Source organism: Cornus florida, unplaced genomic scaffold, assembly GCF_030987335.1.
Source record: "Cornus florida cultivar Cherokee Brave unplaced genomic scaffold, ASM3098733v1 CherokeeBrave_3.0.0_Hap2_Chr06, whole genome shotgun sequence".
NCBI lineage: Eukaryota > Viridiplantae > Streptophyta > Magnoliopsida > Cornales > Cornaceae > Cornus > Cornus florida.
Genome location: NW_026775576.1, coordinates 49,771,924 through 49,916,102, shown reverse-complemented (window position 1 = coordinate 49,916,102; position 144,179 = coordinate 49,771,924). Strand labels below are relative to the sequence as shown.

Sequence of the window (144,179 nt, the reverse complement as noted above, 5' to 3'; positions counted from 1 at the left end):
AATCAATCTAAAACGGTAAAGTAAAATAGATAAAGGTACTAGAATGCCTAAGCTTAAGGGGTTTAAATACGCACTTTTCAGCGTTCATCACACCCCCAAACTTAAATATTGCTAGTCCCTTGCAATGAACTAGAAAGTAAAGGAATAAAATAAACAACTATACAAGTTTGAATCTAGAAAATAATAAATGGATAACGCCACTTTCGTAGGGAACACGATTGCACTTAGCATATGCAACAAGCCTTTTAAACCCCTAGGTTACCCCTAGTGGACGAGTGAAGTCTCGTGAGGGTTTCCAGAAATGGTACCCACAAACATTAAGCTCATTCTTTCAAAAAAAGGCACCAATATTGTAAACAAGCATTGGGAGAAAACTACCTCAAGTATGCAATTTTTCAACCCTTTCCAAGCAATCTTCTAAAATTTCAACATCGAGCGAGCAAGTATGGTCCTCCACACATTAAGAAAATGATCATGCAAATCAAAACAACTCTAGAATCCTTTTTGAGTGGACCGGTATCAAATGTGTTGCTATCTTAGCCAACTAAAGAATTAATCACATCCTTACCCTCAAACTAGCACACAAATCTAGTACCGATCATCAAGACAAAAAGTGAACCTTTTATTAAAGCTTATTGTTCTAGGTGCGCTTATTCTTTTCACTCGATTTTTTTTTTTTTTTTTTTTTTTATAAGATCAAAGATGGAAGTATGGTGCAATGTGTTGATCTATTAAGCTTTCTAGCGATTCATGAGGTCGAGCGTTAGGTCAATGACTCCCAAACCAGACGGCTTTAGGGCATGAGGCATTCAAATACCCCTACGAACTTACAAGCTCAAATCAACTAGGTCACAAATCAAGACAACAACCATCTAATCATTTCCTACTTCTTACCTTTTGGAAGAAGTCCTCACTTTTATTGCTTTTGCTTCTTCTTTTTTTCTTCTTTTTTTTTTTTTTTTTTTTTAAAGCAAGTTCAATTATCAACTTAGAGTTTGGGCCCTCCACCTTTCGGCGCGAGAACTTCAGTGCTTGATGAGGCTAGAATCCCGGCTACTTAGTGAAAAGGGGTTGTTATCCACCTTTATCAAGAATGAAAGGTTTCAATGCACTACTAGCCCAATTGGGATATAACCAATTCAATAATCAACAAAGCATATACCCCACAAATGAATCCTAGTGTGCGCTTGTGTTAGTGTAGAATTCTAGAATGAATCTCAAAACAATTACAAAATCAGGATGATGTGGACCACAAGTGCAAGCAAGAATATCAATCTTTCAAAAAATTTACTCATAAATGGCATCCATAAGGCATACAAGGAGTATTAGACTATCAAGTCAAGCAATTTTTAAATTTTAAGCAATATAGTCCTCAAAAGATCAAAATCATAGCTAGATATGGACCAATCATAGAAATATCCCTCAAATACACAAGTCATGCTCAAATTTTGAATTTAAAACTAACACTGTAAAACACCAGTCCCCCCAAACTTAAATTGCACAATGTCCTCAATGTGCAAAGAGAACAAAAGAAAGAGTATACCAGTGCAACTAAGTAAGAATGATCGGGACTGAAGTATCCGAAATGAGTGGCATAGCCCCCCAAACTTGGGATGAACTGTGGTCCTGAAAATTGGCACTTGGATAAACTTATCAGATAACAAAATGGGATAATCAGTGCACAATGGACATGCAAATGTAAATAGGATAGACTGATAAAGAAATCATAGAGGTATAAGGGTGGTTCTGAAAATTAGGTAGCACTCTCTCACTGAAGTCACTGTGATGCACCTGGTGGAGTCAAACATACAGATATGAGAATATAATATATGACATCCATAGCAAAAACAGATATATATATATATATATATATATATATATATATATATATATATAACAGATAAAGTACAGGTACAACGAAAATATCAAAGCCGACAGACCGGCTGTAAAAATAATAATGTACAGTGATAATATTAAAGTGTCAAAAGGAGAGAGGGATCATGAGATAGAAAGGACTGGGAGCTCAGGAGGATGAGGTAGGACGGGCAGGTCGGGCTCCGCGGATGTCTCTGGATAGATCTCTAAACATGGTCGCGACATCTATGCGGAAGGTAGCAAAATCAGATTTGTGGGCTGTGAGATCAGCTCAGATGGCAACAATAGCATCCTCAAGCATCTACAGATGTACTCCAAAGCCGGGGGTCATATCTGGAGTCTCAGGCATAGATGAATCAGAAGAAAGCTCCTGAGTCAGCTCCTGCTCATGAATAGGCGACCTGGCTGGAAAGTCATGCTCTGCGTCGTCTGCTGGGCAATCTAAGTCTATGTCTAAATGCTCAGTAGCTGGATCGACTGGTGCGTCGTCCGCTGCGGGATGTGTTGTTGCTGCCTCTACTGGTGTCGGTGCCTCTGCCTGGGCCTATACCTGTGCCTTAACTCTAATTACACTGCAGTCAGTACCGCGTGGTCCTTGATAAGCGCCGAATACTGTATGTTCAAGCGCCCTAAATTACATTAACAAAATCCATTAATTGATTATTTTATGTAGATTATCTCCATTTGCATGTTTTTGTATATTTTCAGGTTAAATTGCAAAAAGGAAGCAAAAATGATGCCTTGTGGAATTTTGAACAAAAAGGGTGCCAATTCTGAAATTCTGGCAGCAGTAGAACCTGACTTTTGTCGCCATTTTCGACCTAGCAAACTCAAGAACTGGACTTCCATCATAACATAAAAGATTTAGAGCTCTGAATCAGCTTTCCAAATCTTCAAGCGGTTCATCATTCGGAGTTTGGAGCAGAGAGTTATGATCTTCTTAACAGAGGTGCATAGAACTGCCTGGCAGCACTGAAGTACTGCCTTTCTCCCCATTTTCGACCAACCAGACTTGAGAATTGGGTCTTCATCAAAACATGAAGTTTTTAAAGCTCTGAATCAGCTCTCCAAATCTTCAAACAGATCATCATTCGAAGTTTGGAGCACAAAGTTATGGTTATTCTTCCACAGTGGGTCAGAGATGGGCAAGAATTGCATGTTGCTCATTACACTAATTTAGAGTGCTCGAGACCACCCTTCGAGTGCTCGAAATTCTGGCAGATTGCATTTGGAAATGGCTAAATTTCAGCCACTTGCACATTGGTTTCCTCAATGCCATCGTCCTTCTTTATGAAGTGGTTGGAGGTGTTCCTTGGAGGAGAGAAAGCCTTGACTTGAGCTTGATAAGAGAGAGGGAGGACCACACAAAAATTATCCTATATTCTAGCAAGATAGAGGAGAGAGAAGAGGGAAAAGAGGGGAGTTCTTCAAGCAAAGGAAGGAGCACGAAAATGGAGTCTTGGATGGAGCTTCTTCCTTCTTCTAGCTTAGCAATGGGTAACTAACTCTTTCTCTAGGGAGGTGATGAAGTCCCTCCCTTGTAAGCATGTCCTAGGATAGTCTATTTTGGGGATTTGACATGTATATTTTATGGTCTTTTCATAACCAAGAGCACCTCATTTGTTGTAATGAATGTTGATATATGTATGGATGATTTCTTTAAGTTGATTATCTTGTTTTAGATAATGTCTTAGAGTAATCATATTGCTTGAGTTTTCATGGTGAGAGTGGAAGCAAGGTTATGAAATGGTTTCATGGCATGTTGATAGGTGACTTTGATAGACCATTGCTTAGGAAATCCTTTGATGGTGTATGCTTAATCTCTAACTCCATATGCTTTATCATTTTGTCAAGAACTTGATAGTCTCTCATTTAAGTAAATGTGTATAAGCTACACCTTAGTTAGGTAGTCTAAGCATGTTTATCTTTTGATGGATTATACTTGTTTGAGACCTAATGTACCTCTTGATTACTTACATGGCAACCATGTGTTGCTATGTAAGTCTTGACCATCATATGTTGTTTTTCCCCCAATTTAGGTCTAATCTAGCATATGTATAGGGATGGAGGCGGATTCACTTCCCTAGTCTCCTCTTCTTAATCTTTTCATCCTAAATTCCTTGCAAATTAGTGTTTTATGCACTTTGAATTCCTAATTTAAGTAACAACAAATAAAACCTCTATGAACACCCCTTCATCATCCTAAGAATGACTCTAGACACTTAGATTGCCTTAGACTAGCGCAGTCCCAGTGGTTCGACTTACCCGACCAATAGCCCTATTTTATAATGATTCGTGCTATTACGAAGGTTGATGTTAATTGACCAACCGATCAATTTTTGGCGCCGTTGCCGGGGATTTGCATACGGTTTAGCAACCAAAGTTTAGGGTTAAATTTAGTTTGATTGTGCATATTGTGTTTTGTGCATATTTTTCGTGTGGTTTAACCATTTTCGTGTTGTAAGATTCTAGGGACCCGAATCTCGCCGTGGGAAGGCTAGCAAAGCGTAAGTCTAGAGGACCCCAGGTAAGTTTCTTGACCTTTTAGTTTTGCATTGTTATATATTGTGCATGTGTTAAGCTTAGAAGTAGTTAATTTATTTGCAAGCCCTTGTTGAGGCTATATTATTGTTTTAATTTCGTGTTCAAGCATCGGTCCTTGTCGTGGCCATTTACTTTCTATCTTGATAATTGAGGAGAACGGGAACATCGTATGTGGAGTTGTGGATAATGAATTGCTTTGTTGATTATATGCTGTGCTGTTGATGTTCGGTCGTAGGTCACTCTCTCTACCCACACTTGACTCGCCTATTGATATAAATTCACTTGAAAGAACTCTTAGACGGAACCTTAGGGAACCCACTCTTACAAGGGATCTTGAAACTGAATTTAATACAATGGGAGATAATATAGGAAATCCGGGGAATGAAAGGGCTGAAATTCCTAATATCGAGCCAATGACTCTTAGAGATCATTGCATCCCTACCATCTATGCTTCTCCTTCTTGCATAGTAATGCCAAACGTCGATGCAGCTTAATATGAGATCAAATCGAGCACCATCCAAATGCTTCCATCATTTCATGGCTTTGATAATGAAGATCCATATAAGCATCTTGATGAGTTCCTTGAAATCTATTCGACCATCCGGTTGAGAGGTTTTCCGAACAATGCACTCCATCTCCATCTTTTCCCATTCTCCCTAAAGGATAGGGCAAAATATTGGTTGAACTCCCTCGCTCCCAATTCCATTACTTCTTGGGCTCAATTGCAACAAGAATTCCTTAAGAAGTATTATCCGGTGAGTAAAACCAACCAAATGAGGCGTTCCATTCTAAGCTTTTCTCAAATTGATGGAGAACAACTCCACGAGACTTGGGAAAGGTTGTAAGATCTTCTTCGGAAGTGTCCTCATCATTTGATCCCAAAATGGCAATTAGTGCAAGCTTTCTATGCTGGCTTGACCGAACCCCATAGATTCATGGTTGACTCTTCTTGTGGTGGGATGTTCATGTCCAAGAATGCGGATGAGGCTTGGACCCTACTTGAGAATTTAAGCAAAAATTCACTTCAACATAATTCTCGTAGGGCTCCGGCCTCAACCAATGCAAAGAACACCAACCTTTCTCAACCAAATTCAATAAGGGAGGAATCATCTCAAGTGGATGCCATAGCTCATAAATTCTACCAATTAATGGCACCACATCTCTCTCCTTCATTGTCTCAAAACTCGACAAGTTCAGTATGTGCCTCATGTAATAGTCCATTTCATCTCTCGGAAGATTGCCCCACACTGGAGCAATTTCCCAATCCCAACCAAGAGCAAGCTAATGCCATGTTCTCACGGCCCGGGAACAATCCATATTCCAACATCTACAATCCGGGTTGGCGAGATCATCCGAATTTCTCGTGGCGGCAACAAGCCCCACAAAATTCCCAATTCCAAAACCAAGGGCATCAAAATCAGCCCTCTTCTCAATATCAAGGTAGGCCTTTCTAAGCCTCTTCAAGCTACCGTCCTCCTTACAATCCACATGTTTCCAATCAACCTCCTGTGTGTCCAACTGACGAGATAGTAGCTGCAAACAAGCAAATGATGGAATCATTGAACAAGCAAATCATGGATTCCAACAAGCAACTCTTGACATCCTTGCAGCCTACTCTCCAAATGGTTCACTCTCATACTCAATCCATAGCTAAGCTCGAAAATCAAGTGGGCCAAATAGCTAACTCGATGAATCAATTGCTTCAAAAGGACAAGGGCAAGCTTCCCTCTCAACCTTTTGAAAATCCTAGAGGAATGCATGTGATTGATGAAACCCCTCCTCCGAGTGGGCCGACTTATGAACAAGTTCAAGCTATCACCACCCTTCGGAGTGGTAGAGTGGTTGACAACAAGGTTGATGGAGACACAAGTGAGAAAAACCCTCCTTTGAAAAATCCAAATTCAAGCTCTTCTAATCCAAATCCAAGCTCTTCTAATCCAAATCCAAGCTCTTCTAATCCGAATTTTTATTCAAATACCATTCACGAAAATCCCACACATGTCACCCCAAATGTGGAAACTACTTATGAGCCAAAAGCTCTGTTTCCTCAACGTCTTCAAGAGTCGACACATTTTGGGAACAAGAATTGTAAAATTCAAGACATGTAGGAAGTTTTCAAGCAAGTGAAGATTAACTTGCCCCTCTTGGATGCTATCAAGCAAATCCCTCCCTATGCAAAATTTCTCAAAGATTTGTGCACTCAAAAGCGCACTTCTAAAAATCATTTGCCAAAAAAGGTGAGGTTGACTGAAAATGTTAGTGCTATCATTCAGTACAGCACTCCTCTGAAGTATAAGGATCCGGGTGCCCCCACAATCTCTTGCGTCATTGGTGACAGGAAAATCGAGAGGGCTCTCCTTGACTTAGGAGCTAGTGTGAATTTAATTCCATATTCAGTCAACCTACAACTTGGTTTGGGAGATCTTAAGCCGACTTCCGTGGTTTTGCAACTTGCCGATAGATCGGTCAAGCATCCACGAGGTATTCTCGAGGACGTTATCATCAAAGTGGACAAATTCTACTTCCCGGTAGATTTTGTGGTTCTTGATACGGAACCGGTCTATGACCCAAAAAAACACATTCCCGTGATCCTTGGTAGGCCATTTTTAGCCACGGCTAATGCATCAATTAATTGCCGAACCGGGGTGATGGATATTGCTTTTGGAAACATGCAAGTCAAACTCCACATCTTTCATGCAACTCAACATCCCTCCAATGAGGATGATTGTTTTCTTGTGGATGTCATTGATGAAGTGGTCGAAGAATCTCTCCCCTTCATTCTAAGCAAAGATCCTCTTGAAACTTGCATGTCCCATTTTGACTTCTCAAACTTTGATGTTGATCAAGCCATTCAAGAAGTCAATTCCTTGCTTGATATTAATGCTATCATGGATGTACCTCCTTGGAAAATTCCAAAATAACCACTTCCCCAACTTTCCACTACTCCTCTGGTCCCATCATTGCTATCTCTGCCACAACTTGAGCTTAAGCCGCTTCCGGCCCATCTCAAGTATGTGTTCCTTGGTCCAAAGCAAACCCTTCCGGTCATCATTGCCTCGGACTTTCAAAAAGACCAAAAGACCAACCTTTTAGCGGTGCTCCAAGAGCATAAAGAAGCTATTGGTTGGACAGTGGTAGATTTGAAAGGAATTGACCCCTCCATTTGTATGCACCGCATTCATATAGAGGATGACGCAAAGCCTACTAGAGAGGTCCAGCGCCGATTAAATCCAAATATGAAGGAAGTGGTCATGAAAGAGGTGATCAAATTGCTAGATACGGGAATCAACTACCCTATCTCTGATAGCAAGTGGGTGAGCCCCACACAAGTTGTCCCCAAGAAATCCGGTCTCACCGTTGTCGAAAATTCAGCGGGTGAGCTCGTACCACAACGAACCACTACTGGGTGGCGTGTGTGCATTGACTACCGGAAACTCAATGCATCAACTAGGAAGGATCATTTCCCACTCCCATTTATTGATCAAATCCTAGAAAGGTTAGTCGGCCAAAGCTTCTATTATTTTCTTGATGGTTATTCCGGCTATAACCAAGTGGCAATCGCCCCCCAAGATCAAGAGAAAACAGCATTCACATGTCCCTTTGGTACTTTTGCCTATCGACGCATGCCTTTTGGTCTATGCAATGCGCCAGCAACGTTCCAAAGGTGTATGATGTCTATATTCTCAGATATGGTTGAAAAGTTCTTGGAAGTTTTCATGGACGATTTTTCCGTATTTGGCTCCTCCTTTGACTCGTGTTTTAAAAATTTATCTTTGGTGCTCCAAAGATGCAAAGAGACGAATCTCATTCTAAGTTGGGAGAAAAGCCACTTCATGGTCCAAGAAGGCATTGTTTTAGGACATGTCATTTCTAAACGGGGAATCGAGGTAGACAAGGCAAAAGTTGAGTTGATCTCTAATCTTCCTCCTCCGAATTCCGTCCGTCAAATCCGTTCTTTTCTTGGCCATGCCGGATTCTATCGTCGCTTCATCAAAGATTTTAGCAAAATCTCACGGCCCTTGTGTAATCTCTTAGCTAAGGATGTTCCGTTCAATTTTGATGATGCTTGCATGGAAGCTTTCATCAAACTTCGCACTCTCCTCTCATCCGCCCCAATCATGAAACCCCCTAATTGGTCTCTTCCCTTTGAGATCATGTGTGCTGCATCCGACTATGCATTAGGGGCGGTTTTGGGCCAACGTGTGGATAAACTTCCGCATGTCATTTATTATGCTAGCAAAACTCTCTACGATGCCTAATTGAACTACACCACCACTGAAAAAGAATTGCTAGCTGTGGTGTACGCCTTGGATAAATTTCGCTCTTATCTTCTTGGCTCCAAGGTCATCGTCCTTTCAGATCATGCCGCTCTTAGGCATTTGTTAGCAAAAAAAGAGACAAAACCCCGTTTAATTCGATGGATCCTCTTACTTCAAGAGTTTGACATTGAAATCCGGGACAAAAAAGGGACCGACAATGTTGTCGCCGATCATCTCTCTCGCTTACTTATTGAGAAATCTTCAGAATTCGCTACCATCCGTGATTCCTTTCCGGATGAGCAACTTCTTCAAGTTTCACATTCTACTCTTCCATGGTTTGCGGATATTGTCAATTATCTTGCGATTGGCAAAATTCCAGCTCATTGGTCCAAACAAGAGAGGGACCGGTTTTTCTCCCAAGTCAAGCATTTCTTTTGGGAAGATCCAGAACTATTCAAGTATTGCCCGGACCAAATCATCCGGCGATGCATTCCTGAAACCGAGGCCACAAGCATTCTAAATTTTTGCCATACTCTTGCTTGTGGAGGCCATTTCAGTGCCAAAAAGACCGCTAACAAAGTTCTTCAAAGCGGATTCTTTTGGCCTACCTTGTTTCGGGATGCATACAATTTTTGCAAATCGTGTGAACGATGTCAAAAACTTGGATCCATGTCCCGAAGAGATATGATGCCCCTCACCAACATTTTAATTGTTGAAATTTTTGATGTGTGGGGGATTGACTTCATGGGACCATTTCCATCTTCTTATGGCTATGAGTACATCCTTGTAGCGGTGGATTATGTGTCTAAATGGGTTGAAGCCAAGGCTACCAAAACCGATGATCATAAAGTCGTGATCCATTTCATTCAGTCTCACATCTTTAGTCGTTTTGGTACGCCCCGAGCAATTATTAGTGATGGTGGATCTCATTTCCGAAATAGTTATCTCAAATCCGTCCTTGCTAAGTATTCAGTCATTCATAAGGTTGCTACACCTTACCACCCTCAAACGAGTGGTCAAGTAGAGATTTCTAACCGGGAGATTAAGCACATTATGAGTACATCCTTGTAGCGGTGGATTATGTGTCTAAATGGGTTGAAGCTGAGGCTACCAAAACCGATGATCATAAAGTCGTGATCCATTTCATTTAGTCTCACATCTTTAGTCATTTTGGTACGCCCCGAGCAATCATTAGTGATGGTGGATCTCATTTCCGAAATCGTTATCTCAAATCCGTCCTTGCTAAGTATTCAGTCATTCATAAGGTTGCTACACCTTATCACCCTCAAACAAGTGGTCAAGTAGAGATTTATAACCGGGAGATTAAGCACATTTTGGAAAAAACGGTTAGACCGGACCGCAAAGATTGGTCATTAAGGCTAAACGATGCGCTTTGGGCTTACCGGACAGCTTATAAGACACCCATTGGCATGTCACCATATCGACTTGTCTTTGGCAAAGCATGTCATCTCCCGGTAGAATTAGAGCACCGTGCTTATTGGGCCATAAAAAGGTTCAATTTTGATCTCAAACAAGTCGGCTCTAATCGTGCGTTGCAATTAAATGAACTTGAGGAATTGCGTAATGACGCGTACGAAAGTGCAAAATTCTACAAGGCAAAGACTAAAACTTTTCATGACAAACACATCGTCAAGAAGTCTTTTGCCCCGGGACAAAAGGTTTGGCTTTTCAATTTCCGCTTGAAACTCTTTCCCGATAAACTCCGGTCAAGATGGGATGGTCCATACATTGTCACTACCGTCTTTCCTCATGGAACAATCGATCTTCATGATCCTGCAAGTGGATCACTCTTCAAGGTAAATGGCCAACGGCTTAAGCCTTGCATTGACGGCACAATCCTAACCCGAAAAGTTGAGGAAGTCCTCTTGACGGATCCAATTTATGAGGATTAGTGCCTGCTCTAGCTTTGTCTAGCTATCGACATTAAATTTAGCAACTCAAGGGAAGCAATTCTTTCAATTTCCAAGCTTCCTTCTCTTTGAAATTGCTCGTGCCTTGCAAATTTCTGGGAAACGGTTTAGAAAAGCCAAAAATTTGATTTTTCTTAGACCTTCTCAACTCTAATTTTCATTCCCGGAAGTCTCCATCGCTTTCTAGCAATTTCATTAGATTTTTCAAATGCGACTCATGTGCATATTTTCTCATTTTTAATGAAAAGTTTGAAAATTTTCTCAAAATTCTTCATGCATTTGAGATGATTAAAAAGTTGAAAAATTGCAAGGTTTCAAAACAAAACTTTCAAAATTTCCATGCATTGGAATAGAATGAATTTGCAAAGTTAAAAAAAAAAAAATTCTCCAGAAATTTCATTTATCCATGCATTGTGTGAGGTTGCAAAAGTTGGGAACTCTTCTTGAAATCATCCATGCACTCATTGAAAAAAAAAATTTTGCACAGTTTGAAAAATTTTCTAATTTTTCCATGCATTGCAATGAGGTATAAAGTTGAATTTTTCATCCTTGCATTCGAATGACATGATGTTGCCAAGTTTAAATTTTGTTGCAATGTTTCAAGTTAAAAATATATATATATATACAAATTTTTGCAAAATTTTCATGAACTTGAAACATTGCAAATAAAAAAAAATATATATATATATATATATATATATATATTTTTACGTTCATGTCAACTTATTATTATTATTATTGTTAATAATAATAATAATAACGCAAAATTTTTAAGGTTCCAGTTCAAAGTTTTCTTGCATGCATTACATTCATGCATCATGATACCTGCATTCAGCTCTCAGTGCATGCATTGCCTTCATGCATGCATGCAAATTCCATGTAGCAATTCTTGCATGCCTTAACACCTTGCATGCATCGGACTCAATGTTACATGGCATGCCCACTGTCGTCATTTGCTCACTGGCATGCTCACTGTCCCTCCATGGTTCAATGGTTTCAAGAACCAGCTTCATCCTCATGACCAAGCCCCGAGTGCTCAAGCTCACCCTCTGCTCTCATTTCAGTCCCAACAGCCGAGCCCACTGCCTTATTTTCGAGCACTCTCACTCCCTCTTCCAAGTGCTCGAACACCCCATACAAACCACCCGAGCCTACTGTCTCCATGTCGAGCACTCGACCTCCCCCTTGCGAGTGCTTAAAGCACCTCAACCTAACACCTCCACTTCGAAGCAAACCCACTGCCTTCAATTCGAGTGCTCGCCGGCTCATTTTGAGCACTCGAATCTGCTTCCTCACTCTTCATTCACCCATCAACCCTCTTCCTCACTCTCCTCACCCAAACTAACTCAACCCTAAACTCCCTCTCTCTCGGCAACATACACCACCACAACCCCACCACCACAAATCATCCACCCTTCCCTCTCAACCAAAACCTCAACCATCTCTCATCTCTTAACCTTCAACCACACCTCTCGGCAATATCAATGCCGACCATGCGCCCCATGCATTGCTCAACCTCCACCAAACCAACCCTCCAACCTTCTCACCATCCTAACCTCAAACAAACCAACCAACACTCCTTCACTCATCCCTTCCCACCAACCATGCCAACCATGAACAACCATGCATGCCAACTCTCGGCTTCCCTCTTCCTCTCCCTTTCACAATACACACCTCCCTCCTCTCTCTCTCCATAACATCAACCCACCAACCCAACTCATCAACCCACCTTCCTCCTTGCTCGAGCCTAACCAATATCTCACCTCACAAACCAACTTCCCTCTCCACCATGCATCCTTCTACACCCCAACACCATCCCAACTCTCCGCAACCCACTTCTCAACTCACCCATGCTTGCACCACCTCACCACCTCGCACACACAGAACCATGCAACCATTCATGCATCAACTCAAACCTCAACTCCTATCTCTCTCTTCAACCACACGACAAACCATTATGTCAACCTCCCGAGCCCTCGAACTCAACCAAACAACCTCAACTCCAACACCAAGCCACCCTGCATACCACCACTCACACCAAACCCACCCTCAACTAACATTCCCCACAACCACTCTCACTCCTCTCCAACCAAACAACCCATTCCATGCCAACCCCTCCCCTCACCTCTTTGCCACATTTTCGAGCACTCGAAGCCAAGCTTCGAGTGCTCGCAATTGCTTGAGACCTCTCACCCCTCGGCTCCCAACTCTCTGCCCATCTTTCGAGCACTCGAAGTCCAACTTCGAGTGCTCGAACCAAGCTTACCCCCTCTCTTTTAAAAACCCCGAAGCCCCACCCATCTCACAACCTTCCTTCATCTTCTTCATCCCTCCATCAACCCACTCTCAATGCAACCCATACCCTTGCAACCCATAAACCATACACCATGAATCAACCCAACCAACCCATAAACCCATAAACCCATACACATCCATGCAACCACAACCTCATGCATCTCTCACATCTTAACATCCATCCTAAACCCACCAACATCTCCACTCTCAACCAATCTCACTCAAAGCTCCCTCCCTCTCTTTCTTTTAAACTCATCAACCACCCATGCATGTCTGCATTTCCCCATTTCCCATTCTTTCCCAAGGAATGTGAGCTTCCTTTTATACTCATTTCCTTGTCTTTATTTTCATCATAAGGAGGATAGGATTGCATGTTGGCAATTTTGTTGATGCTTGTGTTGCTTGTTGTTGATGATAGCTCTATGCTAGAGCTTGTTTTCTTGCCAAAATTTTTGGGTTCGCTCCTCCATCCCACTCACTTTCACCTTCTCCTTTTTGTGGTGCACGCCAGGTGTTCGCTGAAATTCCTCAACCAAGTCCACCTCTCTAAATGTCTCGTGCCTGTCCTTCTCGCCCTCCTAGACCCTCTGCGGGTGCCCGTGCTATCAATCGTGAGCGACCACGTGATCCTTGGGATCTCAAACAACTTAACTACGAGCTTTCTTTTCCGCTCACGGATGCCTTTGACATTCTACCCACTACTTCGTGGGCTGTAGCCGAATTGACTAACCAACGTCTGCAGCACATTTGCGCGCCCCTTGCCAGGGTTACCTACCCCCGTGTAGTGCGCCTCTTCTACCAGAATCTCCAATGCCCTGAAGAGCCACCCATTTCTCTTACTACATCCATTGATGGCACCACCTATGCTTTCACTATGACTGACATCATTCAGGTTTCTGGTTACCCCATTGAGTGCCCCGACGACATTATCAATCGTGAGAATCTCCCTTTATATGAGGAGCCGGATACATTAACTGTGGAGCAGGTTATCGCTACCATTGGCAATGTTGATGATCCTAATAGGCCCCGGTCTTTTATCCGCAAAACCAATCTTCCGGAACGCCTCTGGTTCATTGACACTGTTTTCAAGCACAATGTCTACCCTTTGGTGCATAGCACCGAGCGTAGGGGCTTCCTTTTGCAAGCCTTATATGCCATGGACCAAGGCCAATGGTTCTCCATCCCGGAGCTCATTTGGACCACATTTATGAAGTTTTGGCATGACGCTCATAATGCACGGGCTCCGCGAGTTGAAAATTGGAAATTGCCTTTGCCGTTTTTCATCACTCGGCTCCTAAAGCACAAAGGTTTCATTGTTCCTCCCCATGAACCAAAAGGTGAAAAGATTAAAATTTTTACCAAGCGCCGGTGGATCAATGTTCTTAGCCATTCTAGTACCCCTCAGCCTGCTGCCCCCCTGTTCATCCAAGCTCCACCTCCTCCTCCTTCTGAGGATGCTTCCACAGCAGCAGCCGCTGCAAGGGTAGAGCCTCCGGTCGACTCTCAGTAGGACCAGGATTTCATCCGGGCTAGCATTGCCGGTATTCATGAGCAGCTGGATCGTTTTGAGAATTCTTTGTCCGCGTACACTCGGACTATGTGTGAGACTTCTTCTCGTGTCGAAGAAGATCGTCGTCTTGCTGCTGAAGACCGCCGTGTCGCAACTGAGGAACGTCGTTTGGCTTCCGCCGAACGGCGTAAGACTCAATCTCTCCTCCATTCCATCCTCGCCCGTTTACCCTCTGGCCCGTAGCTTGTTGCGAGTGTTGGACCTTATCTTTTTGTTCATATGTAAATATTTCTCTTGTATCTTTTGTTTTACTTTTGAACTTTCAGAATTTGCTATGTATAGGTTGCTCTAGTAGGCATGATCTATGTACAGCTCTTTTGTAATCATGTAAACTTCCTTTTGAATGCAAATTCTCTCTTTTCTATTAACTTTTTGTTCATTATTTTTTTTTTTCTGTATATGTGCTTGTGCTATTAATGTCTTTTGTGGTTGTTTCTTTTTATTCTTCGTCGTACTATCCAGGTGGCGCAGTCCATTTCAAGTTTGGTGGTTTTGTTTCACCATGCCGTTTCCTCCCCCTGGGTATTTTTGTTCCTTTTTATTTTTTCTGTCATTTTTTGTCTTTAACTTCAACCCATGTCCACATTGAGGACACTGTGTAGTTTAAGTTTGGGGGTGCAATATTGCATTTTTGGCATAATTTTGGTATCACTATTTTGTAAAGCAATGATAGTATAGCTTGAAACTTGTCGGAGACAAAGCATATGTTTAATACCTTGTGTATAGAAGCAATTGAGAAATTTTTGAAAATAAAGAAATTTGAATTTGAAGTGATCCTGCGAATACAATGTAGTCTGTATAAATGCCTCAATTAGATTCTTGCTAGATTTACACTCTTATAAGCTTCACAATGCACAGATGCACATTGGAAACTCAACTGTAAGGCATGCAACTTGATTGACCTTGACCTTGGCCTAGTTAATCTGATTTGATGAACCTGATAGATGAATATCTTTGGCATGATATTTTGAGTTAAAAAAAAAAAAAAAAAAAAAAATGAAGATGAGAAAGAAAGAAAATAATGACCAGTTGAAGTTCGTAGCCTTTCCAACTCGAGCTATTAAGCCCTATGGAGTGTCTCTACAGTTAACACCCTAAAGCCGTTTGGTTTGGGAGTTGTTGGCCTAACGCTTGCTACATGGGTTGGTTAGAAAGCTTAAAGGACTTAAACATTGCACGGTCATTCAAAAAAAATGTGTGTAATAAACATGGTTTGTTGGAATTCGTAGCCTTTCCAACTTGAGCTATTAAGCCCTAAGAGTGTCTTTACACTTAGCACTCTAAAGCCGTCTGGTTTGGGAGTTGTTGGCCTAACGCTTGCTACATGGGTTGGTTAGAAAGCTTAGAGGATTTCAACACTGCACAACCATTTTATGTTTCATTTTTGAGTTATAATAAATTCTTAACAGGCAACAAAAGTTGTCTTGAAAATAAAATCATGCCTTAGAGACTTCATGTAAAGGGGAATTCATTGATTTGAAAACTTGTACCTTAGAATTGGAAAAGAAAGTAAAAGCCGCATGTTGAGAATTCAATTCACTTTCACTGGAGTTTGAGTTATTTCCATTTAAGAGATGACAATTGAATTATTTATATGGACTATGATGTTGATGCATGCATGTTGAAATGGTTTTTGCCAATTTTTGTATCAATGCTTCATATATGCAAGGTAGTCTTCCCAATGATCCCGTCTCCAGCTCTTTATCTGTTTCAAGTTGTATTTGAGCTATGTTTATGTTTATTTTTTCCATGGTGGATATTTTTGTAATAGCATTCCCATGTTTTTCATTCCATTAAGCTTTGCATTTTGGTTTTGCTAAGGGACTAGCAAAATGTAAGTTTGGGGGTGTGATAAGCGTCGAATACTGTATATTCAAGCGCCCTAAATTACATTAACAAAGTCCATTAATTGATTATTTTATGTAGATTATCTCCATTTGCATGTTTTTGTATATTTTCAGGTTAAATTGCAAAAAGGAAGCAAAAATGATGCCTTGTGGAATTTTGAACAAAAAGGGTGCCAATTCTGAAATTCTGGCAGCAGTAGAACCTGACTTTTGTCGCCATTTTAGACCTAGCAAACTCAAGAACTGGACTTCCACCATAACATGAAAGACTTAGAACTCTGAATTAGCTTTCCAAATCTTCAAGCGGTTCGTCATTCGGAGGTCGGAGCAGAGAGTTATGATTTTCTTAACAGAGGTGCGCAGAACTGCCTGGCAGCACTGAAGTACTGCCTTTCTCCCCATTTTCGACCAACCAAACTTGAGAATTGGGTCTTCATCAAAACATAAAGTTTTTAAAGCTCTGAATCAGCTCTCCAAATCTTTAAACAGATCATCATTCGGAGTTCAGAGTACAAAGTTATGGTTATTCTTCCACAGTGGGTCAGAGATGGGCAAGAATTGCATGTTGCTTATTACACTAATTTAGAGTGCTCGAGACCACCCTTCGAGTGCTCGAAATTCTGGTAGATTGCATTCGGAAATGGCTCAATTTCAGCCACTTGTACATTGGTTTCCTCAATGCCATCTTCCTTCTTTATGAAGTGGTTGGAGGTGTTCCTTGGAGGAGAGAGAGCCTTGACTTGAGCTTGATAAGAGAGAGGGAGGACCACACAAAAATTATCCTATATTCTAGCAAGATAGAGGAGAGAGAAGAGGGAAAAGAGGGGAGTTCTTCAAGCAAAGGAAGGAGCACAAAAATGGAGTCTTGGATGGAGCTTCTTCCTTCTTCTAGCTTAGCAATGGGTAACTAACTCTTTCTCTAGGGAGGTGATGAAGTCCCTCCCTTGTAAGCATGTCCTAGGATAGTCTATTTTGGGGATTTGCCATGTATATTTTATGGTCTTTTCATAACCAAGAGCACCTCATTTGTTGTAATGAATGTTGATACATGTATGGATGATTTCTTTAAGTTGATTATCTTGTTTTAGATGATGTCTTAGAGTAATCATATTGCTTGAGTTTTCATGGTGAGAGTGGAAGTAAGGTTATGAAATGGTTTCATGACATGTTGATAGGTGACTTTGATAGACCATTGCTTAGGAAATCCTTTGATGGTGTATGCTTAATCTCTAACTCCATGTGCTTTATCATTTTGTCAAGAACTCGATAGTCTCTCATTTAAGTAAATGTGTATAAGCTACACCTTAGTTAGGTAGTCTAAGCATGTTTATCTTTTGATGGATTATACTTGTTTGAGACCTAATGTACCTCTTGATTACTTACATGGCAACCATGTGTTGCGATGTAAGTCTTGACCATCATATGTTGTTTTTCCCCCAATTTAGGTCTAATCTAGCATATGTATAGGGATGGAGGAGGATTCACTTCCCTAGTCTCCTCTTCTTAATCTTTTCATCCTAAATTCCTTGTAAATTAGTGTTTTATGCACTTTGAATTCCTAATTTAAGTGACAACAAACAAAACCTCTATGAACACCCCTTCATCATCCCAAGAATGACTCTAGACACTTAGGTTGCCTTAGACTAGCGCAGTCCCAGTGGTTCAACTTACCCGACCAATAGCCCTATTTTACAATGATTCGTGCTATTGCGAAGGTTGATGTTAATTGACCAACCGATCAGTCCTACAGCCTGGTAATAATGGAGCGGTAGGTTTTGTTCCAGTCCTTCCTGAGGAAGTGGCAGGAACCTCTCTCAGGGTACTCCCGAGGATGGATGGGGTAGCGTTAATAGATGAGGATCTGGGTGATGAGGTGGCTAAAAGGAAGAGACTTAGCTCGTCCGGGCGTCTCCTTGTGATGTACTCGTCATACAGCTTCCTTATCACGCTCCAGATGAGCGCGGGAAAGGACACCCAGTGCCCGGTGTAGAAGGTGTAAAGGGCTGTCAGATAATCTCCCCTCCTCTAGATCTTGTACCCGGCCATGTATATGTTCCGATAGAGAACGAAATCAATAAACCAAAGGTCGTCTGGAAGGAATGTCCAGGTGGCGAAGGTCTCGCCACTGGCATGGTGACCTGTGAGAAAAACTGTTATTTCGGCGTATGAAGGCCTGAATAACCTCGGATATGTGTCCTGAAGCTCTAGAGGACATCTATGTGGACAGCGGCAAGAGCAAACTAAAGAGTCCACTGTGATGGTGATCGGATGGCCATCGACAGAAGTGACCATCTCGGCTGTGGTATGCGGCGATGGTCGGAGGTCCTGGTAGAACAACCGTACCAGTCGTGGGTAAACCGGCTCTGTGACGGGGGTAAGAATAGCGGCTAGGCCCCTCTAAATAATATCATGGTAGGCAGATCGGGTCAGCACCGATCTAGAGAAGAAGGCCGTGTCAAACTCTGACTCATGGTCGAGCGTCATACGCGCATATCTAGGCGTGGGCCTATCACGCCCCAGATGAGCTGGCTGAGGTGGTATAGGTGAATGCTCAGCTCTAGTCTACGGTAGAGATGGTGATGGTGTGAATGCAGGATGAGCTGCAGAGGTGGATGGTATGTGGTCATCCTCAGGCTCATGAGATGGTGACTGAGGTGGGGTAGCCTGTGCTGGCTCCCGCTGTGCATAAGAGGGCTCTGCTGGCTCCTCTGTCCGTGGCCTAATATGTCGGGTGGGCCCGTGTTGCCTGTTGGCAACAGTCTTCCTCTTAATCATGGCCTGCAAAAAGAAAAAGAAAAACTTGCAATGGGAGTTAGTGCCAAAATAAGAAATTTAAAAGCACGAAATAGAATCATGTATGTCAAATAAAATAGACAAAACAAATATGACATGAATCTATGCAAGTGGCAGGATATGAAATATGCTAAACAATGTAAGTATGAAATGCATCTAATGTGGAATATCACAGGCATTGGGCATAGATATGGTATCATGAACATAAGATATGATGAATGAAGTGTGTGTGTGAGATCTGTGAAGTTCGATCGATCATAAAAAAAAATGAGATCGATCACAAAAGTTAGATCGATCAAAAATAAGTGAGATCGATCTCACTACTTCGATCGATCGAAGACATGAGTTCGATCGATCTCTTAAGATCGATCGGAGATACTAGTTCAATTGATCGAACTGTGCGACGTTGAAAACTCAAGGGTCACAGATCTGTGACTTTGAAAGCATGGGGCCCACACGAACGTGTTCGTGGGCCGAACAACACATCAAATCAACAACTTCCCATCACTGATCGAGGCCCAAACTCCCAATATAAGATCAAAATTCGAAAATATGCAAAGTATATACACGAAGCAACACACACATATATATATGGAAATACAATGCTTTAAAGCTCAACAATGGTGGATTTGATCATCTAAGCATCCTAAATCAAATATATAGAACATGTATGCATTAAATCAAATCAAGTTTCAAAGTAGATCTCGATTCTTACCTCAATCCGAAGAAAAAATTGGAGATGAAGAGGGAGAGATGAAACCGAGATGAGAGAGAGTGATTAGGGAAGCTTGATGACACCGGAGGGCTTGCCGGAGAAGGGGAAGATGATGATGCACAGTGACGGCGACGAGAGGGTCTAGGGTTTGAGAGAGGGTGAGATCGATCTAAATGATTGATCTTGAGAACCCTCGATTCTATTTTTAAAAACATTCTCGACAGAGTTCGATCGATCGAACTCAACTATGATCGATCGAACTTTGAAGAACTCTCTTCAAAGTATTTTTTGATTTTTAAAATTTTTGAAAATTAAAAATTGGAATTAAAAATAAAATAAAATATTTTTGGTTTTTTTTTTTTTTTTTAATGAATAAAATTGAATAAACACTAATAATTAAAAATTAATAAAAATATTTTTGCATTTTTGAAAACTTTCTTTTTTAAAAAATAATAATAATAATAAAATAAAATGAAATGAAAATAAAAATAAAATAAAATAGAATGAAAATAAAATAAAAGTGAAAATATTTTTGGATTTTTGAAAATTTGAAAAGTCAAAATAAAGTCAAAATAGTGAAATGAAGAACTGAGATCGATGAAACAAGAGTTCAATCGATCAGACAAAGAGTAAAAATATGCAGGTTGATGCAGGCTCAAAATTTTTCTAAGTGTTGAGTCATGAGATCGATCGAACTTTGAAGTTGGATCGATCGAAGGTCTCTTGATCAATCTAAGAGTTGGTTCGAACGATGGGACAAAGAGGTGATTTGGATGCAGGTTTCTGCAAGTCGAAAAATTTTCTAAGTGTTGGATGTAGAGAGGAGTTCGATCGATCGAACTCAAGTTTGAGATCGATCGAACTATGCAGAATGCTCATTAATGACATGAAAGCTTATGCAATCCTCACCAAAGTTCCTTGAAATGCATATGAACCAAAAACAAGTATCTAGACTTCGTAAGAAATGAAATGAAAGATAGAAATGGGGGAGGAATAGGGTTTTGACACCCCACGAATGCTTTTGTTAGTCTTTAACGTCTCTAGCAAGACATTGGGCTCTTTTAGCCCGGATCAAAGATCAAAGAACTTATTGGATTAAGCTCAAAAGAAATATTTGGTCCCTTGTCTATGCAATTACAACCTTTGGGCTTCCATGCCCTTTCAAAGCAAGAATTTGAAGCAAGACTTTTAGAATGCAAGGTTGAAGATGATCCTTTGGAAGTTTTGGTTTTACACAAAAGCTCATTTCCTTGACATTGAAGATCATGACATTTATCTACAATATTAACCTCTCCTTCATATTTGTCAAATGAATTAGGTGTGGGATTAAAGATATTCAACTTTACCTTCATGTGGCCAAATGAGATCTTCATTATCCCCGTCCTACAATTGATGTTGGCATTAGCGGTTGCCAAGAAAGGACGGCCAAAGATAACGGGAATTTGGCTCTTAGGATTGGAAACTGGTTCCGTGTCTATGACAACGAAATCAATCAGGAAGAAAAATTTATCAATCTTTATCAAAACATTCTCAATTATACCTCTAGGCTTCTTAATGGATCGGTCGGCAAGTTGCAAAACTACTGACGTCGGTTTCAATTCACCTAGGCCTAATTTGACATAAACCGAGTATGGAAGAAGGTTAACATTTGCTCCTAAGTCAAGAAGCGCCCGATTAATGATATGATCACCAATAATGTATGATGTAGTGGGTGAACTGGGGTCCTTAAACTTTGGAAGAGTGTTATGTTGCAAAATTGAGCTTACTTGCTTGGTCAAAACCACTTTTCTTGGTGCTTGGCTCTTGTTCTTTCGCTTTTTGGTGCACAAGTCTTTCAAGAATTTGGCATAAGCCGGAATTTGCTTGATTGCATCCAATAGTGGAAGATTAACTTTCACTTGCCTAAACATTTCCATGATTTCATTGGCTTTTGCCTTTTGCTTATCTTTTGAAATGGATCCTTTTAAAGCATCCGGAAATGGAACTTTTGGTTCAAACACTTTTTCAAAATTTTCTTTTGAACTCTCTTCAACACAAGAAGTTTTTGAATCATTTTTCAACAAAACCTTTTCAACATCATTTTTCAAAATTTCTTTTTCAAACACATCTTTCAAAACTTTCTCATTTACAAGATCATGTATATGCAATGAAGGAGGAATGGGATGTGAAACGGTACGGGTGACAACTTGAGGTTGCACCGGTTCACTCTCTTCATTGGACATTCCAACTTGATTGTCCACAACCCTACCACTCCGTAAGGTAGTCACCGTATTAACATGTTCAATGGTGTGGCCTTCCGATGAGGAATGGGTTTCCACAACACATTGTTGCTTAGGTGGGGCATTTATAAGCATCTTTCCCTTTTCTCTTGCATTGAGAGTGCTTATTATTTGTCCTACTTGGGTTTCTAGCTTCGCAATAGATTGAGAGTGAGAATGAAGCAACTGAGTGTTAGCCTCTAAAGTGCCTTAAGCATTCAAAACTTTCTCTTCAAAGGCGGGACTTCTAGTATTACCCTGGGAATAAGATTGGTTAGGAAAATGAGAATTAGCAAATTGATTCCCTTATGGTTGATAAGGTCTATAACCTTGGGATCCTTGGTTTTGAAGTGGAGGTGGAATGTACTTCCCTTGAAAATTGCCTTGGGAAGGGCTTGAGCCCTCTCCTTGGTTTTTCCAAGAGAAATTCAGATGATTCCTCCAACTTGGATTATAATGAGTACCATAAGGATTGTTCCCTTGGTTCACAAAAGCCGCATTGACTTGTTCATTAGGTTCACTTTGCACTTGTCCATGAAGACAATGAGAAGTAGAATGAAGAACACTAAAACAAGTCATACATGTTTCATTTGATGCACGATGAGAATGGTTAGGGAAGGAAGATAGTTGGTTCGCCGAGTTTTGGTTAATCAAAAATTGATCAAACCTTTGAGATAAAGACTTCATTTCAGCAGCTATTTCATTTGAATGGTCAACTTGATGTAAGCCAACACTCTTCCTACCTTATGAATTTCTACCATTCTTGGATGATAGTGTTCTATGCAAAGAATTTTCACTCATGCTCTCATAGAGACGCCACACGTCATCCTCATGCCTATCAATGTATGAGCCACCCATGGAAGCATCAACCATGCCCTTATAGTTGTCCGATAAGCTCTCAAAGAAATATTGAACTAATTGCCATTTAGGCATGTAATGATGTGGACACTTCCTAAGTAATTCATTGAAGCGTTCCCATGCCTCATGAAACGTTTCTCCATCCCCATATGAAAATTCTCGAATTGAGGTTCTCATGACATTGGTCTTAGAAACCAGATAGTACTTCTTCAAGAACTCTTATTGCGTTTCTGCCCAAGAAGTGATTGAAAAAGGCCTAAGATTGTTAAACCAATACTTTGCCTTATCTTTTAAGGTGAATGGAAAAAGTTTGAGTCTTAAAACCTCTTCCGGCATGTCCGTATATTTTATGGTGGAACATACTTGTAAGATTCTTCACATGGAAGTCCATGATAGTTAGGAAGCATTTGAATGGTTTGTGGCTTAATTTCATAATGATGTGCTCTAAATGGAGGCAATTGGATGCATGTAGGTGCATTATACTCATTAGGCACATAATGGTCTCTTAGAGTAAGAGGTGGATTAGCTACTTGAGGTGCAACATGAACACCTTGGTTTTGAATTCTTTGATTGTTGATGGGAGGTTGTGAAGCATACATTGGCCTTGGCATTCCATATGGAACTTGGCCTTGTTGTTGTGGTGGTTAGTGAATGAATGGCCTAGGCATGCCTAAAGGTACTTGTATGTTCTCATTGTGCACATTGGGATGAAGGATACCTTGTTGGTCTATGTGACCAAGGTCCACAACATGATCATTATTATGGTCATCCATTGAAAGATTGGCTCTATTTGAACTTCCTCTTCCCCTAGGATTTCTAACGATAGATTCAAGATGCAAATCAAGAGGGTCAAGAGTTAGTCTCAATGAGCGACGTCCATGCATGCACAATGCAAAACTCAACAAACACAAAGAATGACAAACACTATGCCTTCACAACAATCCAATTAGACTTCTTCCACAAACACTTAATTCATACTCCCAGGCTTTAACAACAATGACGCAAGACAATTAAATATAAGCCTCCACGCGAGCCGACAATTTAACTAAGGGATTGAGTAAAGAAAGTCTCACAAAGGTCCTTTAGCACTTCAACTCCAAATTTGAAGCTTAGCTTAGCAATTTTTTAGAATTTTTAGCTTTTTACTTTCTTTGCTTGCTTGAATGCTTGATGAGTCCTTTGCTTACTTCCTCTCCAACAATGCACATAGTCAAATAAGAACAACACAATAAGTAACCAAAAAGAAAAATAAAAATAAATTAAAGACACGATCAAAAGAGTACTAATCCCAATCAATTCCACAAATCCGACATTACCTAATCTAATCAATCAATCCCCGGCAACGGCGCCAAAAACTAACGGGATTCGTCGTCATACCATCAACTTGAGAGTGTGCATTAAGGCGAGGGCCAAGAGTTTTACATTTATAGAAACCACTACTACCTTTCACTATAAATATAGCTAGGGCGAGTAGGGATCGTCCCAAAGGATTATGAGGATTGAGCAATGTTGTGGAATTGTTATTAGGGCTAATAGGTTGAGTGATCAAACAATTGGTTGGTTGGTTGATTAGAGAGCAACTAAATTAAACAAAGTGATAGCAAAAGAATGCAATTAAGAGTAAGTAAGAGAGAGAAAGATCTTGGGGTTTAGAGATCACCACCAAGCAATGCATATCTATATCATTGACAAGTGATTAATGAGGGCAAATGGTGTGTTGTAATATTGGTGTGTGTGTGTTTGGTTGATTCCACAAGCAAGGATGACTAGTTAAGCATGTATTATCTATACATCATGTGAAAGGCACAATATATCTAAACAATGAAGCATATATTGTCTAGACAATATGTGAAAGGCACAATAGATCAAAACAAGTCATTAATCCTTTCATTAAGCTCACAATCCAAATACAACACAAGGTTAGGGACATATACTATTTGCATTCAAAAGCTTGGATCATCAAATAACAAGCATAGATTGTCCTCCCATTTAATACTACACTACAACTACACTACATCTACACTACTAGCATGAAAATAAACTAGGGGAGAGGCACAATCCATCAAGAGATAAGTATGAACCATCAAGAGAATCACAAGAGCATTCATTTAAGCACTATGTTTTGACAATCTCCAAATCTATAGCATCAATACACGTAGACATGCATCAATAATATAAAATCTAGAGACAAGCACATGAACATCTATTCTAGCATACATAGGCATATGGATAGAATGAAATGATCAATTGGAAGCATTAAACTACATAAATCATTGAATAAACAAGATCTATATAAATCAAAGTGTCAAAACATTAATTACAACACTAATCCCTCAATAATACACAAGATTAAGATATAGAAAGCATGTTTGGGGCTAACTCTAGCCCCAAGAGGATGTCTAGCCACTCATGGTGATGATGCTCCAACCCTCAAGGGCTAATTCCATGGTTGAAATCTGCTCTTTGTTGATGAAGAGTCTCCAATGGTGTCTCTAGCCTCCTCCTCCTCTAAGCTTGCTCTCCAAGAGATGATATGAAAATAATGTTGGCTCCTCTTCTAAAAACCAATCCTTATCCTTATATAGGTAGGTCAAAATGACACCCAAAATGAGCTGGGATTGTGCACACAATATTCTCTAATGATTGGATAAATGATAACTTTTAATGAGATGGAATTTTAACTTTTTCGCACTGGAGGAAGTTCGATCGATCGAACCTTGGACTTGGATTGATCGAACTGGCTGAGATCTATCGAACTTAGGCTGGATTGATCCAACTGGTTAAGCTTTTTGGGAAAAGACAAATCCGAGATATTTTGAGAGATATTTTTGGGAAAAGGACAAAAGTGGTTAGTGGGTGGTACAGCTGTGGATAGGATCAATCATTTGAATAAGGACAAAAGTGTTCGATCAATCGAAGGGTGGTGTTAGATCGATCGAACTTTGGACTTTATGCTTTTGGGCTAAGGCTTAGATCTATCTTGAAGTGCTGAGATCGATCATTGTTCGATCGATCGAACCTTGAACTTGGATCGATCGAACTTTGCTGCTTCCCAACTTTGGCTTCATTTGCTTTCTTCTTTCTCCACTTTGCTCCTTTCTTTATTTAATCCCATAATTGCTTCAATTAAGCTCTTATTTGGCTGAGTTAGCTTATTTTCGGGATAAGTGCCTAAAAATGGAAATAATACGAAATCAATGTAAAACGGTAAAGTAAGATAGATAAAGGTACTAGAATGCCTAAGCTTAAGGGGTTTAAATACACACTTTTCAGCGCTCATCACCGAGGGACACCGTTCCACACAAGCTTAGTGGTGAATACGCCAAAGACTATGAATGAGCTGAATGAAAGAGCTGACGGCTTTGTGTATCTGGAAGAAGAAAAGGCAGCTAATGCAAGGAAAACATCGATTATCTCAACTGAAGAGAAATCCAAAGCTAAGATCTGGCAAAAGCAAGCTCAGCCACCACGTCAAATCTCTTGGAAGGCTGAGAAGAGGCCCAGAGAAAAAGAGTTAATTACTCCACTCAGAGTTACCCTGGCAAGCCTGTATCAGGAAAACAAAGATAAGTTTCGCCCTCCCTTACCAATCAGACAACCTCTTAAACAAAGAGATCAATGTAAACAATGTGCTTTCCATAGTGACTTTGGTCATCAAACTAACGAATACAGAAACCTGAGGAGACAAGTGAAGATGCTAATTGCAAGGGGGGAGTTTACAGGATATATTCAAGGGCCAACTCAAGAGCAGAGCCGACCGGCCGAGCAGGTCAAAAGTGCTCAGAAGCAGAATAACCATGGCACTCAGCCCATTCGGATCATAAATGCAATCCATGGCCAACCTGAGTAAACAGCAGAATCCAATGACCTGCTCAGAACACGATTACGCCAAGCACAAATGAAGAGAAGAATCGGCAGTGTGCACGCTCTGCATTAGCAGAACGCATTTGCACAGATCAAGTTTGACAAAACGGACCTGTTGCGCCTACACACCCCTCATAAAGACCCATTGGTCGTTAGTTTAACTGTGGCAGAATGCCTAGTACAAAGAATTCTGATTGATCCAGGAAGTAGTGCGAATTTCATGCCTAGAATAACATTTGACCGACTCGAAATCAAGCCGGAAAAGCTCAAACCCATAGGCAATCCGTTGTTGGGGTTCGATGGGAAATGGGTGGAGCCCTTTGGCATGGTAGATACGACTGTGCAGGCTACTAAAAGAGTTTTGACAGAAATGTTCATAGTCATTGAGATCCGTCCCTCCTACAACCTCCTGATGGGGAGAGGGTGGATCCACAGAGTCCAGGATGTTCCGTCAACTCTGCATCAAGTGATGAGGTTCTTGGGCCCAGATAGGAGTAAAGTGATTAACATTCATGGAGATCAGGTCACTGTCAAGGAATACTATTCTATAACTCTGAGGTCTGCTGGAAAAGGAAAGACACCCATCCGTTCTGCTAACCCCAGATAGTAATTATAGTGTCCTCCACCCAACAGCAGTGGAGAGGAAGAGCCTTCGGTCTTGACCGAAGAGCCTTTAATTGAAGTGCAAATTGACCATGAGAAGCCAGACCGAACCACCAAAGTGGGAACTAGACTTGCGGAAGGGGAGAAACAAGAGTTAGTTGATTTCTTATCTCAAAATATAGATGTGTTCGCATGGAGCCATTCAGACATATCAAGAAGCAGTCCTTCTATTTCTTGTCATTCTCTCAACGTAGATTCGAACATAAAACCTGTGAGGCAAAAGCAGAGAAGGTTTGCTCCAGAGCACAACCAAATCATTGCCGAAGAAGTTGATCGATTGCTTGATACAAGGTTCATTAGAGAGGTTTAGTACCCAGTTTGGCTCTCGAATGTCGTTGTGGTGCAGAAAAAGAATGGGAAATGAAGAGTGTGTATTGACTTCACCAACTTGAACAAAGCCTGCTTGAATGATAGCTTCCCGCTGCTAAAGATTGACCAGATGGTGGATGCCACTACTGGGTATGAACGGCTAACATTTCTAGATGCGTACTCAGGCTACAATCAAATCCCAATGGACCCATTGATGAAGAGAAAACTTCTTTTGTCACTGACCGAGGGACCTACTGCTATAAGGTCATGCCGTTCGGGTTGAAGAATGCTGGAGCTACTTACCAGAGGCTGATCAGTAAGATTTTTAAAGGCCAAATGGGAAAAATTGTGGAGGCATACATTGACAATATGGTGGTAAAGAGCAAGGACAAGGAAGACCACTCAAAGCACTTGCAGGACGTATTCAGCATGCTGAGAAGGTATGGAACGAAGCTTAATCCAACCAAATGTTCATTCAGCGTAAGCTCTGGCTAGTTCCTGGGGCACGTGGTTAATCAGAGAGGAATTGAAGCCAGTCCAGCCCAGGCAGAAGCTCTAATCAGCAATGCAGAACCAAAAACGATCGAAGAGGTACAAGCACTCATAGGGAGAGTAGCCGCATTGAATCGGTTCATCTCTAAATTGTCTGACCGCTGTTAGCCGTTTTTTGACATAATATGAGGCCATGGAAGGTAATCATGGGACGATGGGCAAAAGCAAGCATTGACCAACTTGAAGGAATACATACAGAACCCTCCAATCTTATCTGCTCCTGAGCAGGGTGAAAAGCTTTTTATGTACCTCGGCGTGTCCAGCATAGCTAAGAGTGCTGTTCTGATTCGCTGTAAGGAGGGAAAACAGTTCCCAGTGTTTTATGTCAGCAAAACAATGTCCGAGCCAGAAAGACGATATTCAAAAGCCAAACGGGTGATCCTAGCGTTGATAAATACAAAGAGGAAGCTCAAGCATTATTTTGAGTCCCATCCTGTAGTGGTCCTGACCACTTTTCCTATAAGGATGATCCTGCATAAACCAGATCTATCAGGCAGAATGACAAAATAGGCCATAGAGCTGAGTTCGTTTGACATAACTTATGAACCCAAAACAGCCATTAAAGGTCAAGCAGTTGCTGATTTCCTGCTGGAGTGTGATGTCGAAGACGTGGAGGAAAATTGTGAAGGCTCTTCATGGAAGCTTTATGTCGATGGCTCGTCAAATCAAATGGGGGCAGGAGTTGGAATCAAGCTCCAAACACTAGAGGGTACCACATTGAGCCAAGTAATCAGACTTGAATTCAGTGCAACAAATAATAAGGCTGAATACGAGGAATTGTTGGCTGGACTTAAGTTGGCAAAGGAATTGAAAATCAAAAATCTAGTTTCTTTCAGTGATTCGCAGCTAGTAGTCCGGCAGGTAACTGGAGAATATGAAATGAAAGATGAGACAATGGAAGCTTACCGTTCTGCTGTACTGCACAAGGAAAAAGACTTTGACCAAATCAAATTTATCCAATTACCGAGGGAGTATAATGAAGATGTCGATCAGTTGGCTTGTACTACATCTAGCTCGGGAGAAACGTTGGCTAGAGTTATTCCAGTTGATGTGTTGAGCCAGCCATCCATCTTTAATGAACCGACAAATTTAGACGCTCAGCAAGTCAATGTCATACCATACAAGCCGAGCTGGATTGATCCAATCCTGACCTTTATACGGGATAGAATGCTACCCGAACGGAAGGATAAGGCAAGGAAGATCAGGTCAAACGCTACGAAGTATGCTATCGTACACAATCAGCTGTACAGACGGTCTTTTTTGGGCCCATACTTGAAATGTGTTACCCCCACAGAAGCTGTGCAGATCTTACAAACCATTCATGAGGAAGTGTGTGGCAATCACTCAGGGGGAAGGTTTCTAGTGCATAAAAGCAATGACGCAGGGGTATTTCTGGCCAAACATGTCAAGGGACGCAGAGGAATTCTCTAAAAGATGCGATAAGTGCCAAAGATTTGGACCATTAATACACTAACCACCTGAAGAACTACACGTAATGGCTACACCATAGCCTTTCGCGTAATGAGGGATGGACATGGTTGGCCCTCTGCCGACCGCAAAGTCACAAAACAAATACGTTCTACTGGCCACAGATTATTTTACCAAGTGGGTGGAGGCAGAGCCGTATCCAAGTGTGACCCAAACTCAAGTAAGATGTTTCATCTGGGGCAATATCATTTGTCATTTTGGCATTCCAAGGTCGATTGTTATGGACAACGGGACTAATCTTGATAGCAAGCAAGTGGTGAGCTGTTAGAGGCATATGGAATCAATCAGAAGCTAGCTGCAGTTAACCATCCACGGGCAAATGGTCAAGCTGAGATTACAAACAGAACAATCTTTGCGTGCATCAAGAAAAAACTTGAAGATGAAAAAGAAAAATGGTTAGACGAGCTTCCAAACGTCTTGTGAGCTTACAGAACAACACCAAGATGACCGATCGGGGAGAGCCCATTCACTATAGTAAATGGTACCGAGGCAGTAATATCGGTCAAACACTTAATTCCGACTGTCAGAAGTTTAGCATGGAATCAAGAGCAGAATGATAGCATGTTAAGGTTTAATCTCGATCTGCTTGAGGAGAAAAGAGACGCAGTTGTAATAAGGCTCGCATCTTATCAGCAGACCCTCATGAATAGCCATAACAAAAGGGTGAACCATAGAGACTTTGCCCTTGGTGATCTAGTTTTAAAAAAGAAGGTGGGGATAGTCAAAAAGATGTTTTTACCATGGGAAGGTCCGTTCAGGGTTGCAGAAGTAATAGGAAAAGGGGCGTACGTTTTGGAGACCATGGCAGGAAGGCTGGTCAGTAAACTATAGAATGTCACGTCTTTGAAAAGGTACTACCAATAAACGTAGAATTCTATTCCAAGCAATGTTAGTTCTGATTAGCATAGGGTTTATGAGAAAGTTTACGAAATTCTTTGTGAAAAAGTTTACGAAACTCTTTATGAAAAAGTTTACGAAATTCTTTATGAAGGAAGTTTGCTTTGTTTTTTAATATATATATATATATATATATATATATATATATATAAATGCCAAGTGGCAAGTGGCAAGTGGCACTCTAGCCGAACGCCAGGCACTTAGCAAAGCAAAGTGGCAACTGGCACTACGAGCCGAACACCAAACTCTTGCACAAAAAAAAATGTGTGCCAAGTGGCAAGTGGCATTCTAGCTAAGCGTCAGGCACTTAGCAGAGCAAAGTGGCAACTGGCACTACGAGCCAAATGCTAGACTCTTGCACAAAAAAGAAATGCCAAGTGGCAAGTGGCATTCTAGCCGAGCGCCAAGCACTTAGCAGAGCGAAGTGGCAACTGGCACTGCAAGCCAAACGCCAAGCTCTTGCACAAAAAATAGAAGTCAATGAAAGTCAATCGGTGGATGGCATCAATAGCTGAATGTTAAACACTTGTATTGAGAAAGTTAGGAAGTAAAAGTCAAAATTTCAAGTTATTTGGGGTAATTAAAAGTATTGCAAAAGATACTGCAAAAAACAGGTACATCTTGTTCTTTTCATTCATCAGAAAAGCTTCTTTGAAGTACATGAGCCAACATTTTGGAAGTACATAGATTCTAAAAATATATATAAAAAAATAAAAAAAATGCCAAGTGGCATCATCAGTTGGCAGGTTCTTCTCCTAGTTCGGACTCATTTTTTCCCGCTTCATTACCCTTGGGCATGTTGTTGCCTTCCCCACTATTGGTTGCATCATCATTTCTGGGTGGAGAGTCAAGCTAGATCACTCCCTCAATCAGCATAAGCCTATCAGAAGCAACTGAAGTGGAAGGAATGATGGTTGTAATAGGAGAGACGTTTAGAGGATGGAAGGAAGGAACAATCTCTGAAGCAGCAATCTCCCTGCCTTCGATAAAAATGTGTTCAGCAGGATCACAGGGTGGATTTTCATAATTATTGGGAGGATTGATGTCCAGAGAGGTGTCCATCTCATCAGGACCAACACAGGTGCTAGATTCTCCTTTGGGAGGAGAACAGTCGATGAAGCCGTCTCTATACCCTTCGGCGTATCTAAGAGCACTCATTCTAGTGAAGCGAGCAAAGAGAGCCCTCATGTCACCCTTAACTCTGCCAATGACGTTCAGCAGAGAGGAGCGATCGTTTGTAAACTTCTCTTTTAAGTTTGCAAGAGTCAACCGTTCAGCGATAAGAGTACGCTGAAGGTCACCCTTCTCAACCTTGAGAGCATCCCTTTCGGTAAAGGCAACACTCTTCTCGATTTTCAAAACGTCAGCTTCATCCTGAAGAGTGTCCCGTTCGGCTTTCAGGGCATCTCGTTCGGCCGCAAGAGCATCCCTTTCGTCCTTCAGAGTAGTTGCCTCATTCTCAGACTCCTTCAGTTTTCCCAAGAGCTCAGCATTTTGGGCCTCAAGTAATTTCTCCGAGTCAACAGATGTCGCGAGGCCAGCAAAAAAAGACTTAAGCTTCTTGTTCAGGACTTCAGTGGATTTTTTAAGAGTAAAAATCCCGAACAAAGTCTGCATAAGGGAAAGGGCATTCTGATCAGTCCAAGTCATCAAATAATTGAAATAGAAAATAAATGTATTTCAAAGGGATGAAGGGTTACCTCAATGGCAGCTGCTGGGAACCACCGGTACATCTCACCAAAGGACGCCTTGTTCTGTATTTCAAGGTCCTTGGGAGTCCAGAAACCCTTATAAAAAGCGAACGAAGTTAAAGGGTCTCGGAATACAGAGTCCGAAGGGCCAATGATTGAGCCATCCTCGCGGCTGAGCAATGGGCACCATGGAAGAGCGGATGGCGTAGAACTAGAAGTTCTGGCAGATTCGCCTTCTGGCATAAATGGCTGAGGGGGGGAAGGGTCAGAAACCCTAAAAGTGGATACCTTTGCCCTCTGTTCTGGAAGGGCATTGCTCTGATCGTGGCCATCCTCAGGCATGGGCCTTTTGCCTAGGCTTTTCTATGATGTGCCAGCCTGGATTGGAGGGGATTCCCCATTTGCTTGAGAAGATCCCCCAGCATCCTAAATGTTATCAGAAGAAGTGTCCGTTAGGATGTTGGAGGATTCATTGACCGGGGCAGTAGGTTGATCCTTGGGGGAATGATCTGCAACGTGGCCCTCAATGGGTATGGATGAGGAGGTATCAGCAGCAAGATGAGTTGCAACTTGAGTTGTGACTGGGGTGGTTAAAACTTGCTCCAAAACTGGGGGGGTTGGAGAAGATGTTATGACAACAGGCATAGTAGAAGAGGTAAGAGCAGAACGCCTCCTCCTGCTAAAGGATGGAATTTGGATACTCTCTATTGTAGATCCTAAAAGAGAGATGTCAGAAAGGTTGTCAGGATTAAGCAGGTCAGTAGCCGAAGGGGTGTCGTTCAGTACTCTCTCCTTCAGGATGTCAAGCCTGGCCCTACAAATGCTATAACCAGTTCGTTATGAGAAATTTGAAGGCATTTACAAAGAAAAGTACAAAAATGTGGAAGGCAGTTTTCACAGTGGCAATCAGTGGGATGTTTTTTAAGTTTCTTATAACCAGAGACGGAACACTCCCCGGAAGTACTAGGGATAGGGAAGGACAGACCTAACAGGGTTCGCCAGTTCCCACTAACCCCAATTAAGTTTTGCCTCTAACCTTTTTCAGAAGAGAGCTTGTCCGTGCAAATGGACCGTTTTTTAATAGGATAGAAGTGAAAATACTTCTCACAGTGCTTAATTTTATTGATACGGTAACAAAGGAGAAGATCAATGATGTTAAGATTAAGATCCCTGTCACGGTTCAAGAGTAGAAAGACTAAAATAACCCTGAGAAAGTTAGGGTTAACCTGCAGAGGACAAAGCCCCAATTTCTTAAAGACGTAACAAAAGAATGGGTGAAGGGGGAACCTAATGAGGTATAGATGGATAGTAGAGAATAAAATCTCCCCAGGAAGAAGACGCTCACCAGAACTCTCATCCAGATTTGGGGGATAGACTTTAAGAGAAACGTCATTGGGAATGTTGTATTTAGAACGAATGGCACTCAAACTAAGGGGAGCCATGTAAAGAGATAATTTTCCTTGGATATAAAAGTTTCTCCTTCTAAAAAGAATAGTAAGAGAAGGAAACTGACCTTGGGAAATGAAGTCACAAAGTACTCTGCAACGAAACAGGAGCCAAATCACAAAGAAAAACTCATCGGAGAAACTAGGAAGCTCGACGGAAAGTGCAGGATGTAGATAGAAGCAGTCGGACAAGGCAACGGGGAAGGATAAAGATAAAAGATGTTAGAAAGAAGACAAAGATTGAGGAGTTGAGGTTTTTGAAGAGAACAAGTGAAGGCGATTCAATATCCAAAGAGTTAAGGTGAAAGTGGCGCAGCAGATCTCAAGGTATGGATCTTTGGGCTAGCCGTTCGATTCCCAATGTCATCACTCCAAGTCGTCAAATCATGATTATGTCTTTTTGATAATCTCACCCTAATTAATAAGGGAGAGATTATGGGGGCAGATGAGAGTACCGAAAATGGCCTGGACTTGATACAATCCGGCTTGTTAATGATGGGTCGGGTAAGGGCCGCTGAAACGAAGCAAGTCCTCACCAAATGGGCCTGGATCCAAATGAGCAGTAAAAAAGCCCGCATAAAAACAAAGAGAATTGGACTCGAACAAAAGGAAAGTGGATAAGTCTAGCCCACAACAAGAAAGTTAGTTAGAAAAGCTCCATAATTGGTTATTACCGTCTATATATAGACAGAAATAAGAGGGAAAAAAGGGATGGAATAATTTTTAAAGTGTACAATTTCTCTATTTAGATTTGGAGAAAATTTGATACATCTTCAGTATAGAATCGCCACCGACAAACATGCCTACATAGTTGAATGTTATCGGCTTGATACCAGTGGGATTATGTGGCACGTGAGATTTCGGCGTTCCTTTTAAGATTGGGAGATAGACAAGGTATATGTTCTTCTAGATATGTTAGTAGTTGGCAATTTGTAGATGGCTAAGGTAGTGATGATATTAGGTGAATCCCCACTTCTCATGGTCGATTTGAAGTATGATCCCTGTTCTGATGCCTCTCCAACTTTGTTGACATTAATTTTTCATGGAAGACCATATGGCGTTCTACTGCTCTACCTAGAGTGACATTCTTTGTTTGGACTGCTGTATGGGACAAGATCTTGACGATTGACAATTTGAGGAAGAGAGGCAATTGTATTGTTAATTGGTGTTGCCTGTGCAAACGAGATGGTCAGTCAGTGGATTATATGTGAGTCGTACACAGCAATATGTTTTAGAAAGTTTTGATTATTTTGAAAATAGATCTTGTGTTTTTCTAACTTTCTTTATTTTAGTAATTAAACAGTTAATCACATGCAGATAAAATAGAGCAAAGTAAAAGTTAGAGATGACATCAGGATTTTAGCGAGGAATCCCCAGTTAATAAAATACGCCAACTGTTTGCACGGAAAAATCTCGTGGACTGTGCAATCCAAAGTAAACCGATCCACTATGCTTGAAACAAAGTACACTGAACTTTGACTCTAGCTCACACCCTATCGTTCTACCAAACACCAATTACTGACAATCCTCTGCATTTGCGACGCCCCGTTCAACAGCAACTTGACCTCAGGCTTATGCTTGATCTTTGTAGAAGAGTAACAGGTAGATCAGACAACACTCCTCAAATGCTCCAACCCTTTCGATCAAAGTGTGATCGATTTTACTTTTGTTCTTCAACTTCTAAATTAGATATAAATGCAACTGTATCATCACGATCAGGATCCGAACAACACAACTCTAAAATTACTATGTGAATATGTGTGTGTTCTAGAAAGACAAAAAGAAAAATCTCTAAGATTTTCTAAAACAAAAATCTTTCTAAGCCTTTTAAGAATAATAAATTGATAATGCAAAAGCCGTGAATAAACCTATGTGTATGATAAGGTTTATATAGAGTTTAGAATGTTCTAATCCCTCTGAAAATATGAAAAATTTCGTGCGTAGGATTTGGTACAATTCTAGACCAACTAGGAAATAATTCTGAAATAGAAAACTGAAAGTTGGATTACTGTTACTGTAGTGATCCTTATTTTTCTATTTATCCATTTTTCGTGAATTTCTCGATTTTTCTGGATTTTTCTTTTTTGCACCTCGTTTTGCGGCAACACCATGGGATTGTTGGGGTATTTCCTTGAGTTCAGGACTCTTGAAAATGTAATGGTTGCCATTTCGGCATTTTTCTATTTTTCAGACCGAGAGGTCCTAGGTGGACCAGCTACCAAGGTTGTTAAACACGAGGATTGTGTTTCGAGATTATTACATTTCGTATAATATTATTTTGTGCATATTTACATGGTTAAATGTTTATTTATGTGGTTATATTTTGGTGTGTGTGTGTGTGTGTATGTGTGTGTGTGTAAATGTTAAAAGAGATTTTTTTTAAGTCAATGACCATGGGCTCATTACAGAATCACCATTTTCTCTCCTCTCAGTTCGTCATCTCTCTTCCTTAGCTTTCCACTTTTTTTTCTTTTTTACACATATAAGCCTTGATTTCTCCCATTTGCTCTTAGATTTCGACTTTGCAATAGAAGGCTAAGTTGACAAGCTCATTAAGGACTACATTTTGATCGGAGCAGATCTTGAATTGACCACCACTGGATTTTTGAATTTCTTGGGCTGAAATTGGGGCTTTTCCTTCTAATTGAGGTAGGGGTTTTTAATATACACAATCTTTGATTTTAGTGAATTAATTTCTCTAGCATGCTTAAACTGCATAAATTTCTTTTATGGTTATGAGGGTTTTTTCTATTTAGTGTGATAGTTGTATATTATGTGAAAAATTGAATTCATATACATGCCTATCTTAATTATGTGAAAGAGCATGCTAGATTTAAAGTATCAATTACTTAAAATGTTTTTGTGCTATGAATGTGGGGTTGAGTACTTGGAATTTAATGTGTAAATCTTCTTCCAAAGCATGCCTTATATGTTCAAATTGCTATAAATGATAAACCGTGGCATGTGGAATAATTGTATCAGTTACCTCAAAGCATGCAAATGTAATTGGTGTTGAAAGTATGAAAACTGTATATTGTGTTGGCATTGAAAAGGCATGAGGCATTTCATGCATGGTGTGATACCCCTCGATTCTAGAGCCATGGGTGATCAAGTTCGAGCACAGATCCGAGGGATACAAAATAATTAATATGTAATTAAACACAGAATACAAGAAAATGAATTAAAGAAATAATAAATAAAGCTGGAAGAATTCTAAATTAAAAATCCTCAAAATTATAAAATTTAAATCCAATAATCCAAAACTTCTATTAATTAAACAACTTGGGAATCCATTTAGTGGACCTCTATTAAAATCCCAAACCAAAAAGGAAATAACTTAAGCAAAATCTAAAGCTAAATATGGAAAGCAGTCCTACATAGTCAAAGGAGTGAGTGACTATATCTGCTCTGCACAATCAAGCTTTAACCCTGGAACTGACGAACACCTGAAAAATAAGAGTGGGTCAGACCCACATGTAAATTCTATCCTACTACAATCCATACAGAAACCCGATACGCAGATACATCCTAGTTAGCTCAGCAATAACTAAAGTAGTCCATATATGTATAAATACACACTATAGGACGCTCACTAGCTCAATAGATTTGTCTCAGCCTGAGTAGAAATACCATGCAAATCGTACATAACATGGTCATGTGTACCTAGACTTACCAGGGAACAGCAAATATGTCCTGTTATCCATCCTAGGTGATATACGCACCCTAACCATGATCCTGAGACTTAAGCTCATATCACGGCACCATAATCATAATATATAAAGTCCGTATAAGCCTAATACAAAAAATATCATCCATCTGATACAGTGGCCTAACATATGTATAAAAATCCATCCAGAAACCAAAGTATATCATTCAAGTGTTTATTGACCTGAAACCAATATGAGTAGGACGTAACCTTTATAATTAATCCATACCTCAATCCAACATAGGTAGGACTTAGTGTTTGAACTAATCCATCCCTAGTATGCCACCGTCCCATACCAATGCATACAATCCTCCAAATAGCATAACTGATAAAATAGTAATAAGTATTCATCAACCATACTCCAAGATATGCATAAATAAAGTTTAATACATATATGACCATATTAGGCATTCATTATAAGACCTAAAAATTATGTTCTAATCCTTTAAATTGCTAAAATAAAGCTAAGCATTTAAATCCTCCAAACAGTCCATAAATTGATACAGTTTACAACAAATTAAATATCAATTTAATCAAATCCAAGTATAGTTAATTGCAGATAATCCACTACACTTATGACATGGTTGAAATATGATTAAACACCATTTAATCATATATAAGAAATTTGCTAAATTTCAATAAGCAAATAAATTAACGAAACAGTATCCAACATGTAAGCTTTTCTTTAACTTCATGTTGTTCCATTCCTTAATACATTTATGTAATAATGCTCCCCAGTATTTCTATAGGTCCATAGCAGTTATTTACATCATTCAGTGCACTTTAAACAACTTAAGAATACCCCAGACAGCCCAAACAGCGCCCTAAAAACAATTTCTGTGCGTTTCAGGGCGAGAGCAGGCTATCAACAGTTGAGAGCTATCTCCATACACATGGGAGCCGGCTCCCTACCCTTGGGAGCTGGCTTTAAGGAGCTGGGAGCCGGCTCCTTCTATGTGGAAGCCGGCTCTAACATTGAGGGAGCTGGCTCCCTCCTTTAGGGAGCCGGCTCTCTCTCCCTTAAAAGTCGTAGTCCGATTTTCGTTCGTCTTCTTCACCTCCGGCGATGTTCAGAGCCTCTGTAATGTTTTTATTAAGCTTTCTAGGGTTCAATTAATGTCCCAAATTATCCAGAAACTCGTTAACAACCAGTACGCATCGTTAACAAGAATTAAACACAAACTGAAACAATTTGTTCATTAAATCAAATTCAGTTAATTAACTCAATAAAACTGTTTACAGTCTGAATTAACATGCATATAATATATGTTTTAACATTAATTTAAACCCTGGAGTCTACCTAGGCATGCACAGAACACAGGTTTAAGAGAAGGAGTTAGAATAGAAACTTGCCTTCAGTTTCAGTATTGAAACCTTAACCACCGTCTTCTGACCACTTCCTAGACTGCCATTCTACACCTCTGTTGCTCTTGGTTTAACCTAGAAGCAATCCGTTCCTTCCTCCTTGAACCTCTTTGCTAATCTCTTATGTCTCTCTTTCTGTTTCTCTCTGCCTCTAAATACGTGAATAGGGTTTTTGTTTTACCCTAGCAGACGTAAACAGAAAATATATCTAGGCGTCTCACTCTAAGTCTGACTATCACGGTATATATATATAAGCTTTAATTAAACCTAATTCTAAGTTGGCTACCTTATCACACGAGAACTCATAAACATAAAACCCTAAAAATATGTTATACAATTAAACAATTAATAACTAATTTAAACTAATAAATCAAATACTGCACATAAATAAAATAAATAACACAAGTTAAACCATTAAACAATTAAAACAATTAAAACAATTAATTCAATTAAATAAAGCAAATAATACAATTAACTCCATTAAATAACAACAATTAAAACAATTAGGCAAAAAAACAAATAATCAATTAAATATAGCAAATAAAAATGCACTAAAACAATAATTAAAATGCCGAGACTATCCTTTTCAAATTAGGGGAATTATATTCTTCCCCCCTAACAAAAGGAATTCCGTCCTTGGAATTCGCTCTTACTTTCTTCCAATATTTCAGGAAATTAAGAGTGAATGACATCCTCCCATTCTCAAGTAGACTCAGCCTCATTGTGGTGACTCCACTGAACACGCACTAAAGGGATAACCTTATTACAAAGAATTTGATCCCGACGGTCGATAATACGACACGATAGCTCCAAATAGGTTGCATCCGGCGGTAACTTAATCTCCCCAACATCAATATGCTGATACCGATCCTCATCTCGCAGAAATTTCCACAACATGGAAACATGGAACACATTGTGTACACGATCCAAATTATCCGAAAGTGCTAACCGATAAGCTACAGCGCCAACTCTATCCGTAATCATGAATGGACCAACAAATCGAGGTAACAACTTCCCTTTCTTCCCAAAGCGCATTGCTCCTTTCATAGAAGATACTTTGAGTAAAACCTGTTCCCAACCTGAAACTCCAAAGCACGAGTACGACAATTGGCATAACTCTTTTGCCTACTCTAGGCAGTGCACATGCGATCCCTAATAAGAACAATCTTCTCAGAAGTATCTTTAATGAACTCAGGACCCAAGAATCTGCTTTCACTAACCTCCATCCAACAAATAGGAGATCGACACGGTCGGCCATATAATGCCTCAAACGGTGCCATACCAATAGTCTTCTGGAAACTATTGTTATATGTAAACTCCACAAGTGGCAAATACTTCTTCCAGTGGCCCTTGAAATCAAGAACACACGAACGGAGCATATCTTCCATAATCTGATTAACCTTCTCGGTCTGTCCATCAGTCTGAGGATGATAAGTAGTGCTAAGATGCAACTCTGTACCCAAAGCCTGCTGAAAACTCTTCCAAAATCCTGACACAAAGCTCAAATCCCTATCTTATATAATAAACAACGGAATGCCATACAGCTTCATAATCTCTGAAATGTAAAGTCTCGCCAACTGCTCCGAAATGAAGTCAATGTGAATAGGCAAGAAATGAGCAGATTTAGTCAATCTATCAATGATGACCCAAATGGAATTGTGATCCTTAAGAGAATTAGCCAATCCCTCCACGAAATCCATAAAAATGCTCTTCCATTTCCACTCTAATATAGGTAGTGGCTGTAGAACTCCTAGCGGCCGCTGATTATCAATCTTGACCATCTGACAAGTACTACATCAAGAGACAAAAATAGCAATGTCCCTTTTCATACCTGCCCATAAAAACTACCACTTTATATCCTGATACATCTTGTCTCCTCTTGGATGAATAGAAAACTCAGAATGATGAGTCTCAGTCATCACATCCTTCCTCAAATCATTAACAGAAGGTACCACTAAACATCCCTTGTACCTTAAACCTCTATCAGTCCCAACATAGTAAAATGGAACCTCCCTAGAAGTTATCTCTGCAATTTTGTCAATGCACTGCTGATCCGTAAGTTGTGCTTTCAAAACTTTGTGTATGATAGAAGGTGTAACGACCATGCAAGCCATAAAAGCATCCGACAACTCATCCACCGTCTTCAAAACATTCCACTCAGTAGTGAATAGAGCAAAAAGACTAGCAGCTTGTCGGAGACTGAGTGCATCTGCCACCATATTCGCTTTCTTTGGATAGTACTGTATAAAGAAATGATAGTCTTTCACAAACTCTAACCATTGGCGCTGTCTCATATTCAGCTCCCGCTGAGTGAACAAATACTGCAGACTCTTGTGATCACTAAATAATCTGAAAGATTCTCCCAACAGATAATGGCTCGAAATGCGTAAGGCAAAGACCACAACTGCCAACTCCAAATCATGTGTTGGATAATTAAGCTCGCGAGGCTTAAGCTTACGAGATCCATATGAAATCGGTCGCTCTTCCTACATCCAAGACCTTGCAAAAAAAAATCTGTATAGACAAGATACTCAATCCTGTTCTGTGGAGTAGACAGAATCGGTGCAGAGGTCAACTTACTCTTTAACTCATCAAAAGCTTTCTGACAGTGCTCATCCCACACGAACCATACACCCTTTTAGTCAGATAAGTGAGTGGTCCCGCTATCTTTGAGAACCCCTGAATGAACCTACGATAATATCCTGCCAATCCGAGGAAACTCCAAATCTTGGCAGGCGAAGTAGGCTGTCATCACTCAACCACTGTTGAAACCTTGGCTGGATCTACCGTTATTCCCCTTTCTGACACCACGTGACCCAGAAACTTTACTTCCCGCTGCAAAAATTCACACTTCTCAAACTTGGCATATAACTGGTGCTCAAAAAGCTTCTGCAACACTATGCGAAGATGTCTAGCATGATCGACCTCTGACCTTGAATAAATCAAGACGTCATCAATGAAGATAATGATAAATTGATCTAAGTAAGCCCTGAAGACTCTGTTCATTAAGTCCATGAAGACTGCTGGTGCGTTAGTCAGTCCGAAAGGCATAACACGAAACTCATAAGATTTATTAAATCAAATTCAGTTAATCAACTCAATAAAACTATTTACAGTCTGAATTAACATGCATATAAGATATGTTTTAACATTAATTTAAACCCCAAATTCTACCTTGGCATGCACAGAACACAGGTTTAAGGGAAGGAGTTACTCATAGAAACTTGCCTTCAGTTTCAATATTGAAATCTTAACCACCGTCTCTGAGTTTTTCGACCACTTCCTAGACTACCGTTCTATACCTCCGTTGCTCTTGGTTCAACCCAGAAGCAATCTGTTCCTTCCTCCTTGAACCTCTCTATTAATCTCTCAAGTCTCTCTCTCTCTGTTTCTCTCTGCCCCTCAATACGTGAATAGGATTTTTGTTTTACCCTAGCAGACGTAAACAAAAAATATATATAGGTGTCTCACCCTAAGTCTGATTATCATGGTATATATATATAAGCTTTAATTAAACCTAATTGTATGCCGGCTACCTTATCCGACGAGAACTCATAAACATAAAACCCTAAAAATATGTTATACAATTAAACAATTAATAACTAATTTAAACTAATAAATCAAATGCTGCACATAATGAAAATACATAACACAAATTAAACCATTAAATAATTAAAACAATTAATTCAATTAAATAAAACAAATAATACAATTAACTCCATTAAATAACAACAATTAAAACAATTAGGCAAAAAACAAATAATCAATTAAATAAAGCAAATAAAAATGCACTAAAATAATAATTAAAATACCGAGACTATCCTTTTAAAATTAGGGGTATTACATATGGCATTGGGCAAGAAATGGGAAAAATGTTTTGAAAAGCAAAGAAATTTATTTTGGAAAAAATGTTTTTGAAAAGTGGTTTGTGAAAACCCGGATGCCTAGGAGTCACCTAGTGGTCCGCAGCGTAAGTATGGTCTAGAGGGGACTAGGGAGAAACCTTAGCATGGTTGAGCTACTAAGGCCAGATACGACACCTTGGAGTTGCCTTGTGGTCGTAAATAGTTAGTCAATCCTCCTTTCGTGACGTCTTGGAGTCGCCTTGGGTCGGACTGCACTAACGGTTTGGAAAGGTGAAACAGTATTGTTTTGAAAATGGGGAGCGACATTTTATGGCATGGCATATCATTGGCATATATTGCATACTTGATGGTCGAATGACTTATATACATTCTTGTTGTTATATTGTTACTTTGCTTGTTTTCCCGAGGCATGATCCCGTTTGCTTGTACTCTATTCTTTGTGTGGGTTCACGGGGTCATAAGAGGTGTGTCTTAGACACTTCCTACTGAGCGGTTGGCTCACCCCATTACTTTAATATTTTTAGGACACAGGAAAAAAGTGGCGGATGATAATCCACCACAAGTTTAATCAGGTTAAAAGAGACTTGGACTTTTTTTTGTGCTTGATGTGTATATTACCCTTTTGTTGTAAATTGTATTAGGTGTCATTTTATATCTCATAGTCTTATTAAAATTTTGAAACCCATGTAAGGCCTTCAGGCCATATTTTGATGTATGACGGACTTATTTAACTTTAAATGGTGTAATGGACTCATATACGGTTTTATTTGAATGTAATGATATCTAGTTGGGTTAATTTCATTGTCATATGTATGATTTGGGACAGGTTTAGATGTTAAATATGGTCACCAAGGGACCATATGGGGTAGCCATGTGTATGTTCACAGTTTTAGTCCTTTTCTGGGTAAAATTTTAGGTTCTGGTCATTTGGAATCAAGAGGTGCTTTTGGTTTACGGTTGGGTACACTGCCCAACTTGAACCAGTTCAGCCCCAGTGAACCGGTTCAAGTCCCTTAGTACAATTTTTTGACTTTCACAATTTGACAACCTGAATCACTCAACTTCGTGCAGCCGTAACTTCTTAGTTTTGAACCCAAATAGGGTCTCTTAAGTCCATTTTCAAGGATTTTGAGTCAGTTTTCCAATGAAATCAACCTCATCTTCAAATTCCAATCATGTTGAGAGATATGGTTGGTGAGTAATGAGTACCCTCGTAGGGTAGTGAGCATTGTGCTTTTGTGGCAGTGGTATGTGGTTGCCTATTTTCCAGTATCAAAGGCAATAAGGTTGATGAGCTCATAATTTTGTGATTTTGTGAGATGTTTCTCGAGAAGGTGTGCAACAGTGGACCCCTTTTTCTTTAAGGAGGGTAGATTTCGATAACGAAATCTCTTTAAGGGGGTAGATTGTAATGATCCTCATTTTTCTATTTTTTCATTTTTCGTGAATTTCTCGATTTTTCGGGATTATTTTTTTTTCGCACCTCGTTTTCCATGCCAGACACCGTGGGAGTGTGCTGGGTGAGACCCGAGGGTTGTTGGAGAATTTCCTTGAGTTCAGGACTCTTAAAAATGTAATGGTTGCCATTTCGACATTTTTTTTTTTTCGGACTAGGAGGTCCCAGGTGGGACCCACTACCGGGGTTGTTGAGCACGAGAATTGTGTTTCCAGATTATTGCATTTCGTGCAATATTATTTTGTGCATATTTGCTTGGTTAAATGTTTATTTATGTGGTTGTATTTTGGTTACTGTGTGTGTGTGCGCGCGCGTGAGTGCGTTTATATATAAAAATATTAAAAGAGATTTTTTTAAAGTCAATGGGACCCACCACTATTATAAGCCATCACATATGACCATGGGGTCATTACAAAATCACCATTTTCTCTCCTCTTAGTTTCTCATCTCTCTTCCTTAGCTTTCCACTTTCTTCTTTTTTTTTCTTTTTTTCTTTTTTCTTTTTTTTTCTTTTTTTAACACATATAAGTCTTAATTTCTCCCATTTGCACTTGGATTTGCAATAGAAGACAAAGTTGACAAGCTCATTGAGGACTTTGTTTTGATCGGAGCAGATCTTGAATTTGCCACCATTGGATTTTCGAATCTCTTGGGCTAAAATTGGGGCATTTCCTTTTAATTGAGGTAAGGGTTTTTAATACACACAATCTTTGATTTGAGTGAATTAATTTCTCTAAATTTGGCCCTAGCATGCTTAAACTGCATAAATTTGTTTTATGGTTATGAGGGTCTTATGTATTTAGTGTGATAGTTGTATATTATGTAAAAAATTGAATTCATATACATGCCTATTTGAATTATGTGAAAGAGCATGCTGGATTTAAAGTATCAATTGCTTAAAATGTTTTTGTGCTATAAATGTGGGGTTGACTACTTGAAATTTAATGTGTAAATCTTCTTACAAAGCATGCCTTATATGTTCAAATTGCCATAAATGATAAATTGTGGTATGTGGAATTATTGTATCAGTTACCTCAAAGCATACAAATGTCATTGGTGTTAAAAGTATGAAAACTATATATTGTGTTGGCATTGAAAAGGCATGAGGCATTTCATGCATGGCATTGGGTAAGAAATGGGAAAATGTTTTCAAAAGCAAAGAAATTTATTTTGGGAAAAATATTTTTGAAAAGTGGTTTGTGAAATCCCAAACACCTAGGAATCGCCTAATGGTCCACGGCGTGTGGTCTAGAGGGTACTAGGGAGAAACCCTAGCATGGTTGAGCTACCTAGGCCAGATACGACGCCTTGGAGTTGCCTTGTGGTCGTGAATAGTTAGCCAATCCTCCTTTCGTGACGGCTTGGAATCGCTTTGGGTCGGACTGTACTAACGGTTTGGAAAGGTGAAATGGTATTGTTTCATAAATTGGGAGCGACATTTCATGGCATGGCACATCATTGGCATATATTGTATACTTGGTGGTCGGATGACTTATATACATTTTTTTTTTTGTTATATTGTTGTTTTGTTTGTTTTTCTGAGGCATGATCCCGTTTACTTGTACTCTATTCTTTGTGTGGATTCACTGGGTCCTAAGAGGTGTATCTTAGACACTTCTTACTGAGCGGTTGACTCACCCCATAACTTTAATATTTTCAGGACACGGAAAAGAAGTGGCGGATGACAATCCACCACAAGTTTAGATGGGATTGGAGATCTATATTTTGTTATCTTTTATATTAAAACTTTAGTATTTTTATGAAACTTTAGTTTAATTTGTATAATGTTGTAAATTATAGACTTTTAATTTTAGCTATATTTCATAGACTATAACTTGATGTAATTAAAGTGCATTCCTTTTAAAGAATTATGGGACTAGGTAGTGGACTGGTGTTTCCATGTTTGGATGAGATGGAGGAATAGGACTCTTCTTATATGTATGTGTTCATTTTAGGAATGTTGTATATTATTTACATTGTACGTTGGGACATGATAGATTAGTTTTAAGGCCAAGTGAGGCTGGCCATTGCATTTTATATGTATTTCAACAAGTCGTAGTAGGACTTTTTCTATCGAGGTCATGCCGAATTTTATTTATTTATTTATTTATTTATTTGGTACCGTCAACCGGAATCTTTTTGGATCGTTACAGTCAGGACTACTTGAACCAGTTCAGAGGGGCTGAACCAGTTTAAGTCTGGTAGTTGGTAATTCGAGACCAACTTGAAGCCTTGAACTAGTTCAGAGAGGCTGAACCGGTTCAAGTTGACCAAAACTTGAAATATGGTTCTTTTAGGCCTGAAAACACTGTATGGTAAGTTTAAAATAACTACCAAGTATAGAATATGTCATAATCTGTTTAGAATTCTTCCTAATATGTCGTTCTTACCTTTTTCTTCAAATGATCTTCATTTAAGGAAACTTTGAACAACATTTCCATTCCACAGTCGCTGTTAATCCTGATATAGTAACTTCAAATTACAATTCGATAAGGACTTGTTTTGTTTCCAATAATTGTCAATTAAAAAATAATATCTCACATTATATCCTCCTGCTTTGCCTAGTGGCATACGACTGTTGGAACCTTATATTTGGCTTATTCAATATGTTTTGGGTAATGCCTCGATCTTCTAAGGGTTTGATTAATGCATGGAGGGGATGCAATGACCCGGTCATTTTCCTTCCTTTCCTTTTTCTCCATTTTTTTCAGTTTTTTTTTTTTATTTTTTTTTAAATTTCCTTTCACGTAACCTCACTCCTCATGGTTGGAGTTGATTTTTAATCTCATGTACTTTCATTCTTATTGGTTTCCTTAAAAGTTGTAGCTTTACTTTTGGAGAAAAGCTCGCCAGTTGTTTCTTTTTCCCGCAGGAGTGTGGATAAAAAGATTCTTTTGAAACATTTTCATTTCTTATGGTGTTTTTCATAAATATATTTTCAAGATATTTTGATTTGGGGGTTTTTAAGAAAATATTTTTTGAAAGATAGTTTCATTTGCGTCACTTGCGTAGTTATCCTTTTGTGTAGGGGACTTTATGCAATTAATGAAAGTTAATTCCAAAGTGTCTTCTTAGGATTTGGATTCTCGTATGATATTTATTTTCATATTTTGTCGAGTCGTATACTCTTAGGATTGCCTTGCGGTCAATTTCTCCAGTTTTCAGGTTTCTGACCCTAGTTGCTGCCGAACTTGCTTGGGGCATATCTCTCTACTCAGAACTCGATTTTTGACGTCGTTTCTTCCGTTATTCATTTTTTTCATTTCAGTTCTTTTTTGTTCACAGTGTTTTGCCGTTTGAGCACATTTGCTAAAATTTCACTTTTCTATACCCGGCGGGACCCGTTCGGGGCACTTTTTGAGTTTTTCTATAAATAGGGGGACTTAGAATGAAAATTTAAATCTCTCTTCTCTCTTCCCCATAGTTGTTAAAGGCGCCGAAGGCACGTGCCTGAGGAGCCAGGAGCCTCCAGGCGCCACCTTGGCGCCTTGAAAGGCTTAGAACGAGGGCCTTGTAATAGGCGCGCACTTTTGGGGCTTAGGCGCAGGGCTACAGGCACGCCTATTTGAACAAGTTTTTTGTTAATTTTTTTTTTATTATTTTGGTTGTAAGTCTTGTGGCTTGTGTGAGAGACAATGAGTGACAGACCCACGTGATATATTCAGATATGTTACAGTGTTTACTTTAAGCTTTTATCACTTGTCAAAAAAAAAAAAAAGCAAAAAGCAAAAAGCAAAAGGAAAAGGGAAGAAGAGACAGAGAAGAGAGAGAGAAGTACAAGCTGGAAGCTCATCGGATCTGCCGTCTGCGAAGCCCGGATCTGCGAAGCGCCGGTAAGTTCTCCACTTCTCCTTGCTTCTTCTTCTTCTCTCCTTGCTTCTTCTTCTCTCCTTCTTGCTTCTTCTTCTTTTCTTTGTTTTCTTTTTCTTTTTCTTTTTCTTCTTTTCTTCTTCTTCTTCTTCTTCTTTTCTTCAGTTCTCTTCTCTCGACTCTCCTCGACTCTAGAGTCTTGCTTTTTATTTTTTTTTATTTTTTTTTTCTTTGAGCCGAGTCTCGGCTCTTCTTCATTTTTTTATTTTTTTTTTTTCTTTTCTCCTCTGCACTTTTTTTTTTTTTTCCTTTTCTTTTTTTTTTTTTTTTTCTTCTCTCGGCTCTTAGCCTCTTTTTTTTTCTCTTTTTTTTTTTGTATTTTTTTTTTTCTTTTTCCCTTTATTCTTCTTCTCTCAGCTCTCAGCCTCTCTCTGATTTTTTTTTCTTATTTTTTTTTTTCTATTCTTCTTCTCGGCTCTCTCTGCTTCTGCTCTTCAACCTCTTCTTTTATTTTTGTTTTTTATTTTTTTATAATCTGAGTTGCTGGAATAAATTGTAGTTTACAACTTTATAATTCTATGCTGGAATAAATTGTAGTTTACAACTTTACAATTCTGTGCTACTGGAATAAATTTTAGTTTATAACTTTACAATTCTGTGCTGGAATAAATTGTAGTTTACAACTTTACAATTCTGTGCTGCTGGAATAAATTGTAGTATACGTATCAGTTGGTATATGCCTATATGGTATCATGCAGTCCATATATGCATATATATTACATCTCATATAGTTGATAAATCTCATATAAAATTTATCATGCAGTGTCCATATATGCCTTTGATTCTTTGAAGCTCTGTAATTTTTTTTTTTTTTTTGTCAAAGTTGTTGTAGACACTAATTACATGATGCTAATCATGTTATTATTTTGGTATCTTGAATTTGATTGTAGTTTGTACTTTAAAAGATGCCTAGTGATGGTTCAAGAAAGGATCCAGCATGGAATTACTCACATTTGGAGAATCTGAAAGATACAAATGCCGTCACTTGTAACTTTTGTGCAAAAGTTACAAAAGGAGGTATTTATCGGGCTAAGCAACACTTAGCTGGAGGGTATAAAAATGTGAGTGCATGCACAAGATGCCCATCTAGTGTTAGAGAAGAAATCAAAGAGTACATGAGTAAGAAAAAGGAAGAAAAAGAGCAAATAAATTTGTTGCCTGGTGATGAAATTAATTTCCTTGATGGAGAGGATGAGGATGACGTTATGGAAGTTAACAATCGGGGAAAAAGGGTAGCTAGTGCAGGTAGTGGCAGTGCTAGTGTCAATTCCTCAAAAATGCAAAAGCAAAAGGGACCGATTGATTTATATTTCACTCCCAGACCGGAAATTGTGGTACAAAAAAGAAAGGAGGGGGGAAAACAGACAACCATTAATAATGCATACAAGAAAGAGTTGAAAGGAAGAGCGTGTGCTGCTTTTGCAAGGTGGATGTATGATGCAGGAATTGCATTCAATGCTGTTAAGTATGATAGCTTTGCTGAGGTTGTTGAAGCAATTGGACAATATGGTCCTGGCATGAAACCACCTAGTTATCACGAGGTGAGAGTTCCTTTGCTTAGGAAGGAATTGGATAATACAAATGCTTTGATGAATGACCATAGAGAGGAGTGGTCAAATTTTGGATGCTCATTAATAGCAGATGGGTGGACAGATAAGAGAGGGAGAACATTGCTTAATTTCCTAGTAAATAGTCCAAGGGGAACCATGTTTATTGAATCGATAGATACTTCTTCTTTTTCAAAGGATGGTGCAAAGATGTTTGACTTACTTAATAAATTTGTGAACCACATTGGAGTAGCAAATGTCATCCAAGTCGTCACAGATAGTGAATCAAGCAATAAGTCTGCCGGTAAGAATGTTCAATATTTATAACTTTTAAAGTATGTAAATTCTTTACAAATATATAATTTAAATCTTTTTTTATTTACTCATATTCTTTATATCATTTTTTCTTTTTTCCGTTTGGTTTCAAATAGGGAGGATGTTAGAGAAAGAAAACCCATATTTGTATTACACACCATGTGTTGCTCATTGCTTAGACTTGATGTTGGAAGACATTGGGAAAATACCGTTCATCTCTAGAACAATGCAGAGGGCAGTGGAGTTGAATAGTTATATCTATATGTGTCCAAAGTTGTTGAACATTATGAGGAACTTTACTCATCATAAAAAGGAGTTGCTTAGGCCCGCTAAGACTCGATTTGCTACATGTTTCATCATGTTATCAAGTATTCACAAGCAAAAGAATAACTTGAGAAAGATGTTTGCTTCAGAAGAATGGAATCGTAGTAAATGGGCGAAAGAGGAAGCCGGTAAAAGAGTTGCTTCTTATGTTTTGATGCCTTCCTTTTGGAACAACATTGTCTTTAGCCTTAAGGTTTCCAGTCCTCTTATTCCGGTTTTGAGATTAGTTGATGGCGAGAAAAAACCTCCCATGGGATACATTTATGCGGCTATGGATAGGGCTAAAGATGCCATTGCAAAATCATTTGGGGAAGTAGAAGACAAATACAAGGATATCTTTCAAATAATTGATAAGAGGTGGAATGTTCAACTTCATCGCCCTTTGCATGCAACAAGTTATTATTTGAACCCAAAATACTTTTATTCAAATCCTAAAATTGAAGAAGATGAAGAGATTACAAAGGGTTTGTATGCATGCATTGCAAAGGGTTTGTATGCATGCATTGCAAAGGGTTTGTATACATGCATTGCAAGGTTAATCCCAGATATCAAAGACCAAGACAAAATTACTGAGGAGTTGTCCTTATATTCTAAAACTGAGGGCCTCTTTGGTAATCCCTTTGCTATTAGACAGAGAAATACACGAGGACCAGGTAAAGTGGTAAAGTATATTAAGTTAGTATAGCTAAGTGTTAAAATTATTTTGACAATAGAGTCGATAGAAAGATGAAACTAAAGTTGCTAAACATCATAATTAATTTTTTTTAATAACTAATTGGTGGGAAGCTTATGACAAGTCAACAAAACTTCTCCAAAAGTTTGCTATAAAGGTTTTAAACCATACTTGTAGTTCTTCTGGTTGTGAACGAAATTGGAGCGTGTTTAAGCATGTAAGTATATACTATTTACTAACTAGGTTTGTAATTTAATTGTTGAAAGTTAAAATTTTAATTTTTTATACTTACTAGTTAAAGTTGAATTTATTGCAGCTTCATAACAAGAAAAGAAATAGGCTCGCTCAAACAACTTTGAATGATTTAGTGTTCATTAAATATAATAGAGCATTGAGGCGTCGATATAATATGCATGACACTCTTGATCCCATTTTACTCGATGACATTGATGAGAGCAACGAGTGGTTAATGGTGAGGATGGATGATTCTGATGCAGAACATGATCTAGTCTATGAAGATGATTGCTTGACATGGGGTGATGTTGCTAATTTTGCTGGTATTGGAGAGGCTAGCAGGCCGCAACGGTCTACTAGATCAAAATCTAGTTCTAGTTCACGGTTATTAACAAAGGGAGCAGGAAGTTCTTCAGTTCGACTTGTGGATGAGGATGATGATGATTCAAATGAGATAGAAGAGGATCCTGAGAATTATGAATCATTTAGTGACGATCAAAATGATGTTATGCTTATTGATGACGAGGATGATATTTAGATTCATTGGTGTTGTCTTCTTAGGAAGAAATGATGTTTATGTTTATTTTAGTTTTATATTATACTTCTCCTTAGTTGACTTTGGCATCTTTATGTTAATATGTTTGATTATTCACTGTTTTGAACTTAAATACTTGATTTACTTGGTTTTGGCATCTTTATGTTGAATATTTAACTTAAGTAATTCATTTAGTTAACTTTTACATCTTTATATATACTATTGCATCTTTAATACTTTATTGGGTGGGTTTTGTTTTTTTGTTTTTTCCAACGCGTGCCTTGCTTCAGTTGGGCGCGCGCCTCGCCTTGTGCCTTGCGCCTCAGGCTCCAGGAAGCATTTGCACTTTTGTGCGCCTTGAGCCTTTAACAACTATGCTCTTCCCCATGGCCAGCCAAAGCTCCTCACATGTTTGCCACCTCCTTTCTTCTTTTTTAGGCCACTTCCCTTTAGTAAAATGCCATAATGCCTCAATGTTTAATGTCCGCCTTGGCGAGGCCTTCGATTCCAACCGATTGGAATTCCATTTTGGCCATTTTCCGAGTTCGGGTTTGAAGCCAAGTTTGGATTTTGGTGTGACCTCCTTGGGGTTTAATGTTCACCTTATTGTTCCCGACAAAACTCCGAAGTTTCATAGGATTTAAAGCGGTTTCATTTCGATGGGGATTTGAGATTTTATCTCAAATTGAGGTCATGAATGTCTTAGGTTTATATTAATGTTGTATTGATTATTTTATATGCATATACAACTTGTAAGCATGCCTTTATTCAAGTTTTAAAATTTAATTTAATTATTTATTATGTTTAAGATTTAATTCTCATGATTGTATATAGCTTAGAATTAAATTGTCGCATGCTATTAAATTAGGCCTTGATATGTTCATTAACATATATTAAATTAGAATTATTTGAATAAGTATTAAAACTTTTATTTAATATTTCACTTGTTTGAAAGTTTAATTCACATGGTTGTAACTAGCATAAAATCAACTTGTAATGTGATATTAAAATAAGCCTTGGTATGTTCTTTAACCTATGTTAAATTGAGAGCATTTGGATAAGTTTTGAAATCTAGAGATTTTAAATTAAATGAATTAATTAAAAACTAGTTAATGGTTCCATTGACTTGATTGAGTTTTTAACTTGAAGATTGTAATGCCTAGGACTTGTTCACTCGTGTATATCAATTTGGGGCCATTTGGAGTTGCTTTAGAATCTAGAGATTTATTATCGTATTTTAATTAAATTCTATTTTGTTGTTCCAATGACATAATTTAGTTTTTGAGTTGGTTTATGTAATGACCATGCTATATTGTTTAACATATGTTAATTAGGGATTGTTTGGATGAGATTATGTTTTCGATATTGAAATAATATTGTTATATCATGTAATAAATCGCACCTTGAAAATTCGACATCTTAAATTTCATTGTAGACTTGAAACTCTAGGACATGGTTTGTGTGTATTCAACCTTACTCGTGCATGGAAAGTGATTCCTATACATTATTTGACTTTGTATGTGTTTGGTTTAACTTATTGATTTTGCATAAGTTTTAAACTTTTTGATTTTGAAAGGCTTATAAGGAAAATTACATGTGATGGCTAGAGTTTGGCTCTAGTACGGCAACAAGAGTTTCCTTAGTCATATGAAGTGTGCATAGGTAGTACCTTGTGGATGGTAATTGCTCGGAATAACTTATACACGCGCACTAGATAGTTCTTTGCGGCTCGTAATTACTCAGAATAACTTGCTTGGCCAGTAACCAAGTGTCCTACTTTTTTCACTATTTGATTTCTCATTAAATCCTAAGTAGTTAATCATGGATTACTTGTAGCTTATGGATTGGTGTTTGCCTTGTACTTTTAAGCTTCATTTTGTATACTTAAACTAGTGTACTTGTTTGTGTATTTGAATATTTTTTAGTGTACTTGAACTCGTAGACTTACTTCATGTGTATAGATTTCATTTAGTATACTTGTGTCGTGTATACTTGTCTTATGCGCAATTCATTTGGCTTAGTATACTTGTGTTTGTGTACTTGATTTACGAGATTTTCATATTAATTGTATACTTGTGTAGGTATACTTAAACATCGTATAACTTGTTTTAATATGGTTTAGTATACTTGAAATTATATACTTATATGTCGTGTATCATGTTTTAACATTGTTTTATATACTGGAGCATGTATACTTGTATACCGTAGTTCATTTCAATTGCATGAGTAGCTTGAGATGATCCCTTAGTCTCACTTTTGACATAGACATTAGGTGGCATAATCATTTTGAATTATTTCATGTTAATGTGATAACTTTGTAAAAACTTACGTCTATGCATGCTCATTCCTTACGAGTAATACGATTTACTCACCCCTCACTGAATGCAACCCATTTCAGGCAAAAAGACGTGGTTCCGAGATGCATAATATTCTTAGGTTGTTTCGTTAGATTGGAGTTCTTTTAAATGTATTCTTGTTCACATATAAGTGTTAGCATGTTTAAGTTTTACTTTTAAAGTTATAATGTATAGCTAGGTTAAAAATGTCATATTTACTTTAAGACTTGTAATGTGTGCCCAAGAACACTTTTTGACACTCAATTTATGTATTTGATATGTGGACAAGGACCAAACTTCTTTTGGAATCACAGAAATGTAATAAATGTTGAATTTTGCCTTTATTGAGAAAAATATGAAAAATTAGGGTTTTAACATGTCATTTTTGCACCGGAGTGTGCATTGTGTATGAAAATTATTCTTTGGCATTCATTTACCGTGCATGAAGTATGGCCAAGGGCGGTCTTTTGATTGCATCTAAGTCCAGTTATTGCATTGTTTACCTTTAAAAGGCATTTTTTTACGCTTTGGGGTTTGGATGGGTCATATTTTGTATCGGCAGTATTTTTAAGCCGTGGATAATTGTAGCGCATCCTAATAGGTTAATTACGTTTGTTGGCATGCTTCCACAGCTTTAATTTTTGTTTTTCAACCATTTCATGGTGGGGTTTGAGGCTTCAGTGAAGCCTTATCATTTCTGGTGCATAACAAGTGTGTTTGCACTTGTTTAAGTCATTTCGGCCGACCGATATGCCATTTCGGTAGACCAGTGACTTTTGGATTTCATTTAAATAGTTTAAGTGCATTTTCCAGTAACTAAAGTACTGTTTGGGTCATAACCGGTCAACCGATTCATCATTTCGGTCAACCGAAGTGGTTTTCCTTCATTTTCCAGGTTTTGGGTCATTTTGGGTTCATTTCGGTTGACCGAAATGCCATTTTGGTCGACCTAAATGCTTTAGCAATTTATTCTTCAGTTTTGGGATAGCACTATTGCTCTGACTTCAAATGGTCATAACTTCTCCATTTCTAGTCTAAATTGGGTCATTTTTTAGTCTAACCTCAAAAGCTTGAAGTCATCTTTCTAATGGTACCAACCATACACAAAAACTCCAACTGCAGTGAGATTGGTGACAGTTTTAGTAAGATAGGGTTGTGGTATCTCTTAATCGAAGGACGTCGTTTCGTTCTATCTTATTATCTTCTTCGTCCGGACTCAGAATCAAGTGATTCTTGAGTCAATTCTTGTACATTTTTCGTTGTATTTCTAATGGTGTGCATGGTGGTACCCATTTCAGTTTGAAATGGCCATTTTGCCCTTGGTCCATTCCTTGGAGGGTTTTGAAACCCTAACTCCGGTCTTACCTCCATTGAGTCACGGGACTTCTCAAAAGGTCACTCTCGTGTCTTTAGGATGATGTACATCCCTATAGACTTGTTTACATTTAGTTTTCGCATTTTGGATCCGTTTCGGGTCATCATAGGACACACTGAGTTTGTAAAATCCAAGGTCGTCACAAGGAATGTCGTGTGAGAAGCCGTGTTTGGGACTATTGAAGGATAGTTCCGCATTGCGTCTGGTGGTGCATTTGGAATGAGAGGAATAGTAAAATGTTCTAAGGGAAGGAGTCATCCATGGCGACACTGAAACTTCATATTATTTGCTCTATCTTTAGTTATGTGAAGAGGAGTTCTTGCTCCTCTTCCGATAACTTAGTTAATTTTTCGGGTTCTTTAGGTCCTTAGATCCCAATTTCACTTTTGTTTATGGGATGCGTTCTCTTTTTGAACGCTTCTTAATCGATTATTATTTATCAAAAAAAAAAAAAAAAAAACTACTAGGATTAGAGAAGGAAGAAATCAAGATTACCGAAAAAGAATTAACAAATTTGACTTAGGAGGCTTGGTGTGTGATCGGATGCTCAAAGTGTCCAAGGCGCGCAAGCTTGTTTGATAAAAATGACCCAAATGAGTGCTACCCGTCCAAATAAATGCTATGGATGTTATTGAAAAAAATATGAAGAGACCGAAATGCCCTCCAAATATATATACAAAACTTAAGCACATAAAAAATTAAAAACACAAAACAAATTCACAAAAGATGAAATAATTTATCTTTTTGAAAATTTTCAACTTTTTAAATTTTTTTATTTTTTTAATTTTTGAAATATGAGAAACAAAAATAAGTATGTGTATGAGCATGCTTCAATTAGTTTCTCAACATGTATGAGATCCAAATACTTCTCAAGCATTCAAAAGTTTATAAACACAAAATTTTAAGACCCACATGTTAATCAACAATAATTCATTCTCAAGTGTACGCACCCAATTTTTACCCTCTTCTTAGGAAGCCTCTCTACGCATAAAGTGCCTTAGGATAAGCGTCGTTGTGTTTTAATTCCATTCGCCAAATGAGGGACTAGACCTCAACATGGCATTTGAAATGACCGAAAAACTAAAAATTAGTTCTAGTATCATATCCAAATGCATCGGAGACACTAAAATGACTAGAACGCTCCCAACGGGGGTAAAACGGTTAAATTAAATACCAAAGAAATATTCTAGGTACTGATTTGATGAAGAGAACAAATCCTTGCAGACAAAGAAAGCACATCCCAGAAACCCTAGATTTTGAAAAATTCTATTTAGAGTGGACAAGACTGTGCCGCACAAGCAATTGCTACACAAGTCACTTGTGCGGCACCCCCTAAAATCTTTCCAAAATTCATCAAATTCAGTCCAAAATATTCATTTTTCTTTGATTCCGTGACCCGCACTCAGAAATCTCTATATAAACCGCTTTAGACCCCTCCTTTCAAACAGGAATCAACTCTCTCTAGACCCTAGAGTTAGGAAACAACCTCCCCTCTCCAAACAACCCCTGATTTTGTAGAACCGTAGAATTTCCAGCAAGTAAGCTTCTTCCAAAGGCTCTCACTAACACAGAGAGCTGTTTTCCTCCATCCGACAAAGTTATACACATGCTTTAGCATGTTTGTTGTTCACAAGAAGTAGCTCTAAACTCTTTACATCTTGCATATCTCTACTTCAACTCATTTCTTTGCATGGCCTCATGTTTTGTGTGCATAACCCTCTTTTTTGTTCTTACATGATCGTTTGGGGATTGTGGAGTTGGTTTGATTCAGCTCTGCACATTTTCAAGGTGGCTCGAACATATAACGCTTAGGTTTACTTTTTATGCAACCCCTAAGTTTGATCAACTTTGTGTGATCATCTAATAAAAACAAACGAAATTAAAAATTAAAAAAAAGTTTGTTTGTTGCTTTATTTTACACTTTTTTTCTTTTCGAGCATGATAGTCCCGGTTACTCTTTCATTCGGTTTCGACACGCCCTCGTTGTAGCTCAGCCCGTGACACCGGATGAAGACTAGGTCTGGTTCTAATATCAACTGTAACAGGTGAGCGCTTATCCATTTACCCAAAAGTTCAAGTTGTTAGGTAGTGCTCTCTCTCATCCGGATCCGATGTGGGACAAATCCCCTTGTAACATTCTCCCTCACCTAAACCGCAACACCCTCATTGCAGATGTCGGGTTCTGATACCAATTATAAAGGGTGGACGCTTACCTATTTACCTAAAAACTCAAGCTGTTAAATAGTGTTACATACCCATCCATTTATACCCAGTCACTCTCCCATTCAGATTTGATGTGGGACAAATCCCCTTATACCACTAGGCCACATATGCATCTCTTGCTCATCTTTTTCTTTTTTTTACCACCACATATGTATCAATTATTTTATTCTAGGGCATGACTGTTCATTGGCGTCACAAACTTTGAAAAAATACTTAGGCGGGGTGAATAGGTTTGACTTGCCCTTTTATTTAATTTTTTTTTTTATTTTAATTTTACCAAAATAAAACTCACAATCACACACAAAAAGAAAATTTAAAATGCAAGTAAAATAAAGATTGCAAAATTAACCTTCATGGGTCCATTCCAATTGACGGCAAACACTCGCTAAATAAAAATAAAAAACATTAAAATTCAATTGAAATGGACCCAATGAAGAGTAAATACGAACTATCCTTCATGCTAACACAAGCAGAATCAAATTGGTATTAGAGAATAAGACGACTGTAGGAAGTAAGTACTGTGTAAACAGACAAGTTGTCAAGGGTATGCATAACAAATAAAAGAACAAACCGAGCACAACACATTACATATTTAAGCAAGGAATTGAAACAAGTTGAGGTGAAGATAAAAAATATATATATAAATAAATAAATAAAAATTGGTGTGATCAGCTAAAATGGTGAATGCCATTGGATGGACACACTAATGACATGGTATGTCCCGCTCACTCAATATATGCTTACTATACTTGGATATAAATAGGCATTCCTGCCCCAAACTCCCATGAAGAAATTTCCTCTCCAAAAATCTATCAAGTCCTGTCCCACTTTAGGGTTGGGACAATTAGGATTGTCATGTTTAGCTTATGTTCACAAAGCCTAAAATACGAAAATATTACTTACTTCAAGCAAGCTTATGCCATCACAAACACTGAGTGAGTGAAATGAGTAGAGATCTTCTCCCTCCTGCTAATTACCAAGAATTTTCATTGCCAAGTACTACTCCAATCTGAATTTCATTCCCACTTTCTTGAAGATTGAGTAGTGCTACCCAAAGATGAATTACCATGGCTGTTGACATCAAAATTAGGTGGTAGACGCCGGAAGGCGATCCCTTGTATGTGAATATAGTAATTCTAAACAAACTCAAGAGCGAGTTAGAGAATACACCATAGCCCTACCTTTTACTCAACCTTAGAAGCACTTTCAGCAAAGGCTTAGTAGTGGAACTTTGGTCTTGGAAGGCTCAGTACCTTGCCTGAACTAGAAGACAGATGGTCAATTCATGCATGGAGCAGGAAACAGTCCAGCGATTTACAAATATATTAGGTTAATCATGTTCGAGTGCGATTTTTCACCCAAAGGTTTTATCTGGGTAAATCTGTCCAATGATATGAGGAATATATGACAGAAGAAATTCCACCAATACAACAAAAACTTGTAAGTAGAAGATAATATATTAGACAAGCATGAAAAAGCTCTGATAAAAATGTAAGAAATTGTTTGCTTGTACAACTAGTATTTAAAAACATAAATCATCAACGAAGAAGCTGGAGCAAAGAAGTTACATTTGCTTATCTAATTAGTAGTACACATATCATCAACAAAGACACTGGAGCAAAGAAGTCACATTTCCTTGTACAATTAGTAGTTAGAAAAACACATATCATGGACAAAGAAACTGAAGCAAAGAAGAAAAATTCAACAACCTTCTTCCTTCAGCAGAAATTCAACCGGCTCGTTCTCCCGTGCAAAAGGAGAGGAAGGCGGAGAGTCCAAGTGTAATGGAGAAGATTGTGGAGAGTCCCACACTAACAAATCAGAGAATTCAGACATGGACAATTCCATTGGTTCTGGGTAGCAGCGGAGGCTATCAATATCAATCTGCAACACAGAAAAATAGAAGAGTTATTTGTCATCACGTACTAAAGTTAAAGTTAATTTGATCTACCTATCATATCGAAACACAATAAACGGAAAGATAGAATACACAATACACACACCTTGGATGGTTTAGACTCACAAAATTCAACAGATGGTACAGAATCTGCAGAGAGGAAAGTAAGCTTTAAACCCATGTCATATCTTCAGGAACTACTATTACTTAGCAGACAATACAATTATACATGAACCTATACCAGAACAGGTGACATCAAATTTTGGAGAGCCATTTAGTTCAGATGATATATATTGCATCATTTCCAGGATTCAGATGGTTGACCAATTTTGACCTTGTCCAAGACAAGTTCTTCAATGGGAACTTTTTCATTCATCTTCATATATGCAACTTAGAAACAAGCTACCAAGATATTTGTAGATTATATGACATTAGAATGAATGACATCACTATTTAAAATTTTGACAACTTTAATTTGGGGGACTGGGGTTCAATAATTCTGAAAAATCTCTATAAAAGCAACATAAATCAGTTCATGGTCAATTTAGGTGTTTCACCTTCTCAAGCTTAATATTTATTTGGATGTCCCCTTCCCTCAATTCTCAAGCCAAAAGTCTAGGTTCAAGAACGAATGGTGCAACCAACAAGTCATAGCTCTAAATATGACATAATGCTTCCATAAAAGCTACCAACATGGACATGGATATATAATACATTTATGACAAAGTCTTAAACACGAGGATATGAATAACGTAAGGAGTCAACAATATGTGCTTCTATACATATATCTTTGTAAATAGATAGTTATATATGTTCATGGGTATCAAAATTAAAATATATATATATGCATCCAAGCGTACATCTAAAATCATTCTAGTTTGTTGTGTTAGATACATATATTCTAAGATTTTTTCACAAAAGAACTTACGGAAAACAAATTTTCGAGTCTATGACTATCATATATTGTATTTCTAGCTTATAATAATAAAAGTCACATGGAAAACCCAAAGTTACGTTTTATAGACATAAACACAGACTTTGAACTAAATTAAACAAATATGTTCTTGTTATATCCCAATTCTTCTACTAAGAAAGTATGATATTTAAAACCCCTGCTTATAATTTTCTAACAATTCTAATATGATGTTATACAAGAAATGTTGTATTTTAATATTCAAGATGTCTCAAACATGTTCAAGAAAATATATATACAGAGTATATATCTATTTTATGAATACTTTAGGAAAAAGGAGATATGTAACTGCAATAATCCAGAAGTATCAATACCCAATAGACACATGGAGATATGATATGTGCTTCATAGCATAGAAAGTATGTATGATTGTATTCCATGTGCCAAACTAAGGGGCACCACGCATGGTAAACTTCAATGGAATGAATAACTAAAAAACTTCAATAGTTTGATTACAATTAAAAAAGAAATTGATCTCCAACTTTAAGTATAGAACCATAAGTGCCATGATAACCATGTTTTAGAGAAGAACCTTATGAGAAAGGATATCACAAATCAGACGAGTATGAGTAAGTTACCATGTCCAGGAAGAACTAAGTCCAAGAAACAAGAAGGACTCATTGCTGTTAGTTGTGCCTCAATGCACTTCTTGTGATCATGCAAAAACATTTCTTCGGTAATATTATTGGGCTCCTCTTTAGGTAAGTTCTTCTTCCTTGATGATGTTTCAGGATGAAGTGATGACTTGTTCGTAATGTCATTAAGAGCCTTACGATTTCCAAAGCCCATTCCACCTTTCTTAACAACAGGCTTAGAACTCTTAATTTTTCCATCAATCACAGCCTCTATAGACAGATAATAAAATCAAATTATTAGGAAAATATTGGAGTCAAAACACAGTTTGGGAAAAGATTCTAAAAGCCAGTTAATATTGTTCCAACCAAGGATAAATGTGAAGAACAATTTAACTTAGTTGATTTTTCACTGTTGAGCACATGGCATCCGTTGAAAGAACTTCAGAATCATTTTTTAGGTGTTTGTTAGTTCATCACTACTCTCTGGTAAGGCTATATCTAACCACCAATCATGTTTCCCAATGTGAACTATTAAAATGATAAAATGGAATACTTTTGTGGTGGGTGCCCAAGTTTTCATCCTGAATAATCAGCCGCCTTTGACTTTGAGTGAGGTGAGTTGCCATGTTTCTTCTCTCTTGCTGATGCAGAAACTCAAATACTAGGCTCTGTAGCACAATAAATTTGTCAGAATAGATTAAGCCTTAATAGAAATAAGGGGTACAACAATAAAGTCGCGTCTTAAATAATATAATCCCGTATCCAAAAGAGTGCAAAAGAAACAAAATAATATACAACGAAAAAGAAACCACTTCAAGAAAAATATCTAAGCAAGGCATTCAAAGAATTTTGTTCTCCCAAATTAACCTCAAATATACATACTTTCCAGGTTCACCATAGAACACTTCGAATACTACTAGCAGAGCAGAGCAGACTAATTCTGCTTTCTTAATTCAATAAAACTTTTTTTTTTTTTTCCTTGAAAAGCAAGACAAGTGTTGATGACAATGACAAGTAGTTGTAAACTGAGAATTTAAACAAGTGATCGAACCCTAGAAACAAGACAAGGCCATTGTTATATGTCCTCTTATGGACCAAAATCCCAGGATGACATTTCAGATATTTGATCAAAAACAACCTTTTAATAAATATGCTTTTCATATCACAATTTAACTAACCTTTTCTTGATTTTCACTCTATGGTCCCAAATTTCGCTCTTCTCCTGCTAACAGTTGGGAGAGAGAGGGTACAACGGCATTGGCCAAGTATGAGACAGGCTAGGGTTTAAGTGGGTTGGTGCTATAGTCTATAGAGCTTTTGGCTTTTGTCATTGAAAAAAAATAAATAAATAAATAAATTACAAAAAAATGAATGTATTTTTAGAGTATTTAACAAAAGTGTTTTAATGTTGTGTCCCCAATAGCACCGTTTGAGTTTTGACAACTTTGTGGGAGCAGGGAAAAGAAAAACAATTCATCAAAGTTCACAAAAGTACTTTTAGTCTGAAATTTTCATGGTAAAATAAAATATCTTTTCAAAAGTTCTTTAAAACAGTTTTAATTTGCTTTCAGACAGTACTAAACTACAAATTTTAGAACTTCAAATCTTTTGAACAAAACCTATATTCAGTAATTGACTTGTACATTTGTACATTTATTTTTTTACACTACAAAATTTTAAAGGCTAATCAAAGAAAGTAAGAGAAAACTGTCATTAAGAATTATGGCAATGCTAAACAATTACTATACGAATATAATGTATATGTATGTGAAAATATAAACAGTAACAGAAAAGCAATCAGACACAACAAAAGAATTTTTTCGTGAAAAACACATACAGCAAAAACCATAAGACTTGGTCAAGTAGATAAAAATCCACTATGTGAAAAAGATGTTTACAATTAAGTTACCAGATTCTCCCTAGAATCACCTAGTCCCTCCCAACAGTTGTGCAAGATCTTTTGAACTTCAAATCTTTTGAACAAACCCTATATTCAGTGATTGACTTGTACATTTGTACATTTATTTTTTTACACTACACATTTTAAATGCTAATCAAAGAAAGTAAGAGAAAATTGTCATTAAGAATTATGGCAATGCTAAACAACTACTATATGAATATAATGTATATGTATGTGAAAATATAAACAGTAACAGAAAAGCAATCAGACACAACAAAAGAATTTTTTCGTGAAAAACACAAATGGCAAAAACCATAAGACTTGGTCAAGTAGACAAAAATCCACTATGTGAAAAAGATGTTTACAATTAAGTTACCAGATTCTCCCTAGAATCGCCTAGTCCCTCCCGACTCAGAGTTGTGCAAGATCTCCCTAAATCCCTCCGATCACAATCCACTATGTGAAAAAGATTTTTACAATTAAGTTACCAGATTCTCCCTAGAATCGCCTAGTCCCTCCCGACTCAGAGTTGTGCAAAATCTCCCTAAATCCCTCCGATCACAATCCACTATGTGAAAAAGACGTTTACAATTAAGTTACCAGATTCTCCCTAGAATCACCTAGTCCCTCTCGACTCAAAGATGTGCAAGATCTCCTTAAATCCTTCCGGCCACTTGTCCATTGACAAACTTGCTCCTCATGCAATTCAAAATGGACTTATAATCTCCTTTCTGTTAACATCCACTTCTGTGCGATTAGATTTGTTGTTGAAGAACCTTTGAATCATAGCAATAGATGTTTCAACAACCCAAGAACATACTCACGATGCAATCAGAGATTCACTAGAATGCACAACGAAAGCTATGAAGTATGCCCAGTTTGTCTAGTATATTGTGCTTAGAGTTTACATTTAAGTATTTCCCAAAAACACTTTTATTGTTTTGGCTAAGTGAATTAGGAAAGTATTGCCTTATCTGATTTTACAGAATCAAACTGCTTTTGTGTATAGGAGCAGAATTGCTGACAATGTTTTGTTAGCCCAAGAATTATTGACGGATTACCATAGAATGCTGGGAAGCCTAGAATAACACTGAAAGCTGTAGAATAACACTGAAAGTGGGTTTAGCCAAAGCTTATGATAATTCCCATTGGAGCATTCTTATCAGTACTATGAGACTCATAAAATTCTATAAAGGCTAATATCTCGGGTTCAAACTTGTATTACAAACAGGTTATTGATTCTAAGGTGCAGGAAGAAAGGAATTTGAAGTACCATTGGTGATGTAAGAAAGTAAACTTCACAAACCTCTGCCTTGCAAATGATTTCTTGTTGTTTTGTCGTGGGGATTCCAAGTCAACTTCAGTTGTCTGCAGTGCTCTTCAAGTATTCCTTCAATACTCAGGCCTTCATGTTACCTGGACTCACCAGCGCTGGCAAGGGTTTCTGTGTCGACACGACACAACACAGACATGGGACCCTTCACTATACAGACCAGACACGGCTGTTGAGGAAAACACAGTGTTAGAAAGATCAGGTTAATCGATAATGGTGGTTTGTCCATCTGTTTAGGAACTTCGGGTTTTGGAAGAAGACAGACTGATTTCACACGTTATATGCTAAATCCAAAATTGCAGCTATTATGGATGTATCTATACAAACTTGGAAGTGTCCAGAGACTATCCAAACTTAGTTCAGAGAAATTGCTGAGATTATGCTTCCATTTCCTGGGCATGACTTGACCATAGGGGATTCCTCTCCCACTGGTATTTACACTGCCGTCGGCTTGGGAATCTTTGAGGGAGAAGGAATTTAGTATCTTGGCATATTCTGGTTTATTTTTCTAATCCTATCCCTCAAAACTGCTTCATTTTGTGGCTTGCTTTGCAGCAGAAACTGACTACTTTGTCATCTATGCAAATATACAATCTGGACTTACATAATGCAGAAGTGTAATTTCAATGTTCAATTCGCATTCATATTTTAGTTTCTTCTTTCAATGCTTACAATTCCCTATATAAGATAATTACCAGATGCCATTAAGCAAGCCTTGCACTAAGGCTTCATATTTACAGGGAAACCCACACAAATCATGATTTCAAATATTAACAACCTCACCTATGTTAGAAGGCTTCAAGGCTCTTTCAAATTTTACCTTGTATTAACCATAAAGTTGTTCAAACACCCTAAACAGAACAGTTCTGCTTCTGCAAGGTAAAAATAGAGTTCAATATTTTACTTTCAAGTAGGGAGGTCAGAGTAGAAGTGGCAGGATGGTGTTAAAAACCAAAATTTTGTAGAAAATCTGCTTCACATGTGTGTGCATTCAAAAGCTTAGTCCAACCAAAGGAGAGGGAACAAAAAATAAAATAAAAAAAATAAAAAAATAAAAAATAAAAAAAAACACTATCTTCTCCAAACATAAAAGGGCAAAATCTTGTACATGAGACTCCTGTCATTGCGGAGTCTGGGGAGGCTCAGATGTACACAACCTTACCTCTGCAATGTGGAGAGGCCATTTCCTTCTTTCGAACCGGTGACCTCCAAGTCACAATGGAGCAACGTTACCATTGCACCAAGGCTCACCGCTCACCCACCAAACATCAGTGTGAAAATATTTTGATGAAAAACTAAGTGCTAAAAGAGTCTGTTGGTCATTTTAAAATTATGGATCAACAAGATTTAAAAAAATAATGATCATAAAATAATGAGAAAAACTGGCCACATATGCACAAAGAGATAGATATGTATGTGTGTATGCATGTGTCAAATGATCAGAAATAATGCATTCCAGTCCTTTAATGCAGACTGCATATTAAATCAAACAGACTAGTCATGTGGATGTAATGATTTAACCCCAAAATTACATATAGAATTATGTGAAAATAGATTGCAATTCACGAACAAAAACTACATATTGGTCAAAGTAATTGCACCTGTAACTCAAAGATTTACCAAAAAACCCTTCAAACGGAATGACAAGTACGGATTTTCCCAATAAAGATATGCGATCAACTGAAATGAACTTCTTTACATGGTGAAATTGTAATTCTGAGCATTGAAAGCCTAAAAAGAAGAAAACTTAACAAATAACAAGACAATTGCAAGACTCTCTCAAAATCAACATTTAGTTAGCATTTGTAAGACAAACCCATGTAAATTAGTTAAAGCTAAACCATGCAGACTATAAAATGTTCAATATTATGGTCTCCTACAATGCAGAATCCTGTGAATGCAGAATAAGAACATAAAACACGGATTAAAAGGATCCAGAGAACAATTATCAATTAGTGCTAGACTGCTAGTCTATAATATAATCTCAGTGTAAAATGTAAAGATGTCTTCACCCATCTTCTACAAAGTACATTATCCATTATCACGAGTATGCCAATATTCATGAAATGCTGTTGTGGGTATGTTCTTAGCCTTTTGAGTGGAAACATGACACTGCTAACACATCATCCATTAAATCAAAGTAACAATACTTATCTGGATCAACCCATTCTATTAAAGATTCAGTACCCTGATAGTGGACAACTAAGTCATGGATACTGTTGCAGCCATAACTGCGACAGTAAAACCCATATTTAAAACAAATAGAGTACAATATTGTATATGCTATAAACTGTCAAACAATTCTATACCAGAGATGGGCAATGATCCGTCATGCAGTATACACAGCATATTGTATGATCAGATCAACAACAAAAACACAAACAAAAAAAATTTTAAATGCCAACTTCAAATAAATCAAGTAATCAACCCAACAGTAATCAACACAATTACAATGATCATCTGCAGATTAACCAATAAAAAAAAAAAAAAAAGGCAATTGAACATACAGTAATCGACCCAACAGTAATCAACCCAATTTACAGCACCATGAACAGATTAAAAAAAAAAAAAAAAATCAATTAAACCATGCAGAAATCAACCCAGCAGTTATTACAATTTCAAAACCAAAAACCCTAAACCATATCAAACCCTAAGTGTTTAAAAACCCCTCAAACACATACAATCAAAGTGTTCAAAATTTTCATAAACATCAAACCCTAAACCACATCAACTTAAATCAAAGAACAAAAAAGAAACCCTAAGTACACGGTACATCACTTACCTGAAAGATTATATACCCAAGCGTAACAACCAGAGATCAAGTGTTTCAACGGACCTTCAACAATTCAACCGAAATGAACAAATTGAAATAAATTACAAATGAAACGAAAAAAATTGAGAAATCAAGAAAGCAAGTAAGAGGGAGAACCGCTTTGTGGAGATGTGTCTGTTGTCTGTTCTGTGTGGTGTGTGAGACGGAGAGAGGGCTACTATGAGACTTTGTGAAATTTGAAAGGAGGCGTAGGAGGCAAAGACGGAAAATATCAAAATAAGACCGTTAATAGGTTTTTGCTACATACCAAAATAAAAATAAAAATGACAAATATATAATGCAAGGAAAATGACAAAGTTACCAGCACATCATTTAAATGATAAATATAAGAATTTTATAAAAAAAAAAAAAAAAAATTAAAATAAAAATCCACCACTTTTGATACTCAGGCCATCCGGAAACAAGCGTGCACTTTTTTCTTATTCGTCCAAAATAAGTATATCATTTAAAAAGCCAGTGTACTATTTTTTATAATATAAATTTCTTAGATTCAACCAATGAGGATACCGGAGATAATATGGGCTGGGTATGATCCGCGAACGTGGCATCGGGTCAAACAATTGAAATTAGCCCATACAAAAGCACCACAAAATGGGCCAAGCTTGGAGGATCCATTAGAGAAGGCCAAGCCTTAGAAAAAAGGCCCAAAGCTGATAGTCCAGTAGCACTTATAATTGCCTATAAATAGGCAGTGAAGAGAGTAAAAGAGAAGGGGATTATTGTGAAATATACCGAAATTCTATCAAAATAGAGAGAGATTTTCTTGCATTTACAATTGGCGCCATCTGTGGGAACGACGAAGAAGATCGATTCGAGCTTAATCGATATTATATTGATTCAAGCAAATTCGTGAAAACAAAGCTTGATTTCTGAAAGTTGAATCCAGATCAGCGAGATTGCAGTTTGCTCAGAAAAGATTCTTGATTGTTGTTGATTTTGAGGCATTTGCGTCGGAATTACGCACCTGTGATTTGTTCAATCGCAGCTGGATCCGGTGAGTTCAAAGCTAGAAAAGCTCATAGCTAACAAACGGTGACCACGATTCGGTGAAGTTGAGTCCAGATCTGATGGAATTTGCATCGATAACGCTTAGATCTGATTAGGAATTTGTGATTCGTGCCTTTGCTTCACTCCGGAATCATCATAGGAGGTGAGAGCTCCAATCCGATGGAGAATGTCCAGCAAATGAAGCTTGATGAGTTGATGAATACGATATAAGCTCTCCGAAAAGAGAATGCGGAGCTAAGAGCCGGAATGCAGCGTCAAGAAGCTCCGGTGCTCCCGCGACCGCTTCCGGCAGACGAAGGAATTGTATTTCCCGGTCTTACACGCCACGGTGAGGAGGTAAGAAACAATTAGACTGATCTTCACCATAAAGAGGTCAGGCCAGACGATCTGCCGCCAAATCTCCGTCGTGTCGATGAGCGTGAAGGCTCGATTCACCTGAATCCACGGCGTGAACAAATCAGGTGGAACGAGACCAGGACTTCCGATCCGTATCCAGAAAGATTCGACCGAGAAGGATCTATAGAGTTTGGACACCAAAAGGCTGCACCGATCTGGCAGAAGGAGTACATCGAGGAAAGGTCATCTGATCCGCCTTACCGGCCTTCAGTGGCTATGTTTGATTGCCGCAGCTCGGAAAGGAGATTCACGGATCCGAGATTTGCAGTAGCAAGCCAACGAGAGAATGAGGCACTACGTTCAGCAGCTCGGACGATTGACTCGCCGTTTACTGACGAAATTCTGAATGCTCCGAATTAGAGGAAATTCTCTATGCCGGTTTTCATTCTGTTCAACGGAACGACTGATCCGGTAGATCATGTGTATCATATCCAGTTGAAAATAGCTTTGAACATCGAGAATGATTCTTTAATGTGTAAGTGTTTTCCAACCAGCTTGGCTGGACCAGCGCTCAACTGGTTCAAAAACTTGTCGAGGGGTTCGATTGATAGTTTTCGAAGCCTTTGTGATCAGTTCATAAGTCAGTATTATGGAAATAAACGCCCGATAAAAGATGTCTCTAGTTTGTTCATAATGAGGCAGCATGAGGATGAGCGTCTCCAAGCCTTTTTTACCAGGTTCAACTTAACCAAGAGCATGGTAATCGAATGCCATCCCTCTACAGCGGTTCAAGCATTTAAGTTGGCCATGACTCGTGGCACTCCATTTCACACAAGCTTGGTAGTGAATACACCAAAGACCATGGATGAACTTAATGAAAGAGCTGATGGTTTTGTACGCTTAGAAAAAGAAGAAGCAGCTAATGCTCGGAAGACATCCATAATAACAACATAAGAGAAAACCAAAGCAAAAATTAGGCAAAAGCAGGCTCAGCCACAGTGTTAGACCTCTTGGAAAGCTGAAAAGAGGCCCAGAGAGGAAAAGCTGGTTACTCTACTAAAAGTCACACTGGCAAGGCTGTACCAAGAAAATAAAGATAAGTTCCGACCTCCTTTACCTATCAGATAGCCCCTTGACCAGAGGGACCAGTCTAAGCATTGTGCTTTCCATTCTGACTTTGGCCATCAGACTAATGAATGCAGGAACTTAAGGAGGCAGGTAGAGATGCTGATAGCCAGAGGGGAGTTCGCAAGTTATATCCAAGGCACGGCGGTGGAACAGAACCGACCAATGGAGCAAGTAAAAAGGAATCAGAAGCCGAGCTCCCACAACTCACAACCAGTTCGCATAATCCATGCAATTCATGGTCGGCCCGAACTGGCTGAAAAGTTAGAAGAACTGCTTAGAACGCGCCTCTGCTAAGCACAGATGAAGAGGAGGATAGGCAGTGTAAACACTCTGCATCCGCAGAACGCATCAACGCAAATCAAGTTTGACAGAACCGACCTGTTACACATTCAGATTCCTCATGAAGATCCGTTAGTCGTCAGTTTGACAGTGGCCGAATGTTTGGTATGCAGAGTTCTGATTGATCCTGGAAGTAGTGCAAACGTCATGCCGAGGGACACATTTGATCGGCTCGAGATCAAGCCAGACCGGCTCAAGCCCACTGGAAATCCTTTGCTAGGGTTTGATGGAAAATGAGTGAAGCCCATCGGTATGGTGGAAGTAGCAGAACATGCTGCAGAGAGGGTTTTGATGGAGAGCTTTGTAGTTGTCGAGATCCATCCCTCTTACAACCTTCTAATGGGCAGAGGGTGGATCCACAGAGTTCAAGGTGTTCTTTCCACTCTGCACTAAGTAATGAAATGCCTAGGGCCAGATGGCACCAAGGTGATTGACATTCATGGGGACCAAGTTACAGCTAAGGAATGTTATTCAGTGACACTAAAATTCGTTGGGAAAGGAAAGGCACCTGTCCGATCGGCGAGCCCGAGATAGCAATTACAGAAACCTCCACCCAAGCAGAATGGGGAGGAGGAGCCAGTGGACTTGACTGAAGAACCCCTTATTGATGTACAGATCGAACAATCTAGGCCAGAGCGCGAACTATCCGAGTGAGAGTAAGACTCACCGAGAGGGAAAATCGGGAATTAATTGATTTCTTATCTCACAATGCTGATGTATTTGGATGGAATCACTTAGACATGCCTGGAATTAGCCCTTTGGTATCCTGTCACTTCCTGAACGTTAATCCCAATGCAAGACCTGTAAAGCAGAAGCAGCGAAGGTTTGCTCCAGAAAGTAACCAGATCATAACTGAGGTGGTTGATAGGCTACTTGATACGGGATTTATAAGAGAAGTGTACTATCCCGACTGGTTGTCGAACGTTGTTGTTATGTAGAAAAAGAATGGGAAATGACGAATGTGCATTGACTTCACTAATTTGAACAAAGCCTATCCGAAGAATAGTTTTCCACTGCCTAAGATTAATCAAATGGTGGATGCTACTACTGGGTATGAGCGTTTAACCTTCTTAGATGCTTATTCAGGTTATAATCAGATCCCCTTAGACCCTGCTGATGAAGAGAACTTCTTTCGTTACCGAGTGAGGGACCTATTGCTACAAAGTTATGCCGTTTGGACTGAAGAACGCCGGAGTAACTTATCAAAGGCTTATTAGCAAAATTTTCAAGGATAAAATAGGGAAGACTGTGGAAGCCTACATTGACGACATGGTAGTAAAAAGTAAAAAGAAAGTTGACTATCTGAAACATCTACAAGATGTATTTGATGTGTTGAGACAATATAAAATGAAGCTCAATCCAACCAAGTGCTCATTCGGTGTGAGTTCTGGTCAGTTCCTGGGACACGTGGTTAATCATAGAGGCATAGAAGCTAGCCCTGCCCAAGCAGAAGCTCTGACTAAAAATGCCGAGACGAAGACAATCAAAGAAGTGCATGCACTTATGGGTCGAATAGCTGCATTGAGCCGGTTCATTTTCAAATTGTCAGATCGCTACAAACCATTTTTTGACATAATATGAAGCCATGGGAGACAAGTTTGGGGGGATGAACAGCGCTGAGCATTAACTGGTTTGAAAGAATATATGCAGAACCCTCCGGTCCTGTCAGCTCCCGAACCAAGAGAAAAACTATTTTTATACCTCGGGGTATCCAGCATCGCGACAAGTAGAGTTCTGATCCATTGTAAAAAGGGAAAGCAATATCCAGTGTTCTATGTTAGTAAAATGATGACTGAGGCTGAACGACGATATTCAAAGGCCGAGCGGGTGATACTCTCGCTAATACATGCGAAAAGAAAGCTCAGGCATTATTTTGAATCCCATCCTATCATCATTCTAACCACTTTCCCTATCAGAATAATCCTGCACAAGCCAGACCTCTCAGGGAGGATGACGAAGTGGGCCATAGAGTTAAGCTCATTTGACATAACATATGAACCCAGAACGGCAATCAAAGGGCAAGCAGTGGCAGATTTCTTACTAGAATGTGATTCAGAAGACATGGAGGAAGACCTTCGAGGTTGCTTGTGGAAACTCTTTATCGATGGATCCTCAAATCAGATAGGGGCAGGCATTGGGTTTAAACTGCAGACACCAGAAGGCACGTCCCTAAGTCAAGTGCTCCGGCTCGAATTCAGAGCCACTAATAATGAAGCAGAATATGAGGCACTACTGGCTAGACTTAAGCTCGCCAAAAAGCTGAAGGTCAGGAATTTGACCATCTTTAGTGACTCACAGTTAATTGTCCGGCAGGTGAATGGCGAATATGAAACCAAGGATGAAACGATGGAAGCATATCATTCTGCTGTTATACAAGAAGTCAGAAACTTTGAAAAAATTGAATTCATCCAAATACCGAGAGAACATAACGAAGATGCCGATCGGCTAATATGTAGCGCCTCTGGTTCTGGAGAGACATTGGCAAGGGTGATTCCAGTAGGTATACTGAACCAGCCATCCATTTTAGAAGAACCTTCGGGCCCAGATCCTTGGCAAGTGAATGTTATTCCATATGAGCCAAGTTGGATTGATCCGATCATAACTTATATTCGGGATGGTACTCTACCTAAGCAAAGAGATGAGGCTAGGAAAATCAAATCGAACGCTGCAAAGTACGCCATAGTGCATAACTAGTTATACAGGAGATCTTTTTCTGGGCCGTACTTAAAGTGCGTTACCCCCACAGAGGCTCGGCATATATTGCAAGCCATTCATGAAGGTGTGTGTGGAAATCATTCAGGGGGAAGATCTTTAGCGTACAAAGCAATGACGTAAGGGTACTTCTGGCCGAACATGTCACGAGATGCGGAAGAATTCTCCAGAAGATACGACAAATGCCAAAGGTTCGGACCATTAATCCACCAACCATTTGAGGACTTGCACGTAATGGCCACACCATGGCCTTTCGCACAATGGAGGATGGATGTGGTTGGTCCTCTGCCAATTGCAAGAGCTCAGAACAAGTATGTATTGCTGGCAACAGATTACTTTACCAAATGGGTGGAAGCATAATCATATCCGAGCGTAACACAAACCCATGTAAGACGCTTCATCTGGAGTAATATTATTTGCCGTTTTGGTGTTCCGAGGTTAATCGTTATGGATAATGGGACTAATCTCGACAGCAAGCAAGTCAGAGAATTGCTGGAAGAATATGGAATTAACCAAAAGTTGGTAGCAGTAAGTCATCCCCAGGCCAATGGACAAGCAGAATTACGAATAAATTTTTTTCGCTTGTATCAAGAAGAAACTGGAAGACCATAAAGGGAAGTGGCTGGATGAACTCCCGAACGTCCTATAAGCTTACAGAACGACCCCTAGACAACCGACCGGGAAAAGCCCATTCGCCATGGCATACGGAACTGAGGCAGTCATACCGGTTGAATATTTGGTTCCAACTGTCCGAAGCTTAACATGGAATTAGGAGTAGAATGACAAAATGCTGAGATTTAACTTTGATATGTTAGAGGAAAGGAGAGATGCTGCGGCAATAAGGCTTGCATCCTATCAGCAGACACAGGCTAGTAGCCATAACAAAAGGGTGAAGCACATAGATTTCACACTTGGCAATCTAGTTCTGAAGAAGAAGGTAGGAATGGTTAAAAAGATGATGTCACCTTGGGAAGGACCATACAGAATTGCAGAAGTCATAGGAAATGGGGCATATATACTAGAGACCATGGCTGGAAGGTTGGTTAACAAGCCATGGAATGCTACATCTTTAAAAATGTATTATTTGTAGAAAGTTTAAAGTTATAATTCTGGCATTATTCATTTTCAGTTGTACAAAATTCTGAAATTTATAAAAAGCTATCTTCTTATAAAAAGTTGAGTGTATGAAAACAGCAAAGTAAGTGGCAGCTGACACTATGAGCCGAATGCCCAAAACTTGCTAAAAAATAAAAGAGTGAAAGTGGCATTCTAGCCGAGCGCCAACCACTCAGCAAAGTAAGTGGCAGCTGGCACTATGAGCCGAACGCCAAAAACTTACCAAAAAATAAAAGAGTGAAAGTGACAAGTGACATTCTAGCCGAACGCCAACCACTCAGCAAAGTAAGTGGCAGCTGGCACTGTAATACCCCTAGTTTTCAAAAGGATAGAATGGGAATTTAATTTTGATGATTTTGAGTTTTATTGCATTTTTAATATGTGAGCTATGTGTTTTGGTTTATTTAATTGTTTAAGTGTGTATTTATTTTTAAATAAATGATTTACTTAGATTTGTTTTAATTATTTACTTGAATAATTTGATTGAGTTAATTGTTTTATTTAATTATTTTAATTGGATTAATTTTGTGATAGTTGATTTAGTTGGTTCTCAACGTGACTGTTATATAGCTTTTCATTGGGTTTATAATTTTCATAGGCAGCCGTCATTGATTTGTAACCTAGGTTTACATATGGACCGGGTTATATATGGATTAGGGTTTAATGTCTAAACCTATATATATGTATATTACAGTGGATTAGGGTTTAAAACAATACAAAACAAAACGTAGGTTTTCGGTAGAGCAAAGATACAGTGAGATATTGAGAGACAGAGAGGAAGATAAAGAGAGAAGGTCTAGGTTTTGGTCTGGATTAAGTTACGACCAAGAAGGAGGAAGAAGAGGTGTTTTTGGGTTGAACCAAGGCACTGGAGGAGCAGACTTGCGCTTTAGGAACCAAACATATTACAGAGACGGTGATTTACAGTTTCAAATTCTGAAATTGCAGGCAAATCTCTGTTCTATTCTTTCCCCTTAATTCGTGTTATGTGCATGCCCAGTTAGACTCCAGGGTTTTAATAAAAGATAAAACGGATTGACACAAACATAATAACATGTTTTCCATGCAGATATGAATTTATTTGATCTCAGTGAGTTAACTGTTTTGCATACTGGTTGATTTTCTGCTGTCTGTGTCTTTTACGTTTAAGCCTGTTTTAATGAGATTAGTAATAAGATTGGATGCCTTACAATTATTCTGAGAATGATTTTAATCCCTAGAACAAGATTTTAAAACAGTTTTGAGTTTTACTAAATAAATCTGTTGTAAGTTGTCTAAAGTTGCTATCAGAAGTTATGTAATCGTTGCCGTAAGACTTGTGTCTAGTTCAGATCGTGGTTGCATAACAGTGGGTTAAGAGTACCCTAGAACTAAGATTGAACCCTATAACAACCATTAAGAACCTTACAGAGGTCTGGAAAACACTGCAGTCGAAGAAGAAGCAGCAGAACAGATGACGGCACTAAGGGGAGAAGAGCAGGCTCCAAGAAGAGGAGGAGCCGGCTCTTTCTACCTTAGAGCCGGCTCCAAAGGAAGGTGGAGCCGGCTCTAGCATCTAGGAGCCGGCTCCTAGATTAGTTGAGCAGGCTCTTTTGGAAAAAATAGAGCAGGCTCTTTGTTTTGAATGAGCCTGCTCTCAATTGAACACACCAAATTTTGTTTCTGTGCACTGTTTGGTCTGTATAGGTTCTTAGAACTTTGTTAGGCTGTTTTAAATTGTTGTTGGGTCTGGAATAAATCCGTTATACTATGGAAAACATTAATCCATGATTAAGCATAAGAATGGAGCAAAATAAGTCTAAGGAAAGCAGTAGATTGTAAACTGATTGTCGTTGCATTACAAACTGATGTTTAATTAAAATCTTATTTATATAACTCTGTTTTGTGATTACTTTGGATATGGATGGGATCTTAAAACCTAAAATAAAACTAAGCTCAATGACAGGAAACCACCGGAGTTGGAGAAGACAACAGAAGAAGAACAGACGTATACTTAAAGTGGAGAATGCTCTACTTATTTGGAGAAGGCTCTACTTGAGTGGAGAAGGCTCTACTTTTTTTTGGAGAAGGCTCTACTTGAGTGGAGAAGGCTCTACTTATTTGGAGAAGGCTCTTTGAAACACAGAGCCTTCTCTTTCTCTTAAATATCATGTATACTGAGTTTTAAATGGTCTGGTTGGTTAAATCTGAGTTTCTAAAACTATTTAAAGGCTATTAAATGATGTAATATACTGCTTAGGACTTATAAAATAATGGAGAAGCAAGCTTATATTCTAGAATAAAGGATAGAATTAACATAAGTTTAAACAAGGGTTGTATGTGAAAGATTAAACCACTGATTTGAAGTGCAAACTGTTTTAGAAATCTGATGCCTGTACACGACCCTAAGTTTTAAATTATGTTGTGTAGCTAAGGTTTAAGCATTCCGTTATTGAGTTATAGGTATGCTTGGTTGGAATTAACGGACAATTAAATCTGTTGTATATCTCTGTTAGGACACTGTTTGGAGGAGATTTGATGCTTTTGCATGGTCTTAAGTTTTGGATAATGTTTTACAACTGTGTTTTAAGCATGTTTTTATTCAATAATGTGTATGCTTAGTTGGGTTAAACTGATGCTTAAATCTGTACACAAAGTGCATTAGTCAGGGTACTGTTTGGATAACCAAAATTGCATAAACCTGTTTTAGCAATTTAATAGACTGAAACTTGGATTCTGAATTTTTAGTGGAGACATGGTTTAGTGACACACATGTTAAACTATACTTATGATTGTTTTAGCAATTTATTGGTTAATAATAGGATTATTTAACCTATTCACATGCATGATGGAGTCCCTAACATATTAAATTTGGTCTATGCATGCTCTGGATGTTAGTTGTTGATTTGTTAAATCGTCTCCTGCAACTATACGGTTAAATGCTTGAATTTAAATTGCTGAAGCTTTAAATATTTTTCTGCAATTGTTTGGATGGTAGTTTTTGGTCTGTAAATTATTGAACTGTTATATATGTTGTAATTTACATGGATATGGAGGATGGTATGTACCGGTATGGGACGGTGACATACTAGGGAAGGTTTAGCTCAAAACGCATAAACCTAACCTAATGGATTAATGGAATGGATTGAAAGATATCGAATCCTAATTGTGACTAAGTCAGATCAGCTGTAAACAAGTTGGATGACTTCCTGGATTAATGGATGGTAGTTAAGTCATATCAACTGAATAAGTTGAATGACTAACTAGTTGGTTTATTGTATGACAGTTTAATAAATAGTTGAACTGCATACCCTGGATTTGTACGGACTTTATATATTTATTATATATACCATGGTATGAGCCTGAGTCTCAGGACCATGGTTAGGGCGCGTATATCGCCTAGGATGAATAACTGGACATAGGTGTTGTCCCCTGGTAGGTCTAGGTATTCATGCCCACCTTAGGGTGCGTATTTGCATGTTACCTTCTATTCAGGCTGAGACAGACCTACTGTACTAGCGAGCGTCCTATAGTGTGTACTATATATACATATATGGACTACTCTAGTTATTGTTGAGTCTTCCTAGGATGTATCTGCGTATCGGATTACTGTTTGGATCGTAGTAGATCAGGACTTGCATGTGGGCCTGACCCACTCTATTATTTTTCAGGTGTTGGATAGTACCAGGCTTAGAGTTTGATCGTGTTGATGCAGATACAGACACTCACTCTTCCGGTTACATAGGATTTCCTTTCTACTTTAATTTTGGTTTTAATTATGTAAATTTATTCAAGGTTTTGGGATTAGGGGTCCACTAGGTGGATTCCCGAGTTGTACGGTTTAAAATTATATTAATTTATTAATTCAAGTCTGAGGATTCTTATTTTAGTTTTCTTCCAGCGTATTATTATTAAGTTTTTTTTTACTCTGTTTTTATTTTCTGCTTGTTTACATATTAATTGTTTGGTATCCCTCGGATCTGTGCTCGGACTTGACCACCAGTGGCTCTAGAATTGAGGGGTATCACAGGCACTATGAGCCGAATGCCAAAAACTTGCCAAAAAATAAAAGAGTAAAAGTGGCAAGTGGCATTCTAGCCGAGCGCCAACCACTCAGCAAAGTAAATGGTAGCTGGCACTATGAGCCGAACGCCAAAAAGTTGCCAAAAAATAAAAGAGTGAAAGTGGTAAGTGGCATTCTAGCTGAGCGCCAACCACTCAGCAAAGTAAGTGGCTGCTGGCACTATGAGCCAAACGCCAAAAACTTGCCAAAAAATAAAAGAGTGAAAGTGGCAAGTGGCATTCTAGCCGAGCGCCAACCACTTAGCAAAGTAAGTGGCAGCTGACACTATGAGCCGAACGCCAAAAACTTGCCAAAAAATAAAAGAGTGAAAGTGGCAAGTGGCATTCTAGCCGAGTGCCAACCACTTAGCAAAGTAAGTGACAGCTGGCACTATGAGCCGAACGCCAAAAACTTGCTAAAAAATAAAAGAGTGAAAGTGGCAAGTGGCATTCTAGCCGAGCGCTAACCACTCAGCAAAGTAAGTGGCAACTGGCACTATGAGCTGAATGCCAAAAACTTGCCAAAAATAAAAGAGTGAAAGTGGCAAATGGCATTCTAAGTTAAATGCCAAAAACTTGTTGCCAAAGTGGCACACTAGTCGAACACCAACCACTGACATACAGAGAGAAACCAGATCAGATAACATTAAGTCATTAAGTAAAAGGATTTTTGGCAAAAGTTCAACCAAAAGTCAGTCATCTCATTAATAATGAAATTTTTGAGTTACAAAAAATGAGGTATACAGAGGACAAAAGTGCAGAAAGAAGAAGGTCGGTACATCAGAAAGGTTCTAACTAGAAGCATTTGCCCCGTCAGCTTCTTGATGGTGCTGAACGGTCCCCTCATCACTTGTGAAGGTTCCATCCTCACAAGGAGGAGAATCAAGCTGAATGACAGAATCATTCTGCTGAGTTCTGTCCTCAGTAACATTGAAAGAATCATTTTGCCGAGTTTCATCCTCAGCAGCAGTGGCGAATGGAATCACGGTGGACGGAGGAAGAACGTCCAGAGGTTGAGCCGTAGAGGGAGTATGAGTGATCCTGGAAGAGGCGATCTCTTGGCATTCATCAAATATGCCCTGAGCAGGGGTGGAGTCTGGGTCGGCATAAACACCCGGAGGATCAATCTCCAGCTCTTTGTCAACCTCATCAGGGGTAGAACCTATCTGACCTTCAGCTGGAACACGATCGGTATAACCCTCTCGGAACCCCTGAGCATATCTAAGGGCCCCAACCCTGGAAAACCGAGCATGCAGAACTAGCATACCACCATTTACCTTACTGATGGTGTTGAGTAAAGCATCACGCTCGTCCAGAGCTCTTTTCTCAAAGGCCATCCGAGCGGATTGCTCATCACTCAGAAGGCACTGAAGTTCTTCTTTCTCAGCCTTAAGAGATTCTCGCTCAGTATGACAGACACTCTTCTCAAGTTACAGAGCATCCTTTTCATCCTGAAGAGAATCTATCTCCTTTTTCAAAGCATCTCTCTCTTTTTCAACTTTGCTGAGCTGAACCATCAGCTCAGCATTTCTGGTGCTGAGGATCTTGTTTTCTTTATTGGCAACATCAAGGCTGTCAGAAAACTTACGAGCCTTAGTATTAGCTATCTCTACTTGCTTCTGCATAGCCATCATCCCAAACAAGGTCTGCAAAGATATACATGATAACTAATTAAGCCGAGCAGGTGATCAGAAGAAATCAAATATAAAGACTATGTAAAGATTTACTGACTGAGGGGGAAGACTTACCTCCATGGCAGACAAAGGGAAGCGGCTGAACACTTCCTTCTGAGATAGACCCTTGGCAACCTCAATGTCTATAGGAGTCCACATGCTCCTGTAGAATGCCATAGCGGTCTGACCATCCCTGAACATAGTCTCGTTCGGCTTCACAGATGACCCATCCGTTCGGATAAACTGAGGGGTCCACGGCGCCATAGTAGAGGCAGAAGCATTGGCCGAAATGGACCCTGAAGGAGCAGGAGGTCTGATTGAAGGTGGAATGGGTGCATTCGGTCCAGATGGACGAATCCTTCTTAATAGAAGGACGTCATTTGGGCTAGAAGGAGTATCAGGCTGAGACTTCTTCCCTCTCTCCTTTTCCCGAGCAGCAGTTGTGGCATTAGCGGAACGGGTGCCAGCTGAAGGAGTTGCGCTCGGATTAGCAGGTGGAACGTTAGTAACTAGGTTAGCAGTTACCACGTTTAGGTTGGTGGAAGGAGTGGTATCAGAAATAGTGGCCGAAGATGATGCTGAGGCCGAAGAGGAGGTTACAGCAGGAGTAGCAGTAACCCTCGGAGTCAGAGGATCTTTCCTCCTGCCGAAGGAAGGAATCTGAAGCTGGCTCATGTTTTTACCAATAAGTGAGATATCAAAGAGGTTATCCGAAGTAAGGAGATCTGAGCAGGAAGGGATGTTGTTTAAAACGTATTTGTTTAGGTAGTTGATCCTATCCCTGCAAACACCATAACTCAAGTCATTATAAGGAATGCCTAGGGAATGGCAAAGAAAAGTACAGAAGCAAGGGACACAGATTTCGCAAGAGCAGTCATTTTTATGCGTTTTGAATTTTTTATACGAAGAAACCGAGCATTCGCCAAAGGCACTCAGGATAGGAAAGTCCTCTGCAGCTGGAGAAGACCAAGCCCCTCTAACCCCTATTATGTTATTTCTCTAACCCTTCTCGGATTTGATTTTGTCCTTACATATAGATCTCTTTTCGATCGGGTAGAAGTAGTAAAACGGTTCATCAGAACGTATCTTGCTAATTTTGTAACAGAGGAGAAGATCTATGATATCAAGATCTAGACCTCTGTCAGGGATCAGAAGCAATTGAACGGATAATACTCTAAAGAAATTGGGGTTTACCTGCAGAGGGGAAAGCCCTAATTTATTAAAAATATAGTTAAAGAAGGGATGCAGAGGGAACCTAATTTAAGATGAAGATGGGAAAATAGAACCTCGCCGGGAAGAAGGCCAGCACCAGTTCTAATATCCACCTCTTTGGGGCAATTTCTAATCTATATATCGTCAGGAAGTTGAAGTCTCATGCGAAGAAAATCTAGATCTATAGTCATGGTGAGAATGAATAAAGATTTTAAGGGAGAAAAAGAGGTCTTCTGAAAGAGAAAGGCAAACAAAACTAACCCTAGAGAGTGAAAACGCCAAAGTGCACTGCAAGGTCGCTGGAAAAAGGAGCTTTTGCAAGAAATCGCCGGAGAAGATTTGATTTGATTCGGAAGAGATGGATGAGGGTTTGATTGACAGTAAAGCAAGATAGAGACAGTAGAGAAGATTGATGGAACATCCCTGAGGCGTATAAAGACATGGTGTGCCCGACGACCAAGGATTCGGGAAACTGAGAAGTTTTTTGAATCTCGGAGCATCGGTTCCCGAATCCAACTGTTCATTTTCCCAAGAGATCTTTTCGAGCCGTTAAGTCATGATTAGCAGCCTCTAATAATTACCCCCTAATTAATTAGGGAGTAATTATGGAGGTAGTTGAGGATACCGGAGGTAATATAGGCCGGGTATGATCCGCAGACGTGGCATCGAGTCAAACAATTGAATTCAGCCCATACAAGAGCACCACAGAATGGGCCAAGCTCAGAGGATCCATCAGAGAAGGCCAAGCCCACTAGAAAGAAGGCCCAAAACTGATAGTCCAGTAGCACTTGTAATTGCCTATAAATAGGCAGTGAAGAGAGTAAAAGAGAGGGGGATTATTGTGAAATATACCGAAATTCTGTCAAAATAGAGAGAGAGATTTTCTTGCATTTACAACCAATAAAAACAAATTGGGGATAAAATCATTCTATAGAAAGTTACTTTCCCAAAAAGAAATTTATCTTGGATCGGAGGAAGTACATTTCTTAACAGTAATTTCTCCATACATGTAAAATTGGAGAATCTCATGTGTTTGGTTGGTGGTGGACTATAAAATTCTCAAAAAGGCCTAACCACCATAGTCAAAAAAAAAAAAAAAAAAAAGAAAAAAAAAGAAAAAGAAAAGAAGTAGTTAGGCTTTTATACTTATATAACAATACTTTACTCCAAAAACCTATTCTATTTTGTTTTCAAAGGATGAATCCTTTCAATTAAATCTATATGAATGGTCATTTTTCACATCATCGTAAATTTTTTTTATTTAACATAGACAAATTTATGTATTGTGTGATTTGCACAATGCTGAATGGTTGTGAAATATAGTTTAAAAATACTTAAAAGGGGGTGAATAAATGTAACTTGCTCCTTTATCTAAGTTTTTGCTTAAATTAAATTTACCAAATTGAATGTAAATTAATAAGTCACAAAATAAAAATAAATGCAAGAAAAGTAGAGTAGAGTTAGAATGATACTTAATTTTTAGTGAGAAAACCTAATTGGAGAAAATAATCCAAAGATTAGAAACCTTGGAGATAATGATGCAATTTAGAGCGAAAAAGATTCACTATAGTTGAAGCAAAGTACAATAAACTTTGACTGAATCTCACACCCCTTCATTATACCAATAATCAATTATTGAATGTTTTTGACTTTGCGACTTCCCATCCAACAGTACTTAATATTAGGCTTACTTCCTTAATTCTTGTAAAAGGATTGTTGGTAGATCAACAACACTCTCCCGAATGTTTTTGATAGCTTCCTCTTTTCTTTCTTTCTTTCTTTTTTTATTTTTTATTTTTTTTTATTTATTTTTTTTTTTTTATCAAATCTGATGCGTAATCTCAAACTGAAGAATAAACAATCTCTGCAAAATCTCTCTAAGGATTTGAAAATGTGAATAGTGAAATTTGTAATGATTTTGAGAATATATGATATATATTTATAGGCGTTTAGACAACCCTAAAAGCCTCTGGAAAGGTTAGCAATTTTGTTCAAAGACTGTTGGGAATAGTTTAAAAAATACATAATTACGCTATAATTAATGGTGTTTTATTGTGAATATTATATTATTTTAATTAATACTAGTATAATTTATTATAAACTATGTATATTTTTTAGTATGTCGATTTGAATGAATTTCTATAAAATCAGAAAAGGAATCAAAATCATCCTTTTTGGTTTGAGAAAATCCCATCGGTTGCCTTTTGAAATCCCACCAATTGAGTTTTCACTCTGAGCTAAATATTGGACCTACAAGTTTTACAATGGGTTGGGTTTTGAAAAGCAACCATTTGTGCTTTGATTAAGAGTAAAAATAGCAATTTTTTACTCTAAAACTTCTAGCTCTCAATAAAAACATTAATTATAATTTAAAACATAGTGTCATCACTTCACTTACTAGTCTAAATAATATCGGAGTAAGTTAGCACATGTTCTACTTTTGACCTTAAGACTTAAATGTAGCATGAATATTACAATTCAATTGGATTTTTTTTTGACATTAAAAGATGCCAATTACAATTTTATATTTCCTTCGCGCGCGCGCGCGCGCGGGGGGGGGTTCATGGGCTTACCCGACTCAAAATTTTGGGGGTATTTTGATAATTTTTGTACTTGTTATGTTGTCTCAGTGCAATGGTATTTATTGATCCTGAACTTTTTATATCAGCTGGAATTTTAATCATCATAGTAAAATCCTTGCAACCCTTATAAATGTATTCATTGTTTTGGATAAACCAAGTAAATTTGTGTATTCATGTTGCGTCTGTGTCAGTGTGTGATCTATTTTTCTGCTTAATTTCACAATAATTTGAGGATCTTAAATGCACATTTGGGTGGTTTTTCTAAACCCATGTTTAATTATTTTCTCAAAAGTATCAAATTAAACAAAAATTAATGCAAAAAAATACATATTTTTTTATTGTATGTTAATGAAATACGGATTTTATAAGAGTACCAAAAGAAGGCCGAAACTGTTATTTGCTCCCCAACAAACTCCTCTTGTGTTTTATTTTTTCAAAATTAATAATAAAATGATGAGATTGCCATTTTCTTAGTTTCTTCAACAATCAAGGTCTGAATTAACATTCATCGAAACATTGCAACCAGCAACAACACCCATCAAGGCATCAATTAGGGTCATCAAAATTCACCATAAGCAAACCATTCAAAATTCATATAATTTGTGAGTATGTAAATTTACAAGTTTTCAAATTAAAAGAATGATGTTTGATGATTAATTTGTTTATTTTGACCCCATTTTTTTCTGGTATCTTTATGAGAGAAGAGTTTCAGACTTCTTGAATTACTCAATAGGTAGAAGGGAAAAAAAAATAAATAAATAAAGGAAAAAAAAATGACACAACTTAAAAAGAAAAAAAAAAAAAATAGACTTTAATTTAACATGAAAAATTTAAGTTTTTAAAAGCAATTTAAAGAGTAAAAGACGAAAAAAAAACCTAAAAAATTAAAAGAGAATTTTAGAAACTAATAATTTAAAAACCTATATCATGAAAACTTTAGAGTAATTAATGCTATAATTACAAACTCAAGAAATTGATTCAGAAAATAGATATTTTCACAGCTTTTTGATCCATTCAAGTGAGAGCTAATTAAAAAATAATTATCCAAAGTTTTAAAAGTGTTATTAGTTTGTTAGTTCTAATAACATCTTTTGGTCTGCCATAGGCCTATAACCTACTAGAATGTTTGAAAAAAGAGGGTTGAAATAGTGGGCAAGTTAAAATTTTAAATTTTAATCCACCAACTCATAAACAATTTAAACCCTAAATCCTGTTTTATCTCTTGTTTAATATCTTCTTACACACACATATTATATATATATTTACACACATATATATGTTTAAAATGTATAGTTCCATTTATTGATTTATCTCGATTGTGTAATTGTATGACTCATGTTGTTAGTCATTGGTATATACTTTTGACTTAAAATGGTTTCTTTTGGTTTATTCAAGTCATTTATTACACTATCCAATTTTGAAGTTTGAATAAATTATAAATTTAAAATCTATTTAAAGTTTATTTAACTTTGAAATTTGAAATTAAATGCTCCCAATGGCATAGGGTTGTTGGTAGAATCCGGAACATAAGTTCTTAAAATCTCGCTTTCGAATATTATTTTTGACTTAAATGGTGCGTTATTGTGGGGCTGATACACATGCTTTAAAAAAAATAATTAAAAAAAAAAAAAAACAATTTAACACTCTTAATATATATATTTTTTCTATTTAGACCAAATTTTAAAAAATATTAATTTTATAAAAATCTTCCCATTCTCTTATATCAAAATCGCTCAAATAAAATTACCTTAATACCCCAACAATTTTATTATTTTGCGGTTGAATAAGCCCTCATTCGACTGTCTCTCTGTAAATCGACTCTCAAGTCTCGTCTCTCTCTCTCTTCTAATCAATTGATAAAACCAGAAGCTCTTCTTCTTGTAGAAATGTTGTAAAAGCATTCTGGGGCAGTGTTGCTTTACACTGGTGGGTTACGTTCAGATTCCGATCAGTATCGCTGCACTGTATGGAGGTGTATCCGATTCCTATGGCCACCATCTAGGGTTTTTCGGTGGCGATACGTACTAGCAGGAATTTCTACAAGTAGAGGTTGGTATGTTGCAAATACATGAATTTTATAGTATAAAGCCATAAGATAAGATGTTCTCATCCTGCAATCATCTTTATACGTTCTTCTCCAACCACTCGAAATCTTAGATTTTCTATTATCAAGAGTACATGACAGCAAAAATACTCCAGTGAAAGAGATTAAATCGATTTATGTATGTATGAATTTATGTTTTGATGATTGGGTTTTGTTATTCTGAGAACATTTTTGTTTGCAATGCATGTATTTTTCTCCTGGATTGCTTCCGGTTCTTACCGATTTCTGAGGCTCCAGAGCAACCCATGAAACTTTGATTGAATTTAATTTACTGATAGGTTCTGCATGGCCTCAAAACTGATTCGCAAATCTGCCCACGAAGCAGATAACCCAATTGAAGTCTCTCTAAGAGAAGCTTTTCAGCTTCTTGAACCTCAACTCAGACCCCCATTTCCTTTAAAAATCCCGACTCCACAAGAATACTTAGACCTCAATATGGCCATTCTCTACGGAATTTTATGCGAACCTCATTTGGCCAAAATTCATATTAAGCACTTGCACGGCAAGGTCACGGATGGTTATACTTTTTTCACAAACACGCTTGTCAAGATTGTTGATGAATTGTACCCAAAACTTGTTGAGCCAGCAAAGGTTCAATTGATTTGGATTACGTCGGAGATGGTCTATGTTTCGGCATTAGGAGTTGACATGTTGGTGGTGGCCCTTTTGAGGCAAATTGTTGGTGGAGATTTTAGTGAGGGGAATTTGTGGTTGTGTTCGGTGTTGCTTTCTGTTCTTTTGGACAAATGGGATTGTTTATTAGAAGAAGAGCCCCTTGTTTTGACGAGTGCTTTATATACTTTTCTTCGGTTATTGGCAGATCATTATAGGTTACCGGGTAATTTGAAGATAGAGGCGTTGAAGAGAATGGAGATTAATTTTTGTGTTAGAATGTTGAGGGAGCAATTTCATTTGTGTTTCAAGATCGGGAGGGATCTTATTCGGCTTCTACAGGACTTGTTTTACATACCTGAATTTCGAGCTATATGGAAAGACTTGATGTTGAACCCAGGTGAATTTAAAACTGAAGGGTTTTTAGATATTTCACGACTTTACCGATCAAGGACTTCGAGCCGGTACTTTTTACTCCGTATCACTCCAGAAATGGAGACCCAATTACGATTTTTACTTACAAATGTAAAGTTGGGGAGTCAAAAGCGTTACCAGGCTTGGTTTGCAACAAAGTTTCTGTGCGCGCCAGATAGAGAGACAGTTGTAATCGACATTGTTCGGTTTATATGTTGTGCGCACCATCCAACTAACGAAATTATCCAATCAGCTATCATCCCGAGATGGGCTGTTATAGGTTGGCTGTTGAAATCTTGTCGGAAGAAATATGTTGAATCCAATGTAAAGCTGGCCCTGTTATATGATTGGCTTTTCTTTGAAGAGAGAGTGGACAATATTATGAATATTGAGCCGGCAATCCTACTGATGCTGAATTCTATTCCTAGATATATTGACATTACTCATTCTCTTCTTGAGTTTTTGTTTCTTCTTGTGGACAACTATGATATGGAGAGGAATGAGTTAATCGTCCAGTGTGTTTCATCAGCCTTTTCTGTACTTGTTAGGAAGGGAGTGGTTAACTCACTTGATGTTTTCATTGCTTGTGATGCACTCGCTCCCTTTCTCAAAGAGAGGCTTGTGGCCTTGATTTCAGGCACTAGACCAAGTGTGCCCAAAGAATTGCAGTCAGCTCATATTCCAGTTCATTCAGTGCAGTGCTTGAGTTTGACATGTACATCTATTGTAGATTCTGGTACACCATTACAGGAAGAGCTGTTGTTAAGTACATGCTCAAGCAAAGATGGAATGGGCACCAAATGTAGTGATGTTTCTGTTCTAATTTCTAATGAAACAGCCTCTTCATGTATTCCATTAGATGCGACTACAGGAAGTCAAGATGATGCTTTAGAGGAGTTAGTTCAAAGTCTTCGAGAAACCACTAAATGCTCAAGTACATTGGGCCTACAGGCTTTGGAAAAAATACTCTTTTTATTTGTAAATCTTGATTGCCAGAGGCCTGCAAGTGGGCTTAACCTGAGCTCTGAAGTTTTATCCCATAAAATAGCAAAGGAATTTGAATTGAATGGCTACAAATTATTTGCTCCTCTTGAATGTATTCGGGATGGTCAAAATTTTGATGATGAGATTCAATCTGCTACTGCCTTAATAGTTCGTATTTTGATCTTCTCTTTGCATGAGAGGGTGCAAGACTTGCTTGTGTGCTGGTCAAGAAATGGGTTTCCAGTGGGAGCACGCCTGTTGTCTTATGTGACAAGACTTGCGTATGAGGCACATGTGGGTGGATACCTGGGAAATCTGGGGGTCGAGAGCAATTCTGTTGAGGTAAGTGGGTCAGGAATACCATTACTGACATTTCATGTTGGACAGTATTTTTGTGTTTTGAGCAATAGAGGAAAGGAGTCTCCTGAACCTGGTGATTCTACTTCTAAAATGGACAATGAATTAGTGGCCAAGTTGGTAAATGGTGCTTTTGCTGCTTATAGATGTTTCCTTGCGCATATGAGTAGAAATCTTGGTAAACAATCTGATGATACCTCTCCAGCTAGGCTTATGTCTTCCGATTTGATGGCTTGTTTTGAATGGGATAGGAAAAGATTGAAGTTTTTACTCTGCAGCGTCTTTTATTATCTTTCCGACTTGTCCATTGGTGAGGTAGACATCATGAGATTACTTGTTAGTCAGTTGAATCATGCAGATCTTCTCGATATGCAATTTCAGATTGGCTTGAAAAAAATATTTATATTTGGGGAGAGCACAGAAACTATTTCCCTCTTAATCAAAAGCTCTTTTGAATGGGGATCCTTAGAACAGCATAAGTTCTGGGGCTTGATCAGATCTGAGCTTGCGGTTTCAAAGGTTCAGGTAGATAAATTAATTTTGAAATTTTTCTGTGCAAATGATCTAGATCCAGATGTTAATTCAATTGCAGTTGGGGGGCTAATGGCACTGTGCAGTTGTCTTACTCCCACTACTGAGCTTGTTGGGGCAATCATGTTTTTACCTAACAATAAATTCCAGTACTTTGCTGCTGCAGTTTTGGCAAAATGGGCTGTTTCCAATGCCTCAATGTTGATTGAGAGCTTAGCCGATTTTTTGAAGAAACTTAACAATGGTGGTTCTCTTCTTGAATCTGAAAGGATTATGATCAATAATTCTGCCCTTTTATGGTTGTTAAGTTATTTGGACACAAAAGGGATGAAAGGCATTACTACTTTGAGAGACTTGTCTGTAAATATTCCAGACATTAAATCAATGATCGGCTGTTGTAATAGCGGATAATTTTTATCATCTAGTGACAGGTATGCAAAATGTCTGTTTTATTTTATCTTCTCTGGGGGAACTTTTATGCTGGTTTTTCAAAATTTTCTTGTATTGTTTTATAGAAATGCACCCATGTCCTAACCGAAACTTGAATCTGACACCTGCCCTTGAGAGTGGCAGGATACACCACACACGCTAATAGCTAGTGATATTTCCTTTTCTCCTTTTTGGAGTACTTTCCCTTTAATAAAGTTGAACAAACTAGCTGTGGTGCATTTGTAGAGGATTCATTATATATTTACAATACACAAAAAATTGCTCTGATTGTTACTGCATTCTGCATAATTCCACTTTAAATATTCCTGATTTATGATAGATAGAAAAGTTCCAGATGGCTTCCTCTCAGCGGATATTTGAGGTGCATTCCTTCTACAAGTGTTGATTGCTCGGGGGACTTCCTTTCCAGGCCAGCGGAAGGAATGCTCTGCTCATCTTTCTTACGGCTCGTCACCGCAGCGCTCGTTCACCCCTTTGGCCTCTTCAATTCAAAAAGGTAGTCTCTTCCCCCCCCCCCCCCCCCCCCCCCCCTCCCCCCAAATTTTTTTTTTCCTGATTTACGATAGATAAAAAAATTTCTGGATGGCTTCCTCTCGGGATATTTTGGGTGCGTTCCTTCTACAAGTGTTGATGATTGCTTGGGGGACTTCCTTTCCAGGCCGGCAGAAGGAATGCTGTGCTCATCTTTCTTACGGCTCGTCACAGCAGCGCTCGTTCACCCCTTCGGCTTCTTCAATTCAAAAATGCAGTCTCTCTTTTTTCCCCCTGAATAAAGGTAGTGCCTTTTTCCTATTCTTATTGGTAACGTCTTGAAGCAAAGGCATTATTGAAGGAAAGAGATGGTGGGTTTTAACAAGCCTTTTTACTACAGCTTGTTACTAAAGAAGGAAGGCCATACTATGGAGATGAAGCAAGCAAGGGAAGAGTTCCGACAAAGCGATTGATGCAGTTATCAACAAAGCATTAACTGCTACACAAGAGTGAAGCTAACCTAAATGGGTCGAAGGCAGGTTAGTCACTAGGGCTCCTCTCAAGTCTTCTTTGGTTGGACGATGACTCCCCAATTGATGACCGACAACATGAGGAGGAGGAGACAGATTGCTGTGAATTGGTGTTACGTGTGCAAAAAGGATGGGGTGTCGGTGAACCATCTCCTTCTGCATTGTTTAGAGGTTTGGGATCGGTGAGTCATGCTTTTGGCTTTGTTTGGGGTTCATTGGGTAAATGCCAAAAACCACGGTGAGCATGCTTGAGGCTCGGAGAAAATGTATAGTGGGGACTCCAGTCCGAGATTTTGAGAGGGTGGCGCCTCTTTGTTTATGGCGGGTGCTTGTTGTGTAGGGAGGGCGAGAAATAGGAGGTGGTCTTTTGACAAAGAGGAGTCTACTATTGTGGTGCTCAAGTTTTCTATTATTAGTTTATTTTTCAGGTTCTTGGGAGGTATTGTAAATATGTAGAGGAGTTGGTGGATTTTTCGGGTTAATGATATTTAATCATATTTTACTTATCAAAAAGCAGAAAATGTTTTATCTTTTAAGGATGACAACTGGTTCTGAATTTAGTGGGATGGATCTCTGTGAGTGAACAAGACATTGTCAATGTTTTACCCAGATATGGATAATATACCAAGGTTCTGTCATTCTGTCTGGACCAACATTGTGTATTATATTATAATTCATTATAACAGGAAAATCCATTAATGCAAATTCAATTATGAAAAGGCATGCACAAGTTTCATCCAATCTTTAGTAGTGGGTACTTTCTTCTCTACATGCTTTCTCCTAATATATAAAGCATATGCGCGATTGAGAAATGTTTGGTATTGATTTTTTTTATATTTATTTTGTAAAACAATCATTATATAAATACACATATACGAAAGTACAAACAAAAAAGACCCACTATATATACTATATATATATTTCTACCCAAAATACAAGAATATTAAATAAACATCCACCCACTATATATTTTCTTTTATATTACATTAGTAAAATATTAGAGAGTATTGTTCTCATTTAAAATGGACAATTAAGTGAGAAAAGAATGGTGAATTTGGAGGGAGGTCGGTGTAACATCGTTAGAAATACTTTTTGTAATTAAGTCTAAGGCAAGTGATAATATCCCATATTTATATCAACTGAGACCCGATCTATATAAAATATAGATATCTCCACTGAAACACACGAACATTAAACAAACAGCCACTATATATATATATATATATATATATATATATATATATATATATATATATATATAATTCCACCGAGACCCAAGAGGAGGTGCAAGATTCAACTCCCTGTGTGTGTTTCATACTTGTCAACTCTCTATGCCTCTAATGTATTGGTTGTTTTAAAAAGAAGCTTTCACTATTCTTCAATAGATTTTTTTCAGTGTTTAACTTCGGAATAAATTTTTTTCAGTGTTTAACTTCGGGTTCTACCCGAGTCATGTTTCAATTCTACCTTTGATAGCTGGTTCCAAGGTGGAGGCTTGCATTATTATTTTTTTGTGTTTTGAAATCCTAGCTAAAATATTGTAAATGTTGAAGTTAAAAAAGAATATAAGGTTCGGATGGTTTTGTCATTTGCAGCATAGACTAAGAAATTGAGTAATTCCTAAAAATTTTTTTAAAAATAATAATAATAAATCAGTTTTTTAGACTGAGATAGAATTCAACAAGGACTCTTGTCAGTTTTAACATAATACAATCCTTTTTCTAGGTGTATATTCAATAATTGATGATCTTAATAATAAGTTTATTATTTCCCAAGAAAAAGTGCATTACCTAGTATATCACCATTTCAGGTTTTGGTGTTACTCTATGTAGGTTAAATTGCAAAAATAATATTCATTGTTTAAGGTTTGGTTTACAAGATGATGCAATCTAAGTCACACAATCTTTCTCAACAAAAATCGCTCTTACGTTTCTTGAGCGCTCCTACTTTCACGCTCCACGCGCGATCTCACTTAAACTCTCACTATTTATGACATAAATTTTACCGCTCTCACGCTCTGACTCTCGAATTTGTTCTTACTTCTACTCTCGCTTTATGTGACTTAGGATGCAACAGATAGAATGAAATATCCGCAGGAAGTTCATTTTGCTTAAGTTCTAAATCACACAAAATTTTGTATACTACGGATCATTGCTTGGTGAATTGGGGGAGTAAACACTACCAACTTTAAATATTTGTACTAATGCATACATTTCTTGGGTAGTCATGTTTCTTTTTAATTTAATTTTATTATTATTATTTTATTGGGACCTCTAAGACACACCCACCTAAGAACATTGATTAGTCACACTACAAGCGAATTGGTAAGGAAGCACCGAAACAGGCACTAAATTTTTTTCAATTCTAAATTCTAAATTCAAAATGTCGAAAAAAACTTTGTAAATTGTATTGCCAACATCCATATAAGGTGAATTTAGTCAACTGTCTGCAATATTCGCGAGTGAGACAACATAACGTGCTCGTGTGTTCGTTTCGTTCGAGCTATGTAGTTCCACTTTGCAGATTTCGATGACAACGTATTTCTCGAGTCTTGTCAATTATTGCTTATGCCAATTCTGTTAAACATAAAAGAATTACCAACTCACTGTCTTTAGATTGTATCGACTTGCTATATAATGGCAAAAATATATGTGAAACAAAAGGTTCTAATTTTCAAAAATTTTCATAAGTTCCATATTAGTTACAACTTTAATCTTACACATGCATCAACATTCACAAGCTATTTGAACAGCTTTAGTTTAGGAATTGTTCAACACGAAAAATTCTAAAATACTCCCGAGTACCATAACTCTTGGTCTCTCAATCGTTGGATATGGTGGTGAGACTCACCTGATAGATGATTCAATGGCTGAGAGACCCAAATATCGTACTAGGGTATTGTAGACTTTTACATTCAACACTGAGACTAATTAAAGCAAAGCAACTGTTAAAAAGAAAATGAAAAATTCAAATGTGATGCGGCAGCCACCATGGGTTTTCTAAAGCTCTCAGCCTTTTGCTGGAACTATTTTTGAAGTTCAACCTGCTATATGCAAACCCAACTAATATAAAGGGTAGACCTCCTGCGCATTAGCTAACGGCCTAATTGGTAGAGCGCCCACCTCTCCGAACAAGTGTGCCCGTATTTGGGGAAGGCAGACCTCTTCTAAAACCATTCATTCAAGTCACTCATGAAACAGAACAAACAGATCGAAAGCGAAAAGGAAGCCTAAAGGAAAGAATACATTCAATAAAATGTTCCATACATCAACAATTCAAGTAAAAACCACCAAACTAAAGATAAGAGTTGGGTAGGACTTGCTTCAAACACCACAGATATTGTTCTCTCGGAGGAAGTTTGAAAATGAACACAAGACAACAGGAGCTCGAGCAACAAGATTCAAAGATCAAACAAGTAGATGGATAGAAAAGATGAAGAACTATTATTTGTTATTATGCACATTGGTCGATGACAAGGTTGGATCATTTCTTACGAGACAAAGCTGCCGCAATCCCACCAGCCAAGAGTCCTACAACAGTCGCCGTAATGCCTACGCCAATCACTCCATCTGTATTTCAGGGGAAAAGAAAAGGAAGAATGGGAAAAAGTCATTTTTTTTTTTCATTCAACTCGATGCATATAAAAAATTGAAACGTATTGGTTCATACCTTTCGTAATTCGATCTTCAATTGCTTTCTTAAGGTTCAGGGCCTGCCTCCAATCAGGTGCAATCTACAAACTCGCGCCGCAAAGATGAGTATTTCAAAAGAAAGTGGGCAAATTGGCATGATCGAACGACTCAAAACACATGCACACAAGTTTGTCAATGTTATCTACCACATATTTTAAATGCTACCCAATGCATAGGCGAATTTTAGCAGATATGAGACAAGTTAAAATTTTGCAGCATCAACCACCAAAGCTTTAGCTCGATTGGTACCTCCTCATCTTAACAAATAGGAGCTTGAGGGTTCAAGTGCCTTATTGGAACAATAGTGTGTGTGTGTGTGTGTGTGTGTGTGTGTTGGTGTGTACGCTTAACTACAAAAAGAAGGGGTTATGCAGCATCATAACAATTTTAGGAATATATAAGCAAACAGCAGCAACTAAAAGTACATTTCTAAGCCACAACAAACAAAGCACAATACAGAGACAGACCTCCAAACATCGGTCAACAAGCTGCCTGCTCCTTGAATAGTCCCCGCCTCTGTAATATCCAACAGCCAGAAGATAAATCTTCTCCCTCATTTGCAATGGGCTGCTAATGCCACTCAAAGAAGCTGCAAATGACAAGTTCCCTGATGTCATAACAAAGTAGCCTAGTCCACAACCCAAAAAGAAAGAGAACATGAAAACAACCTAGTGAAATAAAATATAAACAAAAAAGGGCATGGGCACTCCTGAGTTCTGGCTTCAGAGGCTCAAAACATTCAGACAAGTTCCCACAAGGTTAAGGAACCCAAGATGGCCAACGAGAGAGAGATGATAAGTTCAGCATCTGTTTATTCACCTTCAAGCATTGCTATCCCACGTTGCACATCTTCTGGTCGCTTTGAGTGAACAAGAGCCCACGACAGCCGCATAATACATTCACTCTTAAGTTCATCAGCGGAACCTTTCTCAGCCTCGGCAACTTCTCGCTCACAACCCTATAGATGAAATATAGTTCAAATGATAGGAAAAAATAAAAAATAAAAAAAGACAAAAAGGAGGGGGGGGGGGGGGCAAAAACAAAAAAGAAAAGAAAAGGGGGAAAAAAAAAAAAAAGAAAAGCCGGGGGGTAGGAGGATGAAGAAAGTGGAGGGTAGCCTAGGTATCTAAAGGCCCATGCTACAAGGAAAACAGCAGTTAAACAGTGTTGCACAACCAACAACCAAATCAGATTTCGTCCACGAGTAGGTGTTACTGTACCAAGACCAGGAGGTTGAACAGCACAAGGGATACTAATCTAATTAAGAATTAGTTATATTAGACAGTGCAGTTACTAAATAATTTAAATAAAATACTTCATATAGAACTGTGCTGGGTTTAAAAATGATCAAGCTAGCAAGAGACGGTATAATTTCCAGTCCAAACAATTCAACCATCTGACACAGTCTCAAATGGATCTTTAGAAAAAGAAAGAAAGAAAAAAAGAGCAAGGACAAAAGCAGGAATATTAAGGATTCTCAATAGTTGGCAAATATGCAAAAGTGTGGTACTTGCTATAGACACTTCCACAACTATTTCATAACACAGTAAGAGGAAATCTCTGAACCACTTCCCTCATATCTTAAATACTAGTAATGGTATAAGAAGTAAAAACAAAATCAAATAAAAGAAACAAAAGAAAAACGTGTTAGGTTTGGAACCATATAAGTATATGACAACCCAGAAATATAACTGGACATCAACCATTATGAGATTGCAATACTTTAAATCATGCTGTCCCAATCCTCTCTCTCTCTCTCTCACACACACACACTCAAAAAACCAAAAAACAAAAAAACAAAACAAAAAGACAAGCTCAGCAACTCTACAATATCACATGATAAATGGAAAATCATCCAGATCCTCTTGATATCTCTAAATTGCATCCCAAAGAGTTTTACACACTATTTCAAACCACTGACATCGCAACCATTTTCCTGTCCATTGCAATCAGTTTCCTACTTTCCCCCCTCTCTAAACGTGTCCATAGCAATCATTTCCCTGTCCATTGCAATGAATTGGCCCCCCCCCCCCCCCCCCCCCCCCCCCCCCCCCTCTAAATCATATCCAGTAGAGTTATATACACTATTTCAAAGCACCAAGATTGCAAGCATTTCCCTGTCCATTGCAATCATTTTCCTCTCTCTCTCTCTCTCTCTCACACACACCACTATATATATATAATATACTGGAAATCAGATATCCATCATTATGGCTTCACATATTAACATATCACATGTTCTCGTCACCGAAAGCTATTACCCAGAAAGTCGTTTTCGTTTAACATAATTCCAATACAAGAAATTTATTATCATATTATGATAGGTTGGTCAGCAATCTGGACGGAATTTCCAAGTATGGATGCTAGTTTTTCTTTTTCTATAGACAAAAAGACAGGTACCAAATCCTCAGTACATGCACCCTGTCTTCTGCACCTAATTAATCTTTACCATAACATAATTCCAATACAAGAAAGGCTTTATTATCATATTATGATAGGTTGGTCAGCAATCTGGACGGAATTTCCAAGTATGTATGCCAGTTTTTCTTTATCTACATAGACAGAAAGACAGGTACCAAATCCTCAGTACATGCACCCTGTCTTCTGCACCTAATTAATCTTTACCATACTTCCCTTTAACCATTTAACCACTGCTGGAGATCCAAAAGCATTCAAATCCCAAAGCAAATTGTCTTTTTGGACTATCTGTTTTTTAAGGAAAGACAGTCGCTAGGGAAGTGCATGGAGAAATGGAAAGCAATGGGCTTCAGCGTCCAAGTACATCATACATGAAAGACTTCCACAAGGATAAATGCCGATTACACTTGACCTAGAAGCTTCAGGTAGTCGGGTTTAGTTTTGTTTCTCCAACCTATTATTAATTTAAATTAAGTTGATTCCAGACAAAATCCTCCCGAGAATAGCACAATACCCCCAGCTGTAAATCTTCATATCTTTCCACAGTTGTACAATTTATATTGGGCAACTCAACCCATTATTAAATGATAATTCTGCTTCAGCAACTAAATAAGTTTCAATCAAATTTTGCATAATTTTCCAATCCACCAACAAGCTCTGTTGAACCTGAAGGATTTTCAATTATTTGGCAAGACGGGATTTTGAACAATAACCAAGCCATTCAATGTAGACCTGCACTTATATTAACTAACATTTCCGTAAAACTTATAAAAGTATGAGCTTGAGGATTGGAGTACCATACCAAATTGATTTTTTCCCATCAACAAGAAGAAATAAACTAGTCCACCCTAATCCCTCTTGTAAACTCATCTTTCCAGTAATCAATTAAAATTGATGACTTACTAATAGAACACATAATAACATTTATCTGAATGTTTACATTAAAAGTCACTTTACAAAGGACAAAGTTAAATTCAACTTTAGAAGGCCTCATAGCCCCTCTTCATAAAAACACAAAAGAAAAAAAGAAACTGAGAGATCCACGAAAAAAAAAAAAAAAAATGAAAGACTAGTGATGCAGCATTAGGACTTCTCCTAGTGCATGAAGCATAAGCCTTGATCTATGTGATCTCTCAAAGTATATAAACGACTTAACCAGGAAATATAACAAAAAGTTTTTAATCTCTTTGTTCAGCTATTCCGTCTCCTTTTTCTTAGCTTTTATGTTCACCAGCTCTTTGTAAGATTTCTTCAATCTCTCTATATACTCTTGTGGAAATGAAAGAAAAAAAAAAGATTTTGCAACTAAGTTTTATATTTGTATTCAAATGCATATTCATTCCATACAAGAAATGAGAGGTTGAGTTTTAGATCAAATACTAGACAAATTGAATACAACAAAGAGCCACGAAATATATCATTAAAATTTACATCACAGTCCAACAGCTCTGAGTATAATCAAAATCCATTAAGTGCTAATGTAAAAAATGTACTTTATGAGCAAAGCCTCATGGACGAACTGTAATAGAAGTAGTAATAGTGGTAATAATGAAAACTTGATTGACAGAAAAAATGAAAAACAAATAAGCCTACTTTTATTGCATATAAAAACTCATGGGTTTACCAAATGTTGTTTCATTAAAAATGACATTGTTTAATCATTTTTACTGATACAAAATATGAATCGAACCGTTAACCGAGCCATCCTTTCATGATGCCTTGCAGACACATTTCCCCCATGCTACAATGGTTTTGGAAAAATTTGTTAAAGCTTTTCTATTGAAAAATGATAAGAATCATGCCTAAACCAACCATCCCTTAAATACCATTACATCATTTTTACCACCATGCTCTAATGGTTTTATTGCCATCCTTCAAGGTTTTCTTACCATTTTGCAGTTGAATAAATTGAACATCTATATATCACCTTTTCAAAACAACACAAACCGGCTAAGGGAATATGACTACCTGAGGGGACAAGAACCCCACCCCAAAAAAAAAAAAGGAATAAGGAAAAAGAATTAAATTCTGACTGCCTAGATGCATGCAAGTGTTTTCAACAAATCATATATATTTTTTTTTTGGTGGAAAAATTTAATAAATCTATGGGTGGAATGATATTGTGAACGTTATTCTGTACTTTATATTGTCTCCTTGCTAGTAGACAATTTGATCAAAAAATTGTTGTCATGCTTGTTGTATATTGATGCAAACCATATTAAGTCCACGAGAAGGAAATTTAAACAAAATTTTTTTTTCTAGAAATGGTCGGATGGCAAGGCCCACTTGAGACCTTGCGTGGTCAAGTTTTTGAGTCATAAGTCCTATTTTATAATTCTTTAGATTATTTTGCTTGCACTGCAGTTTATATATGTGTTCCTATTTTCTAGGAATCAGGGCATTTTAGTAATTTAATCATTTTCTGAACTTGGCCTGACCCATGGATTTTATTTTTCTAGTAGACGGGTGAGTGGGCCTTTATAAGTGATATATAATAGGTTTATAGGAGTTTTACTAGTCAAAAGGTTTCAAGTTTTTATTATGGACTCCAAATCCTTCTAGAGTTTCAATTACTTAACAGTCTATATATAGTCATATAACTCTCTCAAAACTCCACCAGATAACTTTTAGATGCTTTTAAAACTCTCTGGAAACTATGTGACGCAATCCTAACCCCAGGTGTGATGACTAACATCTTCATCTATCCTTCTCCTTTTCTTTTCTTTTCTCCATTACTTGCAATCAGACCTCGCAAGTCGTAACCATTATTCTCAATCCTAAAATCCTTCCCTTCAATTAAAGGTCAACCCCTGAAACCCCAAACCACAAAGAAGCTAAGTTAATGTTCATGGGTTTACTATTCAGAGCACATTAGCAGCCTCAGAACAGCCACAACAACCCTTCTTTTCTATTTGAAAACTCTACCCAAACAAGTCCCAATCAACCGTTCCCTTTATCTTTTTCAGTCTCCCGAAACTATAAAATTAACCACTGTCCAGTCACCCAAAACTACACCCCTTTATCTTTTTCACTCTCCCGAAACTATAAAATTAACCACTGTCCAGTCTAAAACCCAAAACTACACCCCTTTATCTTTTCCAGTCTCCCGAAACTATAAAATTAACCACTGTCCAGTCTAACTCTAAGACCCAAAGCTATAGAATAAACACACTGCAAATTTTTTTGGCAAAGTAATTTTGAATTTCTATTAATCAAACACCTCTTGGAACATACTTTTACCATTCTTAAAGCCTAAAGCCTTTTTCTCTTATATAAAAAACAAAATCTATAGATTTTCAAAAACCTAAGGCCACCATAAGATCAATTGAAACAGGATCTAACATTAGATTAAAACGCTACCTACATCATTGAAGTAGCTTGTAGTAGAGTGTTTCTTCATTTTCCCATACAATAGTTAAGTATCTGAGCAGGGAATAAAAGATTATTGCTGTTCCTCGGGTGCGCTCCCCTTCAAGTGCTTTAAAATTGAAGTAGCTGGCAGTAGAGTGTTTCTTCATTTTCCCTTACAATAATTAGGTATGTGGGGCAGGGAATAAAATACTATTGCGCTGTTCCTTGGGTTCGCTCCTTTGAGTGCTTTTAATGAAATTTTACTTATCCAGGAAAAAAAAAAAAAATCTACTGCCTGTGAAGCCTCAATAATTCTTGCATATAGCTACAGAGCACAAGGAAAAACAGCATGAAGATGAAGTAGAAGATATTACTTTTGATTCCATAGACTCTTCGGTGGCAAAAGTTATGAAAATATTTTACTCCTATCTGCACTGAAGCATGTCCCAACAGCCCTTAAAAGTTTGAGGAGGAGAACGGCGATTCTGTTCAAATTTTAAGACCTTTGTCAACATGATTCAATGTGCAAACCAAACTCACAAGCTTATTATTGATGGGGCAGTTACATTGATATATTGCCTAAGTCTCCATAATAATATATCCTCAACCCTAGAAGGTGGCGGGTCGATAGAACTATTGCTTGTGAAGCCTCAATAATTCTTGCATTTAGCAGTTAGCTTCAGAGCACAAGGAAAACTAATGCAGCATGAAGATGAAGTTGAAGATATTACTTTTGATTCTGCAGCCTCTTCAATGGCAAAAGTAACATGTCCCAACAGCCCTTACTCCTTAGGCTCAGTTTGGTAGAGTGGAAATGGGAGGAAAGGGAAGGGAAGGTGATGGAGGGTGATTAAAAAATTGTGTTTGGGTAAAATGGGTGGAAGGAAAGGAAAGGAGAGGGAAGGGTTTGGAGGGTTATGTATAGCTTTGTACAGTAATTTGCTTATCCTCCCAAAAATGGGAGGAAATGGAAGGAAAGGTTAGGCAATGGCTGATGGAGGAGTTGTGATGCCAATTTTACCCTCAAGATTACACAAGTTTGCAAAACAATATACATACAAGTTAGTAGTTGCAGAGAGAATGAGAGACGGCGGGCCAGCGGCTGAAGCTTGCGAACGGCGAACCCGAACTGGAACAGCGGCGATGGAAACTGAAAGATATGGGTTTTGTTTTTCTGAACAATCTGAAATGATATACCGATACGGGTTTTGAACTTCTGATTCATGCAAACAGATAGATAAACTGAAATATATGGGTTTTGAACTTCTGATTCTTGTAGTGTAGAGAGAGAGATAGAGAGGGCAACTTCAGAGTTGAGAATGAGAATAGAGTTGGAGGCGAGATTGGGGAGGCTGAAATGATTTGCCCTAAAATTTCTTTTTTTTTTTTCTTTTCTTGTGGCCCATCAGGTATAGGAGATTATATATATATATATATATAAAATAGAGATGGAGGCGAGATTGGGGAGGTTGAAATGATTTGCCCTAATTTTTTTTTCTTTTCTTGTGCAAGTATAAGAGACTATATATATATATATATATATATATATTTATTTATTTATTTTTTAAAATATAAAAGGGTATAATAGTCAATTTATTAAAATAATTCCCTTTCCTTTCTTTCCCTTTCTTTTCCCAAACATGATTATTATCCTTTCCTTTCTTTTCTTTCATTAATCAACCAAACACAATAGAAGGTTAAAATTATCATTCTCTTCCATTTCCTTCCCTTTCCTTCATAACTAATGTTATCCTTTCCCTTCAAACCCACCGTACCAAACATAGCCTTAAAGTTTAAGGAGGAAAACGGTGATATTGGTCAAATTTTAAGACCTTTGTTTGTTAACATAAACAAAACTCACAAGCTTATTATTGATGGAGCAGCTACATTGATATATTGCCCAAGTATCCATGAAAATATATCGTCAATCCTATAAGGTGGCGGGTAGATGGAACTTCTAAGCTGGCAACGAATTGTTTTTTGGTTTTTAACTTTCCTCTATCGCTATAGTAATTCCATCCGGTGTGGCAATGTTTCTACCACATATGCATCTTATTTGGTCATTCGTGGTTATATCATAGAGATGTGTATCATAGTAGGAGAGCTAACATATTCCGCGTGGTGTTTTCCATTAATACGTCAAGCGACAAGCCTTACATTCGCCACCTTCAATTGTCTCGCTCAGTGAGTTTGGGAAAACGACAATATCTTATATCTACCTGCTGATTAAGACACCACCCTACCCCTCCAGCCCAACAAAAAATAATATTAAGAATCCACTCACCTATTCAAGTAGGGGTGAGATCAAGCTCTTTTCAGTCAGTAGTTCTAACCAAGTGGACATGACTGCTTTGGGTCACAAGTCACTTTGCTCATATACATAGTTGTTAAAGGCGCCGAAGGCGTGCACCTGAGGCGCAAGGCGCCTTGATTGTCTCAAGGCGACTGCCTTGTACTAGGCGAGTGCCTCTAAGGAATAGGCGCGAGGCTACAGGCGCTTTAAAGGCGCGCCTGCTTGAAAGTATATATATTTTGTACTTTTTTTGTTATTATTTTGGTTGTGTATGGGTTTATTATTTTTTTATTGTTTGTTTAGTTTTTATTTTTTTATTACAAAACCTATACAAGACTACAAAAGAAAAAGAAAAGAAAAAAGTTACCAAAAAGCAAAAGGAGTAAAGGACAGAGAAGTACGAGCCTGGACCGAGCCTCATCTGCGAAGCTTGGAGTCTTGGATCTGTCGGATCTGCGAAGCCGGTAAGTTCTCCTTCCCTCTCTTCTTCTTCTCTCCTTCTTGCTTCTCGGATCTCTCAGTCTTCTTCTTCTTTTCTTCTTTTATTCCGGAGACTCTCAGATTTATTTTTTTTTCTTCTTTTCTTCAGTTCTTCTTCTTCTCTCGGCGGTCAGCTCTCTCGAGTCTCGGCTCTTAAGTCTTGCTCTTCTTTTTTTTTTTTTAGTCTTCTTCTTCTTCTTTTCTTCTTCTCTCGAGTCTCGGCTCTTCTTGGCATTTTTTTATTTTTTTATTTTATTTTTTTCTCTATTCTTCAATTTCTTCTTCTCTCGGCTCTTCTTTTATTTTTTATTTTTTTATTTTTTCCTCTCTCTATTCTTCTTCTCTCGTCTCGGCTCTTCTTTTATTTTATTTATTTATATTTTTTTCAATAGCATATCATTGTTGTAGATCATTGTCTTTCGACTCTTTCCTGGTATATATCATTGAAAAATGAAGAAATTAATTAAATTGTTTTAAAATTTCCTAATTTAAATTGTCAGTTTGAATAAATAGCATATCTTATTGGAACTGGAAGATGAAATTCGATTAATTTATGTCATTCATTGACACTTTGAAATCTAAAACCTAAAACCAGATTGGTCAGAGCCGAGTTACATGACTTCTTTTTCTCTTGTTGAAAAAAAGAAGTCAATGGAGCTATTAGAAACAATTCGAGTTATGAGCCAATTCTTGAGACTTACAATGTTGAAGAAATTAAGTGATTGTTCAATTTAGTCTATTTGATAATGTACTTTATATGTCACTTAAACTTTCACTTAAATAGAATCAAAATTTGAAGTGAAAGAGTCACTGTTGAACTCAAGTACTTGATTTACTTGGTTTTGGCATCTTTATGTTGAATATTTAACTTAAGTAATTCATTTAGTTGACTTTTGCATCTTTATATATACTATTGCATCTTTAATACTTTATTGGGTGGGTTTTGTGTTTTTTTTTTTTTTTCAACGTGCGCCTTGCTTCAGTCAGGCGCGCGCCTTGCCTTGCGCTTCAGGCTCCAGGAGGCATTTGCGCTTTTGTGCGCCTTGAGCCTTTAACAAATATGCTCATATACGGGGCAAATGACTAGACATCTTTACCAAATTTAATAACTTTGACGGCAAAACTAGTAACAAACCAACCAAAGAAATGAAATAAAAATGTCAATTTATTTCTCTGTAAGTCGGAATCAAATATATATATATACTTTTTTCTTCTCTCTACCGGTCTTGATACCTTGACCTAGGGCTTAAGAGTTAAGACCCAAAGCCACCAAAACAAATGTAGACTGGTTAGAATCATATTTTCTGCCCTGCTTGTGGAAAAATTTCTCCCCTATTTTCATTGAGCAAGGATAAGTGGAATTTGGATGTCCAATGTTATTAATAAAATCCAATACTCCCTAAAAGCCTAGCATGAAGCGAACTCACCATGTGTGCGAATATAACCTAAGATGATTGCAACTCTATTAATCACAGGATCAATGGAATCGCATAGCCTATATTTTTGCCTTTTTTACAAGACACTGCAAGGCAAAATTATTTTTCCCATACATCACTAAAAATGGCAGATCCTAACAATTTAATTCCAGTTAATAATCCCTTACCCTATGCACTGCTGAGATGCAGGAAGGACTACAAAAAGACACAACAGCAAATTACCAGGCTGTTTAATGAAATATTCAATGCATATACTCAATGGAGTAGCCTTGGGACACCTGTTTCATCTGTTGGGCAGCCTGCTTTAAACTATTCACTAGGACATCAAATGGATCGGATTGAACTCGAGAAATGATTTTTTTTTTTTAAGTAAAGAAGGTCATATCCAACTCTTTCTGAAATCCAGATTTAAAACTAGAATCAAACCCCGCAAATTGAATTTGGTTCATATCATTTCTCAAAATCATGCCCCACTATTTACTATTATATGGAGGATTTTAGACCGAGGCCTCAAAGCACCAGAATCAATTCAATAGTATATCTCTGAAGTCTAATTCTCTCAACGCTCTCAACTTCAGCAGTTTTTCAAAAGATTTCCATTAAACTTCTGGCAACAATCCAGTGACATTCTAGCAACTCTCTAGTGACTCTCTACATTTTTTATAAATTTCTGGCAACTTCCCAAGTCGTTCCGGTGACATTTGAAGCCATTTTTTCAACATTTTCCCAACAAATCTATGGCAGAAGTTTTAGCATTCTCTATTTTTTGGAAATCTTATTTTTAAACACCATTCAGACGAATCCAAACTCCTTATTGTGAGTACAAATAATAGAAGCTTGTTGGTTCCTGGACAGCAATTGTTGGGGAACCACTTATATTAATTGTAATTACCTCAAACAATACACTTTTAGCGACAAAGAATTAAATTCCCTGCCTCAGCAGATTAGCTTTTTATTCCAATTAATTTTATTTTAATTCTCTTGTATTACACTTTTCTTCAATTATTGCAAACATTTTGAACAAACATCAACCTATTTTTCCAATATATACAACAGAGTGTAGCTTACAATTCTAACACACTCCATTCCACTCTAGTAGAAGTTAAAATAAGCAGCATGTATGTAATACAAAGACAACGTTCAACTGTGCTCCAAAATAATATTACAGAAATCAATTTTAATTTAGAGACTAAATATTTAATACCTAAATGGACCAATAGCGATTAAACAATCAATATGTGTGCGTATGTGTTGTGTGTGCAAGTAGAGAGAATCAGAAACTACAACAAGAAGACGCTAATTTCACAAATTTCAAATTAAAATCAAGAGAAAACGAATCAAATCTGGACAAAAATTTCGGACCAAACAAGATTCAGCTAGCATTCATGATGTTGACACTTGAAAATTAAATAAATAAATAAAAATCGGCCATGAAATCATGAAATTGAGAAGAGTCGAGAGAAATTTACAGACAAATAAATCGATTTCTTCTCGGAAAAAGAACTGAAAAATTGATCAGATCGGAGAACGGAATTGGGGGACTGAAATACTTACAGCGACGATGTCGGCGTCGCACCATGGAATCTGATCGCCGCCGGTGAAGAAGTTGCCGACCGAGTCGAAGAATTGCCCAATCTTTGCTTCCATTGCTATGTATCAATCTATGCTCAGTACAGAATAGACCTTGAGATATTTGAAAAAGCAAACAACCCGTGACAAAGAGCGTGAGGAGTGGAATATAGACCCAAATGAAACTTGGGAATTAAGAAATAGGGATAGGAATGAAAGAAATGTAATTCTATACTATTTTTACTTATTTATTTATTATTAATATTTTTTTTGGGAAAACTTCAGCAAATTATTTTTTTTTCCCGACATAAATTCAAAATGCAACAATACAATATTTTTTACAATATAATTTAATAAACATAAAATTTAAATATATTTTATTAAATTCTTCAAAAATCATTTCTCACAAGTAGTGACACCTATATTTAAATTTTAAATAGTTGTTGTTGTTTAAAAAGTTTAGTAATAATATTATTTTACTCAATTAATAAAAAATTAGTTGTACCATAACATGTGAGAATTTAAAAATAAATAATAAAAATAAAGGATAAATCTTGAAAAACAAAAATATGAATTTTTTTTTCTACATATAAAACGAATCTGCTTCTTATGAAAAATAAGCAAAACAATAAATCTATCTATACGTGATTTCATTATCCATGTTTAAAAATTAAAAATTAAAAAATCAAAGGACGACATTTGTTGAAGTGGAAACTGCTTCTCTCCTTCCCCGTGGTCCTAAATTTCAATCTATATAAAACTGTTTTATAAAATTGAAGTACTAAATTGAATTTTAAGTGTTAAAGTTTGTAGGTAGTAATTGAAAAATTGTAATATTTTAATATTTAAAAAAAAATTTGGCTTCAACATTTAGTGACGCTTACCAGTTTAAGTGATATTCAAATTGTTTTATCAAACACACTTAATTAGATAAGAGTTTAACCAGTTGAGAATTAAGTGGTGAATTGACTAATCAAGAGTTAATTTCTTTTGATGGGTATGTAGTTTTTTATTACTCAATTCAGCACTTAATTCTAAAGTAATTAAATATTTATTTAATTATGTGTATTTGATAATACAGCATAATTTTAAGTGTTAGATAAAGTACTTATCACTTAAAATTTAAAAAGATATAAAAAAAAATATTTTTATTTTAAATTATCACTTAAAAACTAGAGTACCTAAAATCCAGCTCCTAAAATTTTTAGTACTAAATTTTCAATTTATGACTAGCAAATTTAGTCAAATAATCAACTCATGCTATGCATTTTGATTATTACTATTGATAAATGGCCGATTCTCAGGGGAATTTGAGACTCCGATAAATCACTAGCACAAATAATTTATCTTTGAGGGAGTTTATTAAAGTTCACGAGGTTAATTTATAAATGTAGAATAATCTATAAGGATTTTTTTGGATTAAGATTGATTATTGGTATTATTGAAGCATAAATAATTAATCACAAAGAAACGCATTATTCAAATATTTATTTATTTATTTATTTTCCCATGGGGTTTATGTTTATAATTTAGAAAGTACTAATACTTTGTCACAGTTGTTGTGTCAGTGCTAGACACGAAAGCTTTAGAGATATGGTCGAACACGGTTACAAATTTTTACATTTTAAATAATTAAATTTTGAGACAAAAATGACAATGTGGCCGGGATACGACAAGAATCACAGGATTAATTTGTCAATATTTTTTCTAAAACCATGGAGCTCAATTCAAATTTTAACAGCATAATATTATGCATTTTTGACTCTCCGGATAGGACAGGAGACTTTTCAGATGGCAGTCACCCATCTTGATACTACTATAGGTTAAGCACACTTAATTTTAGAGTTCTGATGGGTTCACGACTACCACAGCTTTAAAAAGCGTAGTGTCATAAAAAGGTATTGAATTTACATATAGCACTTGCTCCATCCACACCCAGGCGATGTGAAAATTGTGCACTGGTAGCTCGCCTAGTGTGATAGTCTATTGGTGCCACCTGCAAACACTCACACACCCGTTCACAAGGTCATCACAGTGTATATGTAAAAATAAAAATTAGGCTTAAAAGCCAAACAACATAAGGATACTCAAACAAAAACGACAATGACATGGCCCGAATATGCCAAGAACATGTCCAAGATACGACGAGAATCACGGGATCAATTTGGGAATATTTTTTCTAAAACCATGGAGCTCAACTCGAATTTTAAAATCTAATGGGGTGTATATGTAAAAATAAAAATTAGGCTTAAAAGCCAAAACAACATAAGGATAGCCGGACAAAAACGACAATGACATCCACGGGATCAATTTGTGAATATTTCTTCTAAAACCATGGAGCTCAACTCGAATTTTAAAATCTAATGGGGTGTATATATAAAAATTAAGCTTAAAAGCCGAACAACGCAAGGATATTCATATCTTCTGTTTGTTTTTTGGACAAATTACAGATAGTACTCACTAGGTTTTCATCTCGTGCACCTAAATAGAAGTATACGCCATATACTAGGCAACCACCCTTGTGGTTTTATTGACCTAACACATGACCACCATTCTTGAGTGATGCATCAATTAGTGTATGGTGACCATATTTTTAGACAAAAATAACATTGCTATTATGAGAAGACCAAATTGTCTATTAATTGAATTGAAATTACATCATTCCAAAAGAACAAAATATAGAGATAATATTGGTTTTTTTTAGATGTAAGCCTTAAAATGATCAATCGAAATGTGACAAATAAACAAAAAAACATGATATAGGGTAAATATGATTTATTGAAACCTAAAATGACAAATAAACTATTAAAAATGAGGAGAATATGAGAGGAGGGGTACAACAGTAAGTTATACTCACCCACTCCCTTCTAGATTTTTCTTTTAAACAATTGAAGGTCATATAAGTAAATTTACCTTCATCTCCAAAGGTCAACTAATCAAGACTTTGTTGTTAATTGACGCATACTTCTGTTTAGGTGCACTAGATGAAAACCTCGCTGTATATGTAATTTGCCATTGTTTTTTTGTTTGAAGTTTTGTTCCCACTTCTCATTACAAAATGTACGCCTAATCAATGAGAGAGAAAGCGTCAAGAAGAGAGGAAAAATAAAAGAACTGAGGAAGAAGTGGAGACATCTACTACAATGTGTATGGTTATTCAGATATTTTAAAAAGTTATTTTTTTTTTTTTGTATAATTTATTTCTTTTTTTGACATTTTTGCCGTGTTCGTGACGGTGCCCTATTTTTACCCGTGTCCCTAGTTTATAATCTAATAATCTAAATAAACAAAATTTCAGCACAATCTTATTGACAGTATCAATACAAGAAGAAGATCTAAAAACAACTAAAAGATCACATTGATTTTTAATCAGGGAAAAATTTTCACATTCTTTTTTGTCAACTCCACTTGCCTCTTTTCTAGAAAAGGAAATGACATAATTGTTCTTAAAAACACTCTCACAATACATGATTACTTCAAATAAGCGAATTTACTGTTGGTTGATGGTTCAGTGTTGTGCAGTCAACTGCAATTCACTTCATTGAGGGTTCAAAGCATGTCATGTCGTTAAGGGTGTAGGGGTTCTTTAACTTTTTTGGCTGAAAGAAAAGTTTCTCCTGTAAGATACAACCAGATGGTGAGTGTTAAGAGAGTTTCTCATAAATGAAAATCTGATATTAATTATTCATCTCAACAGAAAAAGAGAAAAAGAATTTATTAGCAATGAAAGAGACAACAATAATTGGAAAACAAATGTTATTCACACACTGATTTCTTGTACTATGTTGTAAGGAAATACAGCCAATAGAAAAAATGAACAAAAATCACTACTCTTAATCTAGCTCAAATTCTCAGGTACGTCGATTTTCAGCGTAGATACTTCAGACAAAGTAGATCCCGGCCGTCCTCATTCAGATCTAGGTTTCCATGTCTTCTAGTTCTGTGCAATCTGATTTTACTACCCTAAAACCAGTATTCCTGCTGTAACACAATAAGCAAAACCGCACTTTACATTCTAAACTTTGTGAACCTAGGATAAACTATACAAGTTCACTCCCCGAAAAATGTAAGCATCAATCGCTATCTCATATCCACACTGATGATTTTACAGAGACTAAATAACCAACCGAACAAGTTCTTGAAAATTTTGGCTATATATGATTGGATTGACTTGCATTCCATTTGTCACAGTTCTTTGAACTTGAATTTCACCTTGCTCAGTATCAAAAGTGGTTGCCTTCTGCTAGGCAGCCAGTCGCTGGAAGCGTTCTTGTTTTCTCAAACCACTTTCTTCGGTACATGGCTCATCTTCCTCTTCATACTTCAGTTGTTCCCCATTTCCACTGCACAGTCGGGCTGATAATGAAGGGGACAAGGATGCGTAATTACCTGCATTTATTCTAAAAATTTAGGCATGAACATCGAAAACTATTGAATATTTAAGTGGTTTATGATTGAAATGAGTGAATTTGGCGATAGGGAGGAAAGAGAATGAACAAATTAATCACGCACCTTTGAAAGATGAACTTTCAAAATCTTTGGTCACATGTAACAATATGGTTCCAGAGAGCACAATAATAAAGCCACATATTTCTGATACAATGCTTCCCCCACTTTGGCCATCCCAATCCTGTAATTATATATTTCCCATATTAGTAAATTAGAAACAATGAGCTTACGATGGGATAATTTCTGGTTAGGCCAAACGTTGGACGTGTTAAATCCCAAAACAAAAGGACACATGGATACTGCTAAATATTCATATTTTTTAAATATATTTATTCTATTTTTTTAGAATAAAATAATGTCTCTATGTAACAGTGTCAATATAGGCATTTCACTAGTTTTTGAAGCAATAAAATTGAATATGTTAGTGCATGTCCAGCTAAAAGTATCATACACATATCTCATACCCATGTCTAAGCATTGTGTGTCTGACACGGATACTTCAACTACTTCTGAAGAATATGTAACATACTGGTTGGGTTAAAAACGACATCAGAAGGTTGTTTGGTTGGGTTAAAAACGACATCAGAAGGTTGATCTTGCATATATATAATGTGACAGAGAGGATCTAGTTGAAACAATTAACTATGGGATATATCATGTGATTAGTTGCAGTCATGCCATTGCACAATCAATGCGTAGCAGTCACCTCCAGTATTCTTGCCTCATTAAGAATGAGTTTGCGAGGTCATTCCCAGAGGGGTGGAAAATATAATTTTACATTACCTCTCAATGAATCCAACCTTACAATAAAGCTACGTTTGACAAATGGTTTGAAGAAGTAATACATCCAATGTAAGATCGGAGAACTGACATTACCTTGAACATTATGACACTCGCAAGGATTGTAAGTGTTGTGAACATGACGTAATATATAGGGGAAACAATTGCAGTGTTGAAAGTGTCAAGGGCCTGAAAATTCAAGGTCGTGTTGTTAAGAGCAAAAAGTACTGGTCAGATAAATAGATTTATTTAAGCATCAATTTAAATTTAAGAAACTTTTGGACAATGGAAACTAGAACACCCTTTCGCAAAGAAATAACAATAGATTTACGAATTGGATATTTAAAAAGGCAGAAAACAATTAGAGATGCAATAATTTAAGTGCTGGTGGTGGAACTGAATAGAATATTCTCATCATACACTTTTTCAGCAAAAGATCTACCAACCACACGGTTAAAAGATTGTCTCAAGTACATGCAAAGGTGAAGAGTAAGTGGCATTACCAAGATCCATAAACTGCTTGAAATGATCAGAGATTTCCAATAATAAGTGAATCCTACTTTATATCCAGACAAATACTTATGACCGTTTTACCTTTCCTATGCATCTAGCTCTCTTTCATTTTCACATAATCAAAATCAGCAAAACGCGAACCTAGTTTGTTTTAGCATAGCTTTTATTTTTCACTTAGAACAATACAACCACAGAATGCAATGTTTACTTATTGATATTTTCTCCACATATTAATGTGTATGTAAACAAAATTCTTAATCTATCACAGAAGAAGGTAATGGTGAGTTCAAAGAGAAGGGAAAACACATTGAAAATTTTTCAGTGTTGTGAAATATGCAGTTATAAGAAAGCAGAATGTGTCATTTTGGAGAATTGCCAGGGAAGTCATACTGAGAATGTATTCAGTTTCCACCCTTGTCAGAATCTGGGATCCCGTACATCAGACATATCATTTAGTTACTAGGTTGAGGTAGTTGACTCCTTTACTTAGAATTATTCAAAAAAGTGCCTATCAAGAAAACGTGATACTAACAAATATGCATAAATTAGGGTGTGGTTACACCATAATCTAGCAGATCTCAAAAACTATGAAATAAGTCATATGGCAAAGCCATTATTTTTTGCATTCTATATCAAAGATGAATGTTGAAAGAAATTGAAGCAATGAGCTATGACCTTTTGAGAGAATATAAACAAAAGGACTATAAAGTCCGGATTTTTTATTTTTACTTTGAGACAGAAGTGCCAAGTGTCGACCAATACGTGTGTCGGGCTCAACATATTCAAGGCATCAGCTATGTGATTTTCTGCTGAGCTGCCAGAGTGCCTCTTAACTATCACTTTCACTTGGTTATTCTTCCTCCACCTTGGGAGTTGTCAAGGGTCTGGCACTAGTGTAGTTGGGCAAGTGTGCAGCTTTCAGGCCCTCCATGCATTTGAAATCCTGAAAATAGAGGTTATCTTATCCATACCTCCTTTCCAACAAAGAAAAGGTGGGAGCCCAATTTTGTGCCACAACCTTTCCCCCCCCCCCCCCCCCCCCCCCGCGCGTGCGCGGCGGGACCTTGAAGGTCTAACCTGTCTTTGACTGCATCATTTTGTATCCTAGGACATTACAAGTTGATACGACAAACGCAGTGAACCAAGAACAAATCACGAATCACCGACAGAAAAATAAACACGCCACACACCAAGAACACAGATTTACATGGTTCACCCAAAATCTGGGCTACGTCCACGGTGAAAATCCGGTGAAAGACTTTACTATGCGAAAAACAAGAGATTACAAGTTTCATACCCCAAACCTTAAATGCCCTTATAGACTAGGCTACAAGAGACTAATAAACAGGGTCCACAGCCCGCAAGAGAAAACGGGTCAAAATGTTTCCATTTTCAGGTCATAACCAAGTCGCAAAGTGGCTTGGGCTGGAAAAAATTTCAGGCCACAACATCACACAAGTATTTGAAGAGCAATGTATTTTTAGTAGATTACAAGTGTTTTCTTGATCAATGTCCTTTAAGTTTGCTGCTGCTACAGTTGTTTTATTAATTTATTTTTCAGTTTTGTGGTTTCTTGCGAGTATTGAAAACTTTACAAATTACAATGCGAGTATCAATTAGGCTACGTGAAAACTGAGGTGCTTTAGAGAGAGAGAGAAAAAGAGAGAAAGGGTGGTACTACCAAGGAATCCAAATTTTGGAATCTACCCTTTCAGTGCCTATTTCAGTTCAGAGAAAAGTATGGAGCTATCTTGCTGTGAATAAAAATGCTTTAACACCCTTCCACAAAATGCGCGGAAATTGTGTTGAATATGTACTAGAAGTTCCATAATCTCACTTGAAATTTGATGGGGTCAACCTTATTTATAGAAAGGAATAAACATGATGAAGAAGGTGCAGATGCGAACGGCGTAATCCAATGGGACGCTGAAATGTGTATCGACAGGCCCAATGGGGCAATACCACACATAAATAGTGGGTTCAATGAGACATAGCCATGTACGGTGATGCGGCCCAATAGAACACCTCTACATCATTCGGCAATACTTTCAGAAGTCTCATGGCATCTATCTCTCATCGCCTTCTTCGATCAAGCAAATGCAGCAGGTAAGTACATTAAAAACCCTAATTTTGGTAGTTTTTCTCTCTCATCGCCTACTCATTCTCAATCAATGTGTTCACCAGATTTTCCAATTTTTGGGTCTCACATCACTCTCTTAATTTATAACTGTACAGGGCGGTGGTTCTGAAACGGAAGTGACATGGGAGCATCAGCAGAACATCAACAAATTTAGTAGATTAAACAACTAATTTCATGAACTCGAAGATGCCATCAACACGGCTAATCTATACTTGTTTGTGGTGCATAATCTGAGGTGGGTTTTCAAAATTAAGGATTTGCAAGGTTGATTTCATTGTGTACATATTAGACTTGATATATCATTCCTTCAAATTGACATACTCACACTTAGTTTTGAGTGCTGCATCAAGTTCAATACTTCAATTGTATCTCCGAAGTTTCTTTCTTGAGCAATGCTAGCAAGTAGCAACTATAACTCCAGTCCATTAGTCGCCAACCTTCGCCACATTTTATTGACACATAGCACTGCTTGAAAATATTCTTAGGGAATTAACTAAAGTGGGCAGAACATGTTTAATTCTCTCTTTTCCTTCTTTCACCAAGAAAGACAAATGAAAAAAAGAAAAATAAAAATTATATATTCAGCCTCTATTGATCTTCCCATGTTCTTTTCACTGCACCACTGATAACCTCATTGTCAGTTTCTATCATGTCAGTTACATCTCCAATACCCTTAAGGGAAGACTACGTGTCTCTCACAACCCACTTTCGGCGATTATTAAGCCGTATCTGACCATTAAGAGTAGCACTCCATTTTTCCAATTCAAAAGGGAAGGCCATGCCAGCTTAGCATAATGGACTTGCCAGCATGGTTATGATGGGAGATAAGACTCACTGGAAATCCTAGAATGGCCCTTGTATGGATTGAGGAACTTATAACAGTGAATTAAGGGCCTCAATTTTGTAATTGACCAGATGTTTTATGGAGTTATGGGGGAGGGGGGGAACTTTCTCATTCTTATTCTGTAAAGTGCTTCAATAAATGCAAAGACAAATGCCTCTCTAATGTAAATTCTTCATTTGAGAATTGTTCTTTGGGTATGATTAACTTATTTTTTGGTAAGAAATTGAAGGACTCGTTATAAGTTTGGTTCAAGAAGAAAATCGTTTCATGCATGAGGTTGATCTATTTCATTAGGGGTGGGAGGAGAAAAGAAAAGAGTTTTGAAGTGTTCAGTCATTTAAAATGATTCTGAAAATTCAAAAAAAACTTTTTAATTTATTTTGTTGCTCATTCTTTTACCAGAATTTCCTTCTGTTACGTGTGTTGTGTGCGTGTTTTTCCTTTTTTTTTTTTTTTTTTTTTTTTTTTTTTTTGCGGCGGGGGGGAGGATTTATGTTGAACACTTTTTTTTTTTTTTTGCGGCGGGGGGTGGGGGGGAGGATTTATGTTGAACACAATTCTACCATATATATTGATTTTGTTACTTGTTTATTTACCAGAATTTGATTTTGTTATTTTTGGTGGAAACTAAGAAGAGTTGTGACAAGCACAATTGTTTCTCTCCGGTCCCATAGCCTGCTTGCTTAATTTTTTTTTAAAGTATTTTCCTTTTTTCCCTCTTTTTTTCCTTTTGTTTTCCGTTAATTCCTCAATTACATCCTACTTATTTTGTCAAGATTTAAGAATACATGTCATCAGTATATGGCGAGAGAGTGACTGTCCGCGGCATTCCTCATTTTTCTTATTCATATACATTTATAACAATCACGAACAATATTAGACTTTTTTTTTTTTTTTTTACATATATATGAATGTTTATAAAGTTGTAAAATCTACTATAGTTTCATTTCTCAAAATAGAACTGATACACAATACCCTAGTGATTTGTGGATAAAAGATGCTCTAATTGAGGTTGAGATATCAATTCGAATTGGGTAGTCTGTTAAGATAAATAATTGCCTAAAAGAATCTCGAAGTGATTTAGAACTTACTTCTGGGCTTAAGCTAGAATACAAGGACTGGGTACCTGACAAAGAATTAATCAAGCTTAGTGTTTGACTACAGGACACTCGCTTAGTGAAAATTTCCGATCTCACCCATAAAAAATCAAGAGAATATCTTCAAAAACTGTACTTGTGGCCTAGGGAATATGCTGAAGTGGTTAATTTGTGAGCATTACAATGAAATAACAAGCTGAAGTGGTTAATTACTTCAGCATATTACCTTGACATATCAGTTAATGAGCATTACAATGACATAATAGAAAATGATAATACAATAGTGTTTGGTCACAGATATACATGCCAGGAAGATCCATTATAGAGGCCATTTACTTAATTAGACCATTAACTGAATATTGTAAAATCAAGTAAAAAAATCTACATATGATGTTTATAGACTTAGAGAAGGAATATGATTGAGTATAAAGGGATGTAATTTGGTACACTTTACAGAGAAAACGAGTTCCTATAAAATTTATAATAACAACTGAAAAAATCTATAGTTAGTATGATACGTGAAGAGGCAAATGATTTTTATATGAAAGTAGGAATACACCCAAGATCAGTACTGAGCCCATATAGTTAGTAACTTAGTACAATACGTGAAGAGACTAATGAATTTTCTATGAAAGTAGGAATACACCCAAGAACAGTACTGAGCCCACACTTATTTACAATAGTTATAGATGAAATAACTAAAGATATACAAGAAGATATTCTATGGTGCATGCTGTTTGTTGATGACATAGTGTTATTGGATACTTCTAAAGAAGACTTGGGAATAAAACTAGAAATATGGAGAAATACATTAGAAACAAAAGGCTTTAAAATTAGTAAGACTAAAACAGAACATATGAAATGTAAATTTAATAATGCCTCAAAATACACACACACACACACACACACAACGATAAAATACAAGACTAAAGGGATTATTCAAAATAATTATTTTCAATATTTAGGTTCAATAATACAAATGACAGGAAGATAGAAGGTAACGTAATTAGTAGAATTGGAATAGGATAGGCAAAATGGTCTAATGGAGTCATGCTAGTGGTATCCTATGTGATTAAAGAATATCCAACTTAAAAGAAAAGTTTTGTAGGATAGTGTTATTGGGCCAACTATCTTATCTGGAGCAGAGTGATGGACGTTGAAATAGAAACAGGAACAATGCATTCATGTAATGGAAATGAAACATGCTACAATGGATGATAAGGGTAAATAGGAGAAATAAGATTAATAACCAACTTATGAGGGAGAGACTAAGTTTGACGCTTATTAATAATAAAATTAGAGAAAGCATCCCACTGATATATATATATTTTTCTTCTAGAGGGTATGCCCTCTGTTCTCTTTGTACTTCATTGATATGTCTTTTGAAATAAAATCACCATCCCATTCATGAAAAACAAAATAAAAAAATAAAGAAGGCAGACTTGGATGGTATGGACATATTCAATGGATAAACTCTCGCTTGATCAGACAGCAGAAGTTCTAACCCTCCTGCCAAAGGTGCAATTCGTTCGGGTGGCCTAATGAGATTAGCATAGCAGGTCTTTTTCATATGAATGGGAAAGAAGAGTTCTTTTATTTTATTTTTTTACTAAGAAAGAAGAGGTTGAGCTTAGGAATACTTAAGAGCAAAAACAACTTCCAGAAATTATCAATAGTATATTCAAGGTGTTCAAAACTCTCACCGTGATCCTTAAAATTAACATCGCATGTGGCATTGGTAATTTAGTAGTTAATCTTAATACACATCAGATGTGGATCATGTTGCTCTGATACCACATTGCTGTAACCTGGTGTAAGGATATACGATGCTATAAGTATTGGTGGACCTGATGATCACTTGGATCAAGGCCAAATGTCAGCAGATTTTTGTAATTTCCAACAAAATGGATCGAATTCTGCGACCTATGAGCTCAAAATCAAGCTCTAAGGAGAAAGAAGGAGAAGACATAAAACACTTAGATTTGGGTTTTATTTGTCCAGAAAAATTTAACTACCTTCTTTATCTCAGCAAAATATATGAACCTTTCAATGTATTTCATTTTATAAGTTAGCAGTAACTTCATCCTCACCCTCAAGCAAGCATAGAATAATTGTTAGATCCTAACTTATTGAATTCTTCTTCTTCTTCTTCTTCTTTTTTTAAGTAAGAGCCCAATGGATCATCCATTGCACCCAAACTAGTGCATTGATCTTGATTGCATCACATTCATTTTTGTTCTACTTAGGCTATCCCTAGCTGAGATTGTCACCTAGCAACAATCTAAATGATCATGAAGTAGTTCTAATCCTCCTTTCTTTGAACTAATTGAATAGGAAAATTTTCCACGCACTTAGAATCACATAATTGTCATAATGCTGAATTCGTTACTGCTCCATTTCAGGTGTATTTCTTCCAAAAAAAAATCCCAGCCTTTTACTTTCTGGTACTCTAGGATGGTTATAGTCTTATAGAGACTTCATAGATATTCTGAGAATTCTTGCAAGTGTATTAAATAGCAAAGAAAGAAGTTTAGAAGGGTTGTAGCTGTTTGATTGGCGACACTTAGGTAGTTATAAAATGTAATTGGCCCCTCATTTAGGAGGCAGCTCAAAATAGTAAACCATTTGGAAACTTGGTGGAATTTCCTGCATCATCCCTTAAAAGTGTTCCCTACCAGATGAGCTCAGGAAATAACAGTAAGCACAAGTTACTGTACAGTGAAATTTGAGGATATTATTCTCATGGAGGTAAAGGCTAAAATTGGATAAAGATTTAACATTTTTGTTTGTTTTTAAAGAAAGGTAATTGCCAAATAGGGTGCCGGAAAGGATAGATCTCGGGTACAAACCTAACCTTTGTTAGCTTTCAAGAAAATTTTAAATTTCCTACAACTTAATATTCAGCCAATATCATCCCTTCAAACACAAAATTTCCAGTATTTGGACTAAATTTCATACAACTCTAGGCTAGTGTGTTAGTTTCAGACAGGTTCAAGAATAGTGTCAAAACTAAATTCTATAATTTGAGAACAGATTGAAGATATTTAACAAGATATGAAAGAGGAAAACTGAATTTGAAACTTGAAGAAACTTGGACATAACTTAAATATGATGCCATAATGGAATATGGACTTAGGGTTCTAACACTAGACAAGGTTACTTCTTGATTAGCAGAACATTAAAAGGAAAAAAGAAAAGTGTTCTCATCCACCAGATAAGATTAGTTTTCGAATGAACAAAACCTTCAATGGTAATTAAAATATAAAGGAAATTTCTAAACAACTTCACCTATAAAGGGAACATTAATAGTGTTAGCATATATGATACCACGATTTATGATATGACTTACCATAATGGCAAAGATTTGACTATACATATAATAGCATATATGATACCACGATTTATGGTATGACTTACCATAATAGCAAATATTTGACTATGCATATAATAGCATATATGATACCACGATTTATGGTATGGCTTACCATAATAGCAAAGATTGGACTATGCTATAGAATATGCCATAGAATATGCTTTAGAATAAGTTGTGATTTGATTTTGATTTGATTTAGTTTCCTTTCTTGTAATATGAGCATGTGCTCATTTTATCTATAAATACTAGAGTTATGAATGAGTAATTCATATCATTCAAGTCTTTACGCAATTCTCTCATTTCTCTTCTTTTTTATATATTTCTACTTGATATCAGAGCCAACACCTTTCCACACCTTTCAGCAGCCTTGCTACTTGTGCAACAGCTACCTTAGGCTGTTTGTGACATCGTGTGACGCTGCCTACACATGTTTTTCTGTGTTGCTGTTTTGTGATCGAAAACAGGTAATTTTTAAGTTTTACAATTTCTTTTTCACTCTTCTAGGGTTGGGTAAATTGGAATAGTTGGTTTCCAACACCTAGATAGGCTTGGGTAAAAAAAAATTAGTCTACAAAGAGGTTCCGAATATTAAGAAGGAGGCTGTCTGGCTATATGTAACCGGGCAGCGCTCCTTAAAAAAAGGTATGTATTTAGATTTTTCGTGGTCTGAGGAGACATTGTTTATGGTCTGAGGAGACCCTTTGATTTATTAACAGAATTTGTGGTATTTTTGGAGGTTTTTTTTTTTTTTTTTTTTTTTTTTTTTTGGTCGTGCGACAGAATATGCAGATTCAGGGTCCTCGATTGTTAATTCTCTTGGCTCACGTTCTGTGGGTGGTGGTGCCATTTTTCCCACCAACTCATCAGAAAATCCAGGACTTCAAATCACCACAGTGAAGTTGGATGGTTCCAATTATTTGATTTGGGCACAGTCTGCCAAGATGTTCATTGGTGGCAAAGGCAAGATTGGCTATATTACTGGTTCTGAGAAAGAGCCAGCTGAGTCAGAGAAGGCATATCCATAGTGGTTTGCAGATAACGCTATGGTTATGTCTTGGCTAGTAAATTCGATGCAACCAAACATAACTGTTGGTTATATGTTTATGAAGACTGCTAAGCAGATTTGGGATTCAGTTCAACGCACTTATTCTCAGAGGTAGAATAATGCACTAATTTTCCAGCTGGGGCGAGATATCACCAGGATTTCTCAGGGTGACTTGACAGTTTCAGGTTACATCGCCAAGCTTCGTGCTATTTAGGAGGAGATGTCATATTATGATTCCTTCCACTCCTGGAATGATCCAGATGATTCAATTTTATATGCAGGAATTGTGGAGAAGAATCGAACGTTTCAGTTTCTTGCCGGGTTGAACGATGAGTTTGAGTATGCTCGTGTTCATTTATTGGGCTTATCATTATTCCTTACTCTTGAGGATGCATACTCCTATGTGTTGTCAGATGAGAGCCACCGGACTCATCCATTGGGTGTTGCTTCTGTTGATCGTTCTGCTATGGCAGTTCGAGTTCCCAACCTTTCAGGAACTTCACCATCCCAGTCAGTTCAGAGCACTACCACCGGTCCTCGTCTGGGACGACAACGCGGACGGTGTGATTATTGCGGAAAAATTGGTCACATCAAATCTCGTTGTTATGTTCTACATGGACGTCCACCGCAACAGAAACAACAACCTCGATCCTCTGCACATTCTGTTACACAACCAGTCTCGTTGTTAACTCCTGACAACCCTGCCTCTACATTTTCTGCCACAGTTACCTTGACTTAAGCTAATTTGGACAAGTTCAAGCAATTCTTCAACCAAATGGAGGCATCATCTTAGCTAACCTCCACTTATGCCCACTCAGGTACTATTGCATCTACACATAGCGTATCTACATCTTCAACACCGTGGATCATTGATTCTGGTGCTTCAGACAATATGACTAGTATGTCCTCACTCTTCCAATCTTATAGTATCTGCTCTGGCCAACGCAAGGTCAGCCTTATGGATGGCTCTCCATCTTCCATTGCTGGGAAGGGTCACATATCAGTTACTCCTTCATTAACTTTGTCAAATACACTTCATGTTCCAAAGTTGACTACAAATCTTATTTCTGTTAGTAGCGTTACCAAACAATTAAATTGTAGTGTAACGTTCTTTCCCTCTAATTGTATTTTTTAGGATCTGGTGTCGAAACGGACGATTGACAGTGGGCGTGAAGTGGACTGTTTATACCTGTTGGATGCTCCTTTGTCACCTCAAGCACATTCAGCTTCATTTTCTAATATTGTTTCATCTAATAAAGCCCAGTTTATGCGTTGGCACATGCGTTTAGGACATTTTCTTTTGGTTATTTGAAACATTTATTTCCTTCCTTATTTTGTAACGTGGCAGTGTCAGATTAATCCTGTGAAACATGTCATATGGCTAAACATGTTCGTTCCAATTATCCTGCTAGTAGTAATAAATCTGCTTTAACACCTTTTGATCTTGTTCATTCAGATGTGTGCCAGTTACTTCTAGTCTTGGATTTCGATATTTCGTGTTGTTCATTGATGATCATAGTCGTGTTACTTGGGTTTATCTTATGAAAACCAAAAATGAGGTATACACCATTTTTAAAAATTTTATGACAATGGTTTAGACTCAATATGGTCGTACCATTAAAAAATTCCGATCTGACCAGGGTACAGAGTACACTTATGGGGAGGTACAACGGTTATGTACAGAATTTGGGATTGAGCATCAGATGGCTAATGTTAAAACTCCTCAACAGAATGGTTGTTCTGAGAGAAAGAATTGCCACATCCTTGACTTAGCCAGAGCAATCTGCATTGGCATGAGTGTTCCCCAGTCATTTTGGGGAGATGCAGTTCTTACCGCTGTTTACATCATTAATAGGACTCCTAGGATTCTTAACTTTGCAGCCTCACTCTCAATCTTACATCCCAATTCATTTCTTTTTTTGATTCCTCCGCGAGTCTTTGGGTGTGTGTGCTTTGTTCAGCAGTTGGGGCAAACTCATACAAAGCTTGACCCCAAGGCTTTGAAGTGTGTGTTTTTGGGCTATTCTCACTCTCAATCGTCGACGGTTTATATCCATGGATGTTTCTTTCTTTGAGCATACACCATACTATAGTGGTTCAGTTGGTTCTCAGAGTGAATGGTTCCCATTGAATATAATGGATGATCACCTTCTTCCGTCTTCAACTCCTCTGCCATTACCTGTTTCTTCTTCTATGATTCCTCCTCATGATATCCCTCCAACAGGGGGAATTGTTCCTTTTTCACAGGTTTATAGTCGGAGACAACAGGTAAAAGCTTCTACTCCCATGATCGACTGCCCTGTTCCTTCGGCACTAGCTCTGCCTTCTCAAGTTATTGTTTCGCTTGATAATCGCCCCATTGCTCTTCGAAAAGGTAAATGTTCTGGTACTTACCCTATTTCTAATTTTGTTTCTGATTATGCTCTCTCACCCTCCTATCGGAGTTTTCTTGTTTCTATTGCCTTGGTTCCTGTTCCTTCTAATGTTGCAGATGCACTAGCACAACCTCAATGGTGTGATGCTATGACAAAAGAACTACAAGCACTTGAGAAAAATCAGACTTGGGAAATGGTTCCGCTTCCTATTGGACGAAAGCTGTGGGTTGTCGTTGGGTGTTTACAGTTAAGCATAATCCAGATGGGTCAGTTGCTCGTTACAAGGCCCGATTGGTTGCCAAGGGTTATGCTCAGACTTATGGCATAGATTATCAGGAGACTTTTGCCCCTGTTGCCAAGATGAATACCATCCGTGTATTATTTTCCGTTGCTGCAATTCGATCTTGGCCTCTATTTCAGTTAGATGTCAAGAATGCCTTTCTTAATGGTGATTTGCATGAGGAGGTGTACATGGTTCCTCCCCCGGGCTTTAGTTCTCCTGCTCATTCTGGTATGGTATGTCGTCTTCGTCGTTCTCTGTATGGCCTCAAGCAGTCTCCTCGAGCTTGGTCTAATCGCTTTGGCACTGCTATGCTCAAGTTTGGTTTCCATCAAAGTGCAGCTGATCATACCTTGTTTTTACGTCATTCAGGCGGCAAGACAGTTGCTCTCATTGTGTATGTCAATGATATTATTCTTACCGGCGATGATACTACCGGAATTAATGAGGTTAAGAGCTATCTTGGCTGTCAGTTTGAGATTAAGGATCTTGGTCCCCTACGGTACTTCTTGGGCATTGAGGTGGCTCGCTCCAAGACTGGCATTTTCATCTCTCAACGCAAGTATGTTCTTGACTTGCTTTTTGCTTTTGGTCAGCTTGGCGCTCGTCCTGCTGATACTCTGATTAAGCAGAATCATCAGTTGGTTGATTCTGAGGGGGAGTTGTTGTTAGATATTGGTTAGTATCAACAACTTGTGGGGAAGCTCATCTATTTATCCATGACTCGACCTGACATTGCTTATGCCGTGAGTGTCGTGAGTCATTTCATGCACTCTCCTTGTGCCCCACACCTTGATGCAGCTATTCGAATCCTTCGCTACTTAAAAGGGTGTCCAGGCCATGGTATTTTGTTTGCCAATCATTATCACTTACGTGTTGAGGCTTGGAAAAATGCTGATTATGCAAGATCAATTTCAGATAGGAGGTCTACTTCAGGTTATTGTACCACTATTGGTGGTAACTTGGTTACTTGGCGCAGTAAGAAGCAGAATATTGTCTCTCGATCTAGTGCAGAGGCAGAGTATAGGGCTATGGCACTTGGGGTAGGTGAGTTGCTTTGGCTGAAAACCTTGATGACAGACTTATGCCTTCCAGTATCACTTCCATTCTCACTCTACTGCGACAACAAGTCTGCCATTAGCATAGCAGCAAATCCCGTTCAGCGTGACAGGACTAAGCATATAGAGGTGGACCGTCACTTCATTCGAGAGAAGATTATCCCTGGTCAAATTTGCACTCCATTTGTCACAAGCTCTCAGCAGCTTGCAGACATTCTTACAAAGGGCGTCAGCAAGATTGTGTTTGAGAATGCATTGTCTAAGTTGGGCGTTTCAGATATCCACGCACCAACTTGAGGGGGAGTGTTAGCATATATGATACCACAATTTATGGTATGACTTACCATAATAGCAAAGATTTGACTATGCATATAATAGCATATATGATACCACGATTTATGGTATGAATTACCATAATAGCAAAGATTTGACTATGCTATAGAATATACCATAGAATATGCTTTAGAATAAGTTATGATTTGATTTTGATTTAATTTAGTTTCCTTTCTTGTAATATGAGAATGTGCTCATTTTATCTATAAATACTAGAGCTGTGAATGAGTAATTCATATCATTCAAGCCTTTACGCAATTCTCTCATTTCTCTTCTTTTTTATATGTTTCTACTAATAGCAACACACATTGAACCTAAATTCTCCTAAGCAACCCATGATTAATTGATGGGTACATATAATAACCCTATCATTTCGGCACAATGATGATAAACCAAATGCATTAGGAACACAATGCAATTACTCTTGGATCATAGATTGTTGCCCATCAATTAAGGAGCATGTACGCAGCTGAAATTTCGCCATGTGAAGCCCACTAAAATCATGTTACATGGGCTTGCTTATGTTTTAAAATCATTTTAACAAAACAAGAAAGAGGGGAAAGAAAAAAGAAAACAATAAAAAAATATATTTTGGAGGAAGGGCGTAGGTAGAAGGTGTGGAGAGCAAGGTGGTTTGATTTATCCTGCATATATTGCATGTGGAAGCAAGAATTTGTAATTTCACTTCAAAAATTTAAAATTGACAGGCTGATTTGCCCCAAGACATTAGAATTAGAAATTAATTACTAACCCTGTTGAGATAATTCATCTGTGTTATGACGCATGTAGCCACAACAAACATGAAAAACCAGGTCTCTGGATAGATTAACTGGTTCTTTCCCTCAAACGTCAATTTAAGTGAAGTTCCAAGGGCTTTAACACTCATCACCTGCAAATTGAACAGAATTTTGAAATATAAAAGGTGATGTACTGTGACACATAATATGAAAATCCAGTTATTTATGAATGTAACTACGTTACCCAAAAAAAACGATAAAAAAAAAAGAAGGTAACTAAAGAAAGAAGCTAATTACAGGGAAAAAAAAGCATAGAGGTCTTTAGAAACTCAGAAGTTAACAATTCATGGTAGTAACGGATTAATGAGCTAAAAGAGACTGCTTATCCTTGCTAATAGAAGAGATTGATTCCTAATTACCCATTTCAACCAACCATTTCACATGATCCATTCTTACTTGATCAAGTCTTTATCCTATAACTTCAAAACAAAATTGGGTCACTGCATAGTTTTCACCAGCTTTGTAATTCCAACAATGTAAAAATAAAAAATAAAAAAAAAAATTTAAATAGTGAATTTAAGTTATTGAAGGTTTAAACTTCATCCAATCAATTGATTCGATCAACTTCCCCCACCAAACCCAACTACAAGTCGCAAGAAAACTTTTGAACTACCATTTAACAGAGAACCCAGTTGCCGCAGAAATTGAATTAGTTTGTTTGGTCTACATATGGTTAAAGAGAGTGAATTCCAGTTATACATGCCTTCACTTCAAAGTTTCTGAGACTTCAGAGCTTGCCTTGCAATTTCGCAAGATTTATACAAAACTTTAACACTATGGCTTGGAACAAATAAAACAGGTATCAACAGTGGAATGCTGTGTCAGAAAACTTATAAAAGCAATGTGAGTCAGAAAAAAAATAAAAAATTTACCGAGAGAGAGCCCATCAGCGAACAAATGCCAGTGAAAACTAGAACGTTTGATTGCCCGCATTGAGGTGCAAAATAGAACACCAGTATGAAAACCAACACAATTACTGATCCCACATAAAGCAAAAAAGCTGAAGTTTGAAAGGTAAAAATAGTCATTCATTCATAGATGCCACATTCTAATATAGATAAAAAAAAATAAATCAAAGGAAAAGAGTGACGCTGACTTTAACCTGGCTTAGTTGCCATATTCCATATTTCCTGAGCAGAAGAGAGAGGCTGCTCCTGTGGCGCATGGATAACAATTATGACAGAACCAGCAATGCACATCACACAGCCCAAAACCCCTAGCTGGTGTAACTTCTCCTTCAAGATAAAGTGAGCCAACACAGCACTACACCATACCATTCAAAACAGGATAAACAAATCAACTACATTATATGACTGGAAGAAAACTATCATTACTTGTAAAAAAAATGAAACATAATGCCAAGATAAATTACCTAACAATAATACTTAATGCGCCAAGAGGGGTAACAAGAACTGCCGGAGCAAATGCATACGCCACAAAGTTTGCAATTTCTCCAACAATCACTATATCAGAAATCATATGACAAGAGAGATTCTGCATACTGTCAGTGGAAAGATAAAAACTCACTGTAAATCAAAGTTTTTGGTTTCTCTACTGGTACATTAACCAATTAAGAACTCCAATCAATAAAATACAGAATGGACTAACAGAAGGAACTCTAAATCATCATAAGAAAAGGTAATGAAAAATTAAATTTTCAATTGACAAAAACCCAAATTTCAATATCATGAGAGTCAATCACAATTCATGATTAATCATATCAATAACAAATATGATACCCAAAATACAGTCAAATAGTTTCAAGAAAGATATGATCATAACAATTGGCCAAACCTATTTTAAACGAGAAAACAAAAAAAACACTCACAAAAATCAAAAGAATTGTGTGTTTTTATTTTATTTTTTTGTATTATAAATAAACAAAATTGAAATGGGAAAATTGACAAACTTACGTGTGATCATACCCAACCACCAGAGAGGCTCCAGAAGATACGTATACCCACCACCGGCTACAAAAATCAAGCAAATCAAAGACTTACCCAATTGAGAAAATCAGACACCCAGATAGAAAAAATCAGAATTGAGACGGAAATCAAAAGAAAATGAGATGAAATTCACCAGCCCTAACACCAGAAGCAGCAGCTGCTCTTCTGAGGCCTTTCTTCTTGATGATGAAGCTTGCTCCAATGAACCCACTTGAAAGGAGAGCCAATAGAAACCCTTTGAGATTGTCTTTAGAGGAACCCATTACTGACTATGAATCTCTCTCTTCCTTCCTTTTCTTCTTCTCTTCATCGAAATCTTCCAATCACCATCTTTTTCTGATCATTCCATGTCATCATCATGGCAGTCAATGTGTTCTTATTTTGTTGGGTTATTTTTATAAATAGTTGGGGAAGAATTATTGTTTTGTCCAATATAATTAATGCAGCTTATTTATGTGTATAAAAAGCAAAAAGAGAGTCCACTTGGAATGCAAGTAAATCTATAACTTCTAATTTCAAGTCATCACGCTCGTACAGTGACAGGGGTAGGACTCAATCCAACGGATAATAAAATTAGCCCATGCTAAGATTGCATATTCCGCATTGTATATGATTGATCTGCAAACGAAAAACAACAACATAGGCGATTATAAAAATTGAATGAGTTTCATCGGTTACATGTGTTTATAAAAGGTTGATGTGGTCGCACTATATCATCTTCTTACGATTATTTTTTTATTAGTATTTTTTTCTATCCTCAGCTTCAGCTCACAAGTCGTGGGCTGCTATAAAAGGCTTAATTGAACTTTACTTCTTTAAAGTCCAAGGAAAATAGTCTAACGAAAAACTGTCTTGTGGAATCACAGTTTTTTAGGTTTTCATTTATCGTACAATGGAGAAAGTACTTTTGAAAATTTTATTAGAATTATTTATTTATTTATTTCAAAAGATTAAGCAACTGTATAAATTATAAAAAAATTACATGAAAGGCATTCGGCCAGAACAATCCAACAAGTGGGAACCCAAGCCCAACAAAAAAAGTTGGACTTAGAACATCAAAGGAAATAATTCGGTGCAAAGTCACACTTATTTTGTTAGTAATTGTTCAGTGCATGTGTAATGAGAAAATTATATGTACTTAATAATAAATTGTAGAATGCTCTAAAGACCTGTCACTGCATCACCATCATTGAAAAAATAAAAAATAAAACAGAAGTCCTTTACTATCTTTTTTGCACCTTACCTCATTAGTTGTCCCTTAAATAAAGAGTTAAAACATCTTTATTGACCATTTTGATATTTATTTTTCATACAATAACACATTTCTCTTTAAAATGGACAATAAAGTTAGGTTAACCAAACATAATGAAATAAGATGCTATTTGTTTGTTTTTGTTTTTGTTTTTATTTATTTATTTTTTCAAGTTCAAAGAGTTATTTGCCAAAACTATAGTTAGGAGTGTTATATGCCACAAAATAATATTAGAAGGGGGTTAAGTGCAATTAAAATTTTATAAAATATTATTCTTTGCGAATCACAATCTCGAGTATTGAATTCTCATAGGTATAAATTTTTAGGGTAAATTACATAGATTTTCGGTAAGGTTTGGATAAATTATACATGAGTAAACCGTTTAGAATTTATTATTTTGATCTCCCCTCAGATTTGACGTGTGTGCTAATGACACCCTTAGTATTTTGTTTCCAACATATATGTTATCAAATTTTATAAAATGAAGATGTGGTGTGATAGTCCAGTGGTAAGGCATGTGCTGCTTGTGGCCAAAGGCCTAAGTTCAAATCCCCACTCTATATATTTTATTATAATATAAAGGCATTATTGACTTTTATTCTCAAGTCACTTGGGTTATATCATGATGGAGATGGAGTGTGGATTCGAGCTTGGGCTTTGACCACAAGCAACGCATGCCCTACTGGACTATCAGACCACATTAATGTTGTTGGCCAATTGTTTTAGAATCGGAAGGAATAGAATTAAAGAAAAATTAAACTAAATTATTTTTGAATTCCACCGCAAGTAATAAAGGTAGTGGCAGGATCTTCGAAATAGTAGGTATTAGATCTTCAAAGTTAGGCTATATGACGGTGTTACATAAGCTCTGAAAAGTTTGTACTAAAAGAATCCTATGCCTTCACAAGGTGAACTGGGCATGACACACAGTGACGAGAGTAAATTGCTAGAAGAAAAGACAATAAAAATATTAGAACCTCTTGTCCTGACTGTATGCCAAATACTATTATTAATAGATAGATACAGAGGGGATGTCCGTACTAATTTGTTATTTGCTTGATTAGGGGACATTGATGAAGCATCCAAGAAGAAATCACTAACACGTTTCCTCTTTCCGATTGCTTGCTTGTATAATTAATCTATAATATATATATATCTATATATATATATATATATATATACACACACACACACGCTTAAAAACACATTACATACACAAAGTTGTTTATATTTTCAACCAACATGATTGTATTTTAAGTGTAAGAGAAAGAGTTGCAGTTGCTGATGCAACTTGTCTCTTTGGAAAAAAACTTATTTGAACTAGATGTATGGTGCACTCTACTCATGGAATACATTGGTTGGGTCTAATTTTTTATTTTATTTTATTTTATTATTATTATTTTTTTAATCTCAGGCTCAGACAAGCTTTTCTCATCTCTTTAAGTTTATTACTAATATAGTCCAAGAAGTCATTGTTAGCAAAAATAATTTTTGGCTTTTGAGAGTTAAAAAATAGAAAATTGTATAAAAATTGGTTTGGTTGGCTATTTCTATAAATAAATAAATAAAAACCCTATTAAGTTCCATTTAGTTGGAGAGGGGGAATGTATGAGGCAACCAAAAGAATTAAAGATGTTTTTCACTTTTTGTTTGCTTCAATAGAATAGATAATAGAAAGTATGGATGAAGAGTGATACCTTGTATTTTTTTTATTAATATACCCTCATTATATAAAATTATAGTAAAAGGTTGTTATCCATTTCAAGTTTTTGAAAAGGTTAAAATTGAGAATAATATATTTATAGGTAATTATACATTCTTTCCTTAGTCTCTTTCAGCTCATTTTGGACCGCTAAAAAAACTTTCTAAAAGCATAGACAAAAGAGTTGGTGTTGGTGTTGGTGGTGGTGGTGGTGGTGGAAGGCGGTGGTAGTTGTGGTAGAAGGTAATAGTTGTTTTTGGATTTGGAATACAAGGGTTTTTTGAAAAGTTGATTTAAAGAGAAAATGTGAAAACTCCCCGAATCTAATTTGATTAGGTCATATCACAGTTGAAAAAGAAAAAGTGTTATCGTACATCGTATAATTGAAAGAGAAAAAAAGGAAAGAAAAAAAAAAAGGAAACTAAAAACTCTCCAAAATTGAAGGGAGAGAGAGTAAAAGAAAGTAATAACAAATCCGAAATTACTTCCCATATTCCATATTTCTAAATTCGCAAAGTAAAAATTCATAAAATTATACAGTTTCAATATATCAAATCATTTTAGCACCAAGTCAAAACTTCCTCAACTATTAATTTTAACAAAACAAATACAATATTAGATAATAACTCATGGACTCAAAATATATACACACATTTAATTATTAATGTTCAAATCTTCATTAATCTATACTTTATTATGTATTACAATTTAGGACTTCAGTAATAGTTCCCTCATCTATACTATGTTATGTATTGTGATTTAGGATTTTTGTAATGGGGAAGGATAGTTTTTAGTTTTCGATTTGTGAGGGGAAAGAGAAAGTGTTTTCTATTTTTTTTTCCCTTTCATTTCCCCTTTCAGTTATACCATGTAAGAGAGCACTAAACAAGATTGATTCGGGAAGATTTCATGTTTTCTCTTTGGCATTGCCTATCATTACTCGAAATGATAAATTATAAATAAAACGAGAAGAGGTACAAAAAAAAAAAAACATTGTCAGAAAATCTATTTTTCTTCTGCAATTGTTTGAAAATGTCAAAAATCTAATTTTTAGAAAGAAAAAAAAATGTTTTGAATACTTTAATTCTAGTTTGGAACATACTTATGGTACAGGCGAGTTGCTTTTGCTCTTACCTATTTTGATACAAGGAAAAATGTAAGCCAATCAAAGAACACAAATAGGTTACTTCGAGGGAACCCAAGACCTCCGGTGTATATACATTAGTATAGATTTAAACCAGGACACTTCTCTTTATTCATTCATGTACTTAAATAAGTGACTTACACAACTGAAATCCCAAATTAATAGGACTCATAACAAACCAAAAGGATAAATCCCAAAAACTAAACGTGACTCCAATAAGATAAAAAACTCTTATCAACTAATCATATCTTAACAAACCAACAAACTTGACCCTCTAATTTTGAATTTTATTCTTCTGATAACACTATAGAACGCAACATTCCCTTCCCCTTAAATATTGCCCTTGTCCTCATGGGCAAAAATAAGGAAACCGATTCTTAATAAAATCATAATCTTCCCAAGTCGCATCTGTCGGCGAGAGCCCTTGCCAATGAATCAAAATTTCTTGCCTCTTTTTTCGCATTCGCCTGTCTAGAACTGCTTGTGGGTTTGGAAGAATCTTCTCATCTTCTTCGCTTCACCACTTCAGTTTGACCGTCTGTTTGTGGATGATAAGCCGAGCCGAAATTAAAATCAGTACCATTTAATCGAAACAACTCTTGCCAAAACAAACTGGTAAAGGCTGGATCTCTATAACACACAATGGATTTTGGCATTCCATGCAATCGAAATATTTGATCGAACACTTATGCAACTCCCATGGCCGTATATGGCTGAGATATGGCAATGAAATGAGCATACTTTGATAATCTGTCAACCACCACAAATAGAGTAGATTTTCCATTTGACGGTGGTAACCCATCAATAAAATCCATTGAAATGTCTTCCCATATTCGACTTGGCACGGGCAAAGGTTGAAGAAGGCTAGCGGGAGTGAGATGTTCCACCTTGTGACGTTGGCAGACATCACAATGTTTGATAAACTCCTTCGTATGTATTCTCATGCCCTTCCAATGAAAAGTAGAACAAATACGATGGAGAGATTTCACGAACCATTATATCATTAACAATACAAGAATTTTCAGCCAGATAAATTGTATCTTTGAAAAACAAAAGACTGTTTTGAATTTTCCAAGGGCCCAAGGCTTTGCCATCCTTGACCAATTGTACCAACCGTTGAAGAGTTGGATTATTTTGAGTCTCTTCCTTAATTGCTTCCACCCAATTTGGTATTTGTTGAGAAAGAGCAATCATTTTTCTCTTCCCTTTACTGGAGAGTGCATCAGCTACAATATTCTGTTTTCCTCTTTTGTATTTGATGACAAAATCAAACCCCATCTATTTATAAAGCCATCTTTGTTGTGCAACAGTGGTAATTCTTTGGTCCCATGGATGCTTTAGACTTTGATGATCAGTATGTACCACAAATTGTCTTCCCAAGATATAAAGTCGCCACTTTTTGAACTGCAAGAACAAGAGCTAGTATCTCTTTCTCATAGGTAGACAACAAGAGATCCTTTCCTTAAAGAGCATGACTATAGAATGCAACTGGTCTTTCTCGCATTAAAACACCTCCCACGCCGGAACCCGATGCATCGCACTCCACAATAAAAGTTTTTGAAAAATCAGGAAGAGCCAAGACTGGTGCAAGTGTCATAACTTCCTAGACTTTCTGAAAAGCCTCATCAGTAAGTAGATTCCATAAGAATGAATCTTTCTTGACCATTTTTGTGAGAGGTCAACTATTTTACTGAAATCTTTGATGAATTTTCTGTAATAGCCGGTCAATCCCAAAAAGCCACGTAAACCCTTGTGTGGCTTCACCATGTCTGTCAGTGACAGAGGCAGGATTTCAAGTTAGGAGGAACACCTTGCAATATATATATATATATATATATATATATATATGTAAACATTACAAATATAAAATATAAAAAAAGAAGAAAAAAAAAATTCAAATATACACATTAAAAAGATGAATTTTAAGAAGTAGAAATTGAAAAAGGAAATAAAAATAAGAGAACTTTCAAAAAGAAAAAGTTAAGAGTTTCAATTGAGAAAGGAAAATTTATCTTTTTCTTTTAAGAAAATTTAAGAAATTTGAAGAGTAAAAAAGAAAATAAAGAGATACTTTTAGAAATCACAAAATTTGGAGGGGGCACTGTATAAATTTTTTCATATATATAGAAAAAATATAAAAAGTTATTACATATATTATATTATTGAGGGCATGCCAAGAGGGGTACTATATAAATTTTTTCATATATATAGAAAAAATATAAAAAAAATACTACAAATATTATAGAGGGCAAGCAAGGAGGGGCACTGTATACAAATTTTTTTATATATAAAAAAATTATTACATATATTATAGAGAGCGGGCCAAATCAGGAGGGGCACGCCCTTCATTGGCTCCGTCCCTGATGGCTGCTATTTTCTCTGGGTCCATGGCCACACCTGCATAAGAAATCACGTGGCCTAGGTACTTGACTTCACCTTAGCCAAAATTGGCAATTTTTCAAGCTCAAAAAATAATTGGTGAGACCTTAAAATAGAAAAAACAATCTCCAAATGTTTTTCATGGTCAGCCCACGCCTTGCTATAGATTAAGATATCATTAAAATAAAAACAAGAATGAATTTTCTCAAATAATCTGTAAATACCTCGTTCATAAGAGATTAAAATGTCGAGGGTGCGTTGGTGAGGCCGAAAGGCATGACCAATGGCCTTGATGGGTTCGGAATGCTATTTTTTCCACGTCATTGGGGTGCACCCTGATTTGGTGATATCCGGACCATAAATCTAATTCTGAAAAAATCTGGGCACCATGCAATTCATCCAAGAGCTCATCAATCACATGAATTGGAAACTTATCCTTAATTGTAATTTTATTTAAAACTCTGTAATCAACGCACATCCTCCATGAACCATCATGCTTTTTAACCAGCAGAACCGGAGACGAATACGGGCTGTTGCTTGGGCGAACTACCCTAGTTGATAGCATCTCAGCCACTAATTTTTCTATCTCAGATTTTTGACGCAAACGGGACCTTGTCCAGGTAACAAGGGATTTTATCCTGCATCCGTTTTGGTGGGAGGCCTTTTGGTTTGTCGAACACCTCCTTATATTTCTTTAAGAGTTGTTGCACTTGTATGGAAGATTTCACTGCCTGTACTTTTGGAGAACCCAAATAGTACAGTTGTAGTAGAACCTTTCCTTTTTTAGCTCCATGCTCCATCTGCTATTCACTAACAACTTTATTTTCTGGCATGGATAAGCCTCGTAATGCCACCTCCTTATCTTTAACATGAAACCTCATCTGCAACTTAGAAAAATCCCAAACAATAGGTCCCAATGTACATAGCTGAGGAGGCCCGAAGTGACATGGGCCGGATATGACTTGCAAACGCGACATCCGGTCCGTACAGATGGGTCAGGCCCATAGAAAGACACTGCCATATGGGCCGAACGCGAATAGCCCATCAAAGATGACCAGAACTCATAGAGGAACGGGCCTAGATCCAGCAGTCCATCAACATTTGTAAATATCTATAAATAGGAGAAGTAATGGATAGAGGAAGGGGAAATATTTTTTTGGTTGAAATGTAAGAATTCTAGAGAGAGAAAGAGAGGAGGAATTTCTTGCATCTTCAATTGACGCCGTCTGTGGGAACCGTGGAAGATTGATTGATCATTGATTAATATCGCGTGGATTCAGACCAATCCGGGGGAACGAAACTCGATCTTTGGGAGTTGGATCCAGATCTGAGCGATTGTGACCTACTCTGGAGGAATTTTAGTTCCTGTTGCTTTGGCAGAAGTGGCTTCAGATCTACGCAACAACGAGTTGTTCGATTGTGGCAGGATCTGACGGATTTAGAATTCGGACAATTCAGATCTCGTCAACCGTGAGCATAATTCGGAGAATTCGAAACCAGATCTGAAAAAATTCCCACTCACGAAGCTCGGATCTACTCACGAACTTGAGATTAATGCCTTTACTCCGTTCAGGAATAATGATAGGTGAAAGCTCCAATCCGATGGAGGCTATCCAACAAACGAAGCTTGATGAGTTGATGAACTTGATCGAGGCTCTCAAAAAAGAGAATGCAGAATTGAAAGCTGGAATACAACATCAGCAAATACCCGCGGTTTCGCGTCCACTTCCGGCCGGTGAAGGAGGTGTTCAATCTAATATCGCGCATCAAGGCGAGCAGGACGAGAACAATCAGTCAACTCTCCACCGTGATGAAAGGAGGATGGATGATTTGCCGCCAAATGCTCGTCGAGTTGAGGATCACGAAGGATCGACTCACGTTGATCCGCGACATGAGCAGATTAGACAGAATGAAGCCATGACCTTCGATCCGCATCGGGAAAGGTTCAACCGAGAGGAAGTGATAGAGGTTGATCGCCGCCAAGTTGTGTCGCCTTGGCAAAGAGAGCTCATAGAGGAACGGTCGTTCGATCCGTCTTACCGGCCCTCCATGGCTACAATCACTCATCGCGGTTCGGAGAGCAGAACCGTAGCTCACAGAGCTACCACTGGGCGCCAAAGAGATAATGAAGCACTCCGATCCGCGGCTCGGACGGTTGATTCACCATTCACTGACGAGATCCTGAATGCCCCGCATCCAAGGAAGTTTGTTATGCCAGTCTTTATTCTGTTTGACGGAACAACCGATCCGATCAATCATGTGTACCATATCCAGTTGAAGATGGCCCTGAATACGGAAAACGACGCTTTAATGTGCAAATGTTTCCCTACAAGCCTACCTGGACCGGCGCTCAGCTGGTTCAAGAACTTGCCTAGGAGCTCCATTGGTAGCTTCCAAAACCTGTGCGATCGGTTCATAAGCCAGTACTATGGGAACAAGCGTCCGGCGAAGGACATCTCAAGCCTATTCACAATGAGACAGCACAAAGACGAACGTCTCCAGGCTTTTCTCACCAGGTTTAATCTCACTAAGAGTATGGTGATCGAATGCCACCCTTCTACAGCGGTTCAAGCCTTCAAGTTAGCCATGACACGTGGCACTCCGTTCCATACCAGTCTGGTAGTGAACACGCCGACGACTATGGATGAACTCAATGAAAGAGCCGATGGCTTTGTACGCCTAGAAGAAGAGGAGGCAGCCAATGCTCGGACAGCGTCGCTCGTGTCGACCGAGGAAAAGTCCAAGGCAAAGATCAGGCAGAAGCAGGCTCAGCCGCAGCGTCAGACCTCCTGGAAGGCAGAAAAGAGGTCCAGGGAGGAAGAGCTGATCACTCCGCTGAAGGTCACTCTGGCGAGGCTATATCAGGAGAACAAAGATAAGTTTCATCCACCACTGCCAATTAGGCAACCCCTCGAACAAAAGGATCAGACTAAACATTGTGCTTTCCATTCCGATTTCGGTCATCAGACTAACGAATGCAGGAATTTGAGAAGGCAAGTGGAGATGTTGATAGCTAGAGGGGAGTTCGCGAGTTATGTTCAAGGCTCGGCGACAGAGCAGAATCGACCGATGGAACAAATAAAAAGGAGTCATAAACAAAGCTCCCACAATTCACAACCAGTTCGTATAATCAATGCTATCCACGGTCGACCTGAGCCCAGCGAAGATTCAGATGAGCTACTCCGAGCGCGCCTACGGCAGGCGCAGATGAAGAAAAGGGTCAGCAGTGTGAATACTCTACAACAGCAGATCACATCGATACAGATAAAGTTCGACAGGACAGACCTGCAGCGTGTTCAAGTCCCTCATGAAGACCCGTTGGTAGTCAGTTTGACAGTGGCGGACTGCCTAGTGCGCAGAGTTCTGATCGATCCCGGGAGCAGTGTGAATGTCATGCCGAAGGACACCTTTAATCGACTCGAGATTAAACCAGAGAGGCTTAAGCCCACTGGAAATCCCCTGTTAGGATTCGATGGCAAGAGGGTAGAGCCCGTCGGAATGGTGGAAGTAGAAGTTCAAGCTGCAGAACGAGCTCTTATGGAAACCTTTGTGGTTGTGGAGATTCACCCCTCGTACAATCTCCTGATGGGAAGAGGATGGATTCACAGAGTCCAAGGTGTACCCTCAACTTTGCATCAGGTCATAAGGTGCCTCGGACCCGATGGAAATAAGGTGATAGACATTCGTGGGGATCAGGTTGCAGCCAAAGAGTGTTATTCCGTCACACTAAAGTATGCTGGGAAAGGGAAGGCGCCCGTCCGATCGGTGAGCCCCAGATAGCAATTACAGGAACCTCCACCCAAGCAGAACAGGGTGGAGGAGTCAGTTGACTTGACCGAAGAGCCCCTTCTGGATGTGCAGATCGATCAGTCCAGGCCAGAGCGAACTACCAGAATAGGAGTAGGACTGACCAGGGAAGAGCAGCAAGAGCTAGTTGACTTCTTGTCTCACAATGCCGATGTATTTGCATGGAGTCACCTAGACATGCCTGGAATTAATCCCTCCGTATCCTGTCATTCCTTGAATGTCAATCTCAATTTCAAACCAGTAAAACAGAAGCAACGAAGATTTGCTCCAAAACGCAACCAAATCATAGCCAAAGAAGTTGATAGGCTGCTTGATACGGGATTCATCAGAGAAGTACACTACCCTGATTGGTTGTCCAACGTTGTTGTCGTGCAGAAGAAGAATGGGAAATGGCGGGTATGCATTGATTTCACCAATTTGAACAAAGCCTGTCCGAAGGATAGCTTCCTGCTGCCAAAGATTGATCAAATGGTGGATGCCACCACCGGGTATGAGCGTTTAACCTTTCTGGACGCTTATTCAGGTTATAATCAGATCCCTATGGACCCGGCAGATGAAGAAAAAACTTCTTTTGTAACCGAGCGAGGGACATACTGCTACAAAGTTATGCCTTTCGGACTAAAGAACGCGGGAGCAACTTATCAAAGACTTGTTAGCAAAATTTTCAAGGATCAAATAGGAAAGATTGTGGAAGCCTATATTGATGATATGGTGGTAAAGAGTAGGAAGAATGATAATCATCTGAAACATCTGCAAGATGTATTTGATGTGCTGAGGCGATATGGGATGAGGCTCAATCCGACCAAGTGCTCGTTCGGTGTGAGTTCCGGTCAGTTTTTGGGACACGTGGTCAACCGCAGAGGCATCGAAGTTAGCCCCGCTCAAGCAGAGGCTTTGATTAAGAATGCCGAGCCAAAGACGATCAGAGAGGTGCAAGCCCTCACAGGACGAATAGCTGCATTAAGTTGATTCATTTTTAAGTTGTCAGATCGTTGCAAGCCGTTCTTTGACACGATTCAGAGTCATGGAAGACAGGTCTGAGGAGATAAGCAACGACAAGCATTGACCCATTTGAAGGAATATATGCAAAATCCACCAGTCCTGTCAGCCCCGGATCCAGAAGAAAAGTTATTTCTATATCTTGGAATATCTAGTGTTGCGACAAGTGCCGTTCTGATTCGTTGCAAGGAAGGGGTGCAACAGCCGATATTTTATGTCAGTAAAACAATGACCGAGGCAGAACGAAGATACTCGAAGGCCGAACGGGTGATACTTTCACTTATAAACGCAAAAAGAAAGCTGAGGCATTATTTCGAATCCCACCCTATAGCTGTTTTAACAACTTTTCCAATCAGAGTGCTTATGCACAAGCCAGAACTCTCGGGCAGAATGACAAAGTGGGCGATAGAGTTAAGTTCATTTGACATAACGTATGAGCCGAGAACAGCTGTCAAAGGACAAGCGGTAGCCGATTTCCTGCTAGAATGTGACTCTGAGGATACGGAAGAAGACCTTAGGTGCGGCTCTTGGAAACTTTATGTGGATGGCTCCTCTAACCAGATGGGGGCTGGAATTGGGGTTAAACTGCAAACCCCAGAGGGTACTTCTTTGAGTCAAGCACTCAGACTTGAGTTCCGAGCCACCAATAATGAAGCGGAATACGAGGTGTTGCTGAATGGGTTAAAGTTGGCCAGAGAGCTACAGGTCAGAAGTTTGACTGTTTAGAGTGACTCACAGTTGATTGTTCGGCAGGTAAATGGTGAGTATGCGACCAAGGATGACACGATGGAGGCATATCATTCTGCCGCTCTGCATAAAGCCAAGGACTTTGCAAAGATTGAATTCATACAGTTACCGAATGAACAGAACGCAGATGCGGACCGGTTAGCATGTAGTGCTTCGAGTTTTGGTAAAACATTGGCGAGGGTGATTCCAATAGGAATATTGACCCAGCCATCTATTTTCGAAGAACCATTGGACTCTAACCCTTAGCAAGTCAATGTCATACCGTATGAACCGAGTTGGATTGACCCCATCATCACTTATATTCGAGATGGCGTTTTGCCTATGCAAAAGGATGAAGCTAGGAAAATCAAAAAGAATGCTGCAAAATACGCCATCGTGCATAACCAGCTGTACAGAAGATCCTACTCTGGCCCATACTTGAAGTGTGTCACCCCCGTAGAGTCGCAGCAGGTGTTGCGAGCTATTCATGAAGGCGTATGTGGCAATCATTCTGGGGGAAGATCGTTAGCGCATAAAGCAATGACAGAAGGGTATTTCTGGCCGAACATGTCAAGAGATGCAGAGGAGTTCTCTCGAAGGTGCGATAAATGCCAACGATATGGACCATTGATCCACCAACCACCTGAGAAATTGCACGTAATGGCCTCACCATGGCCTTTCGCGCAATGGGGGATAGATGTGGTCGGCCCTCTGCCAACGGCAAGATCTCAGAATAAGTATGTGCTATTGGCCACGGATTACTTCACTAAGTGGGTGGAAGCAGAACCATATCCAAGCGTGATTCAGACTCATGTGAGACAATTTATTTGGAGCAATATTATCTGCCGTTTCGGCGTTCCAAGGTCAATAGTCATGGATAATGGCACGAACCTCGACAGCAAGCAAGTAAGAGAGCTGCTGGAGGAGTATGGAATTAATCAGAAGTTGGCTGCAGTAAGTCATCCTCAGGCCAATGGACAAGCAGAAATTACAAACAGAATAATTTTCGCCTGCATTAAAAAGAAGCTGGAGGACCATAAAGGGAAGTGGTTGGATGAGCTCCCGAACGTCCTATGGGCTTACAGAACCACCCCAAGGCGGCCGACTGGGGAGAGCCCGTTTGCAATGGCATATAGTACCGAGGCGGTTATACCGGTTGAGCACTTGGTCCCAACTATCAGAAGCTTAACATGAAGTCGAGATCAGAACGACAGAATGTTAAGATTGAACCTCGATATGATAGACGAAAAGAGGGACGCTGCAGCAATAAGGTTAGCATCATACCAGCAAGTATTGGCGAATAGTCATAACAAAAGAGTGAAACACAGAGATTTTGCCCCTGGCGATCTGGTTCTGAAAAGAAAGGTGGGGATAGTCAAAAAAATGATGCCACCATGGGAAGGCCCATACAGAATTGCAGAAGTCATAGGGAATGGAGCATATACGTTAGAGACCATGGCGGGAAGGTTGGTCAGTAAGCCCTGGAATGCCACGTCTCTGAAGAGGTACTACCAATAAAAGCTACGTTTCGGCTTTATTGGGTGTTGTTTGTTGTCAATGAAGTACGTATGAATGTGCAAATTCCTGAAATTTATAAAAATAACTTTCCTTTTCAATGGGTTTTAAAAAATAATAATAATAATAAAAAGCCAAGTGGCAAGTGGCATTCTAGTCGAGCGCCAAGCACTTAAGCAAGATAAGTGGCAGCTGGCACCATAAGCCGAACGCTAGGCACTTGCTAAAAAATGAAAGGCCAAGTGGCAAGTGGCATTCTAGCCGAGCGCCAGGCACTTAAGCAAGATAAGTGGCAGCTGGCACCATAAGCCGAACGCCAGGCACTTGCTAAAAAATGAAAAGCCAAGTGGCAAGTGGCACCATAAGCCGAACGCCAGGCACTTGCTAAAAAATGAAAGGCCAAGTGGCAAGTGGCATTCTAGCAGAGCGCCAGGCACTTAAGCAAGATAAGTGGCAGCTGGCACCATAAGCCGAACGCCAGGCACTTGCTAAAAAATAAAAAGCCAAGTGGCAAGTGGCATTCTAGCCGAGCGCCAGGCACTTAAGCAAGATAAGTGGCAGCTGGCACCATAAGCCGAACGCCAGGCACTTGCTAAAAAATAAAAAGCCAAGTGGCAAGTGGCATTCTAGCCAAGCGCTAGGCACTTAAGCAAGATAAGTGGCAGCTGGCACCATAAGCCGAATGCCAGGCACTTGCTAAAAATAAAAAGCCAAGTGGCAAGTGGCATTTTAGCCGAGCGCCAGGCACTTAAGCAAGATAAGTGGCAGCTGGCACCATAAGCCGAACGCCAGGCACTTACTAAAAAATGAAAAGCCAAGTGGCAAGTGGCATTCTAGCCGAGCGCCAGGCACTTAAGCAAGATAAGTGGCAGCTGGCACCACAAGCCGAACGCCAAGCACTTGCCATAAACACGCACACGACAAAGTTAATATAAAAAAAAAAAAGAGAAAAAGTATATATATATATTGAAAATGGGTTTGAACAGAGCGTAACACAAAGAAAAAAGAGAAAAAAGAGTTCTGTCATCTCATTCATGATAAGCATTGGAGTTACAAAAAATGAAGTATTCAAGTCACATTGTTACAAAAAAGTATAGAATCGAAGAGTCTGGAGGAGTCCTAGCTAGCTGCCCCAGTACCGACAGCTTCCTGGTTGTACCGATCCGCCTCCTTGGTCCCGTCAGCCATCTCACCCTCACGAGGTGGGGAATCAAGATGAATAACAGAGTCATTCTGCTGGGAGCCAACATCAGCAGTGACTATGGGAGATGCCACAGTTGACGAATGAGGAGCGGTTAGAAGCTGAACGGTAGGAGGAGCTGTAGTGATCCTAGAGGAAGCAATATCCTGACATTCATCAAATATGTGCTCCGCTTCGGTGGGTTCTGGGTCAACATAGACCCCCAGAGGATCAATCCCTAAATCCTTATCAACCTCATCTAGAGTTGAGCTGGTCTGTCCCTCAGCCGGAACTCGGTCGGAGAAACCTTCTCGGAATCCCTAAGCATATCTAAGAGCTCCGACTCTTGAGAACCGAGCATGAAGAGCCAGCATCCCACCGTTCACTCTGCTGATGGTATCAATCAGAGCATTGCGCTCATCCAGAGCTCTTTTCTCAAAAGCCATCCGAGCAGACTGTTCATCAACCAGAAGGCGCTGGAGCTCTGCCTTTTCGTCTCTGATTGAATCACGTTCAGTCTGCCAGACACTCTTCTCAAGCTGGAGGGCATCCTTCTCATCTTGAAGAGAGTCGTTTTCCTTCTTCAAGACATCTCTTTCTTGTTCGGTTTTTTCAAGCCGAGCCAATACCTCGGTATTCTTGTTGGCGAGAAGGTCGTTTTCTTTATTGGCCACCTCCAGGCTATCAGAGAACTTACGGGCCCTGGCGTTCCCTATTTCCACCTGCTTCTGCATAGCCATCATACCGAACAAAGTCTGCATAGATATACATTAATAATGGTTAAACCGATTGTCTGGTCGGACGAAGGCAAGACCAAAGAGTATGAGAAGATTCATGAGTTAGAAAATAAAAGTCACCTCCATGGCAGATTGGGGAAATCGGCTGAACACATCTTTTTGGGATAGACCTTTCGCCGCCTCAAGGTCTTTCGGAGTCCACATGCTCCTATAATATGCCATGGCGGTCTGGCCATCCTTTAACATAGTCTCATTCGGCTTCACGAACGTCCCATCCGTTCGGGTGTACCGAGGAGCCCATGGTGGTAAAGCGGGAAGAGAAGGAGAAGCTGAAGCAGAAGCAGAGGCACCAACTGCAACAGGCCCGGAGGGGGCAGGAGCTCTGACTGGGCGATGCAAGAGAGCACTCGACCCAGAGACTCGGGTCCTTCTTATAAGAGGTTCCTCCTCAGGGTCGACTCCACCGTCAGGATGAAGCCTTTTGCCTCGTTCTTTGTCCCGAGCGCCCCCAGCGGCAGCAGGGGCAGTAGTGATTTGTGGAGACGCGCTCGGGTTGGTAGCAGGGGTGCTGACAACAGGATCAATAGCCACCGTACTCGGGATGGTGTCAGAGATGGTGGCTGAGGAAGAGGCTGATGCAGGAGAGGAGGTTGCTTCAGCAGCAGAAGTGGCTGGGGGAGTATTTTTCCTCCTACCAAAGGATGGAATCTGAAGCCTGCTCATGGTATAGCCGAGGGATGAGAGCGCTAGAAGGCTGTCTGAAGTGAGGAGGTCTGAGCAAGAAAGAATATCGTTCAGAACGTATTTCTTCAAGTAATTACTCCTATCCCTGCAAACACTGTAGCTCAAGTCATCACAAGGTATGCCTAAGGAGCGACATAAGAAAGTACAAAAGCGAGGAACGCATGTTTCGCAGGGACAATCGTTTTTATGAGATTTGAATTTCTTATATGAGGAAACAGAACAGACGCCAAAGGCGCTCGGGATTGGGTAATCCTCTGCAGCCGGCGAAGACCAGGCCCCACTAATGCCCACAATGTTATCCCTCCAACCCTTTTCAGATTTGATTGTATCCGTACATATGGACATCTTGTCGATCGGGTAGAGGTGGTAGAATGGCTCGTTAGTTCGGATCTTACTGACCTTATAACACAGAAGAAGATCTATGAGGTCAAGGTCCAGACTTCTGTCACGAATCAACAGTAGCATAATGGATATGATTCTAAAGAAATTGGGGTTTACCTGCAGGGGGGATACCCCCAGTCTATTGAAGACATAATTAAAGAAGGGGTGCAGAGGGAACGTAACGACGTTCAGTTGAAGGTTTGAAAATAAAATTTCGCCGGGAAGAAGGCCGGCACCTGTCATAATATTAATATCCTTAGGGCAAACCCTAACTTGGATGTTGTCAGGAAGTCTAAGTCTCATACGAAGAATATCTAGATCTACAACCATGGTGGAAGTGATTGAAGGACCTAAAAGGGTAAAAAGAAGCCTGCCGAAAGTAAAAAGGAACAAAACTAACCTCTGAGGTAGAAAGCAACAAAGAGCACTGCAAGACCGCTGGAAGAATGACTCTTGAAGGATTTCACCGGAAGAAATTTAGCACTGTTCTAAAAAGATGAACGAGAGATTTGACTGATGATGGAGACGGTAAAAAGGTATGAAGTGGTATTCTAGAGCCTTATAAAGGCGAGGGGGACCCGAGGGCCGAAGCGTCAGGAAGGCGAGAAATTCATCGAGCCCCGGAACATTGATTCTGGATCTGACCGTCCGTTCCCCCATGTGGGTTTCTCGAGCCGTCAACGTCATGATGAGACGCCTTCAATAATTACCCCCTTATTAAACAAGGGGTAATTGTGGGGGCAGTTGAGGAGGCCCGAAGTGACATGGGCCGGATATGACTTGCAAACGCGACATCCGGTCCGTACAGATGGGTCAGGCCCATAGAAAGACACTGCCATATGGGCCGAACGTGAATAGCCCATCAAAGATAACCAGAACTCATAGAGGAACGGGCCTAGATCCAGCAGTCCATCAACATTTGTAAATATCTATAAATAGGAAAAGTAATGGATAGAGGAAGGGGAGATATTTTTTTGGTTGAAATGTAAGAATTCTAGAGAGAGAAAGAGAGGAGGAATTTCTTGCATCTTCAATAGCCATTGAGTCCCCAACACAACATCGTAGCCTTAAATCCACGTCAGGATCTCTTTCCATGTCACCTTCAGCTTCCTCCAAACATGCTTCGATGACAAATAATTTCTTACATCGATGTCCCCGGCTGAACTTCTCATTACAGTTGTAACAAAGCCTTTTTTTCCTTCGTTCTTGCAGTTCTGTCGGTGACATCTTTCTCACCGGAATTGTTGCTTGACCGGTAGTAGTTGCCTTGTCAAGTTGAAAGCCAGATTTTGGAATTGGTGGATTCGCCTTTCGTTGAGACAAGTTCCGGGCTTCATACAATCGAGCCAACCTGATTGCAGATGATAAGGTAGTAGGTCTAGCAGCTTGCACATCAGTTCGGATCGGCTCTCGCAATCCGCTAACAAAACAACTTACTTGTCTAGCTTGTGGAAGTTACACGACCTTTGCGAGTAATTTTTCAAACTGAGTTTGATAATTCCGCGAAAAAATCGTAGAACAAAACGATAGAGCAACCCCTCTTTGAGTTCATCC

General features: G+C 38.1%; 5 protein-coding genes across 12 annotated transcripts; 2 read left to right on the top strand and 3 right to left on the bottom strand.

Annotated features, from left to right (window-relative positions):
• The first annotated feature begins 49,022 nt into the window (after positions 1-49,022).
• Positions 49,023-51,748, top strand: LOC132314068 (uncharacterized). Its single transcript, XM_059812983.1, has 4 exons — positions 49,023-49,968; positions 50,096-50,956; positions 51,090-51,193; positions 51,293-51,748. The coding sequence occupies exons 1-4, from the start codon at positions 49,023-49,025 to the stop codon at positions 51,746-51,748; spliced, it is 2,367 nt and encodes a 788-aa protein (XP_059668966.1).
• A 7,389-nt stretch (positions 51,749-59,137) lies between these two features.
• On the bottom strand, positions 59,138-67,668 carry LOC132311481 (protein PATRONUS 2-like). 2 transcript variants are annotated; one of them, XM_059809393.1, is made up of 7 exons: positions 67,287-67,668; positions 67,140-67,193; positions 64,331-64,526; positions 61,678-61,792; positions 61,128-61,394; positions 59,683-59,726; positions 59,138-59,563 (listed from the first exon to the last, which is right to left on the bottom strand). In XM_059809393.1, the coding sequence occupies exons 4-7, from the start codon at positions 61,748-61,750 to the stop codon at positions 59,381-59,383; spliced, it is 567 nt and encodes a 188-aa protein (XP_059665376.1). In that variant the 5' UTR covers positions 61,751-61,792; positions 64,331-64,526; positions 67,140-67,193; positions 67,287-67,668; the 3' UTR covers positions 59,138-59,380. The 2 variants fall into 2 exon arrangements, with proteins under 2 accessions (XP_059665376.1, XP_059665375.1); XM_059809392.1 differs by lacking the exon at positions 64,331-64,526 and having other exon boundaries at positions 67,287-67,666.
• Positions 67,669-85,117: 17,449 nt separating this feature from the next.
• Positions 85,118-90,329, top strand: LOC132311480 (uncharacterized). Of its 5 annotated transcripts, none has more exons than XM_059809390.1 (4): positions 85,118-88,770; positions 89,124-89,285; positions 89,448-89,564; positions 89,661-90,329. In XM_059809390.1, exon 1 carries the CDS (start codon positions 85,727-85,729, stop codon positions 88,748-88,750), a length of 3,024 nt encoding a protein of 1,007 aa, XP_059665373.1. In that variant the 5' UTR covers positions 85,118-85,726; the 3' UTR covers positions 88,751-88,770; positions 89,124-89,285; positions 89,448-89,564; positions 89,661-90,329. The 5 variants fall into 5 exon arrangements, with proteins under 5 accessions (XP_059665373.1, XP_059665374.1, XP_059665371.1 ...); XM_059809391.1 differs by having other exon boundaries at positions 89,118-89,285; XM_059809388.1 differs by having other exon boundaries at positions 89,109-89,285.
• Positions 90,330-93,014: 2,685 nt separating this feature from the next.
• LOC132311479 (mitochondrial fission 1 protein A) lies at positions 93,015-105,232 on the bottom strand. The gene is made up of 5 exons (XM_059809385.1): positions 105,015-105,232; positions 94,302-94,440; positions 93,950-94,071; positions 93,460-93,523; positions 93,015-93,359 (listed from the first exon to the last, which is right to left on the bottom strand). The coding sequence occupies exons 1-5, from the start codon at positions 105,105-105,107 to the stop codon at positions 93,274-93,276; spliced, it is 504 nt and encodes a 167-aa protein (XP_059665368.1). The 5' UTR covers positions 105,108-105,232; the 3' UTR covers positions 93,015-93,273.
• Positions 105,233-108,719: 3,487 nt separating this feature from the next.
• LOC132311478 (probable magnesium transporter NIPA6) lies at positions 108,720-126,501 on the bottom strand. 3 transcript variants are annotated; one of them, XM_059809382.1, is made up of 9 exons: positions 126,193-126,499; positions 126,027-126,083; positions 125,486-125,576; positions 125,216-125,376; positions 124,986-125,113; positions 124,068-124,205; positions 110,355-110,447; positions 109,542-109,659; positions 108,720-109,418 (listed from the first exon to the last, which is right to left on the bottom strand). In XM_059809382.1, exons 1-9 carry the CDS (start codon positions 126,320-126,322, stop codon positions 109,273-109,275), a joined length of 1,062 nt encoding a protein of 353 aa, XP_059665365.1. In that variant the 5' UTR covers positions 126,323-126,499; the 3' UTR covers positions 108,720-109,272. The 3 variants fall into 3 exon arrangements, with proteins under 3 accessions (XP_059665365.1, XP_059665366.1, XP_059665367.1); XM_059809383.1 differs by lacking the exon at positions 110,355-110,447 and having other exon boundaries at positions 126,193-126,501; XM_059809384.1 differs by lacking the exon at positions 126,193-126,499 and having other exon boundaries at positions 125,486-125,614.
• Positions 126,502-144,179: the final 17,678 nt, after the last annotated feature.

Excerpts from the sequence above, each read along its gene's own strand:
- LOC132311478 (XM_059809382.1), bottom strand. The coding sequence starts at position 126,322 with ATGGGTTCCTCTAAAGACAATCTCAAAGGGTTTCTATTGGCTCTCCTT. Across the intron at positions 125,377-125,485 it reads GCATTAAGTATTATTGTTAG|TGCTGTGTTGGCTCACTTTA; the intron begins GTAATTTATCTT and ends GGTATGGTGTAG. Across the intron at positions 125,114-125,215 it reads GAATATGGCAACTAAGCCAG|CTTTTTTGCTTTATGTGGGA; the intron begins GTTAAAGTCAGC and ends TTCAAACTTCAG.
- LOC132311479 (XM_059809385.1), bottom strand. The coding sequence starts at position 105,107 with ATGGAAGCAAAGATTGGGCAATTCTTCGACTCGGTCGGCAACTTCTTC. Across the intron at positions 94,441-105,014 it reads GCGACGCCGACATCGTCGCT|GGTTGTGAGCGAGAAGTTGC; the intron begins GTAAGTATTTCA and ends TTTCATCTATAG. Across the intron at positions 93,524-93,949 it reads TTGTTGACCGATGTTTGGAG|ATTGCACCTGATTGGAGGCA; the intron begins GTCTGTCTCTGT and ends GCGAGTTTGTAG.
- LOC132311480 (XM_059809390.1), top strand. The coding sequence starts at position 85,727 with ATGGCCTCAAAACTGATTCGCAAATCTGCCCACGAAGCAGATAACCCA.
- LOC132314068 (XM_059812983.1), top strand. The coding sequence starts at position 49,023 with ATGCCTAGTGATGGTTCAAGAAAGGATCCAGCATGGAATTACTCACAT. Across the intron at positions 49,969-50,095 it reads ATCAAGCAATAAGTCTGCCG|GGAGGATGTTAGAGAAAGAA; the intron begins GTAAGAATGTTC and ends GGTTTCAAATAG. Across the intron at positions 50,957-51,089 it reads GAGAAATACACGAGGACCAG|CTTATGACAAGTCAACAAAA; the intron begins GTAAAGTGGTAA and ends ATTGGTGGGAAG.
- LOC132311481 (XM_059809393.1), bottom strand. The coding sequence starts at position 61,750 with ATGGCAACTCACCTCACTCAAAGTCAAAGGCGGCTGATTATTCAGGAT. Across the intron at positions 61,395-61,677 it reads CTTGGGCACCCACCACAAAA|AGGCTGTGATTGATGGAAAA; the intron begins GTATTCCATTTT and ends ATCTGTCTATAG. Across the intron at positions 59,727-61,127 it reads CTTAGTTCTTCCTGGACATG|ATTCTGTACCATCTGTTGAA; the intron begins GTAACTTACTCA and ends TCCTCTCTGCAG.